Source organism: Dasypus novemcinctus, chromosome 5 (assembly GCF_030445035.2).
Source record: "Dasypus novemcinctus isolate mDasNov1 chromosome 5, mDasNov1.1.hap2, whole genome shotgun sequence".
Taxonomy (NCBI): Eukaryota; Metazoa; Chordata; class Mammalia; order Cingulata; family Dasypodidae; genus Dasypus; species Dasypus novemcinctus.
The window spans coordinates 3,143,645-3,287,823 of record NC_080677.1 but is presented as its reverse complement, the minus strand read 5'-3'; positions in this window follow the sequence as shown (position 1 = coordinate 3,287,823).

Here is a 144,179-nt window from a genome sequence, read left to right as displayed (position 1 = left end):
CCCATACCTGAACAGTGGCCTCAGCAGATACAATTGTTATTCACAATACTAGCGCCCATGTACATTGAAATCTATTTGCCACAGCTCCTCTGAGCATAGTTCAAATGTATATCCAGGCAAGCATTTGCCTATCACTTTTGGTAATAAACATAACTGGTATTGCCATGGTATCCGTGAGAGGAGGATTTAGATGCAAATATTCCCGTTCACAGAAAGAAATGGAGGCTGACCTCCACAAAGTGTCCTGACCGGGCCTATTCTACAAAAACAGCATCAGAGTTTCATGGAAAATAAGAAAATTAAGCACATTGTAGAGAAATTTTCTCAAGGCTAAATTTTTCTATTAACAAATTATCATTTGCAAAGAAATTATGACCTTCTGAGTTTTGTTTGTTTCTTTGTTTAAAACGGCCATTCACTTAGAATTGCAGCTTGCCGTAAATGGTAATATTTGTGTGCATGTGGTGTGCTGGTGGTGGTGGAGAACCATGGGTGGACTTGTGTGTATGTGTGAGCTCAAATGTTCTTCCTGGCCTTGCAGAGTTGACAACCCTATAGTGTTCCTCAAACATTTTGTTGAAACTTTTTGACCATTTTGCAAATCAATGTATTGTCTGTTTTGCAAATCTCTAACCCAGGAAACCACTCTGACATGAAAAATAAAATCCCAAGTACCGAAGAGTTGCTGGGCTGCTTGAAGTTAGCCATTCCCTCTTGTTCATTCCTAGTCTCTAATGTGTTTGGATTCTTTTGAATCAGGGGAAAATCTACTCTGCTCTAAGTTTGATACTTACGCTGTCTGAAGGAATGGGGATTTTTTTTTTTTCAATTAACCTGCAAGTGGATTGTTGAAGAGCCTCTGAAAATCAATCACAGTGTAAGGCAAACAGAGGGAGCCTGTTATCTTCCATGATTGCAATTCAGGGGTTGAGAATTCCATTTCATGCCTGCCAAAAGGTTTGGGTGAACGAAGTATCATTAAAACTTTATAGGTACAAATGAAATTGGCAGTTTGAAAAGGATTCCAGCACTTAAAGAAAGAGGCAGAACCGTTTACATCTTGAGTTTCTATAATTATTTTGATGAAGTAGACCAACCCAATTTTAGAGACAGTTTCTTTGGAAGAATTTGATAGCTTTAAAAATGAATTTAGAAATCTCAATAAATCACTAAGATAAACAGTAGCTTATGCTCGCCAGAAAAATATAAAGTGGCAGGCAACATAAAGATGGGATTCTGTGACATATTGTTAAAAACAATAGCTGAACCAAAATACTGAGAAGTATGTGTGGATTGAAAAGATCTGAAGAAATAATGTATCTGTGGGTTGATGATGTCTTATTAGTCCAGAGAAGATTCTCTGAACATAAAGAGTAAAATAAGGAGGATTTCTTTCTAAAAGTTAAATGACCTTTTAGTAGTTTTAAAAAAATTATCTCAAAATAATTTCAATTTACTGGAAAGTTGGAAAATTAATACAGAAACAATGCCTAGTATTCCATCTTACTCTTAATACAGTCTTCAAGTTTGCCAAAGGGCTGCCAATGCCAAGTACCAGAAACATGTTGACTTTTATAAAGGGGATTTATTTGGAGTAAAACCTTACAGTGCCAAGGCCGTGTAAACCCCAAACCAATGTACCCGAAGAGGTGCATTCACACCAAAGTCAGCTATTGTTGATTCTGTTCTCTTTGCAAGAAGGCCGGCAATCTCTGCCAAGGTGTCTGCCTTTATGCAGCTGCAGGGAAATGTGGCATAGGGCTGTCTCTTACTGGGTTTTCTCTCTCTTTCTAGGCCTCAGTTCCTTGACCTATCAGGAATTTCCCTCTTTGCAGCTCAACTGTGGGTGAAACCTCTTCCACATGGCAGGATCAAACATGGTGGCTCCCTTTTCCAGTGTCTGTCTGTCCAGAAAGGGAACAGAGACTCAAACTGAGTCACGCCTTACTGATGTAGTCCAATCAAAAGCCCTAAATCAATCTTATCAAGTAATCTAATTAAAAAACCCTCAACTGAACTTAATGCAATCAAAGGGTACCACACCAAGAATAATAGATTAATTTATTAACATAACCTTTCTCTTTTATGGAGTTCATAAAACAAACTCAAGATGCCACACCCAGATACCCAGACTTACCAATCATTAGCATTTTGACACATTTATTGTATCCTTCTATCTTTCTACATATCTACCTACTTACCTATTTATCTATTTTTTAAACATTTTAGAGTAGGTTGCACACTTCATGCTTCTTCAACCTTAGTACTTCCATGTACATTTCCTGAGAACAAGGATACTCCTGTATGTAACCCCTTTAAGTATAGGCATTGTCTCAGTTTGCCAGGCTGCTATGACAAATGGGAACTTATTGCCTCACAGGTTTCAGAGGCTAGAAGGTTTTTCTTCCACTCTGGGTTGGTAGTGCTCTGGTGTGGACTGCTTTGCTACCTGTCACATGGTGATATCTTTTCCTTTCTTGCTATAAGGACTTCAGCAATCCAATTTAAGGTCCATCCATATTCAACTGGACCACACCTTAACTAAAAGTAATATCTTCAAGAGATCCTACTAGCATGGAATGCTGTTCAATATAAAGAATATGTGTTATCTGGAGTACATCACTTAATTTAAGACAGATATTCAAACTGAAGATATTTAACTTTGATTTAAACCATAGAATTCATATTCAAAATTTTCAGTTGTCCCAGGAATACCCTTTTAAGCATCTTCCACTTCATTACATATCCAGTACAGGATGATGTATTTCATTTAAATCTCATTGTTTCTTTATTCTCTCTCTCTTTTTTATAAATTGTGGCAACATACATACTACATAAAATTTCCCATCCCAACAACTCCAGAGGATACAATCCAGTGGCATTAATCACATTTAAAATGTTGCGCTACCATCACCACCATCTATTACCAAACATTTCCTTCACCAAACAGAAAATCTGCATACTTTATTCATTAATTCACCATGCCCTTACACCCTGTCCACTACACCTGGCAGCCTGTACTCTACTCTGTGTCTCTGCACATTTGCATATTCTAGATAGCTTATATAAATGAGATCATAAAATATCTGATTATGTGACTCAATATATCATCCTCAAGCTTCATCCATGTTGTAGAATATATCAGAGCTTCATTCATTTTTAGTAGCTAAATCATATTCCACTGTATGTATTAATATATACTGCACTATGTTTATCTATCAATGTGTAAATGGACACTTGAGTGGCTTCCATCTTTTGGTTATTATGAATAATGCTGCTATGAACACTGGTGTACAAATATCTGTTAGAGAACCCACTGTTGATTTTTCAGGTATATTTCTAGAAGTATGATTGCTGGGTTACTATGATAAGTCTATATTTAACTTTATGAGGAACCACCAAACTGTCTCCACAGTGGCTCTACCATTGTACTTTTCCAATAATGTATAAGGGTTTCTAATTCTCCATATCCTTGCAGCACTTTTTACTTTTCATCTATTTTTTTCAATAATAACCATACTTGTGGATGTGAGATAGTAACTCATTGTGGTTTCGGTTTTCATTTCCCTAATGAATAAAAATTAAATTACTTTTACCTGGTGTTAACCGAGGACTCAGTAGCCACGTGATATATTTGAATTGGGTTCTTCTTTACTATTTTTGTGACCCTGAGTAAGTTATAATTAATATTTTGCATCTAATTTCTCTATCTGTGAAACAGGAAGAGTAATAGAAACACATATAGCTGTTATAAAAATTAAACAAGTCTATATCTGTCAAGTAGGTGGAAGAGTGGACATTTAGCAAGCAAAAAGTGTTAGCATCACTACTATTAGTCCCACTCTAAATCATGCTCTCACAATCTCCCACCACCTCCCTAGAACTGCTTCCTATCACATGATTAAAAAAAAGTCAGTGCAAATTTTCACCAAGACCACCCAATGGAATTTAAAGCATTCACATAGAAGGTCACTATGCTTTCCTAAACTAGAATGCCATTGATTTGCTGAACAAAATCCTAAACGTGTTTTATTTAATGTTCAATTTTATAACTGTTAAAAGAATTTTGAAAAAAAATCAATACTAAGACCTGTATAAGCTCTTTCTACAGGGGCACATTTTCCAACTATTCTCCTTTATTAGGTCTTTGACATATTACCCCTCTTTCAATCCCTAGCAGATGGGCTTCATCTTTTCTTCTATGAAAAAACCACCTTTAGTTCCAGAGCTTTGCTTTCTAATTATGTGTAATTTGGGGACCAGAGCTAAGAAGTTTGACACCATGGATGGATGTTTGTTCATAAGAAAATTAGAATGTTTTCCATTCTGTGATCTGCTTTTCCTCTAAATATGTTGAACAGATATACTAAGTGCCAGATGGGACACATAGTATAAGGAAAATCTATAGTACTTGTTAATGAAACCTATGAATAAGGAGAAAAGAGATGGGAAAATAAGAAAAAGAAAAAGAACTGGGAGAACAACAACAATAAAAAAGACTTGCCCATTATCATTTACATAAAATAGTAAGAGAAATGTTGGATGTGTTGGCACAGCTATTTCCTGTCATTTGGGTAAGCTTCAAGTTTATAAGAGGATAAAATGCCCTTGAACCTTCTGAGGGAGGTCAGGATTTTTGAGAGATAGAACAGCTCAGAATGTAGCAAGATTTATTTTTTTTCCAAAATTTTGCTTATAAGTTACTAAGTTCATCTAGGACCCCAGAGGAAGAATTGGCTCCCATATGTGGATAATGGTATTTCTCTCCTCCTCCCCAACCTTCCTCACAATTTTCCATTTTTATGTAAGATTTTTATATTAAAAATGCTTTCCCCACAAGTTAGAAAATGCCCTCAGGTGATATAGTAGGGATCATTCAAATCTCACAGTTCTACCTGCTCTTCCTCTTTATTGCCTTGTATCTCTCTAGGATATAGGAGTTTTCGGTACATCCAACTTGGAAGGTCATACAATTCAGTTCATCAGTGCAAACTTCATTTCTACATGATTTTTCATACAATAATTGATAAGAATAGACACAGCTATTTGGTATCATAAAAAAACACACCTTAAACATATTGCTTCAAACTAGGTAGCATTTAGAATACTTTGAGGAGCACTTCTATGTGCTTCTGTATTACTTAGAGATGTAATTTGTCATTCACACAGAATTTTACAAAGATAGTCCCTGAATTTACCTTCTTTACCACATTTCTAGTGATTGCTGCCTTTAGTTGAATTTGTGTAGTATGCATTGTATGTTATGTATGTATGTTTCTTATGTATCTAGGTTGCATTCTGTCCCAACTCCCCAACCAAAGACATGCTTATTTCAAAAGTGTGGGAAGTAGAGTCCTAAGAGGTACACATGCGCATATGATTAATTTGGTGTACTTCCTGGAACATCCATTCATGCAAAGAAATTAAAATATTTTAGTCATAAACAGGTATAAGGAGCAAGAAAATGTAAAATTTGCTCTATTTTAAGCATAAATAGGTCTTTAAGGAATGTTTAGATTTTGGCTGGGAACTTCCATCTGAACTCTGAGGCAATGCATTCTCTTGCTTCTGGAGTCAAAGTATTTGGTAGGAACACTTCGGGAGTCCTTCCCTCTATCACATTACTCATCTTGTATATTCTTGCCTTGACTTACTTTTACATACTAAATTGATACTTTTTTCTCATCATCCCCCTTTCTAATGAACATCATCAGCACACAAACACATAGCAACACAAAGGCCACCACCACCTGTTTTAGGGATTCTCCAGAGGGTTGAATTAGAATAAATGGGCAGAATTAACATATTTAATACCAGTGTAAATCTACCATTTCCAGTCTAGATTCCTATCACTGAAACACCTCTCTGTGGCTTCGAGATCTCAATCTTATAATATGGTACTCTCTAGAAATTTGTCTTCAGCTCATCACTCTTCTCTTACTAAAATTCTTCTCCAGATTTCACTGGTTATTCTAAACAGTACATCTACAAAACAAAAAATTGTAATATCATGCCATTAGAAATAAATAATTTGAGGACAATAAGGGAAATCAGTGGGGAATGGGTGGAGTGAACTGCAGTGCTGGCACCTCGTGAGGAGTAGGATATTCAATGGGGCAGCCAGAAATGCTCTCTTGTTGGAGGCCTGTTCATATAAGGGTTGGAAGATATGGTAAGGAATTTGCATTTTTAATTTAGGAAGCCATTGGAAGGGTAGTTTAGGGAACCATTAGTCTGACCGAGATGTCAAAAACTTCACTCTTTTAAAGGAGGCAGGATTGGGCATGCAGAAGGTGACAGTATTAGATGAGCAGTGTGGACAAGAATAGTAAAAGTAAAGTTGGTGAGAAGTATTGTGTTTAGGTTATATTTAAAGGTGTAGCTGCCAATGAGTACTTGCATATTGGAAAGGGCATGTGACAGAAAGAGGGGGAAATACTGAACTTTTTGGAACAGCAACCTAAAAAGAATGAAGTTGCCATTTACTGGAGTTGTCACATATTAAAATGGGACATCTGTGCATAGTTAGGTTTGGGGTGGGGAAAAAAAATCTGGATACATTTAATTTTGAGATAAAATGCTAGATAATCTTTTTGTGCATGCCAGTCAAACTATGGGGAATTATCAGCATAAATTAGATGTTTAAATAATGGGGTAGGTGATTTGACCTTGGTAGAGATTTAGGAAGCATAAAAGAGGGAAGGATCAATGTTTGAGGACTGAAATTTCACTAAATATATATATTTATATGGAGAGATAGGAGTGGATAAGTAGGAGGAGGAGGTAAGTTTTGCAAAGTGTGTAAGAAGCAGAATCTCTTGGGATAGGGAAAAAACATGGATAAACATGAAAACAAAACCTAGGTAATGGCATCTTAAAGGAAAGAGTGTAAAATAGATATTTATACCCCAAACCCTCTGAGAATCACATTAAAATTTTTACAAATGACTAATCCCACAGGGGCAAAGAAAATGGTCACAGAAATAAGAGCAACACAATTTTGGAAATCTGAAAAGCTGACAGAAGGTTAGTAACTAATTTTGTAGACAAATTGTTGATGCAGAATAGAAGCACAAAATAAGCAAATTCTGAAATTTGCTTTAAGATTTCTCTGAAATTCAAGGCAAAATTAATTCAAATTAAATTGCTTAAGGGACTGAAGACAAAAGAATTGGGTAAATAGTTTATAAGAAGCCATTAGATACAAGATCACTTCAGGTGACTCACTGAAAGCTTTCCTTTGTTAAGCTGAACATGTTTTATTTGAGAGGGGTAGAATGGACAATGCAGCATGAAACTGAGTGAAAATTAGCACACTGAGTGATGAAGAAACTTACAATTCATTTTTCCCATTTTGCTCAGAGGAAACATACAGATTAGTCCATAAAGCCCAATATTTCCTGCAAGATATTGCAAGAGTGTTATTTTAGAGACATTAATCCATCTCAGAAGAAGATTAAAGAGTCTCATATTTGGATGTCTAGCAGGGTATTCTATAATGATGCCCACTAGCAACAAACTGCATCTGACAATATAAGCTTCTACTTAATTTTTTATACTTCTCTCTTAAATATGAAATCAAGAATAACTGTCATTGGATGAAAGTCTCTAACATGAAAATCAATTGTCAAATTAGAAAAAATGATAAACAATCTCAGCAGAAATATAGAAAGTGCAAGGAGAATAAGACAAAAAACTTCACTCTATAATTAGCGTTCTTGAGAAAAGAGAAAATATATTCTTAAAAAAGAAGATGTTTTTAAAAATTCAGACAAAAATAACAAATCCAAGAAATTAATAAATATAATAGCATGAGTGAAAAAGTAAATTAAAACCTTTAAATGAATCTGACAAAACTAAGCCAGAAGAAAATAACAAAAAGTGAAATGAAAGATAAAATGAATTGGAAGAACAATCCAGATGCTTAACATCCTAATACAGAAAGAGAACAGAGAGGAAGGAAGAGGGAAAACTACCAAGGAAATAATTTAGGAAAATTTAGGAGAACAAAGAATAAGACAAAATAAAAGAGACCACCAAGTGCACAAAGAAGCACATACATAGACGATACACAAACACTGTATAATTTTAAAACAATGAGAATGAAGAGGGTAAGATAAAAGCTTCCAGAGGTTAAAATATGGGTATATTTATTAACTAAAATATATTTTGAAAACTAAAGCATGCAAACCATGCTCTAAGAACAGATTACTCAACAGTAAATAACAACAAAAAGCATAAATGCTTCTCATCTCACTTAACATCAGCTAACATTCTAAAGGGGAGGAAAAAGGAGAGGAAACAAATAAACAAGTCCATATGCATCTGTTTGTACTTTCAGGGTTCCCCAGAGAAATAGATCTAACAAGAGATGATATAGATAATGTAGCTATAGATATACCTATAGGTGTAGATACAAGCATAGGTATAGGTGCAGGTACAGGTATAGGTACAGGTACAGATGCAGATACAGATACAGATATAGATATAGGTATAGTTACACATACGAGTGTAAGTGTAGGTGTAAATATAGGTAAAAGTATAGTTAGATACACAAATGTATATGATATAGTGTTAGATATAGATATAGGTATAGATATAGATATATAGGGATAGAGATAGTGATAGAGATATAGAGACTGAGATACACATACAAGTATAGGTACAGGTAAAGGTACATGTATAGGTATATATATATAGGTATAGATATAGCTAGATATACAAATGGATATGGATTTAGTTATAGGTGTAGGTATAGATATAGATATAGACATAGTTGTACATGTAGACATACACGTACACATAGACATAGACATTGATTTTCCATAGGAAATCACTCATATGACCATGGGGATTGGCAAGTCTGAATTCCACAGGGCAAACCACAACCTGGGAACACCAATGAAGGTAAAATTCAATTCCTCAGCAGAAGCTGGCTTACTTACGTGCATGCAGTATTTCTTTTTTCTGATGTCTGAAATCCTCCATCTGGCTTTTTAGACTGATACCTGATTGAACGAGGGGAATCCTCACATTGCTGACATTACTTTGTTTATTGTAGATGCATTCAGCCTTACATGGAATTGACTGATTATAGATGGAAATTCATCTACAGAAAACCCTCACAGTAACCGTCAGGATATTGCTTATTTGACCAAACAATTGAACACCGTACCCCAGTCAGATTTATTCAAGAACTTAACCATCCCAATCATCATTGATGAAAAGAGATAAGTAGAACAATGAAATACATAAGGGAGAAAATGAACGGCAGGCTTTTTTATTAAAGTGACATTTGGAAAAATTATGAAAACATTGAGAAAATGAAGCCTGATGATGTCTGGAATGAAAAAATGTATTTAATATTCTATACAGAATGGAATCAGTTACCTATATATCATTATAGCATAGTGGAAGATAATTGAAACAACACCTTCAACATTCTGAAAGGCAGTTATTCTCCTCCCCGCTAGAATTTTATACCCAGCTAAACAATAAATAAGACATAAAGGAAACGAAGGTACTTTTTCACTCATGAAAAGTCATAATAAATATCTTATAAAGCTTTTCTCAGAAAGTTCCTAGGATTTCTGCTCCATAAAACTTCATAAAACTTGGGAGCAAATTAAGAAAGATAAGGAAAAAGAATCAGGGAAAGAGGGGATCCTACATATTTGAAGACTGAAAAGGGTAATCTCAGGGTCACAGTTGTGTAATAATCATTCTAGTAATTCAGAAAATGCTAGCTAACAATCCCAATTAGAGGAGAGATAATGTGACAGAGAGGATTTAATGCCTGTAAGAGATAGGAGAATGGTAAAATTAGAGGACTTTAGAATAGTGATAGAATTAAAGGACAATTTTGTTTATGATGTATGACAAGGAAGAAAATAATTCATTTCACCAATTGTACCCCTCTAAAATTTCCATTTTAAGCATCCTACACTTTAATGCCCTCTTTTCCCTCCCCAGTTAATTCATAAGTCCATGTAAAATTTGTTCGGTTCCAAAGAGTTCTTGCCTCTTACCATTTTTCACAGTCCCCCACATCCTCACTTCCTTTAATAAACTGTTTAGATTAGATTCCATGCACAGTTGAGTTGAGGACTAAAGGGACAATGCTAAAAATATGGGGATAATATAATAAACTACGTAGATAGTGAATAATAAACCCATAAACCTTTTCTCTCGCATGATTGAGGTAACTAATAATTTCTATGTCTTGTTATCTGTCATTTGTCCTCTGGTTTTCTATCCAAAAAAAAAAAGGAGGCTTTTTCTTCTGGAAGACTTATCAGCCCAAGGAGGGGGAGGAAAAAAATAAAGAAATGGAGCCTGAAGATGTGATTGAAAACTTGATGAGGAATTCCTTTTTAGAAATGAGCAAAGCAAGTAGCTTCTTAAGATGAAATCTGCTCTTGGTGAAGATGCTGTAAACACTGTTGAAATGATAACTGAAGATATTACATAAATTTGGTTGATAAAGCAGCAGAAGGCTTTGAGAGGATTGACTACAATGTTGAAAGATGTTCTCATGTGGGTAAATGCTGTGCTTTTTGTTTTATTTGCTTGGTATACATTTTCCTCTCCTTAAATTTTATCATTTCTGAATCCCTCTTTTTTTTAAGTATACACATGGTACACATTATATAAATATATATACATGAGTTAGATTTTATTTTATAGCAATAAGTTAGATTTTATTTTATAATCCAATGTGAATTGATTTTCCTTTTAATAGGTGACTTGACTATATATCTGGAATGAAACATACATTTGCTCTCATTGCATAACACTTATACTATTTGTAGACTAATAATAACAACAATTAATTAAAAGGAAAAATGAAAACTGAAGGACACAACATTCTATGTCTTCCTGAATTAAGTGAGGTAAATTTATTTGTATTGTATGATATGCTCTTATCTAGTATTACACCAGATTTTCAACCTAGATTACATAAACACTGAAGACAATGACTTTACACCTTCGTATGACAATGGTTGATTGTGTTCCCTGGTTTGGACATGTTTGTGGTCTTGGTCCTCATTCTGGTGGGTGTGGATTTGATATTTAAAAAGACCTCTTCAAGATGTTACTTCAGTTAACGTGTGGCCCCTCTGAATCATGTTGAGATTTAATCTGGGTAAGTGGAGTCCTTTATAAGCAGAAGGAAATTCAGACAAGAGAGAGACAGGAAGCCATGGGGAGTAACAGGAAGCTGGATGTCAATGGAGCCCTGAAGAGAAAGTGTAAGATGTTACCATGTACACTGCCATGTGACAGAAAAGCCAAGAACCAAAGGTTGCTGGCAGTCAGCCCTGAATGCCAAGCCTCACGGGGAAAGAATCACTTTAGTGATGCTTCAGTCTTATACTTCACCTAGCTTCAAAACCATGAGTCAATAAACCTCTGTCGTTTAAACCAACCCATTATATGGTATTTGCCTTGGCAGGTGGTAAATTAAAATAATTACTAAAGGTTTGTTGGTAATTTTTAGCAACCAGGTGTCTGGTGAAAACATTATCACTGATTTGACTTGCAGATCTTACTGATTTCCATGGATAAAATACTCTCATCATGTACTCTGTCACAGATACCCCCAAGAGATGCCACTGATTTGGAAAGAGGCACACATAATTGGAAATTACCAGAAATTAGCATAACACCAAACCCATAACAAATGCTTACAAATCCTTGGATGAATACATGAATTAATAAAAACTATGCAATATCCAGCTTTTTGGTGGCATTCTATGAGAGGCATTAATGAGGAAATTCCTACAATATTTAGAAGTTTAGATGAAGTTAATTCTTCTAATCTTCAGTTCTCCAAGATAGAGCAGTTTATTCTCAAACTTTTGGCTGCATTAGCATCTACTCACTTGGGGAAACACAGATTGCTGGCTTCACTCTGAGCTTCTGATGTAGTAGGTTCTGTGTGAGGTTCAAAAATTTGAATTTTTATCATCTTCCCAGGTGTTACCTTTGCTTCTAGTTGAGGAATCATAGACCAAGAATCACTGCTATAAAAAAGAGTGAAGTAAAAAGATAACATTAACCTTTGCCATTATAAAACCCTTCCAATAGATGAGTTATATTTACAGCATGTAAGTGAGTATATACTTTCCTTTTAGATATTGAAACATGGAAAACAGAAAAATGGCTCACTGAAAGTCCATATCTAGTTTCTGAAACCTGTGAATAGATTATTTTATAAGGCAAAAGCAACTTTGCAGAAGCTATTGAGTGAAGGGCCTTGAGATGGGAAGATCATCGTGGATAGCAGGGATGGGACCCAACTAATGGAGGAGAAGTCATGTCCCTAGGTCAGGGTGCGTGATGTGTAAACTCTCTACCTGTCTTCACTGGCTCAGAGATGGGGAAAGAGCCAAAGTCCCTAGTGCAGGTAGCCTCTAAAAGGCTCAGTAATGGGTTCTCCCATTGTATGGACCAGGTACTAGGAAGGAACATAGCCCTGCTAATACCTAGAGCAGTGAGAACTGTTTCAGACTTCTGAGATCCAGAACTACAAAATAAATACATGTCAACTGTTTTAAGCCACTAAAAAGGTGATACTTTATTATGACAGCAATAGAAACCTAGTACAAAATACTTCACAATCTTCTATGTGCAACCTAAATGCCATAACTCTTCAATATACTTAGTTTGGAAAAATAACTCTGAAGGACTGAAGATAATAGAAAAAACTTGCATAGCCATTCCAACCCCTCTAGTCACCATTTTATAAAAGTATTATTTCAAATACATATATATATATATATATATTTATTTATATTCAAAATTTCAAAAACTATCCTATCATCATGATAATGACATTAACCATACAGCTTAATATTTTTGTCAAATATTTATTCACAGGTCCTACCTATACTACAGTAACAAACTCTTAAGGAAAATGAACACATTTTATTAGACTCATCCATACAGGGAGAATTTCTGATTCAGTGCTTCTATTTTCTGGTCTATTGAAAATAGATAAGTTTTACTATTTGACTTTGGGCTATTTAGTTAGAGTTGATTTCTCTGTTTGTCTTTCTTTGGCAGGTAATTTCATGAGTATTTTAATAGACTTTAGGGAAAGAAAATTTATTTATAGCACCTTTCCATCTACCATCTCTGTGGAATTTCTGTAGATCTCACATTAAAAGAGGAGAAACAGATTAATTGTGATGGAATGACAGAGCATCACGTCTTATCTTTACAAACAGTTCTCTTCAAAGTAGTGATGTGACTTTAACTGAACTGTGAAATTTGTTGTTTTTTTCCCATTTTTCTTAAAATTAGTTCTTAAAAAGAGTTTATTTCTTTATTCACTTATTTTTAACTCTAATATCTAGTTGGAGGGTGAATCTGCTCCCTATTTACAAGAACTAATTCCATGGAGGACCTTGCTTTCTGACCTGGACTGCTTATTTAAAGAAACAGAACAAGCACATTTGGTCAAACATTGGGGAACACATGTTTGCTTGACAACCTTCTGAAATAGTATTTCAATTAATAGTAACTTGAATTTAGATGCAGATAAATTGATTGCTCTCCTATCTGAATATTCACTTATTTGAGAGAAATATATATATATATGCAAAACATTTTTGCTGCCAATGGCCTTTAAGTCCAAATATTGTTCTCAACTTTTTATAAATTGTAAAAATAAATGTTTACAGACACTTGTCTCCTGAACATAATAAATATCTTGGCTCCATATTTCAGCATTTTTAAAGCACTCCTAGAAGAAGTTGTTATTATTACAAAATAAAATACATAACAAAAGTGAGTGGAGCTATCTGAGCTTAGCAGCTCTTCCAAAGTCTTGAACAAGACATGAAAGGCATTTTAGGGCCCTTCCAGGATAACAATGAAAAAAAAAGAGAAACCAAAGAAAGTTCAAGATCACTGCAACAGAAAGCTGCAGTTGTGAATATCCTAACATTAGTGATAAAATAGGGTCTCAAAGAGAAGAGTGGAGAAGGACAAATATGTATGAATTATTTACTTTTATTCTTAAGAGCCCTTAAAGATAGTAAACCCTAAATGTTTTATTTTTCTATATATTTCTCAGCCAGTAGTTAATTTTTATATTCTCACTTAATATTTTTACCTGATAATACTTAATTCTATGCTATAGTGTTTATTTTTTCAATTTAATTTTTTATTGAGATGTACAATTCACAACTAAAAAAATAAAAAAGACCTTCAAGGCTTATCCCAAAAAAGCAATGCCATATTCCACATCTCCTTCCAGTCCTCATACACTCCTGCTCCTTGAAGGTAATTTTTTCAATACCATTAGACAGTTCCTCTAATTTTTACACATGCCTTTTTAATGAGCATGCATTGATCAAAATTGCTTGATTGTATCTTCAGTTTACATATTTATTATTAACTTATGGAGTTCACCTATACCTCCATTCACACACACATGCACACACACACACCTTCCCTCTCCTGTGGTTTTAATGCTCCCATGATAGTTATTACACAATTTTTGGTTTTCATATCTAATATTCACATTATTATGATGGCATAAACAAAGGTTTGCATGAAGTTTGGTTTATATTTTCTTTTCAGAGGAATTTAGCTTTCTTTAGAATAAATAATGCCTGATTTTTATTGTTTGCTTAATTTTCTATTCATCTATCATAATTCATCTCCAAAATACACTGATAAAATTATAGCTCTCTTTTCATATTTTGAAAAGCATCTGAAATTATGTTTGTGTTCTTTATTTCTTTTTGGCGACTAGGTCAGAGCTGCTGCTAGCTTCCAAGGCCCACTATCAAATGAAAATGAAAGTTCTCTTATTCAAGAGCAGGAAAAAGTAACATTAAACATACTAAAATATAAGGATTAACCTTAAAAGATGTTTCATTTCTTATAAAATATAGTAGGAAAAATGATATATGAATGGTGACATCAATTTATAAATTATAATATGTAATATTTCTGCAATCTTAATTTTATACAGTAAAGTATACAAGACATTAATGTGATATCTTAACTAAGAATTTTTCTTTCTTTTATGCTAATTAATTATTATATCAGCAAAGTTTATACTTTTAGCAAATTCATTTTTAATCTATATAACTCAGAGGGACTTCAGTTGTTTTTGGTAAATGCAAAATCACATTTTTTATAACAATTTTTAGGAATATCTTTCTGCAGATAGAATTGTTTGGGAATTTGGAATCTTGTATAAGCTATCACACTGTGAACATTGTAAATTTTAACATCTAGAACTGATGCTTCTCGCGGAACTTTTTTTTTCTAAAAAGATTTAACTTGTTACACAAATCAGCTTAATATATAACTGAATCTAATTTTAAATGTCAATTTATACAATAACTTTCTAATGTTTTCTATGTCATTTCCTATAATTAAGGATTGTTGGACAAAAAATGGAAAAGGGCCTCATGAATTATGTATTATTCAAAATGCTTGTTTGTGCATTTAATGATGCATCTTCAATTACAGGAAAGCTTCAAGATGAAAATAGTGTCCTTTTCTATCTACTATGGCCATTTTAAAATTTAATTTCCACATGCTTTGCAATGCTGCAGCAGTTTTTGACGCCTGAGCACAACCTCTTGAAATCCCTTCTCTCTAGCTCAGCAAGGCCACTGTCTGCTGATACCGCTTCACCCGCTGAGCTGTGCTCAGGTCCAGTCACCAGCCCCCTTTCCCCAGTGTGCACGCTCCTCCATGCCTGATGCCTGAACCCGTGGCCGCACATGGCCCCCCACAGGCTTTCCACTCTTCTCACTCATGCTCACTGCTCCATTGCACTTCACTTACAAAACGCAAGTTTACAGATTAAATTATTAAGAACTTGATAGCTGAAAATCATTATTAAACCAAGCACAGGGCCTTTCTAAAGGTGCACAGGTCACATGCCCACAAATGCTGTCCTGTAAGGGCTACTGTTCAGTAAGTGGGAAAGAACTTAAAATTCATCATCTTTACAGCTTGCATCCATGCTGATCTGGCATCAGCTTGACTTGTTCAATGATGACAAGCCACTTGTTAAGTAGTTTGAATCCCACCCTAAATGTCTTTCAAGTCTTCAGCTACAATCTGGCTATAGCTGTAAAAACCACTGCCAGGTTTTTGCTCTGGAACTTATCATCATCGTAATAGAAATTTTTTTCTGTCTGATCCCAAAAATTGTTTCTTGTTTTAATCCTTAGTTTTCGTGGATTGTCTCCTCTAGTTGTTTCTTGAGAAGGCTGCTTTGGAGTTGATATTTTTGAGATTGCTCTTACCCAAAAACACCTTTTCTTTACCACTGTCGCACTTGATCCTTAATTTAGTTGCCAGAGATTACTATTTGGAAACAGGAAGGGAGTGTCATAAAATACATTCTATCTACTGGCAGAGAGAAGGCAGTCAGAAAGGGATCTTGCAATCCAGAAGGGTCTTTGAATAAATGGTATTCAGTGTAAGTACAAAAGAACCAAAGGATTAACTCAGATATAGGGTAAAAATAGGCATTTTGTTTACCCCAGCCATCCATGTCAGAAAGTCCTAAGATACCAAAATGGAGTCTTTTGGGTTTTTTGTTTGTTTGTTTTTAAAGATTTATTTATTTTATTTATTTTTCCTCCCCTTCTCCGCGCCCCCCCCACTCCAGTTGTCTGTTCTCTGTGTCTGTTTGCTGTGTGTTCTTCTTTGTCCATTTCTGTTGTTGTCAACAGCATGCGATCTGTGTTTCTTTTTGTTGTGTTATCTTGTGTCAGCTCTCCGTGTGTGCGGCACCATTCCTGGGCAGGCTGCACCCTCCTTTAGCTGGGTGGCTCTCCCTATGGGGTACACCCCCTGCACGTGGGGCTCCCCTACATGGGGACACCCCTGCGTGGCAGGGCACTCCTTGAGCATGTCAACTCTGTGCATGGGCCAGCTCCACACGGGTCAAGGACGCCGGGGCTTGAACTGCGGACCTCCCAGGTGGTAGACGGATGCCCTAAGCACTGGGGCAAGTTCGCTTCCCAAAAATGGAGTCTTTTGATTCCAAAGAGTTCCAGTACCAGCCAGAGTCGCCCAGTATCTAGGGAAGTTTCAAGGACAATAGAAATAATGGAGTTCAATAGGTTAAGGCCAGTTGAGGCAAGTTAATTAACAAGGAACACATTTTAAGGTATACCTTGAGGATGTTTTAGTTTACCAATGCAACACACAAGAAATTTGTTGGTTTTTATAATAGGGACTCTTAGGTTAAAAACTAACAGTTCTAAATCAAATATTTAGGAATAAATTTAAATAAAGATGTAAAAAGCTTATACACTGAGAACTATACAAGACTGTTCAAGGAAATCAAAGAAGACCTAAATAAATGGAAGATTATTCCCTGTTCATGGATAGGAAGACAAAATATTATTAAGATGTCTATCCTACCAAAACTGATCTACACATTCAATGCAATACCAATAAAAATCAACACAGCCTTCTTTAAGGAACTAGAAAAACTAACTATGAAATTTATTTGGAAAGGAAAGAGGCCCCAAATAGCCAAAGACATATTGAAAAAGAAAAACGAAATTGGAGGAATCACACTACCTGACTTCAAAACATACTACAAAGCTATAGTAGTGAAAACAGCATGGTATTGCCATAAAGGAGAAACACACAGACCAGTGGAATCAAATTGAAAGTTCTGATATAGAACTTCATATATATAGCCATATAATATTCGATACAGCCACCAAACCCTCTCAACTGGGAGAGAATGGCCTATTCAACAAATGGTGCCTGGAGAACTGGATAGCCATATGTAGAAGAATGAAAAAGGATTACCATCTCACACCTTATACAAAGATCAACTCAAGATGGATCAAAGACCTAAATATAAGAGCCAAGACCATAAAGACCTTGGAAAGCAGTGTAGGGAAACATCTACAGGACCTTGTCATAGGAAATGGCTTCATGAATATCACACCAAAAGCACGAGCAGCAAAAGAACAAATAGATAAATGGGACTTCCTCAAAATTAAAGCCTTCTGCACCTCAAAGGAGTTTGTCAAGAAAGTAAAAAGGGAACCTACACAATGGGAGAAAATATTTGGCAACCATATATCTGATAAGAGACTTATAACTTGCATATATAAAGAACTCCTATATCTTGAAAATAAAAAGATAAACAACCCATTTAAAAAATGGGAAAAAGATTTAAACAGACACTTCTCCAAAGAAGAAATACAAATGGCTAAAAAGCACATGAAAAAATGCTCCAAATCTCTAGCTAACAGGGAAATGCAAATCAAAACCACAATGAGATACCATCTTACTCCCACAAGATTGGCAGCTATGAAAAAAAACAGAAGAATACAAGTGCTGGAGAGGATGTGAAGAAAGGGGAACCCTCATCCACTGCTGGTGGGAATGCAGAAGGATCCAACCATTCTGGAGGACAGTTTGGCGGTTTCTCAAAAAACTAACCACAGATTTGCCATATGACCCAGCAATACCACTGCTGGGTATATACCCAGCAGAACTGAAAACAAGGACACAAACCGATATATGTACACCAATGTCCATAGCAGCATTGTTCACTATCGCAAAAAGTTGGAATCAACCCAAATGCCCATCAACAGATGAGTGGATCAATAAAATGTGGTATACACATGCAATGGAATACTACTCGGCTTTAAGAACAAAATACACTACAAACACACGTGATAACATGGATGAATCTTGAGAACCTTATGTTGAGTGAAGCAACCCAGGCATTGAAGGACAAATACTACATGACCTCAATGATATGAAATAAACAAGCTGCCTCAGAGAGCTAGAGACTGGAAGATAGGCTTACAGGAAATTGGGGGGTGGAGGAAGGATGTGAGCTGACATCTGCAGGGGTGGAATCTATGATGAGCTGGCGGTAAGTATGAGCACAAAGAAGAGATAAAATGGGGGCAAGAGGTGACCTTTGGGTGGGGCTTTGCGGGTTTGAGGGGGGCTGGGGATGGGCGGATGGGTAATATTGCCCAAAAAATTGGGGGGAGGGAGGGGCAACATATGAACATAGGAGAGTGTCAGGTGTTGGTTGAGAGTAAAATGCTAAGAAAACCATATCAAAATATAATTAGGAGGGTTACCTGTTAGGATGCTCAGAGGGGATGGTCTGACATGGGACGGACTCCTGGGGAATGTCTGAATGCTCATTTTGCCAGGGTGGGTTGTACCATTGAATAGAGACCCAAGTAGTGAGAGCGGGGGTGGACCCATATCCTGGGGAGGACTAATGCCATCAAATAGAGAGAACTGTATCTCTCAAGAGAAAGGGTGGCTCCCAGGGCATTAAGGCAGTTGAGCAAGTCAGGCCCTGAACACTGTTGCAAGTATCTCTGGACATGGCTCCATGGGAAATGGAGATTGGTTGTCACTGTGGGCCCCAAGGGGAGGGGAAAATGGATGTTGAATGGATGGAACCAAGGTAAATGTGGGGGCAAGAGAGGAGTTTCGTGAGAGTACAAAAGGATGAATATAAAACATGTAATATTACACCAAAAACATATAGAGGATGACAGACTAATAATGTAAACCATAATGTAAAACATAGGATAACTAAAAAATTTAGAAAACTGTATATCCTAACGTATGGACCACAATGTAAGCACAGATGTCACCTTGTTTGAAAGCTATTGTCTCGGAGTCTGTACATCAGTTTCAGTAAATATGATATGAATAAGTTAAAAGATTATCACTGTGGAAGGGAAAAGGTTTTATGGTGGATGTGTGGGAGTACTGTATATTGTATATATGAATTACTATGATCTAGGGCTCCTGTGAAGAGAAGCTCAATAATAGGAAAAAAGAAAAGAAAAAGATAGGATGTAGAATTTTTCCAAATCAATATGTATTCTGTATCTAATCTTTAAATTCATTGCTATATTCCATTTTACTAGTAAGGGAACCTGACATTATATTGGGCTTCACTTTTCAGGAAGTTTTGGATCACAGAGTGGTTCAACAATGGCAGCGTAGGAATACTGGTATGGGATGTTATGGACAGGCGATATATGGTTGACAGGGAGTTATACAGGGCATATGTCCAGGGGGCATGGAAATGTTTGGATATACTCATAGTGGAAACAATTAAAAACAACAGCTGAGGGGGTACTGAGTTATTGGCCGGGGGTGCTCTGTCATGGTCCCTAGGGGAGCAGTGGCAGTCCCCCAGGTGCAACAGGAAGGATCAGGAAGGAATGAGGGTCCAACAGTGAGCCCCTGATACTAATGACTATGCTTGTGAGCCTATACGTCTGAAATAAGAACAAGACCTAGAGCAGCACTGTGCCTAGGAATTCCCTCCTGACAGCCCCCGTGTTACTCAAATGTGGCCAGTCTTGAAGCCAAACTCAGCATGTAAATGCAATGCCTTCCCCCCAGCATGGGACATGACACCCGGGGATGAGCCTCCCTGGCACCAAGGGATCACTACCAAGTTCCAGCTGATGATGCAACTAGAAAATGACCTTGAATTAAAGGTTCAATGTGGACCAGCAGAATATCCCTGTCTATATATAATAACAGGAGTTAAAAATGCTGTTTGACCTAAATTAAGGGGGAAATGGAAAGGTCAAATGAGTTTATATGGCTATGAGTCTCTAAAAAAGAGTCTGGAGGTTGTCAGAAGGATTGCCCTTATGCACACCTGAGCAGAGTCTCAGAGACAGATAAAGTAGATACAACCCCAGGTACTGGTCCTTTTGAGGGCTAAAGAGACCCACAGGTTTTATGGTCATGGCAGATGGGGTTCACTGCCATGTCAGTTGGCCCTTCTTTGGAGCTGGTGTTTCTGCATGATGGAGCTGGACTCAGATGGGATCTCTTTTTACAAGCCTTTCATGCTACTTTACTGGAATTGTAGTTGGTGCTGGGGCTTAAGATATATCTAAGGGATTTGATTCTCTGGACTGACAATATGATAGCCAGGCCCTGACCTCAACAGACTTCAGCTCCTACACTCTGATTTATTGGACTTACCCCACTCAGCTAACATGGAGTTGAAGAATGTCAACCACCACACCATGGAACCTAGAGTGCCTACAACTGAAAGCAGGAGGATTGCATCCGATATCCATATGGAATCTAAACCCCCTCTTGACATAGATGTGGAATGGACACAACCAAGCCAAGGTCCTCAGGAAGGAGGAATACAGTTAAGGATCAGGGTGGACTTAATGGTATTCTATTCATGAACTATTGTGGTTAATAATCCAGAAAATGTGGCATTGATGTGGAAAAAGTGACCATGGTGGCTGCTGGGTGCGGGGAAGGGGAGGAAGAGAAGAGATGTGGAGGCATTCTCGGGACTTGGAGTTGTCCTGGGTGGTGCCCCAGGGACAATTGCCAGATGTTGTATGTCCTCCCATGGCCCACTGGATGGAACGTGGGAAAGTGTGGGCTATGGTGTGGAACACGGGACATGGGGTGCAGCGATGCCCAGACGTACTCACCAGACGCAATGGATGTGACATGATGATGGGGGAGAGTGTTATTTGGGGGGAGTGGTGAGGTGGGGCCGGTGGGGGCGAATGGGGACCTCATATTTTTTTAATGTAAAATCTTTTAAAAAAATGAATAAATTGAGTAGAATATGAAGGAAAAAAAAAAAAAAGCTAACAGTTCTGAGGCCATGAAAGTGTCAAGGAATCATCAAGAGATGCCATCTCACCAAGATGCAGCAGTAGGCCATCAGGCAAATGGCCACTCATCTCTCCTGTCTGCTCTGAACCTTGTCTCTCTCGGCTTCTGCCTAAAGTGGCTTCCTCTCAGCCTCCGTTTTCCCTTGATCCCAGCTTTTGGTCTCCAGGCCTTCTGTCTCAGCTTCTGGGTTCTTCTCCATCTCTGCAGCTTGTTCTGTGTCTGTGCTGTTTTAGTCCTCCATTTATAATAGACTCCAGTAAGAAGATTAGGACCCACCTTGGGTCATGCCCTACTGAAGTGATCTTATCAAAAGGAAGGTCCTAGGACTCTGCTCAAAAAGCCCCATGTAACAATAGGTTTACATGCACAGGAAAGGATTAGCTCTAAGAACAGGATTCGCTGGGATCCACCAGCACCAAACTGTCACAAGGAGGTAGTCCAGAATATTTGTAAAATTACCATGCTGTATTGACTAATCAGAATTGAATGCCCCAATCACTCACATCTTTTGACTCTTTCTTTTACAACCCTAAAAATTGATTGAAATTGTCCTATCAGACCTGTTCTACTCAATGTTAGTGTTTTTTAGCAAGGATAGTTTCTTCCAGTGGAAAGGAACTCTAAAATATCATCCAATCCTGCTTAACTAGAGTACCTTTCCTTCCATTTGCATGTAAATATTTTATACTATTGAGTGCCATTAAGTTTCTATAGTTTTCATGATCAACTTATGTAGTATTAAGACTTTTAAAAATGTGCTTTTAAGAAAACGTATTTCTCAATAATCTACTTTTGGGTATTAAAATATTTGTAAGTTTTTCTGTGTTTAGTACTGCCCAATTAAAAGAAAATTGTTATATTAAAATATGTAAATATACAATATATCTATTGCATTGTAATCTGATTTCTGTATATGAAATCATGGCAAGACAATATGTGTTGAGGCTTTGAAATACAGAATACATGACATATACAGAAAAATTCTAACGAGTTGTCATGAGAAAAGAAATTTAAATCCTCCCTAAAATTTAATATTCATATTGTCTTTTGATAAATAAGAAATATATTTACAAGTGTCTAAGCAATTAAAATGCAACAAAATTTCCATTATTTCAAGAAGAAAGGCCCATTAGAGTAGTTATTTAAAAAATATGTTACCCTTATTAGGAGACTCTGTATATTAATTGTACTTAAACAGGATGATGTGGGTTATGGCTATTTAATAATGACCTCAATATCTAAATTAGTTTAAGGTTGGCTATTTTAAAATCAAAGTCAAAAGTATATTCAAACTAGTATTCTAACCCAATTTCATAGCTCCATTATAATGTTTAGTTTTATAAAAGGCACAACATCTGGTTCATTTTGTCTTAATACATTGAGGTAAAAGTTTATATGGTGTCACCTTGATTTGGGCATTTTCTTTTCTTTAAAACAGGAAAAAGTAAAAATATACAATGTGTCAAGGAGAACATAATCACAATAAAGAGAAAAAAACTAGAATAAGATCAAGAGTGACTAACAAATGATATTTTAGGTGTGTTTTTAGAATGAATTAGTGGTCCACAGACCTTCTAGCTATTGCCAAAAATATTAACTTATGCCACTTAGCCAGAATCTTAGAACCTCAGAAAAACACATGTACTTTATAGCTCAGTAACATAAACTATGTAACTACGTAAATAAATCAGAATATATAATACTGTAAAATGGGTAAATTTGCATATAAGGGATTAAAAAATACAAATTTCCAAGAATGTCATATTGGTTGAATTATGCACCCCACACAAGTCATAACCCACAGTAACTCAAAATGTGGATTTATTTGGAAATAGGATATTAGAGATGGAATTAGACAAGTTAAACTCATGTCATCTTGGAGTAAGAAGGGCTTTAATCCAGCAAGGGCTGTGTTATAAGAAGGGAAGGGAAGAATCAGAAGGACACCAGGGAGAAGCCATGAGCCACTAAGGCGCTGACAGGACTTGCATGCCACCAGCCATGGAAAACCATGACTGACTGCAAATCAATGGAAGCTGGGTAAGAAAAGATTCTCTGCGGTAGCCATCAGAGGATGCATGGCTCTGTTGACACCTTGGTTTTATATTTCTAGCCTCCAGAGATGAGAAACAATACATTTCTTTAGTTTTAAAACATCCAATTTGTGATACTTTGCTATGGCATCTTTCGGAAACCACAGTAGTTTTTGATACTGTGCAGGGGGCTGATGCTGTAACAAATACCTAAAAGTGTGGTCTTGACTTTGGGATTGGGCAATGGGCAGATGCTGGGAGATTGAACTGCTTGATAGTGAAAACTTAGATGGCCTTGTATTGATTGTGGCTAGAAATATGGATGTTAAAGGGAATTCTTGTGAGGGCTCAGAAAAAAATGAGGAGAAAGCACACTTCTATCATCTTAGAGAATACCTGGATTCATGAACAGAATGTTGCTAGAAATATGAATATTAGAGGTGCTCGTGGAGAAGACTTAAAAGGAAATGATGAATGTGTCCTTGGAAACTGAAGGAAAAGTGAGCCTTGTAATAAAATGACAGAATTTGAAATCATTTTGTTCTGATATGAACTGATGGGTGCAGAATTTGCAAATGACAAATGTGAATATTTAGCTAGGAGATTTCCAGGCAAAATGTGAAAATTGCAGCCTGTTTTCTTTTTTCTCCTCAAGGTGTGAAACGTATGAGTCAAAACATAAATTGAGGAATGACCTCAAGAGAAAGGAAAAAGCACTTGATGACTTGGAGTATTCATAGCTTATCCAGAAAGTGTGTTCTGAAGACAGAGTAAAGGCTATGAGAAGACAACTGCCTGCTTAAGAGATTAGGCATGGGGCTCAGATCCAATCTCCCAATTAAGCATAAGCCAGGGATGAGAGGCAGTTACCCAGGAGGACCCTCATGTCCAGTGGCTTGGATCCCCATGCATTGCATGGCAGAATGACAAACTTTTAAGAATTTTATGCTCTCGGAAATACTGCCAACCTGGGCTGAAAGGGACAGGGATGGACTAAAATGAAGGAAGAATAACCCCAGCAGAAGATTCCTGGGTGCAGAAGCTGGAGCTGAAGGGGCATCCTTGAGCCAAGAGGGCAGGGAAGCTATACCAGGGTTAGGAGAAGGCAGGGCCCTGCCCAGTGGGCCTGGAGAGCAGAACACTGGGCCACAGAAGATTACGCTCAGGGTTGGAGATCTAATGGACTTCGCCCTGCTGGGATTCAGATGTGCTTGGGACCCATGACCTTTTTTTCCCTTCTAGTTTCTCCCTTCTGGAATGGGAGTGTCTATCCAATGGTGGTCCCATCACTGTGCTTTGTAAGTAGGTGACATGCTTTCTAGATTTCACAGGTCTGCAGATAGAGAGGACTCTTGCCCCAGGGTGGACCAAAACCACAATTTAAATGAAACTTGGATGAGATTTAGATGAGATTTTGACTTAGAGTTTATGCTGGAATGCATTAAGGCTTTCAGGAGGTTGAGATAGGGTGAAAGTATTTTACATGCAGTAAGAATATGGATTTGTGGGACATGGGCAGTGAGAGGGTCGAATATTATGAGTTGAGTTGTATTCCTCAAATAGATATACTGAATTCCTAACTCCCAGTACTTCAGAATTTGATCTTATTTGGGAAAAGAGTCATTAGAAATGTGTCTTTTATCGCCATGAGATTCATTATCTTTTATGCACAGTGACAATTTCTTCCATATGTTCCTAGTGTCTTTTTTTTTCTTGCACTTTATCTTCAAAGAAGCTTTAAGTTACAAAAAAGTCACATAGGAAATATTGGAGATTCCCATATACACAATGCCCTTTCCTTCTCCCACTCTCCCCTATTAAGTAACATTTTACATGTGTATGGTACATTTGTTACAATTGACGTAACCATGGTCAATGGTTTACATTTATGGTTTCCATTTCACACTGTACACTTTTATAGGTTTTGACAAAATTTAAAATGGCCTGTATCTGTCATTTCCAGATCATGTAGAACAATTACAAGGCCCTAAAAATGCCTATGTTCCATATATTATATTCTTCCCTCCACCTCCCCTCAGAAGCTATGGCAATCACTCAGTTTCAATTTTTGAAAAATAATACTCATAGCGACATGCAATATTATTGAGGGCTTGACATATCAGTCCATTGTCTTTTATTAGGCACTGCCTATGTTCTTAACAGATTCTTGCACCTCTTATTGAGAACATAGCAGGATGCCCCAGAATGAGAGTTTAATATTTTCTTGTTCATTCTGTCAGTCTCCACCCACTTAGATAACACCCTAAGCCAAGGTGAACATAAACACTTTCATATTCCATACAAGCATGTCCCAGGTGCAAATTATCCCACATATCGCCCCGCCCTGAGGCCCTGTGCAGTAACCTTCCCCTGCCATATTTGCCAGAAGAACATTCGCACCTCTGTGGTTTTAACCACAGACCTGCAAATCCCCAGAGTTCATCTGCCTCTTCCTCTAACCCTCCTCCATGTTCCAGAGATAGTCCAACCCAACCCCCACCCCCAATTACTCCCCCTTCATATTCCTGCACCATCAATCACTATTACATCACTGCAGCGCCATCACCCTCATTCATTGCCCAATCACCCCTCCACACTGTCATCAGTTTTGCCCATACTGAGTGTTGGTTACCACCCTCTACTCCCTTTCAGTCTCCTGATAGCCTATCTTCTAGACTCTAGCTCTGTGAGTCTGCTCAATTTGCTTAAGTCATATCAGTGAGTTCTTGTAATATTTGACCTTCAGTGGCTGGCTTATTGCACTCAATATAAGGTCTTCAAGATTCATCTATGCTGTCTCATGTGTTAATAATGCATTCCTTTTTGCAGCTGAATAATATCCCATTGTATGTATATACCACAATTTGCTTATCCATTCATCTGTTGATGGACATTTGGGTTGTTTCCAACTTTTGGCCATGGTAGATAATGCTGCTACTATGAACATTGGTGTGCATATATCTATTTTTGTCTCTGCTTTCAATTCTTCTGGGTATATACCCAGGAGTAGGATCACTGAATTTTATGGCAGTTCTATAGTTAGCATCCTGAAGAACCAGAAAATTGTCCTCCATAGCGACTGCACCATTCTACTTTCCCTACCAGCAGTGGATGAGAGTTCACTTTCTTCCACATTCTCTCCAACACATGTAGTTGTCTGTTTTTTTTAATAGCCACCAGTTTAATAAGTGTGAGATGATATCTCATTGTAGTTTTGATTTAAATTTCCATAATTTAAATGGAAAGGTGATGTCGAGCACCTTTTCATGTGCTTTTTAACCATTTTTATTTCTTCTTTGGAGAAGTGTCTATTCAAATCTCTTGCCCATTTTTTAAATGGGTGTTTGTCTTTTTATTTTTGAGATGTAGGATTTCTTTATATATGCTGGACATTAATCCTGAGAGGGGGCTGGCCCACACCTCTCAGACCTATGAGGTGTTGACCTTACCCTCCCCAACCCTTAGGAAATGTGCTCCCCCCTCTCTGAAGTCTGGGACAGCAAAAGTCTCCCTGCCAGGGCAAACTCTCCCTCTCTGTACACATATGTAGGGTTCCTCTCTTGGCCCAAGGAGATGTCTTAATTCCAAAGCTCAGCTTCCATGGTTTTCCTCTTAAAGCCATTTTCCCTCCATCTTTCCCACTGATGTCCTTTTTAGTCCAGAATGACAGTGGTTTTGTTCATATACTTCTTGCAAAAAGTCTGTTGGTTTAGAATGTAGGAAGCAGTGATCCAAGCAATCTGATAATAAGACTTCTCACAAGTCTTTCCTAGATAACTGCATTTTCAATCCTGATTTACAAGTTCCAAGTTTAGGTGAGTCCTCAAATGGGGCACTATCACCTGGGGGCTTGATTTCCAGAGGCTTGGAATTTCCAGAATCAGTTTCTGGTTTCATTATGCCTAACAATTCATTTATCAGCTTATCTCTCTTGTCTACTATTTTACTATAAGCTTCAAGAAGAAGCCAAGCTGCATTCTCCAAGTTTACTTTGGAAAGTTCTTCAGCTAAATGTCCAGGCTTACCATTTTCAAAATCTGCCTTCCATCAAACATCAGGAATTAATTTTGCTAACTTCTCTGCAACTTTAAAACATAGATTGCCTTTCCTTCAGTTTCCAATAATAATTTCATCATTTATTTCTAAGTCCTCATAGAAAGTCTCTTTAGCATTCATATTCCTACCAGCAGTCTCTTCAGAGTAATCTAGGCCTCTTCTATCAAGCATCTCACAATTCCTTCAAAAAAATACCCTTTACACATGTATAAAAACCATTCCAGCATTTTGGTAATTGGAAAAGCCCCACCCCACTTCTCAATACCAAATTCTGTATTAGTCAGCCAAACGGGAGCTGATGCCAAGTACTAGAACTCTGCTGGTTTTTATAAAAGGTGTTTATTTGGGGTAGAAGTTATCAGACCCTAAAGAGTTCAACTCAAGTTGCTGAAAGAGGTACTTTCTCACCCAAAGTCTGTTGCCACATGTTTACGCAAGATGGTAGGCAATGTCTGTGAGGGTTCAGTTTTCCTTCTTCCTCTTAAAACTCCATGGTCCCAGCTTCTTCCTGGGACTGGTAGGTTGGTATAATGTTTATCTCTCTCCAGGTCTCATTTCTTTCAGGGCTCAGCTGCTCTGTTTTCCCCACAAAGTCAACTCTAGACTATCAGGCTCATCTCTCTTCCCTGGGCTGTGTCTATGGAACACTTTCTCTCCTTGCATATCTGTTTCTCTGTGTGCTTACTTACATGTGGGATTATGTTTTATCAACCCAAGGGGGCTGGACTTGATGAAAGTCACACTCCAAAGATTTGGTTGAATCAGAACCCTAATCCTAATATAATCTAATCAGATGTCTTAGCTGAATCTAATGCAATCAAAGGGTAATCATTACAGAGGAGCCGTCCAATTTGCAAACATAATCTATATTTCTTTTTGGAATTCATAAATAATATCAAATTACCACATTTACCATCCTCAAATCCTCAAAATTGAGGAATGAACAAACCTAAGGGGGAATGCAGCTATGGACTAAAGTTCACTTATTATCATTCTAGCATTGGAAGAACTTGTGTCATTGATATAAAGGCAGTGGCCACCAGAGGTTCTGAGGGGAGGGAGAGGAAAGAATAAGTATAACTGGGGACATTTGGGGGACATTGGAATTGTCCTGCCTAATATTGCAATGACAGATAAAAGCCATTGTACATTTTGTCAACACCTTTAAAATTGTGTGTGGCAAAGTGCAAACTATAATGTAAACTATCATCTATGGTTAAGAGCAACGCTTTAATAGTTTAATAATGTGTTCATCATTTATAACAAATGTATTACTCTAATGAAAAATCTTGTTAATGTGAGAAAATGTGAGAGGGGAAAGTTGTGGGGTACATGATAATTCCCTATATTTTTGATGTAACATTTATGTAATCTAAATCTTCTCTTAAAACAAAAAAGGGAAAAAGAGAGTCATTAGAGATGGAATTAGGCAAGTTACAATGGTGTCATACTGGAACAGGATGGTCCCTTAATCTAATATGTCTAATTTCTTCATCATATACAGAAAGAAAAGACAGCCGTGCAATGCTAGAGGCAGACAGTGAGTGATCACACAACCAAGGATCTCCAAGGATTGTCAGTCCCCACCAGAAGTCAGGAAAGTAGCAGGGAGCAGATGCTTCTCTACTGATTTCAGAGGGAGCAGGGCTCTGCTGACAGCTTTATTTCAGACTTCTGGCCTTCACAACCTTGAGACAATATATTTCTGTTGCTTTAAGCTACACAGTTTGTGGTAGTTTGTTATGAAAGTCCTAGGAAATGAAAACACTTCTATTTCTGCCATTGCTGTGGACTGGTTTCATAGTCATAACTCTTCTTTGAACCTCCTCAAGAAATAAAACTGAACTTGAGCATAATGTATTATGTACATGTAGGGAAGATTAAAATGTTACTTTGTGAAAATAATATTCCCTAACAACAATATTTTGGCATAAACACCAGAAACATTAGCTTTCATGTCATTTGTTTGTAACTGCTATGAGCCAAGAGAGTCTAACCAATATCGTGAATAATTCTCTTTTGCACATAACCAGGCTCTGAAATTCAGTTTACATATTATTGGCACAAAATCACTTACACAATAAAGTTATATTGTCCCAATCACACTATGATGAGTAGTCAAATATTGCATCTAGAAATAAAAATTCAGCTGTTGCCTCAGAAGTGAAATCACATACATTTTTAGTACCTTAATTCATAATTAGTCTGTTTGAATTGCCATTAAGTGTCTCAATCAAAATATTCTCTTGCAGTGCCCTCTTTCACAGAACTCCATGCAGAGATGCATTGCCACTTCTATTCCATTCTCTTTGATTTCAGCATGGTGCATTGAAGTATAAATCACTTTGGCTGCTTTCCCACAAAGTAATGAATGTTTCATCATATCAGCCCACAGGCTTTTTTATCTTTTTGCTTAATTTCTGTTTTATTTCTTTTTTTAAAAATTTTTGGTTCATTATACATTGTCATGGGCTCTTCTTTCCCCCTTATGAGCCATAAGAGAAGTACAATCAGATGGAGCCCTTCTCCAATGTTGAATCACAGCTTACTAATGTTTTATTTATTTGAAACATGGACTGCTGGGTTCTTTATGCTCATTTAGAACAGCTCTAATGACATATTTTTCCAGACTTGGAATAACAAAGGTATCAAAATGTAGGTATCGAAATGTTCTTTATATATATTCTGGGAAATTTTTCTCTGGAGCATTAAAAATAATGTAAACTTTGAGCTAATTTTGCTTCGATCATAAAAATACAAGCAATAAAACCAGCAATATAAATAATACTTAGCTTCTATTGTACATTTAAACATGCCAAGCATTGTGCTAAACCTTTGCTATCTTTGTAAGGACACTTTTTTTGTCTCCATTTTACACACATGAGGACTTAGATGTGGCAAGATGTGGAAACTAGTCCAAAGTCTCAAGAGTGGAGCAGGTTGACTCCTCCAAGCTCTAAGCTCTTGCTGCATTTCATAATGGGTATACAATGAACTCAGATATATCTGAGCCTTTGCTGGTCAAACAGCACAACATCAAATCACATAAATCTAATTATCTTAGAAAAATATGATGTGTTGTAGGAAAGCACACTGAGATATTAGTCTTTGGAAAATCTAGCTGGCAATGAAATAATAACCCAAAGTTGACTAAGACAGGTGTCCTCACCTGTAGCCTCAAAGCACAGCATGATGCCTGAACATCTACCTTCATTCATGGAAGTGCCCAGACTGTCTATGTCAATGGCCATTCCTGCCAGTTGCTTTCACTAGGGCATCTTTTCTGATATTCATGTTCCTTCATGCACTTTTTGGAGACATTTTCCATAGGCAGAGAAAATCTGATATCTTACCAAAAGTGTTCCAAAGCTGTAAAACTCAAAGATAAGAAGGGCTATAGCATGCCCCTTGGCCCTCAGTCCACTGCTTGCAGAAGGCAGTGCTTGCTCAGTGCCTCCCTTAACCACCTCAAATGAAAGCTACACTGCTGGAGTCCTCAGTCTTTAACTCACTTTTTCTTTCTATGGGTCAGAACTAGTGCCTTTGACGAGACTAAAGAACCAATGACATCATATTATTTGTTTCTACTTCACACCTAGAATTCTGTAACCCTTACTTTCCATTTTCCCATTATCAGCTCAACTCATGCAATAGATGTTCAAAAGTGGCAAAGTCTATCATAAAAGCAGACTCAAAAACATCTGATTTAGGACAAGTTGGATTAATTGACCATAGGAAAGTAACTTTTTTGGTTTATATCTAAACACAGAACTCCATAACCAATGAAGATAAACTATTTTGATGCTAAAATTAATCATTATTTCATGGAAAACAATCTTAACTATGACCCCACTATGTGCTAAGTGACTTGTACAAAATTAGTATGGGATTTGGTTTGTTAAATGGGGACCATTTTGAAGCCCTGCTAAAAAGATATTTTCTTGCGCAGAATTTAGTTTACATTTTTTTCTGAGACTGGATAATGTATACTGTTCAGTGTGAATAAGAGTAGTTGGTGAAGCTGATTTTTTCCTTAATCCTTCAAGCCTATTGCAATAATATTCCACCCTGTTGTACAGAAATTTCAACTGCAACAACCTTCCTCTCACTGAAATCTCTGTACATTTATGGGACATACTCTTAACCCTTTAATCAATGGATTAATATCAATTACCATCTGAACTTGCTCAAAAATTGAACTTATTCTGCATCCTAATAATATCTGTTACCCAGTTTATGTAATTAATCTGTTTTTGCAACAATCAGAATAAAAAAATATATCCAAAGATACTAACAATCCATTAACAAATCAAGCCACAGAAAGCCTGACTAATTCCAGAGGAATAGATTCATTAGATATATTTTCACTATCATAGCATTGTAGATATTGTTGGATGGTGTTTTATTCAGCCAAAGGGGGTTAATGTAGAGTACCAGAACTCTGTGGGCTTCCATAAAAGGTATTTATTTGGGGTAGATACTTACAGTTACAAGGCCCTAAAGAGTCCAGCTCAAGGTAACATAGGAGGTACTTTCTCACCTAAAGTCATTGGCCATGTGTCGAGAACAGCTACTCTGGTCTCCTCATGAGGTCAGCTGTAGACTATCGTGCACATCTCTCTTCCTGGAGCCTCTGCCATGTCTAATGAGTTGTCTCCCTCCTCTGTGTTCTTCTCCTTGTGTTTACTTCTGTGTGAGAGTCCATCTATTTTATCAGCCCCCAAGGCGGCGGGGACTCAACGCTGAGTGTGACATGGTTGACCCTAATTTTAACATAATTTAATCAGACATCTCAGCCAAACGTAATACAATTAAAGGGTTATCAAGCCCAGAGGAACAGATCAGTTTACAAACATAATAAATATCTCTATGTGGAATTCATAAATACTATCAAACTCCCACAGATGGTTACATAATTGCCAACTCAATTGACTTTTCCTTTCCCAACCCACTGCTAGAGGCCTAGGATCCTTAAAAATCCTGCTGAACGATTTTCTAAACCCTTTGCAGCTATGCATGCCTATAGGTTTCATTTTCAGCCAAATAAAGGTACAGAAAGGACTATCAGGGCCCTGAGAAGGTTTTTCTCCCTGAATGAGAGAAAGATAGGGCATAAGAAATCCCTTTTGCCCTCTTTGCTCCCTTCCTATTTTGGAAACAGTCTTTCAAAGAACTGACTCCTGGGACTCTAGAAGCAACAATCCTGAAGACAAGCCCTGTTCACTGAGGGTAGCAGGGCTGAAGAGGCTGGACCATCTCTGCCAGTTACCTTTTTCTGGACCCCCGATCAAGTAAACACAAGAGATTCTTTCTATGCAAACTGAATGCATTGCTAACTGGGATAGACATATGCTAATTCAAAGAACAATATCCAATATGTTTTGTTAGTCCACCATGTGCAAATAATTTTGCTAAGTAATTTAACACAATCTCTCAAGTAACCTCATAAAAACATATGGTGGAAATACTGGGTCATGAGCTCAGAGAGGGCAAACAACAACCAACTGTGCTCTCCTAAGGCATGGACTCCTTAGCATATCCAGGAAGGCTAATCCCAGAAGGCATGCTATAGGTTGAAAAACTTCAAGACCTGAGAACAACTCTCATTTAAAATGAGGAAGCAATCAGTTTAAAATACAGCAACGTTCTCTACTTTGACATCTTTGAGTTGGAGATAAGTGTCTATAAAATCCCATCCTTGGCTGAGTTCCTTACTTAAGGGATCCCATTCTATTAAACAAGTACTTAAAAGTCATTGATGTTTCTTTCTCTCTAACCAACCTGCAGACTCCCAACCTAAATTCTCAGGGTGGAGGAGCCCTGGCTGACGTATTACCTACCGCTCTGAGCTTACGCTTTGGTAGGCACACCGTCTGGGGCACTGAACCAAACCTGGGGTGGGCAGGAGACCAGGGAGTGGTGGTTTTATAAATTAATTTTATTATGACTTCACTGACACCATTTAAGCATTTAAACAGACTTATAGGTGGTTGTTGTAATTGTAAATTTCCCCAATTTTCAAAAGCTAACATGGATTAAAAAACTTTGAGGGATATGGTCAAAATTTCATTTTAAGATCATTTCAGTTTTCAAGCAACTGTTAGGCAATAAAGAGCAGGGTAGTACAATAGTGAGGCATCCAAATAATCACTTTATTGGGAGAGGATATGATATCTAAAAGAAATTTATGAAGAAAATCAAGATACAAATTTTGTGTCAAATGCCCATTGACAAGCAAATTTAGATAGCTCTGCTTTCTGTGCTTCCCATATTTACAATTACTCATGCTAGTTTTATTAAACATCTTTAAATAAAGAGAGATTGCTACTTAAAACTACATGAATAGCTGTAACTATTTTTCTTGAGGAAGGTAGAAATTCAAATGAATTTTAGTTTGGTAGTTAATTTCAGGTTTTGCTTTAACTCCAAGTTGATGCTATGGCATATATAGTGGGGAAAGATAAATCTTTTTTGAATTGTACAGAGAGGGAAAATTATTAACAGAAGCTTAACAGTTCTAGAAAGGATGAAATATAAAATACATTTCATTAAAATATGCTTTCCTAAGAGGAATTAGAATGAATTTGGGCTAGAGAAGAGTTTTTCCTTCTGGTCATGAGCTAGAAAGTACCAAATTCCATCCTAACTTCATTCTATTTCTCCTTATTAAGAATCATTTGGCCCAGTGGATAGGGTGTCCGCCAACCACATGGGAGGTCCAAGGTTCAAACCCAGAGCCTCTTGACCCATGTGGTGAGCTGGCCCACATGCAGTGCTGATGTGCACAAGGAGTACCCTGCCATGCAGGGGTGTCCCCTGGTTAGGGGAGCCCCACACTCAAGGAGTGCAACCCATAAGGAGAGCTGCCCAGTGTGAAAAAGTGCAGCTTGCCCAGAAATGGTGCAGCACACATGAAGAGCTGACACAGTAAGATGACGCAACAAAAAGACGTGGATTCCAGGTGCTGCTGACAAGAATACAGATGGACACAGAAGAACACACAGTGAATGAACACAGAAAGCAGACAACTGGGGGAGGGGGGAGGGAAGGGGAGAGAAATAAATAAAAAATAAATCTTAAAAAAAAAAAAGAATCAGTGACAGGAAAAAAGGAATAAATGGGTGACTTTCATGATTTTCAGAGAGCAATATTTTGAATACAATATGTGAATGCTTGCTTCACCCTTTTACCACAACCACCCAAGTAACTACTTGCCCAATGCTACTTCTGTATATTTGTGTTACTTATGAGACCCAACTAATTCTGGGAAATCCTGGGAAAGAGAAATAATTGGACTTTGAATGCCAGTATGTCTTTCTTGTCTCTACTGGAAAGGCATGAGGGTCTTTGGACAGCCCACTGGGCCTTACGATGATCCATGCAGCTGCTGGAACTCTCGTCCTCTTCATCTTTGAAACCATGGAAGTAGATGGCCTTATGTGCCAGAAACTGGACACCAAAGGGGGAGCTGAGAAAAAGACGAAAACTAGATAGCACCACAGAATTGGAGGAGGCTGTGGGAGGAAGTCCACTCCTGCCTTTGAGTATGATTACAGTGCTAACTGCTGTTGCTTGTCAATGATCCCCCGGGAAGGCTGGGCACTTTCTCATTGTGCTTGTACCTAAACTCCTCTATAAGCAGGCTTGGCTCATCTGACTCCCTTAAACTCATAGCAGCTACTGCCCTGCACAGACTCTGTGCCCTTAAACTTGTGCCTCCTCTCAGAGTGCTACCCACTAGCTGCCACTCACAGTGATCTTCATTTATTCAAATGCCCAGTGTGTTAAACTCAGTCAACTCCTCATGAAGCCCTTCCAGATTCTTGCTTAGAGAGTCACTTTTCCAGGTTCACCCTGTATACCCATGTTTGAATCTTTCCAGCTGGGAATATGTTTTAATATGAAAATACTGTCCACATGAACATTTTCTGCCCCTGAATTCTTTATTTCTGCCTATTAGACTCATTCAATCTCCAATGTCTGGATAAACTATAACGTTTCCTGTGCAATCTCCCACATACTCCTCCAAAGTTAGGATATGTTTACCTGTTTAAAAAAAAAAAAAAAGGAAAGTCTTCTAAAAGCCAAGATACTTGACAAATAAGTTAAAGAAAAAATATTAAATTAGAAAAAAATCCTTATAAAAATTTCTTATGTGGACAAGGAAAATGAATGCCCTAATGGAAAAATTGGCAAAGTGTGTGAAGAGATAATTCAGAGAAGAGCAAATCAATTGAAAAAAATGCTTAATAGCCACAAAATTTAATGAGAAGAAATATCAAGATTTTTATATTTTGGATAGTTTTTTATTTCTGGAATCATAATATGGTGACATGATAATAATTACTTACAGATTTTTAAAGGTAATATGACCAGATTTATTGATTTCTTTAATCTTAAAGGCAGAAGAGAATAATTAATTACAAGATTTTTCTGGCTCAAAAAGCAAAATTACCAATTATATTTCTTCTAAAACTACAAATATTCATTTGAAGATTATATTTAAAATAAGTAACCATCAAGAACTTTAGATATTAAGTGCTGTAGTCCACAGGAGAAACATTACAGTTTTGAAGCTCAGATATTTCAAAAATATTTTGGCTTCCTTGTTTTGTTTATACAGTCTATGTGTAAGAACATTTTTAGTACCTGAATTTGTATTATGTCCTTGTTCTTAAACATGCTTTGATTCCCTATTTTGGTCAGAATTTTGCTCTTTCTAGTATATTTTTTCTCCCTCCAATTGGTTCAGAAATTTTTTCCACTAGATGATAATTAGAATATCTTGTAGTCTTAAGGATATTCAGAAAATTCTCTTTGGGTGAGAAAATGCAGGTCTGAAGGAAGTTTAAGCTTACAAAATGAAAGGTAAAAAAATGCAATTTTAACAAATGGAATATGGGCCATGGAGTAGTGTGCATCTGAAATGGCTTAAATAGGTGTTAAGAGAACTGCTAGCCTTAAGGTTGTAATCAAGGAAGTATTAATGGGAAAGCAGACTACTTCCCAAATGGTAAGAGCATGATATAATTGGAAGGAAAGGAAAAATGTACCTAATAGAACCCCAAAAGTAGAAAGCACTATGACACCAGCAAAGAGAAGTTACTTTAAAAAGATGAAAGGGTGGGATAAAGACTATGGACCCATTGCTTCGTTTTCACACCTGTCACCGTCATCACGAGGAAGGAAAGGTAGACTGGGAAAGGCACATGCTCCTTCTGCCAGTGCCCCGCGTAAGCTGCGTTGAGCTTGGATCAGGGAGTGAGCCTGAAGCTTAGGTTTCCCCACCCTCTCCATCAGATAGGAAGGTAGGCAAGTTTCCCACACTCCCTCGAGAGAGAAGGAAAAAAGAATGAATGCAGAATGTGAAAGACAGCTATCCAATCTCACTCATGTGAAAGTTCTTTCTGAAAATAAAGTCAAAGAAAAAAATTACATAGGTTTACTACACTAACATAATTTCAAGACAATCAGATATCAACATAATGGCAATTACAAGCTTTAAATGAATAAAGGAGGAGATAAATTATACTTAGCTGGTGGGTTGGCATTTAATTGATGAAAGTGGCAGATGAAATAAGGGCTATAGCTTGAACTAAGCCAAAATAGGAGAAACTTCTGTTTGTTCAACTGACACCCCAAATGTTTGTGAAATATTTCCCTTCAAGCTAATATTTTAAAAATAGTTGGGATTCAACTGCTTGAAGACCAAGTGCATTTTGCAGCAATGTCCTTGAACGAGTCCCACTTAAAAGAAAGGTTTTGAGGGACCCTTAAGACATAGAGCTTGCTACTCTATTAGGGCTTTTGACTCTTGCTACCCTATTAGGGCTTTTGACTCTTGCTACCCTATTAGGGCTTTTGACTCTTGCTACCCTATTAGGGCTTTTGACTCTTGCTACCCTATTAGGGCTTTTGACTCTTGCTACCCTATTAGGGCTTTTGACTCTTGCTACCCTATTAGGGCTTTTGACTCTTGCTACCCTATTAGGGCTTTTGACTCTTGCTACCCTATTAGGGCTTTTGACTCTTGCTACCCTATTAGGGCTTTTGACTCTTGCTACTCTATTAGGGCTTTTGACTCTTGCTACTCTATTAGGGCTTTTGACTCTTGCTACCCTATTAGGGCTTTTGACTCTTGCTACCCTATTAGGGCTTTTGACTGTCCCTTTACCCATACTCCCATGCGCAAATGGCCTGGGCATACTTTCACCGCCTCCCATACTTTCTTGGCTCAGCACCAGACAATCTCATTCAATTGGTCCTTTTACCCTACAGACACTGCATTACTTAGATATAATTAGTTTCAAAAAGGAAATAATGGTAAAACTACCCATGACAAATCAAATGCAAGTGAAATAAAACCTTCAATCAATAGATACACAAGAACAAATTTGAAAAAGGAAATGACAATATTTGTGTTGTTAATATCTTAATAATCAAAATACAATTAACTCATAATTGTATTTATAATTATATATTTAAATATATGTATATATCAATAAGAATAATTATTTAATAAAGAACAAAGTATCTAAGAAGGCAATTCTGATGTCAGCTTAAAAAGGAAATATAACAATATAACTGGTGATAAAATACATGAAATTTAGATCAAGAAACATTTATAACATATCTAATTAAATTAGGAAATAGGAAGAAGAGTTTTGTTAGCTAGTGATGGTACCATTTTAGAAAAGCCGGAAATCATATATTATAAGTAGGAATATGATTTAGGGCAAGCATTTTCAAGGTGGCTTTGGTGGTATACTTACAATCTCTGAAGATGCTTATCTCATTTCAGAATATTACTCAACTTCTATGATTACCAGAGACATGCACAAAGATGTAAAACAATTACTTCACTGAAGTGTTATTTCACGGCGGGAATAACTCCAAATAACCTAAGTACCCCCAAATAGGGTGTTTGATATCAGTATTGATCGTATCTATAGAATATAACCATTAGCATTTAATAAAAGCATAATTATATGAGAAATGGTATATTTAATATAATAAAGCATGTTAATTCAAAGTTTGGACATAATAGAATATGTCCAAAGTTGAGTGAATATGTGCATATATTTGAGGGGCCTGAGTTCTTGGAAAATTAATAAAATTCTTCCATTCTCATGATCAGACCACAAATGAAAAGTTTATTTTTAAAAGGCAATGGCTGAAAGTTTAAAACTTAAGAAACAGACATCAGTGGGAGCGACTTTCTACCGAGGAAATATTAAGAATCTTAACTTACCTGCAGTCCTTTCTCAGCCCTCTACTTGCTTGTTTCAAAGATTCCCATCCCCCATCCCCCATCCCTAGCACCGCCCCTTCCTTGCCCACTGCCCAGCTCTGCGTATATGATAGCAAGATGATGCATGCACAGTGATCTTTTCTATATCAGCCTTTGCCTTTCTTATTTGGGGGAACAGAAGTTGAGCTTCTGTTCTCCACCAGAGACATGCTTAACTTACAAAAATCAATTTTAGTAACAGAATGGCCAACCTTACTGTCCTATGCCCTCCTAGAGACAATTAACCAAGACCATATACATATGTATTCACAGAGAAACTGTTTTCATGTGGAATACGGCCACAGCCTTGGCCTCCTGAAACCAATTACCCTAGAGTTTTCAGGATTCAATATCTACACAGGAGGGGAAAACCCTGGAAGAAAACGTGGATCAATACTCATCAGTCTGTGTCCACATGTCCACGTGGGCCCTGGGCCTCAGCGGCATGGAAGCATTTGCACTCTAGTTCGTAGGACTTACCCAGGTCAGCTGACAGGGAGGTGAGGATGGTCAACCACCACACCAGGGAACCGAGAGAGTCTACAGCTGTGGACAGGAAAGTCCCATCCACCAGCCATGTGGGATCGAAGCCCCCTCTCAAATGAGAGTTGGAGTGGGCATCGCCATCCCAGGGTCCTCAGGATGGAGGAATAAAATACGGATTAGAGTGGACACTGGTATTCCAATAGAATACCAGTGAGTCCACTCTAATAATGTTAGAAATTATATGACTGATGTGGAGGCAGTGGCCGTGGTAGTTGCTGAAGACAAGAAGTGGGAAGAAGAGGTGTGATATGGGGGCATTTTTGGGACTTGGGGTTGTCCTGATGAAATTGCAGGGACAAATACAGGACGTTGTATATCCTGCCATAACCCACTGAATTGATTGGGAAAGAGTATAAACTACAACATAATATATAAACCATATCCAAAATGTATGGATCAAATACAATGAATGTACCACACTAATGAAAGTTGTTGTTGTGAGAAAATTGGGGGGTATGGGGAGTGGGGCAATGGGAACCTCCTATATTTTTAATGTAATATTTTGTGTGATCAAGGTATCTTTAAAAATTAATAAAAAATATATTTAAATAAAAGATAGGGAGGCAGGGAAAAATAGTAGTCAGTCTGGGTGGTAGAACTGTGGATGTTATAAGAACTTTATTTATTCATTCACTGAGGACTTACTATGCAAGAATCACTGATTCTGGTTCTGGAAAGTAATGGTGAGCAAAAAAGAGATACAGACTTTTTCTTTACGGAGCTTAACATTTACTGATGGGGTCGACATGATTTATATTTTAAAATCATGATTATTCTGGCCAGGAATTTACCATCAGAATTGAATTATAAGGTAGTATTACATAATTCAATATGAGGAATGTTCTTTAAAAAAATGAGGACGGGAACTATGTTCTTGAAGAACTCCATTATCATTCAAAGAAAAGAATGACAGACACAAGAGGACAAATATTGAATACTGTATGATCCAAATGATATGAAATTATTAGAATAAGCAAATCCAAACAGTATGAAAATAGAATACGGGTTACCAGGGCCCAGTGGGGCTAGGGAATGGGAATTAACCATTAATTAGTACAATATATGTTTGGAATGATAGAAAATTCTGGCATGGATGGTGGTGATAGTAGCATAAGAATCTAGATGCAATTTTGACCACTGAATTATATATTTGAGTGTAATTAAATGGGGGGAATTTTAGGTTTTATATATATGTTACAAGAATAAAAATAAAATAAAGAATACTATAGATCTCTAAATGACAAACAAGTTCTCCTAATGTAAACCATGGACTCTAGTTAATAGTACAACTATAATATTCTTTCATCAAGTGTGATGAATGTACCACACTAAAGCCTGGTGTTAATAATAGGGGAGGGGTAAGGGAATGCTATTTTCATCATGATTTTTCTGTAAACTTACAATTTCTACATAGGAAGGGAGGGAGGGAAGAATGGAGGGAGGGAGAATGCACCTTAAGGAAATATTCCATAATAAAAGAGAGTAAAAAGACATGAAAGCTAATTACAATACTGAGCCTAGATTAGATCCTATACTGGAGGGGAAAAAATTATACAGGACCAGCTGACCAAACTGATTAGATTAGATAGCAGTGTGGTATCAGTGTTAAATTTACTGACGTGACAACCACACCGTGGGTGTATAAGACAATATCCCTCTTCTTAGGAAACACCCACTGAAGTATGTAGGGATAGGAGGCCATGAGGAGTGCAACTTTTTCTCATACATTTTATAAAAAAGAAAAAAATATATACAAATGAGGTAAAGCCTAACACTACATGAATTTGGTAAAGGGTAGATACAATTTTTTCTATTGTTCTTATTCTTGTAATAGTTTTGTAAGTTTGAAATTATTTCCAAGTTTAAGGTTTAAGATCATACCTACATTCATAGAAATTTCATATCAAATAAGTACAATGCAATAAGAAGTTCGTGGCAGGTTTACACACTCATAATAGGCAATTTGTCCTAATAGATAGTACGAAGCAACACTTCACTAAGGAAGCTAGAAATGAGAGTTGAAGCATGAATAGAGTAGGCAAAGAGAGGAGGGAAAAACATGCTAGAAATAGGGAGCAGCAAGTATCTGCAAAGCATCTAGTAAGACGGCGTATGCACAGTAGAGGAACGAGGGACGAGACAACTGTGACTGCACCGGAGAGCCTGGACCTGGGGCACCACGGGGAGGCTGGTGGTGAGTGAAGATGGCCAGCATGTGCCTGGCCTTTTGCCCCATGCAAAGGATTTTTTTTCTCTTTGTAATCTGAGTCACTAATGTGTTTTAAGGACAGGTTGATAGTGGTTTCAGGATCAGATGTGTGTTTTGAGACATCTTTCCAATTGCAGAGTGAAGAATAGATGGGAAGGCGTACAATCAAGTGTTAACTGTATTGCAACTGCGGTGGGATATGGAGAGCAGCAGACAGTTTCTAAAAATACTTGAGAGCAATTAATCGATTTTGGTAACATTGGATTGATTATGGGCTCACAAAGCCCAATTTGCAGGTAAGAATTACTACATGATTTGGGGTGAAGTTGATTGAGAAAAGAAACACTGGAGGTGAATCCAGAACTTTAGGTGCTATGTTGGGGGGGAGGGGGTAGGAAATGATGAGTTTAGGTTTAGTTTTGGTGACTTTGAAGTACATTTATGATTTTCTTGTGTCTAAGAGATTTCGGGTAAACACATAGATCTATGGGAAGAGATTTCAAAGGCAAGTTAGTTACTAAATATATACATTTTAGAGTCTTCTGACTATTTGTGATAACTGAAACTTAGGGCATTCATGAGATGACCCAAGGACAGAGAAAGAAGAGAGAGTGCCTAGATGCCAACACTGAGGGAAATAAGCTCACAGAAATGGAAGGAAAGAGCTAGAAGGAAAGATGGGGCGGGGGAAGATGGGGAAGATGGAGGTGAAAAATTAACAGTAAAAAGAAAAGCCAAAAAAAGAGTAGGTTTTTTTTTTTTTTTTTTTTTAAGGTCAAAGGCTTTGAATGTATGGACAGGTCAAGAACCTTGAGAACAGAAAATGTTGCCTTTAGCAACATGTGGATTGCTGTTGACGTTAGAGCGCAGCTTTGGTGGGAAACCAGTGAGGGGAGTGGGGGAAGCAGGGAATGAAGCAAAGGAGACAGGATTATGGACCCCTCCACTGAGAGGTGGCTCTGACAGCTTTGAGGGGAGCACCTGCAGGGTCTACAGTGTCTTTCTTCTCCCAAATGCAATAACCTTTTCTGATTTTCCCTACCTGTGAAACAATGACTATGCATTATTATTTTCACCACAATAAATAGAATTATTTTTAAAGCTATAAACAACGTTACTACAAAAAGTATTGATGTCAATATTAATGAGGTGTGCAAAAATTAGAAGGAGGTAGATGATAATAAGTATAAAATTCTTTCCAAATTATGTTAAGACAAACTATGAATGGTTGGTGTGGTTATAGATTAATAAGAACACAATGGTTGAAATTATGCAGAACTGGGTTAAAACTGTTTTTATGTGTGACAAAACACTTAATATTTTTGCTGCTTCCTTATTTTTAAAATAGGTGTAATATCAAGTAGGAACCTCAAAAACATTCAGGAAAACTAGATTATTTCATTGTTACATTCTGAAGAGGACGCTGAACAAATCACAAGTAAGCCCTCTTCTCATGGTCCATGTTTCATGGAGGGACTGTTGGGAGGGGCTTATCAAATGAAGAAGGGCTGAATCCAGATAGTGTGGACGTTCAGAAATGTCTTCTCACTCAGCTCAGCCAACTCTATGGACCTGGATGTTAGATAAGCCCACAGGTAGGCTCGAATCAGCTCAGCTGCGAGAGAGGAGCAGGATCTAGCAATGGGGCTATGCTGGTTGCCAGCCATCAGAAAGGGGGGGATGTTCATAGAGAAGTGACCAGAGTACAGAGGGACGTCTCCATCTGACCTCCGAGGAGCCTTCTGAATCATGGCCCGCACTTAGCAGATAAGACATTGTCCTTAAAAATCGGAAGTACTCCTTGGTGGAAGAAGGAATTGGGTTTTCCACGTCTCCAAAGGTCAGAATTAGGACAAATAACTAACTGTGTGCCCCTACTAGAACAGTCTGTGCCTGGAAAGTTCTGAATTGAAAGAGACTCAGACCCCATTGAAAGCTGACGTGGAAGCTGAGGGGCTTCAAAGAGGTCGAGTTTGAGTCAAGCTCTACGTGAGCGGGTGGACTCGGCCTCACTTTTTCCAATTCTGCAAAGCTGCACCTACAAACCAACAGGCAGCAAGCAAAGATCACACAAGAAGACATTTCTATGTTACAGATTTCTGCAGTGGGAGGCAAAACTGACATTTCTATAGCACACGCTTTTAAGTATTGATCAACTTTTTCCTAATGGCATTATGAAGGGAAATCAATACTGTGCGTGGGAATCTGCTCACCGTTAGTGCAGTGCACACTCCAGGGTGGGCAAATCGGTCATGTTTACATATGAGGTAGGTGGTTTAGTCTAAACAAAAATGCCCTGCTGCCTGAACTCACAGACAGGGAGAGGTACAGCACCATCCCTGCAGGGAGCTCCCTTTGTCACTCAAAAGCCAACCCCTGCATGCTGTGAATTTCTGGGAGCTGGTCAAAGCATCTCTATTCACTTCAAACTCCTTGACTGGTCACAGACGCACCGTTAGCACGCTGTACTTGAAAGAACTGCTCTCCACTGTGTAGAGCACAGTGACAAGACATGATCAAAAATCCAACCACGAAGAAACAAGATTTGAAGAATTTTCATCTTCAAATACCTACATTTGTAATATCTCAACTCTTCCAAATCTGTCTTGGGTGAATTATCTGCTAGGTTTCCACAAGGTAAGTGCAGTCAAGCATGCAATGCAATTTTTCTTATTATTTTCTGCCCCTGCTTCTCTTGTATTCTCTCCTTTGATCTGGGTTCATGGTCTGGAATGAAATGAAATGAGAGAAATGACGGGCAAATCTTGCATTTTTGGTGGTAATAGTCTGATGATATTATCTCATAATCTGTAACAAATATTCCACTATGGTGTGGTGTGTTGATGAAGGGGCGTTGTGTGGAAATGCTACACAAGTATATGTCTGTTCTGTAAGTTCACAACCTCCATAACAAAAATATATTAAGAAAAATATTAGTGCAGATTGGGGAAAAATACACAAAATTAAGATATGGACTATAATTTTTAGTAATATTTTGACAATGCTCTTGCATGGTTTGTAACAAATAGTTCACAGCAATGCAAGGTGTTGGTGGAGGGGTGATTTATGGAACCCCTGTATGTTGTTATGCATATTTATTTTGTAAGTTCACAACTTTTACCATACATTTATTTTTTATGTATGTTCATGTATGAATGATATACATCAATAAAAAATATATATGTATAGATTCTTCTGAATTTGGCTTTGTAAAAAAACAGAATCCCTGTTTCCTTTACTTAGTTAATGTGTTATTTTTTTATTTTTATTTTTATATAATTTTAAATTTTTAAAAAATACTTGAATTGTACAAATGTTAGATAAAATATATAGGGGATCCTATGTGCCCTGCTCCCTACCCCTCCCATATTTTCCCACATTAGCAACATCCTTCATTAGTGTGGTACATTTGTTACAATTGATGAACACATTTTGGAGCATTGCCACTAACTGTGGGTTATAGTTACATTGTAGTTTATACACTCTCCCACACATTTTTGTAAATTATGATAAGCTATGTAATGACCTGTATCAGTCATTGCAACATCATCAGGACAATTCCCAAGTCCCAAAAATACCCCAAATTACACCTATTTTTTGTTTCTCCAATCGCTCAGAACCTCCAATGGCCACTGCCTCTATATCAATAATAGCAGTTCTTCCATTTCTAGAATCACAATAAAATCTATAGTAGAATAACGTAAGTCTACTCTAGTCCGTTGTTCATCCCCCAGTCCTGAGGACTCTGGGATGGTGATGCCCACTTCACCTCTAATTGAGAGGGGACTTCGATCCCATGGAGCAGATGGATGGGACTACCGTGTCCATTTGCTGTAAATGCAGCCTGGCCTGAATACCTGTAAATGTTTCTCCATGGGCTGCCATGCTCTTGGTCTCACATAGAGGAATGTGTCTGTCTCTTTCCCTGTGATTAAAAGCTGAACTCACCAGAACCCACACTGTCCCACTTGATCTGGCCCCAGTTATCTCTACCTAATCACCTAGGACTCTACCCCTCACCCCCCTTCTGGACCTACCTTGAACACAACATGGCTCCCCATTTTAAGGTCTTTTGTGACTGTCTTGGCTCCTGAACACTCTTCACTAGACGAATCTGGCTGAAAATCCCCTTGCTGACAAGGTGTCTGGGCTTACCGAGGCACCTCCACCTGGCTGCACTGTTTCTCATTGCCGCCATACTCACTCTTCTCTATCATTCGATAGAACTGACGGATGTATGGTTATTGAGTGTTTTCCACCCTTGCTGGTTAATATAAGAGCCTCATGAACAAAAGAGACTTTTATCTCTTTTGTTCCTAAATGTTCCCAAGCTCCTTAAATAGCGCCTGCATGTGTTATATATTTAAAAATGTTTGCGAAATAACTATATTTGTTAATACATTTTTTTTTATTTTATTTTAAAGTACACTTGTTTGAGGACCTACCATGTTCCCTTCACCGGGCAAGGAACTTTGTGTATGGTAAAAAGCAATTATACAAATAAAATATAGTCCTTCTGTATAAAACTCTGTCCTTCTGAGAAGACATATGACAAAAAAAGATAAAAAAAAAAGAACATTAAGTAACAAGGAGGCTTAATAGAAATAGGAACATGATCTTCTAGAGGGGAGAAATATTTTATAAAAAGATAGCATTTTAGACCATGGTCTTGAAGCTTATTAAAACTTTCCAGGTAGAGAGAAACCGGTAAATATGTAGATAAATGTAACCAAATATTTATTTTTAAAGAATGTTCTGACCACGTCTAGTGGAGTTTAGTAAATGGAATAAATATTTAAGCCTAAGTCAGGAGGGAATGAAATGCAATTATCTGGTTGGAGAGCATAAAAGTTGACAACATTAAAGTTTTACATGATAATTATATACACTGGTATTCCTAGGTAACCACTCATATAATAAAAATACCAGTGGTGGACTTGGCCTAGTGGTTACGGTGTCCATCTACCACATGGGAGGTCTGCGGTTCAAACCCCGGGCCTCCTTGACCCGTGTGGAGCTGGCCCATGCGCAGTGCTGATGCGTGCAAGAAGTGCCGTGCCACTCAGGGGTGTCCCCCGCGTACGGGAGGCCCCTGCCCAAGGACTGCGCCCTGTAAGGAGAGCTGCCCAGTGTGAAAGAAACTGCAGCCTGCCCAGGAATGGTGCCACACACACGGGAGCTGACATAACAAGATGACGCAACAAAAGAAACACAGATTCCCGTCCCGCTGACAACAACAGAAGAAGATGCAGCAAATAGACACAGAGAGCAGGCAACTGGGGTGGGGGGGGAGAGAGAAATAAATAAACAAATAAATAAATAAGTCTTAAAAAAAATACCATGAGTACTTCCACACCAGTGAAATTGCAAAACTTCAAAGCAGGAAAAAGAACCCTGTCATTCTACAAAAACATTCAGAGGGAAATAAACAGAAATGAGATTGGAAAATAGCTCAACATATTCTGATAGAAAAAAATCAAAGATATTCTCAATGCAATTAAAATAGAACAACCTCCATAATTATAAGTTGAATTTCACTCAGAGATTCAAAAATTGCTTATTAAGGAGTTCTACTTGAGCCAATATAGAATACAAGAAACTGGGAAGTCACACAATAGCGACATCTGCCAAAAATGAACAATTATCTGAAAAAAAACTGTAATCATGGCACTGATTGTCAGGCAACAAATGCCACTAATCCCTCTGATATGAGAAGAAAATAAGCAAGTCCTAGGACTGGCCAACCACACTGCATTGAGAGAGTCTTCAAGCTATAGCACAGGGCATGGGATCCAGGGAGGAACATGCAAGCTCTCTGGATAGAAGAACTTGATGAAACTCCAGGGAGACCAAAGTGACTAGTGCTTGCTGATTAGAGCACCAGGAAGGTGAGAGTTGTAGATATGTGAAGGTAAGTATGTGGCTTCATTGAGCTAAGTACAAATGAGCATATTCATGTGAAAAAGGCACCCAAGACCAGAAAAAGAACCACCTGAAAGGTTTAGAGGCGACGGGGCATTCACACAGGACTGGGAACAGCTCCAGTTCCAATGAGCAACACTGGAAAACCTCAAGACTCACGGGGCATTTGGGTAGAGTATGAGGAAGAGATTTGTTTCACAGAAATAAATAGCACTATGCTGAACACTGAGATGCTATCATTTAATAAATCAGGAAAAAAGGCCAAAATGCCTAAGCATTACTTCCTGAAAACCTTCTTTTGCTCAACTGTGGCCTTTCACTAAACCAAACTCTGCACATAAATTCACTACCTGACCCGCCACCACCCCCCCACCACCCAGTGTGGGGAATGAGTCCTGGGGATGAGCCTCCCTGGAGCTGAAGGATTATTATCAAACACCAACTAGTGTTGTATTTGGGAAAAGGCCTTTACCAAAAGACGGGGTGGCAGGAATTAAATACAAAAGAGTTTTTATGGCTAAGGGATTTCAAAGTGAGTCAGGAAGTCATTCCAGAGGTTACATTTATGTACATCTCAGGAGGATCTCATTGACTGCCACAGTAAACAAAACCTCAAACAGGAGTGCTCCTGAAGGCTCTGGAGACATCTGGACTGCATGGGCAGGGCAGGCAGCCCCAGGAAAGTGGCACCCTGTTGCTGGAACTTACCTTGGAATATGTGATAACCTGTCTCCCCAATGTAACAGAGTTAGACTCATTTATAAACTTCCTACACATGGTTCATCTGCCCCTTTTACTTGAACCTATACTCAGCACTATACCCATTAAATATATGTCCCAGAGGCATAAGTCTTTGGTCTTTCCATATGCCAGTTGAGCTCTGAATCTCAGTAGAGTTGCAGCCAACATCTACTCTCCAGTTCATCAGAGTTGCCCAGGACAACCAACAAAATGATGATGATGATGGACAAGGCCCATCCCAAAAGGCAAAGAGTATCTACAACTGCAAGCAAAGCAGATCCTTCTATTGACCCATAAGATCTAACCCTCCTCTCAATCTGAAGCAGAGTGGGTATCAACATACAAATATCTAAAAGACTGAGAAATGAACAAACACTGGGGGGGGGAATGCAATCATGAACTTATTAAACCAAAGCAGACTTACCACTATTGCAGTAACAGAAGAACTTGTAACATTGATATAAAGATAGTAGTTACTAGAGGTGCTGAGGGGAGGGGAAGGGAAGAAGAGGTGGAACATGGGGCATTTGTAGGGCATTGGATTGCTCTGTATGATATCGCAATGATGAATACAAGCTGTTATACCTTTTGTCAAATCTTATAAAATTGTGTGGTGCAAGTGTAAACCACTTTGGTTAGTAGCAATGTTTCAATATTTGTTCATCAATTATAATAAATGTACGAAATTAAAGTAAGATACTATTAAGAGGGGACTGGGATATATGAGAGTCCCTTATATTTTTTATATAAGGTTTCTATAATCTAACATCTTTAAAAATATGGTTTAAATAAATGAAGATTAATATCAATTGTACATTAATAATTCAAAAATACTGGGCGGGCTTATTACTAATTATCAGGAGAAGGAGATCTGTGGTGACTAGCAACAAATGTAATTAAGATTTGAATAGGCTTTGGATTCTAATGTTCATTCCATGAGATAAACATCTATTTTTGTACAAGAGTCAATGTAGGTAAATCTGTCTCATCAAATAGATAAGCATGAATTAAAAAAAAAAAAACCACACCATTATGGGTATTAATGTTTTTCTTGAAATAACCTCTTATTATAAACTTTTTATTTTGTAGTAGAGATTTGTAAGAAATTGTAAAGAAACTATAAGATGCTCCTATGTATCCTTCACGCAGTTCCACCAATGATTACATCTCATGTCTTTATACTATACTATCAAAACCAGGAAACTGATATCAGTGTAATGTGTGTGTATAATTCCACACCATTTATCACATTTAGATTCATTTGAGTAACACCACAATCCAGATATAAAACCATTGCATTGCCACAAAGATCACCTTCATGCTACCTCTTTAGTTACCCTTATCTCTCCTATCCATATAGCCATTGGTAAATCCTGACAATCATTAACCATCTGTTTTCCATCTTCATAATTTCATCATTTACAGATCATTATAGAAAACGAATCATTTAGATTATCCTTTTGTCCTTTGGGACAAATATCCTTCAGGTCTCTCCAGGTTGTTAAGTGCATCCGTGGCTCATGCATTTTTATTGCTCTGTGCTGTTCCACAATGTGAATATACAACACCTCATTTAATCATTCACCTATTTTAGGACTTTTGGATTTTTTCCACTTCTCAGCTATTAAAAATGAAGCTGTTATGACCATTTGTGTGCATTATTGGTGTGGATATAAGTTTTCATTTCTCTGGGATAAATGCCCAGAAGGGCAATTTCTGGCTCTTATGTTGAGTATATGTTTTATTTGTTATATAACTCCCACATTGTTTTTCAGAATGGGTGAACCATTTTGCATTCCCACCAGCAATATATGAGAGATTTAAATTAGTTATTGTCTGAAACTTATTGTCTTGCTAGGCCACCCCTCTCCTTTTCGTTTGAAAATAGAGAGTAGGCTTTTGTTGGGGCTTGTTATTATCCATATCACTTCAAATTTCTAAGTTTCTAGTTTCTTTAGCTCCAAGCCTGACATATATAAGAAAAAAGGAAACCTTTAGAGCTCACTCCCCAGTCATTCATAAGTCCTGGAGCCCCTAGTAGAGCGAGTCTGCCTTCTTCTCTCAATCTTCCAGATCTCACTTTCTTTGTTTTATAAAAAAATGTTCAAGGTTTTTAGGAGTATTTAGTGGCATTAATGGGAAAAAGCACATCTGCTCCATCTTCCCAGAAGCAAAGATTATAAAGTGTTCCATTTCAGCAAAGTGATGAACATTCCCATATTACCTTCTAGATGCTTACTTGCTGGTTTTCATATTTATGTCAACAATCTCCCTGGAATTGCATGTATGGTGAAAGATTGGGCACGTATTTCTTTTTCCTATGTAGATACACAGTGTATGAGCAACTTTTATTTAAAAGAACTGCCCCTACCACTGGTCTGCAATGCCATCTTTTTCCTAAATCATGTGTTCCCCTCCATGCCCAGCTTTCCAGAGCAGCTGTAACAGGCTACCAGAGATTCCAACTTAGAGTAACCCCCATGCATGGTCTCACAGCCCTGGAGACCAGAAGTCTGGGCACAGCGTGGCTCAGCTGAGGCCTCTTAGAGGCCCACGAGACGGAGCTGAAGGGGCTGGCAGAGCCGAATCCTTTCTGGAGTCTCGGGGGGCTTCATTCAGCTTGCTGGCCCACACCAGTTTCCTGCGGCCGTAGGTCAGAGGTGCCCACTCCTCTCGACTCTCAGACGGGAGCTGTCCGGGCTCCTGAAGCCACCAGAGTTTCTTTCTCTGTTTTTACTCGCCCTGCCTTCCTCTTAGGCAGCAGCGGGTCAGCTCCTCTTTGAAAAGCTCTGACTTCCTCTTAGACATCACCTCTATGACTCCGGAAAACTCTTGACTTTTAAAAAGTCATGCGATTAGGCTGATCCAGCTGCATAATCCAGGAAAATCTCTCTCTTAAGATCCACGACCTTAATGTCCTCTGGAAGTTTCCTTTGGCATGCAAAGTAACATGTCCAGAGGTTTTTTGTTTTTTGTGTGTGTGTTCATTATCAAGTTTTTTTTTTAATTATATGTATATTTTAAAGATACATACATCACACAAAATATTACATTAAAAAAATATGAAGTTCCCATATACCCCACTCCCCACTCCTACTTCTCCCACATCAACAGCTTCTTTCATTAGTGTGGTACATTCATCACATTTGATGAGTACATTTTGGAGCACTGCTATGCAGCATAGATTACAGTTTATGCTGTACTCTACGCTCTCTCCCAGTTCGTTCAGTGGGTTGTGACAGGGTATAGAATGCCCTGCATCAGTCACTGCATTATCATTGTTTTGGGGGATAGCGTGTGGACATCCTTAGATGGCAGGAGACATTATTCTGCCACAATATCTTAATGGACTATTTTGACTTTTCTGTTGATTCATATGCTCTTGATATACATTTGTATTTTAGATAGTTCTTAATATCCAGTAGAGTAAGTCCTCACACCTTAATTTTCTTCCCTGTGAGGTGTGGCCTATTGTTGGCCATTTTCATTTTCATAAAATTTTTAACACCGGCTTCTAGAATTTCACATACACACATATGAATCTTTTAGCCTTTTGGTTAGGAATTCATTTAATCTATATATCGCTTTAAGCAGAATTGATGTCTTTTACAACATTGTGTTTTCCACTCCATAAATATTGATATTCTTTGATTTCTCTGTTTAATGTTTAATAGATGTTTTTGAAATTCAAGGATGCAGTGGTTCATTTCATGTATGAACTTAACCAAGTTATAGCGTTCAGTAGTTTTTACTGCCAAATAATATTCCTTTGTATGGTTGTACCACATTTATTTTTCCATTCATCAGTCGAAGGACATTTGGATGGTTTCCACATTTCAGTTATCATGAATAATGTTGCTGTTAAGGTTCATGTACATTTTTTTGTGGGCATATGTTTTTATAAACCTACCAGTAGAATGGCTGAGTCATATGGTAAGTCTATTTTTAATCATTTGAGAAACCTTCAAGCTGTTTTACAAAGTAGCTAGACCTTTTTACATTCACATCAGCAATGTATTTAATTTCAATTTCTTCAAACCCTTATCAATCTTGTTATCAAACTTTCTGATTTTAGCCAACCTAGTAGGGGTGAAGTTCTATCTCACTGTGTTGTTCGTTTGCATTTCCCTGATGACTGATGCTGTTGGGCATACAGTTTATGCTTATTGATTATTTATGTGTTTTGTTTGGAGAAATATTCAGTCAGATCCATTGCCTATGTTTTTTTTTTTTAAGATTTCTTTATTTTACTTATTTTTATGTCCCCTTTCCCCCAGATGTTTCTCTTGTCTGTCTGCTCATTGTTTGCTCACTGCTCCAGGAAGCACCAGGAATCAAATCTGGAATCTCCCTAATGGAAGACGACTGTCCAGTGGTCTGAGCCACATCTGGGCTGGGCATGTGTTGGCTTGGGACTTCTGCTTGTTTAGGCATCTAATTTGTTGTGGCAGGTGTGGTGTCTGCTCGTCACCTCCTTAGGAGGCACTGGGACCCAAACCTGGGACCTCTCGTGTGGTAGGTGGGCGCCCATCTGGTTGAATCACATCCCCTTCCCATTGACTATTTTTTAATTGGTATTTTTTTAAAATGTATGTATTTATTTATTCCCCCCCTTGTGACTTGTTCCTTTTCTTTTGCTGTCTCTTCTCTGTGTCCATTCGCTGCATGTTTTTTCTGTATCTGCTTGTCTCCCTTTTGTTGTGTCATCTTGCTGCGCCAGCTCTCCACAGTGCATGGGCCAGCTTTACCTTCACAAGGAGGCCCTGGGACGTGAACCCAGACCCTCCCATATGGTAGAGGGGAGCCCAACTGATTGAGCCACAGCCACTTCCCTAATCAGTAGTTTTTTATTATTGTATCTTCAGAATTATATATATATATATATATTCCATGTATATTGTGAGGGTGTTCTGTTCATTTTCTTGATTTCATCCTTTGAAGCACAAAAGTTGTTAATTTTGATGAAGTCCAGTTTATCTGCTTCTTTTGTTGTGTATGGTCTTGGTGTCTCAGTGTCATGTCAAGAATCATTGCCAAATCAGAGCACATGATGATTTCCCCTTAACTTTATTCTGAGTGTTTTACAACTTTGGTTCTTACATTTAGTTATTTGATCCATTTATATATATATGTATTAAAGATACATAGATCACACAAAATGTTCCATTAAAAAATATAGGAGGTTCCCATTTACCCCACTCCCCATACCCCACACTTTTCCCCCATCAACAACCTCTTTCATTAGTGTGGTACACTCATTGCATTTGATGAATATATTTTGGGGCACTGCTACAGAGCATGAATTATAGTTTACATTGCAGTTTACACTCCCAGTACATTCAGTGGGTTATGGCAGGGTATATAATGTACTGCATCTGTCCCTGCAATATCATTCAGGACAACTCCAAGTCAGTCCTGAAAATGTCCCCATATCACACCTCTTTTTCCCTCTCCCTGCCTTCAGCACCTCTAGTGACCACTGTCTCCTTATCAATGATACAATTTCTTCCATTGAGAGGGAGCTTCGATACCACATGTCAGGTGGATGGAGCTCTCATACTCACAGCTGTAGACTCTCTCAGTTCCTTGGTGTGGTGGTTGTCCATCCTTACATCCCTGTCAGTTGACCTGGGTAAGTCCAATGAACTGGAGAGTAGGTGCTACACCACCCCTGAGGATCAGGGCCCAGCTGACACACAGACAGTCCAGAAATTCAAGTCATCTAGGCATATACCAACCCTAGTGCCAACCAGAGGTTCAAAAAGTGACAGAAGAGGCATGTGCAGAGAAGTCAGGTGTGAGTCCAACTTCATCATACTCAGGAGCACAAATTCCAAAGTAGGGGCCACTGGCAAGGCACTGAACTTCAGAGCCATCTGCCTAAATGTAGGACCTGTGTTTCTTTGTAGCCTTCACGGGCACCAGTACCTGGGGTTGTATCTACTTTGGCTGTCTCTGAGATCCTGCTGAGATGTACATAAGTTTAACCCCTCTGATGACCTCCCAACTCATTTTGAATTCTCTCAGCCATATAAATCCATTTGTATTTACCATTTCCCACTTTTATTCAAGGTCTTTTTCTAGTTGTATCACCAAGTGGTGCTGGGTAGTAATCCCTTGGTGTCAGGGATGCTCATCCCTGGGAGTCATGTCCCATGCTAGGGCAGGGGTGGGGCAGAGAACATAATGAATTTATGTGCTGAGTTTGGCTTAGAGAGACACCACATTTGAGCAACATGGAGACTCTCAGGAGGTAACTCTTAGGCACCCTGCAACTCTAAGCCAAGTTGAAATTTCAAGCACACAGGCTCATAAGCATAGTCATCTGTATAAAGGGCCCATCACTGGACCATCCTTATTCACTGGTCTTTGCCCTTGCACTTGGGAGATTATTACTGTTCCACTGGGGAATGTGGCAGAGCTCCCGAGGATGGGAAACCAGCACTCCCTCCATTGTCGTGTAAATCTATACCCACTGTGTCAATACCCAACAAACATCCAAACATATCTATATACCCTATATGCTTGTCCAGGCAAACTCCCATCCATGCATCCTCATCAACGACACCCCACACCAATGCTCCTCTCCTGCCATACTTGAACCCCTCTGTGATCAAAAACTACTTCAAAAATGAAGTCTAATATATTGCCAAATTCAATTAATTGGAAAATGAAATAGTAATGATAAGTTTAAACATTAGAAATAAAATATATAATAATTTAGAAAAACTAAAATAAAGTAAAAAAAATGGGGGTATTAAAAAAGAAAAATAATATGAAAAACATTTTTTTGACATTTTGCCTTTCATCACTCTAATATATATTGTCCTGTATATACAGTGGTGAAGCAGTCTCTTCCATTTCTTCCTCAGTTTCTTAACTCTTTTTTCATTATGTTTTTTAAAGAAGTTTTAGGACACATTAAAGTCACATAGAGAATATAGGGGACTCCCAATATATCCAAATTCCTCCCCCTTTTTCCCCTTACCCAACAATGATCTTTTTACATGTGGATGTTACATTTGCTACAACTGATGTACAAATATTGAAACATGGCTACCAACCATGGTCCGTAGTTTACATTATGGTTGTGTAAGGTGTGAAGTAAAGGTCTAACTTCATTCATTATCCTAGCATCATTTGTTAAAAGATTATTCTTTCCTTATTTAATCAGTTGATCGTAGGCACATGGTTTAATTTCTCGGCTCTCAATTCCATTCCATTGCTCTATATGTCTATCAGTATGCCAGTACCACACTCTCTCTGTCATTGCTTTTTGATAAGTTTTGAAAATTAGAGGTGTGTGTCCTCTTATGTTGTTTTTTTTTTGAAGTTTGTTTTGGTGATTCTAAATCCTTTGGAAATCTGAATGAATTTTAGATTCAGCTTTGTCAATTTCTACAAAGACGTCAGCTGGGTTTCTGCTAGGGATTGCAATGAATTTATAGATCAGTTTGGAGAGCATTACTATCTTATAATATTAAGCTTTCTGACCCACATTATTGGATTTTTTATATCTTCTTTAATTTCTTTTAGTTATGTTTTATACTTTAACAGTGTAAGTTTTGCATTTAGCCTGGTAAATATATTCCTAAATGTTTTATAATTTTTGATGCTATTGAAAATATAATTGTTCCCATACTTTACTGTTGAATTGTTCATTGCAAGCATACAGGACTACAATTGATTTTTGTGTATTTATCTGGTATCATGAAACACTGCTGGATGACTTTATTATTATATTTCTAATACTTTTTAGAGATTTCTTAGGATTATAGTCACACAAAATCACATCATTTGTGACTATAGGCTTAATTCTTCCTTTCAATCTGGATGTTTTTCAAGGCTTTTTGCTTACTTGCTCTGACTAGGACTTCCAATGCAATGCTATACAGGAGTGGTTAGGGTGGACCTGTTTCTGTTGTTCCTGATCTTTGAGGGGAGCATCAGCTCTTTCTCCATTAAAGTATTATTTGAACCATGAAGCTGTTGCCAATGCTCTTTATCAGGTTGGGGAATTTCCTTCTATTCTTAGATGGATTATTTTTATCATGAAAGGCTGTTGGGTTTCCACAATTGTTGTTTTGCATCTTTTGAGGTGGTCATGTGTTTTGCTATTTTTATTGATATGGTATATTCCATTAATTAATTTTCTGAAGATCAAAAACCTTATATCCTGGGATAAATTCTGCATGATAATGGTATACAATTATTTTTAAATGAGGATAGGTTTTGATTGGTAGTCTTTTGTTGAGAATTTTGTTCCCATATTTACAAAATATATTGGTCTTTGGTTTTATATCTTTGTGATTATCTGGTTTAGGAATCTGGGTGATATTGGTCCATGCAATTTAGGAAGAATTCACTCCTCTTCTAATTTTTGGAAAATTTTTGAATAATTGGTAATAATCATTTTTTAAATGTTTGGTATAATCAAGTAGTAATGGCATCTTGTTCTGTACTTTCCTTTGTTGAGAGCTTTTGATACAAACTCAATCTGTTTACTTTCTACCATCTATTCAGATTGCCTCTTTCTTCTTGAATTATTTTTAGCACTTGTATCTTTCTAGGAATTTATCCACATCATCTAAGTTTTCTACTCTATTAGGACTCAATTATTCTTATTATTCCTTTAAATAATTTTATTCCAGTAAGATCTGTAGTAATAGCTCCTCTTTCATTATTGATTCTAGTAATTTAAATAGTCACTCTTTTCTAAGCCCATCTAGGAAAATATTTATTCATTTAGTTTATCTTTGCAAAGTACCAGCTTTTTATTTCTTGTTTTTCTCTACTGCTTTTGTTTTCACTATTTCACTAAATTCTTCTCTAATATTTATTTTATCATTTCTTCTGTTTATTTTACAGATCATTTGTTCTTTTTCCAGAATCTTAAGGTGGAAGGATATATTAATTTGATACCTTTCTTTCTTAATATAGGCAATTTACAGCTATAAATTCCACACACACACTGTGTATTAGTATGTTTTTTTATTCATTTTCATTCATTGCAATTATTTTTTGATTTCTCTTTCCTTTTCTTCTTTGAGGAATTAGTTATTTAGGGTTATTTTGTTTAATGTCCACATGTTTATAAGATTTATAATTTCCTTTTTTTATTGATTTAAAATTTCATTCCACTGTGTTTGGAGAATATATTAATATTTTATATTATTCCTATCGTTTTGTATTTATTGCAGTTTATTTTATGGACTAGCATGTTAGCTATCCTGAACAATGATCCATGTGCTCTTGAGAAGAGTATATAGTCTGTTGTTGTTTGGCTGAGTGCTTACAGATGCCTCTTAGGTGTAGTTGTTTAACATTGTTGTTCAAGCATTCAATTTTTTTTATTTTTTTACTTTTAGTCTGCTTTTGTGCTTGAATCTAAAATGTGTCTCCTGTAGACAGCATACATTTGGATTTTTAAAAAAATCCAGTCTGACAATCTTTGCCTTTTTTATGGTTGTTTAATACATTCACATTAATGCAAATATTGCTATAGTTGGATTTACAGCAACCAATTCAATTTTTTTTCTAATATGTGTCTCATTTTTGTCATTTATATTCCTCTTTTACTGCTTTCTTTGGAATTGTTGTCAAACATATTATAACAAACACAAAAAATACAGTGTTATAATTAATAATTTATATAATTTGATTTTTTTCAGTTAGATGAAAGAAGAAAGGAGAGCAAGTATGTTTTTAGAGCTTTTGTTCTATTAAATTTCTTATTTATGATTTCTGGATCTCTTTGCTTTTGTGACTTTGAGTTACCTTCTGGAGAAATTTTCTTGCCCAGTACAGCTTTGCCATCACCCACATCCTTTGGGCTCTTAAGGCAAATATATTTCTACATGTTATAGGCCCAACAATGTATTATATACATAGAATTTTATACAATAGCTTTTTAAACACCTAAGAAAAGAAAGGAAGAATTATGAATCTTCTGTTTTTTTATACCTCACATAATTACCTTTACTAGTAATTACTAGTAAACAAACTTTGTTTTTCATATGAATTTCAATTTTACTATCTTGACTCACTTTCCTTCAGCCCAAAGAGCTTCTTTTAGTACTTGTTTAAAGTGGGTCTGCTAATAATAAAATATTTCATTTTTAAATTTGTTCCACTGCCTCTGACTTCCATTGTTTCTGCTGCAAAATCAGTTAATATCCTAATTGTGGTTACTTTAGAAGCAATGAATAATTTCTCACATGTTTTACTTTGATGGAGTAAGTGAAGTGTGTATACCTCAAAATGTATCTTGCTTGAATTTCTGGATCTCTCTTTCTCTTCCTAATTACATATTTCTTAACCAACTTCCTAAGCATTTCTATGCCTCTTATCCACTTTTATTTTCCATTTTTTCTTTCTTTCTGATTTACTTTGAATTTGTTCTGATCTATTCCTAGTCACTAATTCTTCTGTCAATTTTGTTTAATCTGGTATAACTTGTTCATTATGTTCAGATCAGGGGTACCACAGAGATGTGAAGGTGTAGATGAACACAAGTGAGTGTAGCTCTGGAAGGGAGAAGAGAGCTTCAGAGATTGAAAACCAACCAACAGTAACATATATAACTTAAAAATACCACTCACTAATTTAGATCATCTTATTATAGTTTACAGAAATGTTTTAGATCTTTTCTTGGGTGCCAATGAAGCATAAATACATCATGAGAAGTAATCAACAACCATACCCTGAAAATAGAAGTATATACTCTAGAAAGAGAGCAACTTTGACTGGACCAGTTGTTGCCTCTCAGTTTTTCAATTGTCATTGAAATTTTCATTCAAATTCCAATCATCTCAGGAAAAAAGCCCAAGTCTTATAGAAAGGTTCAGACAATCTATACATTAGTATATTCATATATATGCTATAATATAAAAACCTTTGTTTTCAAAGTATTTTTGATGCATGGATCAATGCTGTCCAGTAGAAATATAGTGTGAGCCACATAAGCAAGTTAAAGTTTTATAGTAGCCACATAATGATAATATATTTTATTTTACTTTCTTCAAAAACAATACCATTTCAACAGAAAATCAGTAAAAACATACTAATGTGGAACTTTATATTTTCATACTAAACCTTTTCCCAGTATGCATTGACATTCATAATGCACATAAATTAGAAGAATTCACACTTGATGATCAGCAGTCACAAGTGGCTGGTAAACATGACATACAACAACATTCTGAAATGAATCAATTAAACAAAAGTTATTTAATCATATATATATTAGGAGTATATCAGTCAGCTAAGAACCAAAGGCTTATCATTATGCAGAAAAAATTCATTCTATCAAACTGAGATGAATAAAAATTTCTTGGAATCTAAGAGAATTATAAGTGACTAGCATAGGATTTTTGTTCCATATGTTTGCTTTTGTTGCTATATTTGGATAACTTTATTTTAGTTTAATTTTAGAGGCAGTAGGGCTGATAAGTTAATTTTATGTTTATTTGCAGTAAAGAAGCAACAATAAAAGTCCCATTAAAAGTCTGAGAATGATAAAATGAGTAAGTTAAGATAAATTCAAGGAGAAACAGTAAGCTTATAGAGTTCCTGGGTGTTGAGAAAAGGAACAAAACATGGAAGCAACAGGAAGGATGATGGGCCATACTGAGATTAGCAGTAAGAACCTAAGCATAAAGACACTTACCAACTCAATGTGGTGGATTGAGTTCTGTATCCCAGTTTGGATTTAGGACATATCTTGGTGTTGACCTGCATTCTGGTGTGTTGGACCCACTAAATAAGATGTTTTCAAGATGCTTCTTCATTTAAGGTTTGGCCCAGTTGAATCAGGTTGGGCTTTATAAGCAGAATGAAATTCAGACACTCAAGAGAGTAAACGCAAGGGGCAGCATCCAGAAACTGGAGCTCAAAGAGATGCAGAAGAGATGCAAAACGATGTTGCCATGTGAAAGAAAAGCCAATGATCGAGGATGGCACACACCAGCCCTGAAATGCCAGTCTTCAGGGGGAAAGCAACACCTTCCTGGTGCCTCAATTTTGGACTTCTCCTAGTCTCAAAACCATGAGCCAATGCCTTTCCATTGTTTAAGCCATCCCACCGTATGGTATTGGTTTTAGCAGCTGGGAAACTCAGTCAATACAGTGTTACCCAGAGTAGAATCAGAGGACAGCACCTAAGAGGCAAAGGAAGAAACGTGAGAAAGTCACAGCAACCACACTGCACCCCCCCTGGCTTCACAGTGAAACACAGAACATAGGGTAGTTGTACTTCACTGACAGTGGTACACTGTACCTCTCCTCCAAAGCACTCAAAACACTCCTAATCATGTATTGTGTCTTTGTGACCTGCCCTACTGCATACTTCATGAGGCCAGGACTAGGTCTTGTCTATTCCTAATCCCACCACAGTTCATCATCTGCCAGGAAGTAAGCACATGTTCATTGTTCAATGAATTAATCAATGGTACATAAATCCACACAATTGTACTTTCTGTAAATGCTACTACCTAACTATATATATATATATATATATATATATATATATATATATATTAATTTTCTGCTCTTTAGGGCAACACAGGGTTTTGGCCATGGCAAGTGCAAAGACTTTTTAAGAGGAACTTGTTCAGTATTTACTGAGAAGCACTACAAATAATTTTTAAACTATGTTAATTATGGAATTCTGTCCTCATGACCTTACTCCAAGAGGAATACCAAAATACACATTCTGGTATTTCCAGCTGAAATTTAAAACTGATTAGAACAAAGAGTATTTAACCAGAACCTGCAATGCCTTGATTATTCCTCATAGCAATGCAGATTTGTTTCTTAGGTCAGCATCAATAACTTAATAACATTAAAGATAGATTAAATGATGAGCTATATGTCCACTTACATATTCAAAACACACATTATCTCCTATTGCTGTCTGAGAGAAATGTGAGGAGAACAGAACAATCAGATTAGAAGAGACGAAAGTTAATTAACTTTGAAAAACCCATTTGTCTCCTCTGATTTGTTTGCAAACGGGTCTCTACCTCTCTAACTACCTGTATGGATAAAAGACCTCTTTTGTATAATTATAGAAAGCAAATTTGACCTAAGTAGATGGATTCAAGTTTTTGTGATTAAACACACAAAAAAGTGTTGCTTTTTCAGAGATTTAGGGAAATCAAAATTATAGCTCATCTTTGTCTGAAAAGTGGACTAGGGTGAATCAGCATGCCAGACCAGATACTCCAAGGATCATGGCTAGATAAAGAGCCACAAATTAGTATGGGATGATACTGTAGTACAAATGATAATTTAGCCAGAGCCAACCAGAGTAAGGTAATGCTCTAACGCTATAATTCATGCTGAGTGGATATAATTTGCACTCCAACTTTGATGCACATAATCGTACAGGTAAATGGACTTTGAATATGTTCTACAACAGACACTAACCCTAACCATAACACTGATAATGCTTTCCTTAACCATAAGCTAATCTGAGGTAGGGGGGAAAGCAGAGCAGCTGAAATCTTGCAAATATAGAAAGAGCTATTCTCTTGCTTTTTACGTTATCAAGCAATGATATTTTCAATTAAAATAATTACAAAATAGAAGAAATTTTTAAGAACTCAAATCAGTGGAAATATCACAACAACCTATAGTATAGTGTGGATAACTATTAAAGTTTAGTAACAAAATTGATTGAATTTTCCAAACTAGCAGGTAGCAGTTTTTTCACATAGTGAGCAGCACCAAAATCCCCTGCTGCCCGTCCTGGTTGACAACAGCAGAGGGCGCTGTTGTCCCCATGAGCACTTGATAGGCTGTCCAGAGGGATGCCCGCTCAGGGCAGGCCGATGGCCAAGCACGGAAGGCCTCCCCACTCATTGATGCTGCATAGGCCCCACGTCCTTAGAAACCACATTCAAGAAAGGGCAGACTTCCCCCCAGCGTGGGACATGACACCCGGGGATGAGCCTCCCTGGCAACGAGGGACCACTATCAACTACCAACTGATGATGCAACTGGAAAATGACCTTATACGGAAGGTTCAATGCGGATCAGCAGAATATCCATGTCTACATAAAATACCATGACTTTAAAATGCTGTTTGACCTAAAGTAAGGGGGAAATGGAAAGGAGAAATGAGTTTATATGGCTACGAGTTTCTAAAAAAGAGTCTGGAGGCTGGCAGAAGGTTTGCCCTCATGCACAACTGAGCAGAGTCAGAGAGACAGATAAAGCAGATACAACCCCCAGATATTGGTTCCTTTGAGGGCTAAAGAGACCCATGGGAGTTATGGTCATGGCCGATGGGGTTAACTACCAGGGCAGATGGCCCCTCTTTGGAAATGGTGTTTATGTGTGATGAATCTGGACTCAGATGGGATCTCCCTTCATAAGACTTTCATGCTAATGTGCTGGAGGTGCAGTTAATGTTGGGGTTTAAGATATATTTAGGGGATTTGAATCTCTGGACTGACAATGTGATAGCCAGATCCTGAGCCTCAACAGACTCCAGCACCTACAATCTGATTTATTGGACTTACCACACTCAGCTAAGATGGAGGTGAAGAAGGACAACCACCACACCATGGAGCCTAGAGTGATTACAACTGAAAATGGGAGGATTGCATCCAGCATCCAGGTGGAATCTGAGCCTCCTCTTGACATAAAGGTGCAATGGACACAACCAATCCAGTGTCCACATAGAAGAGGTGGCATTGGATTGGGAAAAGTGGACATAATGGACAAAGGGTATGGGGAAAGGCAGGAAGAGATGAGAGGTGGAGGCGTCTTCGGGACATGGAGCTGCCCTGGATGGTGCTTCAGAGGTAATCACCGGACATTGTAAATCCTCACAGGGCCTACATGATGGAATAGAGGAGAGTATGGGCCATGATGTGAACCAATGTATATGAGGTGCAGAGGTGCCCAAAGATGTACTTACCAAATCCAATGGATGTGTCATGATGATGGGAACGAGTGTTGTTGGGGGGGGGAGAGGGGGGGTGGGGGGGTGGGGTTGAATGGGACCTCACATATATATTTTTAATGTAATATTATTACAAAGTCAATAAAAAAAAAAATTAAAAAAAAAAAAAAAAAAAGGGCAGAAATGCCAAAAGTCAGATTACATTACCATCATGCAGACAGTAGGGAGCCTTGAATTGAGTTAATGGAAAAATTTTTAATTCTTCTATTTTAAAATTTTACTTTTTGTGCACTTACATCTGTAGATAGAGAATCCACTAGCAACAACTGTGAAAGCAATGTATGCAGTCTTTCATGCATAGATATTTTCTCCTGTTTCCTGCCCAGTCTTCATTTATTTAGGGATGGCTTTTGATGAAAGTTAGTTCATCCACCTTGTCACAGAAAAATACCTTCCTTTTTGGTCCCCATCTTTGGCATTGCCGATGGCATGTTCTTGATGCTATCTGAACACGGCTCTGAGTGAAAAGAAATTGTGTCCTGGAAACAGTGTGTACATGCGAGAAGGGTCTTTGTGGAGTGAATTTTGTTAGCAGTTTTCCATTTCATTGCATCCTGTGTCTTCAAGGAGGTATAAATCAAATAGGAATAGGGAAATAATTAGTAAGGACTGGAGTACAAATATAAATAAGTCCTTCCTGCTGGTGTGTGCTGTCTTCAGGGCGGCACACAGGCAAGGATCTCCAATCCTGCGGCGCTCTCAGGAACAGCCACTCACCAGTGAGTGCACTCCATGGGGCAAAAAGGAATAAACAGAATGTACGTCACACCGCAAGTCCACTATTGTCCCAAGGAATAACACAACGCAGAACAATCACCCCAAATTTTGAAGGTGAAATGGACGGACAAACTTTTTCTCTAATGGGCCGGCCAATAAATATTTTAAATGTGTTACCGTATACAGTCTCTTGCTTATTCATCTGTTCATGAATGTGGGTGTGTTTATAATCCTACTAAAATGTAAAGGACTTTGTTAGCTCTAGGGCTTACAAAATAAGGCCAATAGGTGTAGTGTGTTGACTCCTACTCTAAAGTATAGATCATCATTTACAATCCATAAAAGATGGCATCTTTCCAAGGCTTTACTGTACATGTGTCTGTCAGGAGCAGTGCCTACTCTAACACCTTCCGAAGTGGAATGACTACATTTGATAAGGAGCACTATTTCTTTGTGTGAACCTTTAATTATCAGGTAATATAATATCTTTTTGAGTAAGTTACTTTCTGAGTAAGTTAATTTATGTTGGAACTAAAATGAAAGTGCAAAAGGCAAAGGACTTAATTATCAGGTGAGTTATGGAGAAAGCATCACCCAGGAACTGATGCATGGCAATGACTTCATTTAAGCATCTAACATATAATTTAAACCAATCTCCACAAAATACGATAGTGCCATGACTGATCTAGAGCAAAAGGTCAGGTAGACAGTGAGAATCTGTGAGTACCAAAAGGTCTCAGCTTCTAGGGCCTTTCAAATCTGCACTTCTCACTGGTTTAATGTTTTTTTTCATACAAAATAGGCCCAAACAAACTTTCAAGTAATCCCTGAAGCAACAATGATTTATTCCAACATTGTAGAAGAAAAGTAGCTGTGCTGCTGCGAGAAAGTAAGTTGGTATTCAATATAGCACCTGCCTAAGGAATGTTAGAAAAAAATTTTGCCTTGTGCCATCTTTCCTTTATGCACAGATTTTAGAATTTAAACTTGCACATAAAACGTCACTTCACTCTTCGTATATTGATGCCAGGAGGACGGGTATGCCTTGACTGCATGGACAACGTATAGGGGACAGGTAAAAAGGCACCAGTGAATGCAACGTCGGTGAGAGGGGCCCTGTCCACGCCGTGAGCTGAAGCAAGGAGCATCAGGAGGGTGGGAGGAATCTCGCCACGTGAAATCCGTTGTCAAGGACCGGAACTCAGGCATGGAAGTCCCAGGAAGGATGGGTGCAGGGAAATCACGGCGTGCTGGCCCAAGCCCCAGGCGAGGCGGGGTCGGTTGATGCGCGTGGAGCGGCCGCCCTTCTAGCAAGCCAGGGTCTTCGGAGATCAGGATTTACACGATTCTTCCAGGACCTAATACAGTTATTCCATATGACGGTGTCTACAAATATTCCTCACATGTACTTTGGGAATGTTGCTCAGTGATTCCTGGGAGGTGTGTGATTCAGACGCCAGCAAGGCCGCCCCCGCGAAGCAGCGTGGGGAGCGCGGGCCCCCAGTCATGCGCTGCCTGTGCGTTCACTGAGCCCAGGTACCTGTGACCCCCAAGGTGTGTTTTAGAGATCAAAGAATGAAACAAAGGTCTAACGAAAACTTTAAAATGATATATAGCTGTGGCTCTTTCCTCCCACGCAGGAAACTATCTTCCCTTAAGTGTTTCGGGCACAACAACAACTTGTATTATGAGATTACAATACAAAAGCGCATATGAACTGTACAATTTCCATTTTAACCTTCATCTTTTTTATTAGGTTTATGTGTAGATCCAAAACCCATTGCATATTCAATGTATACTTCCAGCCCATGATGTAACCTGCCATTTGTCATATAAATAGGTGCAAGATTAAACTACTTTTAGGATTATTTAAAGATTAAATGTGTAAAAGACACTTAGAAGAGTATCTGTCCCACAGCAAGTGCTCAATAAATAGTACCTATGTTTATTAGGAATTATTATTTTGATTTTAAAATCCAGTAAAAGTGAAGGCAGGGAAGGAGCAAGAATCATTTTAAAACTTACAGAATAATTTTTTTTCAGATCAGATTTTTCCCAAACTTTTATAAAAATTACTCAGGAAGAGAAACAATAAAGCAAATTGACAGCAATATTATATATTTGAAGTTACTGAAAATGTACATATACTCTCCCATCCCTTTATCATTTTATTAACAGCTAGAAACAATTTCTAATACGTAAAATCACTAGTTCTGAAACATGTTTAACCTTTAAAATATATCTCCTCAACCACTGATAAATTCTGTATGCTATTGGAAAGTTACTACTCCTGAAAATCACCTTTATTTCTCCTAATTTATGTGATTTTATTTTTAGGGAATACACATTTCTTCCAAGGCTCTTCCAGAATATTTCAAAGTATCAGATAACTTCATTAAGGGCCCAGAAAATTTACTAAATTTAAAAATCTTACTTAGATTATGAATAAAGATAATACATTGAGGTTATCACTTGCTGTAGAAGTTTGGTATTATTTATGAATTCCAAAAACTAGATATCTGATTGTGTTTGTAAACTGGTCTGTTCTCTGGGTAATTAGATTGTGTTAGACTCAGAGGTTTTACTTTTACTTTTTATTAAGTCAAGATTAGGGCTTTTGTTTGACCACATCGTTAGGGCACCTCAGTTGCAGTCCCTGCCTGCAGTTAGCCTACAGGTGTGGGTTATATAAATAGATGCTAAATCAAAGAGGGAAGTAACCCATGGAGAAGGAGAACACAGAGTTGAGTTATTGATGCTGGAGCCCTGAGGAGAGGGTCAAGACTTTGCCTGACAGTTAATAGCGGGCCTAATGGAGAGACAGAACAACTGACCCCAGAAAGAGATGAGCCCTGGGAAGAGAGATGATCTTTATGCAGCCTACAGCTGAGATAGGAAGAAGCTGGGACTACGGAGCCTTAAGAGGAAGGAGGAAGGCTGGACCCTCACAGATATCACCTGCCATCTTGTGTCAACACGTGGCAACAAACTTTGGGTAAGAAAGTACCTTTTATGGTACCTTGAGTTAGACTCCTTAGGGACTGACAACTTAGCGTCTACCCCAAATAAATACCCTTTATAAAAGCAAACAGATTTCTGGTATTTTGCATCAGCACCCTTTTGGCTGACTAATACAGAATTTGGTACCAGAGAGTGGAGTTCATGTTTTTTGCAATTATCAAAATCCTGGAATGGTTTTATAAATGGGTAATGGGTTGGAGAAATTGTTAGATACTTGATGGAAAAGGCCTAAATTGCTTTGAAGAGACTATTGGTAGTAATTTGGGGCCTAAAGTTATTTTTGATAAGGCCTTAGAAAGAAATAATTGTGAGATGTTTTATAAAAAAGGCCTACAGTGCTTTGAAGAGACTCTTTGTAGGGATATGGATGCTAAAGAGACTTTTTATGAGGCCTTAGAAGTAAATGATGAAACTATTATGGGAAACTGGGGGAAAGGTAATCCGTGTTTTAAAGTTATGGAGAACTTAGCAAGATTGACTCCTGATGTAATGTGGAAGGCAGAATTTGAAAATGGCAAGCCTGGACATTTAGCTGAAGACCTTTCCAAAGTAAACTCAGAGAATGTGTCTTGGCTTCTCTATTAGTCAGCCAAAGGGGTGCTCATGTAAAGTACCAGAAATCTGATAGATATGTTAAAGGGTATTTACTTGGGGTAAAAGCTTACAGTTACCAGGCCATAAAGTGTAAGTTACTTCCCTTGCCAAAGTCTGTTGCCACATGCTGGAGCAAGATGGCTGCCGTCTCTATGAGGATTCAGCCTTCTTCTTCCTCCTAAGACTCCATGGTCCCAACTCCTTCCTTTCTCAGCAGTAGATTAGCACAAGGCTTATCTCTCTCCCCAGGCTCATTTCTCTCTTGGCTCAGCTGCTCTGCTCGCTCCACAAGGCCAGCTGTAGACTATCAGGCAAATGACTTGTCTCTCTTCCTGGGACCTCTGATGTGTCTAATGGAGCCTTCTATCTTTCCTCATAATTCTGCTTCTCTGTGTATTTACTTCCCAGGGCTCTGGCATTAAACCTCCAACCTCCCTTCTCTGTGGTGTGGTTTCTCAATGAGTCCCTATCCATGGCCTACTGATGTGACCCATCAATGCCTTAATCAACATTAAATCAAGTAAAAGTGAAAACTCTGAATCCAATCCAATCTAATATGCCCAGAGGGACAGACCAATTCACAAACATTATCCAATATCTATGTTTGGAATTCATAAACAATATCAAACTTCTACAACTTCTACTTGAAGCTTATAGCAAAATGCTAGATGAGAGAAGCTGGGAACCTGAACTGTTATGCATAAGGAAACCAGAAATTGATTCTGGCAATTCCAAGCCTCTGGAAATCACACTCTCAGATGATAGTGCCACACCTGAGGAATTAACTAAACTTGCAGCTTGTAAATCAGAATTGAAAATGCAGTTATCTAGGAAAGAATTGTGGAAACTTCTCCAGTCTGATGGCTTGGGCCCCTGCTTCTTGTATTCTAAGCCAACAAGCTTTATGAAAGAGTTGTATGAACAAAACCACTGTCATCTGGGCTAAAAAGGACATCAACAGGAGAGATGGAGGGGAAAACAGCTTTAAGTGGAAAACTATGGAAGCTGAGATCTGGAATTAAGACATCTACTTGGGCCAAGGGAGGAGCCTCACCCACGTGTACAGAGAAGGTGAGTTTGCCCCAGCAGTTGAAGAGGGTGGATGTATTCACCCAATGTTTGGGGAGAGTTTGCTGTCCCTGGCTTCAGAGATGGTGGAGAACATTTCCCAAGGGTTGGGGAGGGTAAGATCAATACCCCATAGGTCTGAGAGGGGTGGGCCTGCCCTCCCATAGATTAGGGAAGCCAGGTTGCCAACACATTTCTCTGAGAGGGTTGGGCCTGTAGGCCAGAGATTAGAGAGAATGTTGCCTCCCTTTTCCTGTACGAAGGGGGTTGAGACTCTACCCCAACGTTTGGATAGAGTGCGGCCACCCATATGCTTGATGAGAGAGGCACCAATAAAATGGACAAGCCTATGGAAAGGTGGGCTCCCATGAGTCCTCATGGAGAAGAAACCATCATCATGAGAATGACTTTCAGACTTTAAAGTCTAATGATGTATGCCCTGAAGGTTTTCAGAACTCTTCTGGACTGTGACACAAATTTCTGTACCCATTTCTCCTTATGGTAATACAAATGTTTGTCCTTTGTCAGTCCCTTTATATACTGGAAGCAAACATTGTTTTGTAAGTTTCAGAGGTATACAGCCAGACAGGACTTTGCCCCCAGACCAACTGTATTTCTATAAACTGATAGTGATATGATTTTGTACTTAGCATTGCTACTGAAATAAGGATTTTTGAATATTGTAATGACTTTTTGGAATCCAGAGGGTGGAGTGCAGTGATTTAATATTGTTTATGAATTCCAAAAAATAGATATTGGATTGTGTTTGTAAACTGGTCTGTTCCTCTGGGCAAATTAGATTGTATTAGATTCAAAGGTTTTACTTTTACTTTATTAAATCAAGATTAGGGCTTTTATTTGACCACATCTTTAGGGCAACTCAGTTTCAGTCCCTGCCTACAGCTAGCCTACAGCTGTGCACTCTATAAACAGATGCTCAGTCAAAGAGAGGGAAGAAAACACATAGAAATGAGACACAGAGTCGAGTTTTTGACACTGGAGAAATGGGGAGAGAACCAAGCCATTCACCTGATAGTCCACAGCTGGCCTTGTGGAGAGACAGAGCAGGTGAGCCTGGAAAGAAACAAGCCCTGGGAAAAAAGACCAGCCTTATGCCAGCCAATAGCTGAGATCCAAGGAAGCGGGGACCTCAGAGTCTTAAGAGGAAGGAGAAAGGCTGATGCCTCACAGACATTGCCTGCTAACTTGTGTCAACACATGGCAACAGATTTTAGATGAAAAAGTTCCTCTTATGGTACCTTGAATTGGGCTCTTTATGGCCTGGTAACTGAAAGTTTCTACCCTAAATAGATGCCCTATATAAAAGCCAACAGATTTCTGGTATTTCACATCAGCACCCCTTTGGCTGACTAATACACATCCTATAAACTAATTTGGTTTCTAATGAAATAATGCCAAAAGATCCAAAGAAGAGACATACAGGGAAACTCTATCATGGATTTTTCTGGTTTTCTTGTTTTGTTTTGATTATCATAACATGGACATTATATAATTTTAAATTTTTATTTTAACTCAAGATATGTACATTATTTTGCACAAAACCAAAGAAGGACAATGTGCCAACTTGTATTTTCTTAAATATGTGAAACCAATTAATATGATCTACATTTTACTATTAAGAATTAAGTATGGGGTTATATGATGCCCAGCAAGCAATAATTAAAAAAAAATAAATGACTCTAAAGCTTTAAGATACTTATTTGGAAGTGAAAAGGACTTAGTATTGAATAATTACTCTGAAATCCAGGAAGAAAAGACTATACCAGTGTATCTAAAAACAAAGGGACAATTCATTCCTTCACTCACCTCTCCAGTGAACAATGAGATCATATTTCCTGAGCTCACAATATATACCTGTAGCAGCACAGGTATATGTATAGATGAGGACAAATGTTATTCCTACTTTCATGATCTTAGTTTAGTAGGGGATCCTGAACAGGTAATTAAAATGGGTGGTGTTTCAGAGAGGAGAAGCCTGCAGTGTCAATATAGTCTAAACCAGTTAGTGTAGTCAATGAAGGCTTGGCAGAGTTGAGTTACCTGTGCAAATGAAGATGAAGGCGTATCCCAGGTGGATGCACAGACATTTGAAAGTAATGGAGTACGAAAAAGCATGGACACTCAAGGAACTGAGAAAAATACAATATGACTATAGAAGACCACTCTGGAGGTGTCCTAAAAAAGAGCTTGTAGATAAAGTGCAGATGGTGTGCAATTTTATGGGAATGAATAGATTCCTCATTTCCCAGAAGGGTTCTGGTGTGCACCTATAGCTCCATGTTTGACTCTAAAAATGCTTCCATAATTGACATTAAATTATATGGCCACCTTAATTTTTTGGGATATAACTGATGTGTGAAAGTCATTGAGGAGGATTTTTCTTGGGTGCTCTTCACCTACTTGTAAGCGTGGTCTATGGTAACCTTCCCAACTTTTCCTTTCTCTAAATTAGCACTGTCCAACAGGAATATAAAGCAAGCTAGAAATAGCTCTTAAATTTTGCTGTAGCCATGACAAAATAAAGTAAAAGGAAACAGTTGGAATCTGTTTTATCTACATCCAACTATGATAATTTCAACAAACACTAAATTTAAAATTACTAATCAGATAATTCATAATTTTTGTTCTTAGTGTTGGACTCTGGTACGAATATCACAAGTACTCTAAAGCATCGTGTCACTAGTGACTTTCTTAATGGGCAGCACATTTCCTCAAATGCCTTTGTTATAGTCTTTTCCACTTGGACCTGTTAACCAAACCTTTACTGGTTTGACTCTTTAGCAGTAGCGCTCCAGAGACTAAAATATTAACTGGTGGTGATGACTCGACATGATGCAGCAGCAAAAGTTCAAATACCATCCACTAACTAAATGTCCACATTTTTGCCAATTGTCAAGAAAATATTTTTCTCTTTTAATTAGTTGGTAGGCAGCATATAAACATATTCATGTAGATAAACCCAGGATTATTTGATCAGAGACATAGCATGGTACAGAAGAGCAAGGGCAACAGAGCTTGAGACAAAATCAAGAGTCATAATTTGTTGAAGGTTTTTTATCCATGTATTGTCAATGTGATCCTAGGCAAGAGTATCTCAGAGGTAAAAGCCATAAAAATTAAAAATAAAAAAACATAAAATGAAATAATAATAAAATAAATAAATAAAATAAATAAAAATGTACATACATGACAAGCTAATGAAAATGATGTGTATATATAAATGTTTGGCTTTTGTGATAAGTATGTGACTAAAGGATATTATTGTCAACTTGATCATTTTAAATGGCAAATGTTTGCATCAGTAACTTTTATCATTAGGTTTGAAGGCCATTTTTTCACACATTTTAGTTGCCACACTCTTGCAAAATATTTCACTTTTCCGAATACACTTGGTATCCTTAGAACTCCAGGAGAAAGAGTACAATCTAGTAAATTGTCCTTGGTTACCAGTAATCTTATTACAAAGGAGTTACACCTAAAATTGCCTTCAGAATCTTCAGAAAAGAAAACTCTTACTATCTTACAAAGAATTTTAGACTGTGTGTTTTCTTTAAATTAATTTAGTGTAGTCTTTTTTAGGCATTTTATTTTATTTCATAAGGAAGTGTTTCAACCTAACCAAAGTCACTCACAAAAGTGATGAGTTCAGTCATGTAGTTTTTTTAATAGAACTGTCTAGTCTTATAGATAAAAAGAACAGCAGGGACAATTTAAGCAAATATGTAAATCCTAACCTCATGGAACAACATTTAATGCATTTGAAAAATACTTGGATTAGAAAAGCACTAACGGGTGTTACAGGTCCGCGGTGAAGAAGACTCAGGTGTCAATTTGAATTTTCTCCCCCTGCCCCATTCCACCATGGCCTTACCAATTATAGTTTCTTCAAGCGAGACCACTGTACTCTTTCTGACTCAAAAACTCACAGGCTTGAGATCCAACATCATCACGATAATGGGGACTTTGGTCCACCTCTAAATATTTCCTGATTCTTATGCTTTCTTCATCATCACCCTTAATATGGGGCTGTTTCTCCTCCACTTGGCCATTCAGAATCATGAACAAATTTCTGTCACTGACTCAGGTGCCAGTGCCCCTGCTTTTCTGGCTTCTGTTCCTCATTCCTGCCAGGAGGGATGCAAATACCACCTGTATTGTGTCTACACACCTGTAGGAAGCTTTCTTTGGCTCTAGGGTGAGAACATATCTGTTTTGTCCAGGTTTGATGGGTTTCCTAGCATGAGGGACTTTCATTGCCAAAACCAAGAAAATCTCAGGCAAACCAGAATGAGTTGGTCACCATTTTTGGGTCCCTGAAAAGGATATAGCACTTAAGTTTGTCTTTTGTTGTTACCATTTACCTTGCTTCTCAATGATGGCTGTGTCACGGACTTCCTTACCCTCCAAGGCATTGGCCTTGTCCATGAGTCTGGCTCAGACCTGACTCAGATTAATAAACAACAAATATACTAATTAACTCTGTTGCAAACCATAAGGATGTCTACTTAGCAAGAACACTACATATAGGAAGACTCACAATATTGGTTCAGAGATGTAAAAACATCATCAGAAGTTTAGCCTTTGCTCCACTCTCACCCCACTGTCCACCTCGTTTCTCCTTGATAACAAAATAACCACCACAGCTCTAGTTTTCATTTCATCACACACATTACTCAAAGAAGGAATGAGAGAATGCCAAGGGACAGCTCCTTGTACAACAATATTTTTTTGGGAAATAGCAAACCTTTTCCACATTTCCTCCAGAAATGCCTGATTACATCTTCTTGATCAGATATCAACCTTTCCAATAAATCATGAGAAAAGAAACCAAGATCTCATGATAAATTTAAATGAGTGTATAGCAGTTTGATATGGTTATGAATTCCAAAAATAGATATTTGATTATGTTTGTAATCTGGTCTGTACCTGGGCATGATTGAGTTATGATCAGAGCTTTGTTTGGGCCATGTCATTAGGGCATTGAGTCCCCACCCACCAAAGGGTGGGGACTCACAGATAAAAGGCATGGCAAAGCAAGAGTTGAGGGTTTCTGATGTTGGAGTTTTGATGTTGGAGTTTGATGCTTAAGTCTTAACCTAGAGCTCCAGGAGGTCAGCATGCAAAGGAAAGAGAAGCAAGCCCTGGGAAAAGAGGACCTGAGCCAGGAGAAGAACACAGAGGAGTAGAGATGACTCCTTAGACAGGGCAGAAACCCCAGGGAGAGAGTCAGAGCCATTCACCTGATAGTCGACAGCTGACCATATGGAGAAAGGCAGTCTAGAGAGCCTCATAGTCTACAACTGACCTTGTGGAGGGAAAAGAAGAACTAAGCCCAGAGAAACCCAGGAAGCCTGAACCCAGGCAGACATTGGCAGCCATCTTGCTCCATCACGTGAAAATAGACTTTGGTGAGGGAAGTAACTTATGCTTTGTAGCCTAGTATTTATAAGTTCCTACCCCAAATAAATACCCTTTATAAAAACCAACCAATTTCTGGTATTTTGCATCAGCACCCCTTTGGCAGACAAATACAGACTATTATTCAACTTGTGCTTTATTCTTGTCCCAATCCCAGAAGTCTATTTAGACAGTATTTTATACTAATCATCCCTTAGTACGGTTTTTTAATACCCCTGCATTCCATGTATTTATGGTATTGCATGTGTACATATAGTTTATAAATAGAAAGGGAAAGACAGTTGTTCCCCCAAAATCAATTATGCGCTTGGAGACCATGTCACCCCTGTTGTGCATGCATGGTTTGGACCCATCATGATTCATTCTCTTAATATGGCTCCTAGTGGCCTAAACAAAACAATTAGCAGGGAAGAAAGAGGATGTGGAGTATCATTGATCAGTGTCTGTCTAAGCATATTTGAGGTCGCTATTCAATTCAGAACTCATTGACTATTCACTAAAAAACATTACTGATTATATAACATATTCCAAACCATTCTCTCCCACTGAATAATTTGAAAGGACATATTTAAGCGATTTTCCAAACTAAAACATAGCTATGACTTGCATAATGGTTTGGACAGTGTGTCAGATTTCTTCCTGCTTTCTTCCTTTGATATAAGGCACGCTGTGTAAAAGGAAGACTCTAAATGGCTTTGAATGAAAACCATGGATTAAAGCAGGAAGAAAAGTATTCAATCCCTAGGCTTGTTTGACGAGTATGTGGCAGAATAAACATTAACTCACACACATACGTATTCAAATTGTTAAATACAAATTTTTAAATAGATCTAAGGAGTCATTATCATTTGAGTTTTGAAAGTCTATCATTTTCTTCCTCCATATCTTACTTGATTAGTAGTTTGATCATATTAGAAAATCAGTAAGTCGATCGATACTGGTCTCACCACTGCATGAAAAGTTGCTGTGAACATCAGAAGAACCCATAATCAAGAAGACAGTTTTGATATTTAAGTAGGTAAAAAATTACTAATTGTATTTGTTTTTCTCAGGCAACTTGTACAATATTTGAGAACAAAGGAAAATTAAAATGACCTCTCCCAAGCAATCTGTTATATAGGCATCTTTTAATCAATTAAAGAACAGTATTCGATTCCTGTGTGCCTTACAGTATATTATAGTCTTTTTTATTTCTTACAGCACTTCTGTGTGCACTCAGGGTTTGGGATGATCAATTCATCACTGGACAGCCATTACTAAGATTAACTTTCACTAAATTACACATTCAGGCTCAGCATAGCATTAGATCACTCACTCATATTGTGGTAGTGTTTTAGGTTTCCAGGCTGCTTAAAGCAGACACCATGAAATAAGTTGGCTTAAAGAAGGGAAATTTATTAGCACAGAGTTTGAGGCAGTAAAAGTATCCAAATCAAGACATCATTAAGGCAGTGCTTTCTTCCCGGAGACTGGCTGCCAGTGATCTTTGGCTCCTCCGCCACATGGCAAGGCAAATAACGGCATCTGCTGGTCTCTCCCTTCTCTTCTGGGTTTCCTTGGTTTCAGCTTCTTGCTTCCTTGGTTTCCCATTCCTGAATTTTGTTGTCCTATAAAGGACTCCAGTAGGAGGGTTAAGAGTCATTCAAATTCAGGTGGGTCACACCTCCAATGAAGCAGCCTTAAGATAAGGAACTACTTCCAATGGGTTCAACCAACAGGAATGGATTAACTTTTAAAAACATTCTATTCGTGAACTATTGTGATTAGTAATTGAAGAAAATGTGGCATGGGTGTGGAGAAAGTGGCCATGGTGGCTGCTGGAGGTAGGGAGTGGGAGGAAGAGATGTGATGTGGGGGCATTTTTGGGGGTTGGAGTTGTCCTGGGTGGTGCTGTGGGGACAGTTACTGGACATTGTATGTCCTCCCATGGCCCACTGGGTGGACTATGGGAGAGTGTGGGCTATGGTGTGGACCATTGACCATGGGGTGCAGCAGTGTTCAGAGATGTATACACCAAATGCAATGAATGTCCCATGATGATGGAGGAGGTTGTTGTTATGGGAGGAGGAGTGGGTGAGGGGGTGGGAGGTTTATGGGGACCTCATATTTTTTTGAATGTAATATTAAAAAAATAAAGACAAAAAAAATTGGAAAAAAACCCCATGCTTTTCTGGACTACATACAGATTCAAACCCTCACAGGAGGTGGCGGTTTGTCAAACAGGAATTAAAGATGGGAGAGAGGTAAATTGGGACTGTGGATCTGCTCTACTAAGGAAGAGGCAGAAACTAAATGCTCTGCAGAGGCAGCTTTATTCACTCAAATGAGTTTCAGATCATATCAAATGATTATGACAATTGAGCAATCACAGAAGAGTAATTAATTAAAGACATAGGAAAGAATGAATATACATATAACCACTCACCAAATCAGGGGACAACTCAACAGCTGATCTCTTATGTGGCTGGGGAAGCCCTTTGCAGCTGATCAGAATCCTGACTGGAAAAATGGTCCCAGGCAGAATGTCCCCTCTCGGGTGAGCTCCAACGGTCAGCTTGAGGACCATCCCTTTTAAGGGGCTCCAAACCTCAGAACTCCAACGGTCTTCCAACTCGTGAGGAATGACTCCATCTAAAGCACCCAAGTCCATCCAGGGGTGGGGCAGCGCCCAGCCCTCTGCAGGAGAGAGGCAGTGTCTCGAGGGGTCTTTGTTCTATTCTATTCATGGTACACCAAACAGGAACATAAACGTTTTCAGTTTTTAGCTTTACAGGGATACAAACAGGACGTTCAAATGCCACATCTGGTAACTTGTTCCTCTGAAACATTTGCTTTTCGGTTACTAGGTGAGGGCATCGCCCACATAGCAGTGTTACAGCATTCCAAAGGACCATCATTCACAGTTCTAGGCTAAAACAGCAGCCACTATTGATTAGAAAGCTTATGAATTCACAATTCTTAATAATTTTCTTATAGTGCATCAGGATCCTTATGGGAAACTGAGGGGGAAAGTCTTCATGGAATAAATCATTCTAAAAGTCAGGAAAGACATTTCAGACATTGGATAAAAGAACTAAGACTGGGATTTCAATGTGTATGACTTGGAATGGGAGAGAAATGTGAGAGGAACAGTGTGAAAACTAGTCAGACTGGAATGGATTTTATACAGCACTTGCATCCTGCCCCTAGAGGCATTACCAAAGACAGATCAACAATTCTGTCAGGATCAAGGTGCATCCCCCCCTCCCCCATTTTCACTGAGGCTCAGAACAGATTGGGGGAGGCCTGAATGCCCAATGCATTTCCTTCACTGCCTGTACCCCATCTTGTTTTGTTTTCAGAAAGCTTGGACACCCCTGTAGCCAAGGCTTTTTTCAGTAAGGCATCAAATACATTTTTTTCCAAATCTAAATGACCCCTTAGTGTGTCCTCTTCCCCTTAGCCATAAAGTAGTTCTCTGCTCTTTGGGTCCTTTAAATGTTTATGAATGTAAGGGAACATTAGATTCTAGCAGAGCCAGATGCTCTCTGGCACTTTCCCACTGAAGAGCACCGCTGTGGGAGGAGCTGTGAATCTGTCCGGAAACTTCTCTTCTCCTCTCTGCCCCTGGAGGGTTCGAATGCTCAGCTGCATATTTTTAGAGAATTGCTTTATCTTGAATCTGCAGACACTCATCATCATATGCAGGAGCTTGAAAAATAATCCGATTCAAAAGGTGTGGTACATTCCATACCCGGCTGCCAAGCAGAGATTAGATGGGAGTCCCACAGGCTTATTGGAAGCTCCAGACTTCCACTCACTGCAGGCCAGATATCAAATATTTCTTACACTATTTGCATCCATTCCATACCTTTTATCTCAAAAGTATCCCAAATATTAAATGTTAATTAAAATGTTTTAAGTAAAAAATATGAAATTGCTCATACAAAGGCTGAAAACCTGCACAATTTTTGTAAATATTTCCTTCACAACTTGCTTCTGTTACACTTATTGCACTGGGCAATTCAGCTGCCTGATTAAGAATTGTCAAAATTTCTCATCCATGAATGTGAGAATGAGGTAAAGCAAAATCTCTGGTTTCCTTTTTCTCCCTTAGTGTTGATAAAATATTGGTTCTCCTCATTCCTAAACCAAAAGGAATATCCTGGTAAACTACCCTGAGAAATAGCACAACTAAGTTTGAGTAGAGAAGATAAACTTTTTTTCTTTGCTGGCAACTCTATGATAATACCTTAATGCTAAGTGAGTAGGCACAAAAATGAAAAGTTATAAAAATCTGAGAGTTAAAACAGACTGAGTATTTATCAAGGTCAGTGTCTTCATTACATAAATGAAAAATCTGAAGTGTAGGGTATTTCATGATTTATCCAACAAGGTCCTAATGACAAATCAATATTAGACCAAATACCACTCCTAGGCAAATTTCCCTTTACCACATCTCCATGCTTTTGCTGTATGGAAATTTTGCTCTAATATGAGGGAGAAAGCAAGAGAGCAAGAGTGAGGGAGACAGCGAGAGCGCGCGCGCGAGAGAGACTAAGCACAACACTGAAAGAAAAAGTTCATTTGTTGAAGGATGAGACATTTGACTTTCATATTGCTGGCAATAACGAATCACCTGGGAACTGAACTTTGGGAACTAACTCCTGAGAGGATCTTCACCTTGCCTGAAGTGCTTCCACCTCTGATTAACTGAAAACTCACCTCCTTCTTTTGGGTTCTTAAGAACCTCAGTGATAATCCAAGAGTTTAGAAAAGGGAAGATACTTGAGGTTAACTCGCTGGATACAGTAACACAGCAAATAATTGGCAATGTCTGGACTTGAACCAAGTCCAGAATGTACACAGTGTTTCCAACTATCAATACTTAGATGAGAACAACCACATTAAGTACATATTGTATTTCATTTGCAATAAAATCAACCACAATAGTGAAACGGAAAGGATTAGGCAGTTGTTGAGCATCAGATGAATGCTGGTGATTTATATTTGAGTCTTCATTTCAGCTCCATTAAATGTATGTGTATATATATATGCATTAGATAAATAAATGCATTAGATAGCTGAAAATTAATTGGAAAGTCAATGATGCTAAGTAGCTTTTTTTTTAAAACATCACACAGTTGTGCCTCAGAAGGACTTTCTGACTTCAAAGTCCATGTTCGTCCAACTATATTATTTCTTGTTTAAAAGGAATTTTAAAGCTTTGATTTAATCCCCATTGACATCAACCATTCCACTCTGTAAAGGATAGTTTACTTTGTTGTCTCTACTGCCTTATATATAAATATATTCTTGATGTGAATGTCCTGAGCTTTTGTCATTACGCACATTTTAAGGTGTTTTACATAAACTGGTAATTATATTGGTATTTAGAAGACAATTTAGCAGCTGCTTCAGGGTGTGGACCTCCCTGTAGCTGCAGGGACTCCTGAAGATTTGTCCCTTCATCTACTCCTCTGGAAATAGTAACTCAAAGAACTGTGAGATCCAAGATAAATGGGAATCCCAACAAAGACCTTGCTGCAGACAAACTGTCTGAATCTCAGGGTTGAGATGGTTAATCCAGGATTTGGAAATGGAACTGTAGAGGCAGCTGCACTAGAGGTTGCACACACTAGTTGCAACTACTTGGACTTCCTGAGGGCTTGTGACTAACAGGCATAACAAACCAAGTTTCCTCCCAACTGAAGCCTTCCTGGACCCCAGCTGATTCACACACCACTGCCTCAATATTGTGACCTCCCTGTGTCCTGAACACAGAATGACTGGGAAACTGGAATTGGGACCTGGGCTGGTAGGGATCAGAAAACATCTGCTATGCTATTTCTGAGTGTGCTGGGCTACTTCCTACCTTCTATCCTTTCATAAAGATGAGTAAACACCGTGTCTTGTGAGTTTGGTGATCAATTGGAACAAGACGTTTGAAGCTGCTTTAACAGAGTGGACATTGCAGTCACACATCCAAAGTTCACCATAATATACATATATGTTAAATTTCCAAACCACATCGTATCTCACTGTGAATCGTGCGTATTTCTTCTATCTGTGGGTCTGTCTGCCCTTCCTCTATGGCGGTTCACTGGGGCAGGGCTGTGCCATGTTCAGCCCTGTGTCTTTAGATTTTTCCATTATTTTCTTCCATTCTAGTTCTGCCATCTTTCAAAACTGTTTGAAAAAATACATGGGTGCCTCTCCCTTCCTTGACCTCTCCATTTTCAATGTTTTTGCCTGTTTGTTTTACTCCATTTGCCTAGTTGCAACCTGAGTATTGTCATTGCCCCAGAAACTGCACCAGTAGTGAAGTCCTTATTTCAACCAAGGCACAACATCCAACCATTTGGATATGCCTACTCAGATGACACTGGTGAAGGAATCTTTGACTTTATCGAGACTCACAAGGCTGTGACCTCCCCTTCCTATTTATCTGTCACTTTTTTCAGGCCTTTGCTGCCCTAAAATTTTTATCAGATTAAATAGCATAGTTCATCTTCATAGCACATTTCTTACAAAATTTCTTGGGCTATTTTAGCCTAGACAAAACAAATCATCCCCTACTGCTCTTTCTGCACCAGTCATTGGAATGGAGGCAATCACACATATATGATTCTGAGATTCTAGTGTAAATCTATTTATTTTTTTAAGACAACTGAGATAGAGAATTAACAGCAACTCAGAAACTGTGTTGGTTTTCTCTTCCAGTATCTACCTATCCTCTTTATGTTATAGAAATGGTTTATGGAACCATAATATATGTGAAAATGCATGACACTTTATAAATTTAACAAAATGAAGGCGCCATTCTATCTAGCATCTCAATCAATAAACAGAATATAACAGCAACTGAGAAATTCTCCTTGTGTCCCCTTCTGATAGCTACCTCCCTTTCCCTAAGGTAGTAGGTAGGTTTTTATCTATTTGTGAATTTTAAGTAAATGAACCATAACATGACTACATTTCTTTGCATCTGTCTTCTATTACACAATGTTATATTTGTGACATTCATTCATATTGTTTCATATAGTTATTGTTCATTCATTCTGATGTATAGCATTCTATTTTCTAAACATGCCGAGTGTTATTTAATAATTCTATTGTTTTGGGGCATTTATCTCATTTCCATATATCAGCTGTCATAAAATTGCTGCTATGTCCATTATTCTACATGCATTTTTGTACACTGATTTGTGGGATTTATTCATGAGAGAGGAATTACTGGATCATAAGTTTTGAGTATATTCATCTTCAATAGATGCCTCTTTAGTCTTTTGAAGACTATATTTGATGCTTTACAGTTGTTTCTGGCGACTGAAAACTTTTGCCTAATCAGTGATTAGGTCATCACTGAGGTTACAATCATATCTTTTGAGTGTAATTTCAATAATAAAATCAAAGTTTGTCTTTAGAGTTTGTTGTTAATATATGAATATTCACCTATAACTAAGAAAGCATATTTTATGTAATATCAATGAAAATTCTCAATTTTATTTTCTTTTTGTTTACAGTTTCTCATTTGAAGGAAGAAAGTGTATTTACTTTTGCAAGAGCAAAATGCTGTAATAATTAATGAAGATTGGGAAAGCTGTTAATTAATTCAAAATAACTATTAAGATCTTCAAATTATTAGCACAAAAATAGACTGGAATCAATACAAATACTGAAGTATGTGAAATAACACAAAGAAATCAATCAAGTCGGACTCTCAAGAACCCAAGATCTTAACCAGTATCAAGATTTACAAACAATTTCTAGGATACAAACAAACACAAGTCACAGGGAAGCAGGAAAGATCCATCTTATGTAGCTACCCAGATCATCTCTTGTTGCTTCAAGAAGATGTCTTATCTAGATTCAACATCTGAGATCTATAGGTAATGTATACCTTGCTACCACAAAATGAAACAGTAGCATTGTGTACTTAAATAGACTTTTTCAGGGAACAGTCTCAGTTTGCCAGGCTGTTATGACAAATACCACAAAATAAGTTGGCTTAAAATACAAGTATTTACTGGCTCACAGTTTTGAGAACAGAAGTCCAAAATCAAGATATCAGCAAGGATTGTTTCCTCTTGGAGCCTGTGGCTTTCTGGTGATAGGTCCCCAAAATCCTTGCCCCCACTGTATGCCAATGTGCCCTCCTCGCTGGCATCTGTGACTTCCAGGTTCTCTTTAAAAGGTCTCCATGAATAAGGGTTGAGGTCCAGCCCACTTCAACTGGCCACCACTTAACAAAAGATACCATCTTTAACAGGTCCTATTTGCAGTGGGTTCATACCTACAGGAGTGCAGAATATGATTAAGAAAATATTTTTGTTGGGGTAGATAACTCAATCTACCGCAGGAGTCATACATACTTCTTGAAACCAGATTTTCAGGTTTATTTATCACAAGTAATTAAGCGATCCTAGACACCCAGATGTAGTCTCTTAAAAGACTTCCATAGAAAGGACACTGCCACTAGAAAAGACCATTTGTATATTAACCAAGTAGAGTGTCGTTATCATGCTCAATTATCATTACCATTGTCTACCACTTTTCTTCTTTCTCTCCTGGTTACATTACACCTAGTAAAGAGAGAGAATGAATTGAAAATGGGCTGCTAATTTTCTTCTTGTGCCCTTATATAGATAGCATCTAGAAGAATATTATAGCTTTAAGCCAAAAATGTTTATAAAATATAAATTATACAAGAATGGTATAATAGAAATTAAACCAATCAAAATTTAAACATTTGTAAATTTTTGGTGTTTTAATATTCAAAACATTACACAAAAGAATCTTTAGGAATTTTATTTAAAATATACTTATATAATTATATTTACACAATTCATTTTAAAAGAAAAAAATCCTTTTTTCAACAAAGCAAAAGCAGAATATCCATTTTAAAACTTCAAATTTTTACAAAGAAAGAAATTTGAATTCATCAATACTCCATGATAAAGCATAATTTATCCAGAGTAAAGAATATAAGGGTATGAATAAAATAAGAAAATGTTAGAGAAAAATTAAGAATTACATTTCATTCTTTCTCAAACTTCAAACAATAGACTTTTTACATCACTTCAAAAATATAATTCCTTATAGTGTTGAGTCAGTGGAAGCTTGTCAGAATGCATTAGATTCTTTCAAGGTTTTAGGCTATTAAAGACAAAGGATTTTTGAAAATTTATCAAACTAGGAAATTACTCCTGAAAAACATGTAACTGAAAAACTTTGTGATGAATTGCACTATATTCTGTATTTTTAAAAAATGCGTGTTGATATCTTTTCTTAAAACTTCATGAACCTTGAAAATATCATATTGAGTGAAATAAGTCAGACACAAAGGGAGAGATATTGCAGGATTCTACTTACATGAAATAACTAGAATACGCAAACTCATAGAGATACTTCGGGTGATTTTTGAAAAATTTTGAGAGCACAGGGGCTCAAATGTGAATCCAATATATGGCAACTGATTCAACTAATACTTATAAAATGAAGGAATAAAGAATCAAATAATTGTCATTCGTCATTCATTGAGTATTAACTATATGTATCCTGTGTACCCAGCATAGTTCTAGATAAAGATGAAAAAAATAAAATAGAAAAATAGAAATCCTTGCTCCAAGGAGTTTTCATTCTAGAAGACTAACTCAGATCATATATAGAATTAAACAAGTGAATTTTATGTTAGAATGACACTAAGGCCATGATAAAAATATATAGGTAGATATAGATATATAGATAAAGATATAGGTATAGCTATAGATAGATGTAGATATAGATATTAGATCAGGGTTCTCCTGAGGAAATCTAGAGTAGTGACACACTTTGTAATTTTAGAGAGAGTTGCTGGGATTGGAATCAACGGGTGTGAAATTTCAGGAAGCCATTTGTGAAAGACCTGATGTTAGAGCCCATTTGGTGTGTTCAAAAAGCAGTGAAGAGAAGAGTAGGGCTGTGTGGAATGAGTAAGGTGGGATTTAAATGAGAAATGGAAGACTTGTTCAGAAAGATAACAAGATAGGGTCGTTAGAAACTATGTTTTCTCCTAGACAATATAATCTATTTGCTAAATAACTCATAAAAAATACTCAAAGAAGAGCACCACTGAAATGACTGAGTAAGGACCCCCTGAAAACCTACTCCTCCATTAAAACAATAAGATTTGCAAACAGCTGAATCTTGCTAAGAACAGTGAGCTTCTTGTAATTTTAATTTAACCTACTCACATCTGTGTTCATCCCAGTTCCATGGTAGCTTTGAAAATCAACAGCCTCACAAACCAGTATCCATGGAAAACATCAGCAGAGCTGCCAATGAAGGAGACAGAATGGGTTCAGAACTCCCCAAAAGCTCCATGCAAAGAAAATTGTCATTATCTGATCTATCTGACAGTTTTCAGAAAACTCCCTTTTCACAGCATTTGTCTTTATTTGATAGGACTCTGAATTCATTCATTTCAAACTGCTTTTCACCTGCAGTGTTTGTGGAAAACAATTAGCAGCAATTGTTTTCATTGTAGTTACCATTGGCAGTGGTAGTACTTGGAAAGAATTAGAAGCTAACCAAAAAATTTAAAAGGACAAACACATGTGCAGGGCTATGTGCATACCCAGAAAATATGCAAAAAGCCTTTCCTCTCTCATCTTTGGCTTATTTTGAGACATCGTAAAGCTGAGGTAGAGTCCTGTACAGCCTGTGGGAGCATTGAAAGTGTACCCTAACACACACACAGAACCTCTCTGCAAAGACTGGGAGATTTGTTGATTTAAGTCCTTAAAGGAAATCTCTGTATAATCACTAACTGACCTTTAAGCAAACTAAAGAGAGACTTCACTGGCCACACACAGCAAAAAAGTCTTTATAGAGCTATTATAGGAAAGTCAATTAACAAACACACTGCAGCAATGATAACAAAAACAACAACAAAACATGGAGATAAGGGAATCTAATTTATATAGCTATCAATGTATATTATTTTAAATGTCCAGTTTCTATAAAAATATTATGATACAAGCTATGAAACAAGAAAACTTTGGCCCATAAATGGGGAAAATAAAACAACTAACCAAAAGAAACTTTCCTCAAAGGATAATAGATTTTTATTTGTGACAGCTTCTCCTATCTACTTAAAAATGCATGAAGCAACATTTGTAAAAATGTGTTGAATACCATAATGTATAAATATGCTATTTGTATTGCAATAAAAGAACAAATGAGGAAGTAGGTAATGAATCTATACAATGGCAAAGTTTTTGTAAAATATTGAAATTAAGTTGATATTAATCAATAAATGATTGTTATAGTTTGTGATATTAATTTTGCTCCCTAGGCAAACAAGTAAGGAAAGTAATGAAAATTCAAAAACACAAATATTTTGAAATTAAAAGTACAACATAAATCTGTAACACAAACTGTGACAAAAAAGAGTTTAGTGGATACACTATCAGTCAAAATAGACTTTAGGACAAAATTTTACTAGATATAAGAAGGAGATCTTATAATGATAAAGGGTCACTCTGTGAAGAATGTATAACAATTACATACATGTAGTTAGCTACAGCAAAGTACCAAAATACATGAAACAAAGACTGACAAAGTTTAAGATAGGAATACACAGTTTAATAATAAAGCTGGATATTTCAATACTCCACTGTCACACTTTCAATAATGGATAGAACAACTAAAAACTTCTTCAGCCTGGTAAAGACCATCTATGAAAAACCCACAGCTAACATCATACTTAATGTTGAAAGACTGAATGATTTCCATGCATCCACACTATGCAATGTTTTTCCTCAATAAAAAGAACTGAAATACTGATACATGGTATAGCACAAATGAACCTTGTAATTGCAAGAATCAAGTCACAAAAATCCAGAATAGGAAAATCTAGAAGGAAAAAAAGTAGTTAGATGATTGCCAAGGGCTGGGAGAAGGAAAGGATGAGGGGTGGGGCTGGGGGCACTGACAGTAAGGATGAGATATTTTTGAGAGTCTACAAAAATCTTCTGATATTAAATATTGGTGATGGTGGTAGAACTTTGTGAATATACTCAAAATCATTGAATTGTACACTATAAAATATTGATTATAAATTATTATGTGAGAAAAAATAAACAAGTGTGCATCTAGAGTTAAGTATTTCTTACATGACAAATACACTAAAGATCACCTGAAATTGTTGAGCATATAAATTGAGCTGAAATCAGATAGAAATTGTCATTTGTAAGTCTACTATGTAACTGTCATATTTATAAATCCAATGTTTGAGACCAAATTTCCTCAAGTGTTTGTGGGTATAAAAAGTAGATGCTGCCAACTTTGTTCTTTCCCAAAATGGCTTTAGCTATTTCTTGCACCTCACCCCTCCATATAAATTTGATGATTGATTTTTCTATTTCTGCAAAGGAGGCTATTGGGATATTGACTGGAATTATGTTGAATCTGTAAACCACTTTTGGTAAAATTAACCTCTTTAAAACATATAATCCTCCAATTCATGAATGTGAAATGGCTTTCCATTTATTTAGATACTCTTTAATTTCTTCCAGCAATGTCTTGTAGTTTCATTTGTGTAAGTCCTTTACATAGTTGGTTAGATTTATTCCTAGATATTTCATTCTGTCAGTTGCTATTGTACATGAAATTATTTTCTTGATTTCTTCTTTCATTAACAACATATATAGAAAAACTACTGAATTTTGCATGTTGATCTTGTACCCCACCATTTTGCTGAATTCATTTATTATTTTCAGTAGCTTTCTTGTAGATTTTTCAGGATTTTATGTATATAGGATCACATCAACTGAAAATAAGGAAAGTTTGACTTCTCCTTTTCCAATTTTGATTCTGTTTGATTTTCTTTTTTTCCTCAACATTCTCTCTAGATCTTCCAGTACAGTGTTGAATAACAGTGGCAACAGTGAGCGTCCTCTTCTTGTTCCAGATTTTAGAGTGAAATTTGACTTTCACCACTAAGTGTGATGTTAGCTTTGTATTTTACACCAATGCCCTTTAATGAGGAAGCCACAGTAATAAAAACAGCATGTTACTGGTGCAAAGGCAGATATATAGATAAATATAATCAAATTGGGAGTTAAAATGTCAACCCTTACATTAATGCCCAACTGAATTTTGACAAGTGTGCCAAGTTCACTCAAAGGGGAAAGAATAGTCTCCAACAAATGATGTTGGTAAAACTGAATATCCATGTGCAAAACAATGAAGGCTGACCTCTATCCTATACCTTATACTGAAATCAAATAAAAATGGATCAAATACCTAAATAAAATAACCAGAACTATAAAACTACTAGAAGAAAATGTAGGGAAACATCTTCAGGACTTGTGTTAGGAATAGTTTCTTACACTATATACCCAAAGCACAGGCAACAAAAGGGAAAAAAAATAGGTAAATGAGGTCTCATCATAATCAACAACTTTTGTATATGAAAGGACTTTATCATTAATTTAAAAAGATAACCTACTGAATAGGAGAAAATATTGGCAAACCCCATATTTGATAGAGTTTAATATCTAGAATATATAAAGAAATCCTACAACTCAACATGGAAAAGACAAACAATCCAATTAAAAATGGGCAAAAATCTTGAATAGACATTTCTCCAAAGAAGATATAGTAACGACCAAAAAACATGAAAACATGTTCAACATCACTAGCTATTAGGAAAATACAAATCAGAAACAAAGTGAAATACCATTTCATACCTCCTAGAATGGCTGGTATTAATAAAGTAGAAAAGAACAATTGTTGGGAGGATGCAGAGTAACAGGAGTTGTTGTTGGTAGGAGTATAAAGTGGTGCCACTGCTGTGGAAGACAGTCTGGTGATTCCTCAAAAAACTGCGTATGGGATTGCCATATGATCCAACTAAACCTCTTCTAGGCATACACTCAAAACATTTGGAAGCAGGGACTCAAACAATTAGTTGCAAACCAATGTTCATTGTGGCATTAATCACAATTGCCAAAAGATGTCATCAACCCAAGTGTCCATCAAACAATGAATGGATTATTAAAATGTGGTACACACATACAATGGAATATTATGCAGCCGTAAAAAATGAAGTTCTGATACATGCGACAACCTGGGTGAACCCTGAAGACATCGTGCTGAGGAAAATAAGGGAAGCACAAAAGAACAAATAATGCATGAACTCACTGATATGAAAGTGTTAGAATGAAAGAGCTCATGGAGCTAGGATTTGGAAAGGTTACCAGGGGATGCAGTGGGGGTAGAGAATGGGTCATTGATGATTAATTTGTACAGAGTTTCATTAGGATTAATTGTAAAGTTTTAGTAATGGATGGTGATGATGACAGCACAGCACTGTGAGTATAATTATAGCACTGAATTATATAGTTGAACGTGGTTAAAAGCACTAATTTTCGGTTGTACATATGTTACTACAATAAAAATTTTAAGAAAACATTGTTCTGTACAAAAAGGCAGATGCTATGATATTATATATAAAAATGTGTAATCAGCAATCTTAAGTTTGCTTTGAAAACATTTAGAAAGCATCTTCAAGCAGTGTTCAGAGCTTTAGCTCAAATGATTGATTTGGTGAAATCCCATTTGTTCCATCAAACAATTCTGATAACTAGAATACATTCAGGAAGAGATAAATCTTTAATTTTCTGGAATTATAGAAATAGAAAAAAGCAAGCTTAACTTGATGGCAACCTCACCAGCTGCAGTAATGCATCCCGGCCAAGCTAGCCAAAAATATCTTTTTCTTCCCAGGCCTTCAGTTGAAAATGAAAATCTATTAATTATCACAGGAGCAACTGAATAGCTGACAGTGTGGAGAAATTATGGTTCTTAAAGTAAAAAGTAAGTTAAAAATCTAAAATCAACCTCAATTAGTAATACTATTATAAAAAGTAATTTTTAGATAAAATTCAAGATTAAATATCATACCCCAGAATTTAATTTTTGATTGTGATATTTTTGTCCTCTCAACTTCAACCAAATAGTGATTTTAATATTTTGCCATTCAACATTTGGAAAAATATGTATCTGCTGCACCTCTACCCTAGATTAGAAACTTTTCATGTTTTTCCTTCACTTGATCCCTGCAGAGATGCATTTTCTTAGCTGTGAATTAATACATTTCTGTATACTATGAAATGCATCTTCATGAAAAGGGTGATATTAAAGTGTTGTAACTTCCCCTTGATTTATTTTCTTCATTGTTAATGGGGGGACATATTTAATGAGATAAATAAATTCCAAGATCCAGCAGGGAGCAATGGTATAAAGTACACCATAATGATTCTAGTATTATTGAGTAAATGTACTCATATCTGCATGCATGGGTTGGCAAATTACCTTATAGAATACAATAAAAAGACAACCTGTGGTAAGTATATAGCTTCACAGTAAATCTGTTATCTACAATATGCCTTATATATCTTCACTTTTAGTTCTGGTACTATGGTAAATCTAGCTTATCCTTTCGTCCAACTCACAGCCAAATACCACACCAACTGCACTAGAGTTTAGGATTAACTTCTCCACATAACATCATGATGAATGTTTACTCACACAAATTTTTTCATAAACTGCAAGCTTTCTCTCATATTTGCGTATGGGTATAAACAAACACATTTACACAAATGTATTTTTAGGTTCTAAATTTTATGTTTCTTCCAAATAGTCCACTCCATAGATCACAGTTGTTTTGATAAAGTTAATAGCAGCAGTTCACTTTTGAACTTTAATATGCTTCTAACCATCTGGCTGAATACTTTTATTAATCAACATGAGGTTAAGATTGCCAAAATCCATCAATTTCATTGTTTCTAAGATGGCGATATCCAATATATTATGAAATTACCTTAGAAGAAAATATGGACAAGGCTTTCACATCATGCCAATTTCAGCCATGAGTACAAAACCTACTTTACTTTGCATGTTATTCACATGATGAATGATACAGGAACCAAAATTTATTCATGAGGATTTGCTGACTCTCTTGGATGACTCCGTCAGTCAGTCATCAATCCCACGATTTTAGCAAGGAGTTTTGAAATGCATCTAAAAATGATCATTCTGAGAAATTTTATTACCACTAGAAAGAAAACCTGCACTGAGAAAATTCAAGTTCTGCCTTCAGTTTTTAAGGTGACATATGACACTATAGAGCTCCTTGATTATTGATCAAAAGGGTCAAAGTGAAAAGGTATCATATTTAGTGAGGAGATTTGATCACATTTTGGGCAATTTCCTTCTGGTGTCCTTTCCATTCACATAAAATTGCATACCTATAAAAATACTGGTTTGCAAGAACAACAGCAGCAAAAATCTATGTTGATCTGATTATATACATCATTTTCAGGATGTAACCTAATTTCAAGAATGTGAAAACAATTAGAAAAAAATCACTATCACTCCAAGTGGAGATAACATATTAAGTAAGATAATTTAATGGTAATATATTTCTACACAACTATCTCACAATTATAAAATGAGTATTTATGCTTGCCATCAAATATACTTAATTTATTTCTGGATTAGCAGAGTTTATTCTTGCATTTTAAATTTTGTTTTCTTTCATTAATTGTTGAAGTAGTAGAACCTGTAAGAGTTACTGAAGTATTTTCTAGGTTAATTTTTAAAAGATAGAACTCTGCCATTTTATAGTAATCACTGTGATATTGATACTAATATATTTATATTAGTATCATCTCTAATGTTTATACTTTATTGTATTTTTCCAATACCAAAACACTTTTGAAATTTTATCATGGAAAATTTGTAAGCACGTGTTGAATAATTATACACTACTTGTCCACCCCAGCTCCACACAATGATTCTGGGCAATTTTTCCCTCCTTTCCTACTGCTGTTAAGTGCCCCTCACTCCCCATCCATGAAGAATCACAAAAGAGCCTCTGGTCCAGTTGCCCTCTTGCACCTGCCACTTGGGCAGTCTATTGTGGAACTCTCTGATCCCTGGTGGTCCAGCTCTGATTCATGTCCTGTCTTCCCTCTTAACTGCCCAGGGAATGATTGATCTAATGTGGGCATCTGACCCAAGATCAGTAATTCAGTATCATCATGCTAATTTTGAAAATCAAACTAAAAAAAAAAAATCCTCACATAAAATTTTATTGTAGCTGGACTGTCTCTCAGATAGAACATGGGACACCATCTTCTCTATCTTTAATTGTAATTTTAATTATCTTGCTGTCACTAACATGACTACTAAGATAGTGCCATGGTTTTTAGGAATTAAACTTATTTGTGGATGGGCTGAAATTCATATAACATAAAATTAACCATTAAAATGAAAAGTTCAGTGGTATTTAATACATTCACAATTTTGGTCAAATACTGGATCTGTCAGCCTCTAAATATTTTCAATACCCCAAAATGAAACCCTGTACCCATTCCATCCTCTTCCCAGCCCCCAGAAACCACTAAGCAGCTTTTTGTCTCCACGATATTGCATATTTCGGGATATTCATACATATGGAATTATAGAACATGCTACTTTTATGTCTGTTTTCTTTTTTTTTTTTTTCACCTAGAATAATTTTTCTGGGTTCTTCAAGATTGTGGCATGTATTAATATTTCATTCTTGTTTAATGGACGAATAGTATTCTATTGAAGTATATATCACACTTTGCTTATCAATATATTGATGGACATTTGGGTTGAATCTATATTTTAGTTATACTGAATAGAGATGCGATGAGCATTTGAGTACTTGTGTTAATTTGAATACTTCAATTTTTTTGGATGTTTACCTAGATGTGGAAAGGCTGGGTCATGTGATGACTCTTTTTGAGGAACTGCCAAACTACGTTGCATTAGGGCTGAACTATTTTACATTCCCACCAGCAATTTACAAGTTTTCTAATTCTCCATTCCCTTGCCAATACTTGGAATTTTACTTTTTTTGGTTAAAGCCATCCTAGTGGAGGTGCAGTGGTAATATACTGTGATTTTGATTGGAGTTTCTCCAATGGCTAATGATGGTAAGCATCTTTTCATATGCTTTTTGCCATTTTTCTATGTTTTTGGAAAAATATTTGGGGATGTTTAAAAGCATCATGAGACTTGTACCAATTCTGTATTATTCCCAATGAGGTTATGTTGTGATAATAAATATAAGTGTTTATACCTTAACACCAAAGTACTTTAATTTGTTAAAGTTGTCACATGAATTGGGATGTTAATCACATGTATATTAAGCTGACTGTTCTATGGGAAGAGACAAGGAAATAGTCCCAACAGTAGTATATATAAGTTGTATGGGTACCTCTTTGCAAACTACCCTCCCCCCACCCCCCCCCCCCCCAACACACACACAATGAGTACTGTGGGGAACTGGTCAACTTACAAGCAAAAATAAAATATACTAGGAAAAAAAAAAAACATCGGAATTCAGGGTCTTTAAAAATGGGAAAGCAAAAAACTTCAGGACCTTGACTAATATGAGATGTTTCTGAAAAAGCCCCTGAGCAGTGTAAGTCCAAAGTGATTTAGGTTAAAAATGAGACAGAGTATGTGATCAGTAATAACTTCCAGTGAAGATTTGGGCATTATCATTCTACTTTTTATTCCTGACCGTATGAACTTCAAGGTTTCCTCCTTTAAGTTAAGAAAGAGTGGCTGTGGGTAGGGAAGATGAACGAAAGCAAATAAATAAAATGACTTTGAAAACCATGAATTAAAAGAAGCTGTGGCTGTGGTAACCAACACATGAAATTGACCAGAGGCAAAGAGATAAAAAGCCCACTGAGTTTTTTAGAAAGCTGAATTTCCAAAGAAAGTAACCAAGAGCCTTGCATAAAAAATCCAGGGACTTTTTTGAGCCTACCAGTCACCCTGGGGTTCACAATTTATGAGCAGAGGTTGAGTTGAGAAAGTTTTGAAGTACTAAAAGAAAGTACATACATTTCTGTCCTTACTGCTATGGGAAAGGAAGAGAATGTAAAAGGAAGGTCCAACAAAAAGGTGAAAGAGGAGGCTACTGCAAAAAGATAAGGAAACTCTCCAAAAGAAGAGAAATGTGGCATAATCAATAAGCATCCCACCACCAAGAGAGAAGGCTTCTTTTTCTATTTTTTCCCCAGGTAATTTCGGAATTCTTATGGCCCCCTCCCTTATTGTATATTGGATGTTGGGGAGTAGGATAAGAGTTTTCAGGACGTGTGTCTTTTTATTAGTTTTCTGGACCAAGAGCAGTTGTCTTTGACTTGATGGAGTTGCCTTCAGATCACCCCAGGTTCCTGAACTTCTGGAAACAGAAATTGGATTCAACTTTCCACTGTGTTCCTTGTTGGAGAAATTTTTCAGTAGTTTTTAAACAATATCCACAGATTCTATGATAAGAGGCACAGCTTAATTTGTTTCCCCTTGAGAGATGGTCAGGCATATTGACTTGACTCTCCAAAACAGAATGTGGCAGAGGTGATGCTGTGTCATTTCTAAGACTAGGTCATTTATGGTAATATGAATTTTTCCTTGCTCTCCCTTAGACAACTTCCTGTGGAAATCTATGTCATGACAACTTTCTGTCATGAGGAAACTCACACAGCCGAATGGAAGGTCTATGTTGGTGTGGAACTAAAGCCTTCTGCTACAGTCAGAAAGGAACTGAAGTCCATTGTCAATAGCCGTATGTGTGCACCATCTTGGAAGAGAACGCTGTAGCCCATGTTAAGCATTCACATGACTGTAGCCCTAACTTGACACATTCTCATCAGAGACCCTTACCAGAATCATGAGCAAAACTGCTGCCAGATTCCAGACCATCAGAAACTGCATGAGGTACCAAATGGTTGCTTCTTTAAGCTGATAGTTTTGGGGATAATTTGTTTCACAGTGATAGAAAACTAATACAGGTGGTGTGTGCTCTTGTGGGGAGGGAGAACGCAAAGAGTTTACCACAATGACAGAATCACTGAATATCTATTTTCTCTCCCTTCTTTCCCAGACCCTTTTATATTAGACAGAAGGATACCTAGTTCTGATTAAGAGGTTTTTAGCAAAAGTGCCATATGCTACTTCCAAATAGAGGCAGAGACAAACAGATATGAATAACCCATCTAGATTTGTCCCTCACTGTGGCAATCTTAGAGGTTACATATTGACATGGATCCAGGATTGCTTGAGGGAGCAGTTGAAACTACCCTGGACACGAGCGAGGGAGAATATTTTTGGGGAGGTTAATTCCCTGAGATTTCTAGCTTGCTTGTTACCACATAGAGCCTGACTAGCTTCACATGACAATTCAGATGTCCCACTCAAGTGAGGTTGAAGAGCTTGTCATGGTAGACCCAACAGTCAAGTCAACACTGGGTACAAGAATGTAGGCCTCAGAGGAGTGGGTAGTCAGCATCTGGTCTCATAATGATTGCATTGCATGTTTTGAAATTTTTGAGACAGCTATCATTCTCTCTGAGAGTCAGTTTGATTGTCACTCTTCAGTGACAAGTTACATTAAGTGAGGAAGCAGGCAATCCTTTGATTAAGGTTTTCTCCTAATTGAACTTAGCTTTACAGGTGATGCATAGTGGCCACTAGCTCCTATAGATAGAACTATGATAAAATAATTGTTGTCTATCAAGCTTTTTGCCCACAAATCACTCTGAGCTTCTGCTCTGGTCCACAACCGACAGTAGAAACATAGCTTCTAATTGAACTTGGTGATGGCTTTGCTAAATAAACATGGTATGCTTGCAGAGTCCAAATATTATGGTTCTGAGATGGTGCTGTATGACCTTGAAGTTGTCAGGGCAATCTCACCTCCTGTTGCGTGAAGGAAACATGCCTGCAGGCAGCCATTCCTGAAGGTAACTGCACCCTCCATGATGAGGTCGTTCAGCTTCAGAATAAGAAAATGCTAAGGGCTAATTCTGACTTTTAATTCACAAGAAAGCAGACATTTATATTTGTGCTCTTGAAAAGTGGAGCTAGTACACTAATCACATTTAAGGTTCTTTTTATGATGTTGAGAATTTACCTTTTGGCCTCATGTTCTTAGAACCAAATCGAGTTCCCAGACACTGTGTTCTAGAGAACTTTGTGTACCTAGGAAAGGCCTCGAACATGTCATAAAGTCTTGCCAAGGAATGTTGCCAGACTAATTTCTAAGGGAGGCAGCCATACCTTAGCTCACCAGAGCATTAGTTCTAAAGGAGAAAGGATGAAAATAACTGCCTTGGCCCATAGAGTTTTCTGCCTTCTTTGGGAAATGTTAGAGGGCAACTCTTACCTTAACTCCGTTGTCCCTTTCACTCTCTCTCCATGGCAGGGCAAGGGATCATGGCCAGAGTTTTCATTCCTGTAAAGTAGGACCCTCCTCTAACCCACTCTACAACCTCCTCCTGGGGGCTAGCAGGCAGGTGCTGCATCCTGGGGGCACCCACTATTTTTTCTAGACTGCAGCTGCTGGCTACCAGAGGCAGCCCCAGTGTTTCATGAGCAGCTCATAAAGTGGATTCCAGGCCCATTTCCTGTGGACTGCCTTGAGCCAAGGAAAAATGAAAAGGAGTAAGCTCTTAGGAAGGAGTCCTGCTCAGTCTTATGTGTCTGGTAATGTGTAAGGAAAGTAAGGAAGATCACTGATATGCCCTAGGTTTTTAAATGGGCACAATGGTTTCACCTCCTGAAATTAACTCTGCCTCTTCTTGACATTGTTTTCCATAAGGGATCCTCAATATTTAATTTTAATCCAATGGATATCAATGCTAGAATTTTTACAGAAAATTTGAAAAAACCATGACAGAAAAAAAAAAAAAGCAAAGTAGAACAGTAAAGAAGACAAGTATGTAAGATCAATGCAGGGCAGTTTATAAGGATTAGGATATCATTAGATTGTAATAAAGTAGGTAGTTTAATGAAGTGTAGATATGAGAAAGGTGGGCTGCTGTGCAGGTGCTGGGCAGGTTTCCACACATGGCCCAGAGGACCAGTGGCCTCTACACACGGTCAGGTACCCTGGGACTTTAAAGTCATTGACAAATAGGTGAAACCACCAAGGCTGAATGAGAAAATATCAAAGATTTTTTTCATTTTTCTTCTAAGAGAATTAGTATAGTAAAATAACATTTGTGGAGTGCTTTGCTGGTTACAAATTTCATTCAGGGATATCTGTATTTCAAATCTGAGCTAACGCCATTTGTTTTGTGCATTTGCATGGAAGGTTCTGATATAGAGAAAAGCATTGAACAAAATGATAAGCACAGTGAAGCACTGAATAAAGTACCATTTCTTTTTTTTGGTAACAATTGATAAGCATAAATCTAAACTGAAATCAACTGTAGAAATATGCTGGATGATAGGAAAGAAAAGAAAAGGAAAAATTAAAAAAAAAAACAAGAAGTTCTCCAAGAATAATATAGAGAAGAAGAATATATACATAATAAAAAACAATAAATCTCGATGGTAGGAGAACAAAATGAATATGGATGATAGTTAATAATACTACTTTAATAATTTTTCATCAATTGTAACAGAGGTAACAACTGTTACAAAAAATACAATTACAAAAAAAGTGTTACTACTTATAACAACGTTTCACACAAATGCAACATGGTTGTGGAGTGGTATATGGGAATCCTGTATTTTACACATGGTTGCTTTGTAAACCTACAACTTCTCTAATGAAAAAATTAAAGAAGATGTTTACCGTTAATCTTTTTGAGTAAGTTTGCCTCCTTGCTTTAATGGGTTCCATTACTAACCTGTAACCATCTCAAGTAAGAATGAAGCTCAGGGTGATTATGGTAAAGCACAGGTGGTCTGTTCTTTATTGCTGTAAACACTTTTGAGTAATTCCTGGCACTGTTTTCCAAAATCCCAAACGGAGAATGCTTTATGCTGTCTGTAAGGAAAGAAAGAAAACTGTTGATGAAGCAAGTTTCCACTGTGTTCCAAATTATCACAATTACAGTTGAGCAAGCTGCACATCATGCCTGCAGCTCTAGTCTTGACATGCATTTTGATGAGAAATCCATTAGAGAACAAAAGAGGCAGTCCAGCTCTCCCTGTGTCATTGTTTCCAATAACAATCCAAATCAATCAATCACAGAGTGGCTCTAGACTTGGACTTGCAATTAGCCTTTGCTAACAGAGTAGTTTGTATTATGAGAAACCATCAACAAATACAGCAAAAGGGCATGAGCCTTTTCCATTTCTTCCTTGACTCCTCTGTAAATCTCTTCATGTTTATGCATAACTCCTGATGGACCTCTCTCCTAAGGCACTTCAATGTTCTTTTCCAAAAGGATAAATTTTCTGTATGCGGGTTTGTGTAAGGAGCTTAGAATGGATTGTTGTCATTAGTCATAGGCTCTGTATGAAACTCTTAATCTTGCAGAAGATATTTTGAGTTAAATTCCAAGAAATGGTCTTTGTTTGACTTAGATATTTATGGAGATGGAAAAGCAATTGACCCATATGTCCTTGAAGGAGGTAATTGAACGAAGACATTTGCCTACACTGGAGTGACTCATTAATCCTGGGAGTGACTCAAATGCAGAGGGAGAAGGTTTTCTGTTTCAGCTGAAAAGGTTGTTTAGAACAGAAAGAAGGGATAATGAGAAAACTATGTCTAAACTACTCCCTCCACAAGTGCCACTGATCTTCTCCATTTGTAGGTAACCATTTGCTTTTTTCACAATTCTGGGCAAAATGTGGCATATTCTAAGCATTCTGTAATCATGAGGAATCCCATTCCTCAAACCTGCACAGCTTGGAAAGATGTCAAACCTCACCATCACCATCTTCATCATCATCACTTCTAGTGCTCGCTGAGCAGCTCAAAGGCATTGCCACCTCATTTAATCCTCACTGCAATCCTACAGTCAGATCCACTTCGTAGCCCCACACTGGAAAAGAGCTTCCATTTCTCCTCCCCCCAACAACAGACTGAGCTTGATGGACTTCTGCTGCTAACTGTTTGCTCTGATATCTTAAAGTTTCTGCGCATTTTCCTCTTTTTTGAATTTGACCATTGTTGGCTGCTTGTGAGATGTTGAGCACAGTTTGTTATCATTTTGAGTTTTTAACTTTCCTTGAAGATGTCTCTAAGAAACTACAGATTCAAAATGTCGAATGACCTAAGAGTGCTTTCTAACTACACTGGCTATTTTTCAAATCATGGACACTGTGTGTGGTGGCTACTTTTAAGTTGTCAGGCTCTTGTCATTGGATTGAGGAGGAATGTTTGCTCACCACTTCTGAAGAACTTCATCTGAGTGAGAGGAAATCTGGAAGTGTGGTTCCTGGAGACTCCTTCACGTTTGAATCCTGTTTTAGTCACTGATTAATAAGGCAAAAACAGACAAGTTTTTTTAATCTCCATGTATTTCTACATCCCCATCTTTGAAATGAGGGCAATAAGGTATCTATTCCATGACGTTGCTATGCATGATCATGTGCATCACCTAGACTGGCGCTTGGTACATGGTGGGTGCTTAAGAAAGGGAGGCTTCTGTTTTATTTCTTCTGCCTCCTTTTGTGAAGACTATGTCATCACATAGGACTTGGGAGTCATCTGTGGTTACTGCATCTCTGACAATGCTTATAACAGTAGGTATTTGCCACTGCAAACAGTAATATCCTGAAATACTCTAAAATTACTAATTGACAGAAACCAAACATGCAGCAAGTGAAGGGATTAGCAAACACGCTGCCCAGGGTACATGTCATCCTCACAACTACTTGGAAAGTTATTTTTATTGTGTTGCAATTTACTCTAAATAGAGCATTTTGAGATTATTTAAGTGTGCTCAAAACTAAGAATACTGAGGTTGGAAACTCTGAGATGCATTACATCATAGATTCACAGCATTTTCATGTTTTCAAAATATTCTTTTTTTCATTTTTTTCATTTATTGAAGTATATCATTCATATAAACACATATAAACAATAAGAATATAGTAATAGTTGTAAACTTATAAAACAAATATACAAATATACATAAAACAAATATACAAAATGTATATTTGCCCTCGTACCTCACCCTACCACCAATACTTTATATTTTTGTAAAACATTTTTAACTAATGATTAAAAAGCATATTCAAAATACTACTACTAACCAAAGTAACTTACATTTGTTGTGTTTTCCCCCAATCCACCCTATTAGAACTATTATTTTTTATATCATTTATACATGAACATACATAAATAATAAGTATATAGTAAAAGTTGTGAACTTACAAAACAAACATGTTTAACATCATACAGGGGTCCCATACGTCAACTCACCACCAACACCTTGCATTTTTGTGAGACTTCTGTTACAAATTATGAAAGAATATCATCAAACTCTTACTACTAACTGTAGTCCTTATCTTACGGTTGGTGTATTTTTCCCCCAACTTTCCCTATTATTATTTTTTAAAGATAATTTTATGACAGAAGTTGTAAACTTACAAAACAATCATGCACATGTGCAGAATTCCCACATAACATCCTCTATCAATACACATTTGTAACATTTGTTACAGATTATGAAATAATATTACCAGATTATTACCAGGTCTACAGTGTACATTTGGCACACTTTTTGCATACTCCCCCATTATTAACACAATACATCTTTGTCATAGATGTGTGTACTGTTAATCACAGTCCATAGGTCACTCCAGTTGTATTTTTCCCATGCTCCTCCATAGTCCCACCACCCTGCAATAGTGAAGCACATCTGCTCTAGCTCACAAAGAACACTCTTGCTTCTGCACTATCAACCACAATTTCCATTCACCTCTGGGTATACTGTTTTATTCAGTCCCTAGTTACTCTCTAGCTCTCTGTCAATTGGCATTTACATCCCTAGACTACCCTTTTTTAGCCACATTCCCATTTATAAACCAGATGTTACTATAATGCTTTACCATCAACAATATACATTTCCACACTTTTACAATAAAGTTTTTTCCAATAAAGCTAGTTAAAACTTCTACATACATTAAACACCAGTCATCCATCTCAGTCCTCTTCTTTTCTCTATTAAGAATCCACCACCTGTGACCAGATCCTGAAGATATTTTCCTACATTTTCTTCCAGAAGCTTTGTGGTTTTTGCTTTTATATTTAGCTTTTTTTCCTCCATTTTGAGTTAATTTTTGTATAAGGTATGAGAAAGGGGTCCTCTTTCCTTCTTTTGGCTATGGATATCCTGTTCTCTCAGTACCATTTGTTGAACGGACTGTTTTACCTGAGCTGGATGGGTTTGACAGGCTTGTCAAAAATCAAGTGAGGGTCTGTTTCTGAATGATTAGTTTGGTTCCATTGGTCTATGTGTTTGTCTTTATGCCAGTACCATGTAGTTTTTACCACTGTTGCTAGGTAATATGATGTAAAGTCTGGAAGTGAGGGTCCTCCAACTTCACTTGTCCTATTTTAAGATATTTTTGGCTATTCACTTTTGGCTTATTACATTTCCAATTAATTTGATAAACGTGCTTTCCTTTTATTTAAAAAATGCTGGTGGTCGTTTTATTGGGATTGCATTGAATCTGTATATCAAATTGAGTAGAATTGACATCTTAATGATATTTAGTCTCCCAAACTGTGAGCATGAAATGTTCTTCCAATTATTTAGGTCCTTTTTAAAAAATTTCTTTTAACAATGAGTAGTAGTTTCCTGAATACCATTTCTTTACATTGTTGGTTAAGTTTATTCTTAAATATTTGGGTATTATCTGTTGTATTTTATTTTCACCATTCTTTTGACATTTTTAGTTACTTTTACTGATATAATCTTCATTTCCAAACTATTTTTCCAAGGTTCTCACTCCTGTCTTTTCTTTTCAGGCTGTAGTACACACTTTAGTATTTCCTGCAAAGCCAGTCTCTTGGTTACAAACTCACTCAGTTTCTGTTTATCTGTGAATATTTTAATATCAAGCTCATTTCAAAAAGACAGTCTTGTCAGATATAAGATTCTTGGCTAAAAGTTTTTCCTCTTGCAATATCTTAATATATCATACCACTGTCTTCTTGCCTCCATGATTTCTGATGAGAAATCAGCACTTAATCTTATTGGATATCCCTTATATATTATGCATTGCTTTTCTCTTGCTGCTCTCATAATTCTCTCTTTGTCTTTGGCATTTGACATTCTGATTAATATGTGTTTCAGAGTTGTTCTATTTGAATTTATTCAGATGGGAGTATGTTGTGCTTCTTGGACATGGATATCTATGTCCTTCAATAAGGTTGGGAAATTTTCTACCATTATATCTTCAAATATTCCTTCTGCCCCTTTTCCCATCTCTTATCCTTCTGGGGCATCTAGGACATACATGTTTGCACATCTCTTGCTGTCTGTTAGTTCCTTGAGAACTTGTTCAATTTTTTCCCATTCTTTTCTCCATCTGTTCTTTTATATGTTTACTTCAAAGACCATTTCATCAAGCTCACCAATCCTTTCTTCCATCTCCTCAAATCTGCTACTATATTATTCCAGTGTGTTTTTTATTTCATGTATTTTGCCCCTCCTTACCATAAGATCTGCTATATTTCACTTTAATATTTTTAAATTTTTCTTTGTGCTCATCCAATGTATTCTTAATATTCTTAATCTCTTTAGCCATCTCATCGAATTTATTAAGGAGATTTGTTTGAGCATCTATGATTAGTTGTCTCAACTCCTTTATGTCATTTGGAGGCTTATCTTGTTCTTTTAACTGGTCCATATCTTCCTGTTTCTTGGTGTGGATTGGAATTTCTTGTTGGTGTCTTGGCACCTGGTTCACTAGATGAATTTATGCTAGGTGCAGTTTCTCTTTTTAGTTTAGGACTTTCTTGCCCTTTCTCCCTTGCTGGTTATGTAGTAGGAGCCAAGGGTGTAGTTGGTGCTGTAAGTCATGGAGGCTCAATCTGCCCTCATTTCTCCAGGGACGGAAGAAGTTTCTAGTAACTTTTTCCTTTGCCAAGGGAAGGACAGGTCACAGTCATATGTAATAATCCACATCGTGCAGACCTAGACTATACTTGCCCAGAGAGATTGATCAAGCTTCCAGCCCCTTTCTCCCCTGCTAGGGCAGGGCTGGAGCTGTAGGTATGGGTAGCAATCTCATGCTGTGTGGGTCCAAAATGACCACAAGTTGCCCAGGTAGACTTCTGACTATTCAGTCTGTACCAGCCAAATGTACCTGCAATTACCCAGAAAGGCTGGTGCAGGGGTCACCAGCTTCCTCCATGATAGAGGTGGACTGAAGTCTAGGCTAGGGCTGCAGGCTGATCTGGGTGAAAGAAGCCAGTCCTTATTATCACTGATTTTCAGTCAGCCTGGCTTTCCCTCATACTAGGGGCAGAGTTAAAATGGTGGCTATCAGCCTCTTTCTAACTTGGACAAGTTCAAACTCAAACTTATACTTTAGCCAGCTGAGTTTACTAATCAATAGCTGATATTGTGGCCAACCATTCTTTTCTGACCATTTTTGGGAAATGGAGCCTCCAATTCCAGCCACAGAATAGTTCCTGAGGCTGCTTGTGCCACCAGAGTAGTATGATCACAGGCCTCCATGGTGTGGCCCTTATTTTCCTGGAGGGCCTGACGCAGGTACCCCTGTCTTCCCCCCTGCCAGGGGTGAGGCTGGGGCTTAGGCTAGAGCTGCAGTCTGATCTGGATGGAAAGACGACAGTCTCTAGCAGCCCTGGGAATTTCAGTCTGCCCCACTTCTCCTCATGCCCAGAGCCGAGTTAAGTTGGTGGTTACCCGCCTCTTTCTGACTTGGATAGATTCAAACTTTAGCTGTTCTTAGGATTATACTTTATTTCACTGAATTTACCAATCGGTAGCTGAAGTTGGTGCTCAATCATCTCTTCCTCCCCCATTTTTGGGAAGTGGGGCTTCCAATTCCTACAGTGGAATAGCTCCCAAAGTGGCTTGTGCCTCCAGTGGAGGATGGGCACTGGCCTCTGGGGCGTGGAGCACTCTATTTACAAGTCTTCTCTGCAAATGGGCCGTCTCCTCCTTCCATTCTTTTAAGGATGTTGCACTATGCTCTTCTGGTCTCCTGGAGCCTCCAAACAGGTGCTTTAGATAGCTCTGAATGATTACTAACTGCCCTGTAGCAGGAGACTGACTCTAGAAGCTCCTTACTCTGCCATCATCTTGTTGGTTGTCCTAGGGATATGCCTGTTTGCAAGTTATTTTAACTCTCATAGCCAATTAGTATCATCTAATCAAAAAGGTTGTTGTTGGTTTTCTATCATTAATGGTAGTTGTTTGAGGTGTGAGAATTCTAATGTCAGTCTCAGATGGAAACTGCTATAGTAATAGCTATTTGTTAAACAAGCATTCATGACCAGATAGTAAGTAATACTGACTGTACAATAGCTCAATGGGTTCCCAGCTGTAGCAGTTTGATATGGTTATGAATTCCAAAAATAGGTATTGGATTATGTTTGTAATCTGGACTGTACCTGGGCATGATTGAGTTATGATTAGGCCTTTGATTGGGCCACATCTTTAGGGTGTTAGTGGGTGGGGACTTACAGTTAAAAGGCATGGCAAAGGACAGAGTTGAGGGTTTTTGATGTTGGAGTTTTATGTTGAAGCCTTAAGCTGGAGCCCCAGGGAAAGAGGCAGAGCCGTTCGCCTGATAGTCTACAGCTAACCTTGTGGAGAGAGGCAAAGCCTAGAGAGCCTCATAGTCTACAGCTGACCTTGTGGAGGAAACAGAGGAGCTGAGCCCAGAGGAGCCCAGGAAGCCTGAACCCTTGCAGACGTCGGCAGCCATCTCGCTCCAACACGTGGAAATAGACTTTGGTGAGAGAAATGTCTTGTGATTTATGGCCTGGTATCTGTAAGCTCCCACTCCAAATAAATACCCTTTATAAAAACTAATCAATTTCTGGTATTTTGCATCAGCACCCCTTTGCCTGACTAATATACTAGGCTTTGTGTGAAAGATTCCTGCAGTGATGACACAGTGGCATTCTTGAGGCATCATACAATCAGAAATCAATTCCACAACTGTCTGGACACAGGCCTGAGTAGGGATCAGGCTTTGGCTACCACACCTAAGAGGCGAATGTGATAGGCTTCAATGGACTATTCCATCCTGCTTGAGAAAGAGTGGAGTATGTTCCTGAACTATATTAAGTAATCAGTATGTCTTAAATACCCTTAATTTCACCAATGAGAATCCATTTCTAGCTTTCATTACTTCCACCACCAGTCCCTAAATTTCCTCATGAGAGTCCATTCATTATGCAAATTAACAAAGTTTTTGGCGGCAAGATGGTGGCTGAGTGAGCTTGCCTTGCCGTCTCTCCTGGGAAGAGGCAGCTGGGCACCGCTGGAGGTTCTCCGGGACCAGGCTTTTTCAGGATTTTTTCAGGGCAGGAAGTGTCTGGACATCGATTTGGTGGGAAGGTAATGGAAAGGACTGGTCTATAAGATATAATTTGGGACTTTTCAGGAGGGGGAGGCAAGATGGCGGCTGAGTGAACTTCCCGGTTACTAGCTCCTGGGGGGAATCGGCTGGGAGGCGTCGGAGACTCTTTGGGACCGGCTGTTTCGGGATTTTTCCTGGTCCGGAGGTGTCTGGACATCGATTTGGAGGGAAGGTAACAGAGAGGATCCATCTGTGAAATATACACGGAGATCCCAGCTACGTGTGGAGGACTCCCTCCTTGGGTAGGCGGAGCTGAGGCAGCTAGCACCGCGGCGGGTGGCGGGCGGGAGAGCCGAGCCGCGCTGTGCCGCGGCGGGCGGCGGGCGAAGGAGACAAGCCCAGCCGAGCTGCGCTGCGCCGCGGCGGCGGGCGGTGGGCGGGGAAGCCGAGTCCGGCCGAGCCCGGCTGAGCCGCGGCGGGCGGGGGGGCCGAGCCCAGCCACACCGCGCCGGGCGGCGGGCGGGAAAGCCGAGCCCAGTCGAGCCCAGCCGAGCCGCAGCGAGCGGCGGGCGGGGGACTGGAGCCCAGCTGAGCCCAGCCGAGCCTGGCGGCGGGGTTTCTGTTCTTTGTTGTTTTTTTTTTTGTTTTTTTTTTTTTTTTATTTTTTATTTTTTGTTGTTGTTGTTGTTCTTTTTTTTTTTTCAATCCTCTCTTTCTTGTCCCCAATATTCTTCTTATACTATTTTACCTTAACAATACAATAGGTCCTACAGGAAATACCTCACATTTGCTGGGTTTCCTCACCCTCCACTGCCTCATTTCTCTGTGAATAGATTTAGCCTATCTACACTATCCCCTTTCCCCTACAACTTGATATCCCCCACCATCTGCTATCTCTCCTATATTCCATCTCCCTTTCTTTGATCCACAAAGTGTCTAACTCTTAATTTCTAATACCTTTGTTTAGTTTTCCATCTGGTATTCGTCCCTGAAACTATTACCTTTCTTTTCTCTTTCCCTCTCTCACGAAAACAATAGCCTCTTAGTACGTACCACATTCCTCCCATATTCAGTCGTCTACCTCATTATAGGTACTTTCCTACTACTATAACTCTACACAATTTACATGATCTAACCTCCATTCTCCCAGAACTCATATTGTTGCTTTGTAAACATATATCACCAATACTACTTCACACTTTTTCCTTCCTTACACAATTGACTTTCCCCAGCACTAATACTTTCCTTTAAAGTGAGCTTAACTAGCAATAAGAAATTGGAATAAGAAGAACAAAGTGACAAAGAGAAGATATAACACTTACGCAAAAACAACAGCTAATTAATCTCCAAGACTAGACAAAGAAGCTAAGGAACTGATTAAACCCGTCAAGAAAAAATGTTGACAAGACAGCAACAAAAATCTACAAACCAAACCAGTAATCAGGAAAACATGGCTGAATCCAATCAACAAACTGAAAATCAGGAAGGGGGGCAGGACTTCGCACAAGCAATGAAAGATCTCAGAACATTTATCACCGACAAATTTGATGAAGTAATGAAAGAGGTTAACAGCGTGAAGACAACACTTGGAGGGGAAATTGCAGACATGCGCAAAAAAATAACAGATATGATGGAAATGAACACCACAATTCAAGAAATCAAAAATACACTTGCAGCAAATATCAGCAGACTAGAAGAGGCAGAGCAGAGAATTAGTGATGTGGAAGACAGTGCATTGGAAATCAAACAGATAGTAGAAGTGGTCAATAAAAAGGTAGAAAAAATCCAGATAGGACTTAGGGACCTGAATGATAATGCAAAACGCTCAAACATACGTATTATAGGCATTCCAGAAGGAGAAGAGAAGGGAAAGGGGTCAGAAGGAGTGTTGCAGGAAATAATGAATGAAAACTTCCCAAATCTACTGAAAGAGACAGATGTACATATCCAAGAAGCACAGTGCACTCCACTGGTCATAAACCCCAACAGGCCCACCCCAAGACATATACTTGTCAAATTATCCAATGCTCAAGACAAAGAAAAAATTCTAAAAGCAGCAAGAGAAAAGAAAACCATCACATACAAGGGAAACTCCATAAGATTAAGTGCTGATTTCTCATCTGAAACGATGGAGGCAAGAAGGCAGTGGTATGATATAGTCAAGGTACTAAAGGAAAAAAATCTCCAACCAAGAATACTCTATCCAGCTAAACTAGCATTCAAAAATGATGGAGAGTTCAAAATATTCACAGATAAACAGAAACTGAAAGAGTATATCAACAAGAAACCTCCCCTTCAAGAAATTCTTAAGGGAATTCTGCAGGAAGAAAGGAAAAAACAGGACAGTCAGAGATGGAGGAGAGTGTAAAAGCAACAAGAAAGACAAAAATAGAAGGGGAAAATAAAATAATACAAACAAAATATAACAAACACAAATCCAACCAAAATATGGCTACCATAAATAACTCTCTAAACGTAATAACAATGAATGTCAACGGATTAAACTCACCTATCAAAAGATTCAGACTGGGACACTGGATAAGGAAATACGACCCATCTATATGCTGCCTACAAGAGACACATCTTAGACCCAGAGACTCATGGAGGTTGAAAGTGAATGGCTGGAAAACAATCATACAAGCAAACAACAACCAAAAAAAGGCAGGAGTAGCTATATTAATATCAGACAAAATAGACTTTAAATGCGAAACAATTGTGAGAGACAAAGAAGGATACTATATTTTAGTGAAAGGGACAATTTGTCAAGAAGATCGAACAATCATAAATATTTATGCTCCTAACAAGGGCGCCTCTAAATATGTGAGGCAAACGCTGGAAAAACTAAGTGAAAGAATAGATGCATCTACAATTATAGTGGGGGATTTTAATACACCACTATCAACTCTGGACAGAACATCTCAAAAGAGAATCACTAAAGAAACAAAACATTTGAACAGTATATTAGAAGAGCTGGATCTAATAGACATATATAGATCATTACACCCAAACACAGCAGGATATACATTTTTCTCAAGCGCACATGGAACATTCTCCAAGATTGACCATATGCTAGGCCACAAAGAAAGGCTTAATGAATTCAGAAAGATCGAAATCATGCAAAACAATATCTCTGACCACAGTGGAGTCAAGCTGGAAATTTGCAAGGGACAGAGACCCAGACTTCACACGACAATTTGGAAATTAAACAGCACACTCTTAGAAAAACAGTGGGTCAAAGAGGAAATCTCAAAAGAAATCAATGACTACCTTGAAACAAATGATAATGATAACACAACATACCAAAATTTATGGGATGCAGCAAAAGCGGTACTGAGAGGGAAATTTATAGCCATAAATTCATATATCAAAAAAGAAGAAAGAGCAGAAATTGAAGAATTAACTGCACATTTGAAGGAATTAGAAAAACAACAACAAAGTAACCCAACAGGAAGAAGAAAGAAGGAAATAACAAAGATAAGAGCAGAACTAAATGAAATAGAAAATAAGAAAGCACTTGAAAAAATAAACAAGACCAAGAGCTGGTTTTTTGAGAAGATCAACAAAATTGACAAACCTTTAGCGAGACTAACAAAGAAAAAAAGAGAAAAGATGCAAATACACAAAATAAGAAATGAGAAAGGTGATTTCACCACTGACCCCACAGAAATAAAGACTATCATAAGAGGATACTTTGAAAAACTATATTCCAACAAAAATGACAATTTAGAGGAAATGGACAAATTCCTAGAAATACATAAGCAGCCCATACTGACGAAAGAAGAAATTGATGATCTTAACAAACCAATCACAAGCAAAGAGATAGAATCAGTCATTAAAAATCTCCCAACTAAGAAGAGCCCAGGGCCAGACGGCTTCACAGGTGAATTCTACAAAACATTCCGGAAAGAACTAACACCAATCCTGTTGAAACTATTCCAAAAAATCGAAACAGAAGGAACACTGCCTAATTCCTTCTATGATGCCAACATTACCCTAGTACCAAAGCCAAACAAAGACACCACAAGAAAGGAAAATTACAGACCAATTTCTTTAATGAACCTAGACACAAAAATACTTAACAAAATACTTGCTAATCGTATTCAACAACACATTAAACGAATTATACACCATGACCAAGTGGGATTTCTCCCAGGTATGCAAGGATGGTTCAACATAAGAAAATCAATCAATGTAATACACCATATAAACAGATTGAGAGAAAAAAACCACATGATTATATCTATAGATGCAGAAAAGGCATTTGACAAAATACAGCACCCCTTCCTGATAAAAACACTCCAAAAGATCAGAATACAAGAAAACTTTTTGAACATGATAAAGAGTATATATGAAAAACCTAAAGCCAACATTGTTTACAATGGCGAAGTCCTGAAATCCTTCCCTCTAAAATCAGGAACAAGACAAGGATGCCCATTGTCTCCGCTCCTATTTAACATTGTCTTGGAAGTACTGGCTCGAGCACTGAGACAAGAACCAGATATAAAAGGCATTCAAATTGGAAGGGAAGAAGTCAAAATTTCATTATTTGCAGATGACATGATCCTATATATAGAAAACCCTGAGAGATCTTCCACAAAGCTCCTAGAACTCATAAATGAGTTTAGCAAAGTCGCAGGTTATAAGATCAATGCGCAAAAATCAGTAGCATTTCTATACACCAATAATGAGCAAGATCAGGAGGAAATCAAGAAACAAATACCATTCACAATAGTAAATAAAAAAATCAAATACTTAGGAATAAATTTAACTAAAGAGGTAAAAAACTTATACATAGAGAACTATACAAGATTGTTCAAGGAAATCAAAGAAGACCTAAATAAATGGAAGAATATTCCCTGTTCATGGATAGGAAGACTGAATATTATTAAGATGTCTATCCTACCAAAACTGATCTACACATTCAATGCAATCCCAATAAAAATCAACACAGCCTTCTATAAGGAACTAGAAAAACTAACTATGAAATTTATTTGGAATAAAAAGAGGCCCCGAATAGCCAAAGACATATTGAAAAAGAAAAACGAAATAGGAGGAATCACACTTCCGGACTTCAAAACATACTACAAAGCTACAGTAGTGAAAACAGCATGGTACTGGCATAAGGAGAGACACACAGACCAATGGAATCGAATTGAAAGTTCAGATATAAAACCTCATGTATATAGCCATATAATATTCGATAAAGCCACCAAACCCTCTCAACTGGGAGAGAATGGCCTATTCAACAAATGGTGCCTGGAGAACTGGATAGCCATATGTAGAAGAATGAAAGAGGATTACCATCTCACACCTTATACAAAGATCAACTCTAGATGGATCAAAGACCTAAATATAAGAGCCAAGACCATAAAGACCTTAGAAAGCAGTGTAGGGAAACATCTACAGGACCTTGTAATAGGAAATGGCTTCATGAATATCACACCAAAAGCACGAGCAGCAAAAGAACAAATAGATAAATGGGACTACCTCAAAATTAAAGCCTTCTGCACCTCAAAGGAGTTTGTCAAGAAAGTAAAAAGGGAACCCACACAATGGGAGAAAATATTTGGCAACCATATATCTGATAAGAGACTTATAACTTGCATATATAAAGAACTCATATATCTCGAAAACAAAAAGATAAACAACCCATTTAAAAAAAGGGAAAAAGATTTAAACAGACACTTCTCCAAAGAAGAAATACAAATGGCTAAAAAGCACATGAAAAAATGCTCCAAATCCCTAGCTATCAGGGAAATGCAAATCAAAACTACAATGAGATACCATCTTACTCCCATAAGATTGGCAGCCATGAAAAAAACAGTAGAATACAAATGCTGGAGAGGATGTGAAGAAAGGGGAACACTCATCCATTGCTGGTGGGAATGCAGAAGGATCCAACCATTCTGGAGGACAGTTTGGCAGTTTCTCAAAAAATTATCCATAGATTTGCCATATGACCCAGCAATACCACTGCTGGGTATGTACCCATCAGATCTGAAAACAAGGACACAAACCGATATATGTACACCAATGTTCATAGCAGCATTGTTCACCATCGCCAAAAGTTGGAATCAATCCAAAAGTCCATCAACAGATGAGTGGATCAATAAAATGTGGTATATACACACAATGGAATACTACTCAGCTGTAAGAACCAATATACTACAATCGCACGTGATAACATGGATGAACCTTGAGAATCTTATGTTAAGTGAAGCAACCCAGGCATTGAAGGACAAATACTATATGACCTCAATGATATGAAATAAGTTAACTGCCTCAGAGAGCTAGAGTCTGGAAAAGTGGCTTACTGGAAATCGGGGGGTGGAGGAAGGATGTGAGTTAATGTCTGTAGGGGTGGAATCTGTGATGAGCTGGGGGTAAGTATGAGCACAAAGAAGGGACAAAATGGGGGCAAGGGGTTAACTTCAGGTGGGGTTTTCTGGGCTTGAGGGGGGCTGGGAATGGGAAGAGGGGTAATATGGTCCAAGAAATAGGTGGGAGGGAGGGGCAACATACAAACATGGGAGAGTGCCAGAAGTTCGTTGAGAACTAAATGTTGAGTAAAACGTATCAAAGTATAAATAGGAGGGTCACCTGGTTAGGACGCTCAGGGGGTATGGTCTGATGCGGGACGGACTCCGGAGGGAATAGCTGAAGGCTCATTTTGCCAAGGTGGGTTCTACCATTGGGTGGGGTGGACCCATATCCTGGGGAAGACTAATGCCGTCGAATAGAAAGAACTGTATCTCTCGTGAGAAAGGACGGCTCCCAGGGCATTAGATTGGCAGGCGTTGTGGGCCCTAAGGGGAGGGGGAAATGGACGTGCAATGGATAGAACAAAGGTAAATAAGGGGGCAAAAGAGGAGTTATGTGAGAGTACATGAGGATGAATATAAAACAGCTAATATTACACCAAAAACATATAGGGGACGACAGACTAATAATGAAAACCATAAGACAAAACATAGGATAACTAAAAAATTTAGAAAACTGTACAACCTAAAGTATGGACCACATAGTAAGCACAAATGTTACCTTGTTTGAAAACTATAGTTTCGGAATCTGTACATCAGTTTCAGGAAATATGATATGAATAAATTAAAAGATTATTGCTGTGGAAGGGAAAAGGTTTTATGGTGGATCTGGGGAAATACTGTATATTGTATATATGAATTTTGGTGATCTAAGACTCCTCTGAAGCTGACATTATGTTAGGATTCACTTTACGGGAAGTTTTGGATCACAGAGTGGTTCTACAATGGCAGCAGAGGAATACTGATATGGGATGTTATTGACAGGATATATATGGTTGACAGGGAGTTATACAGGGCATATGCCCAGGGTATATGGTAATGTCTATATATACTCATAGTGGAAACAATTAAAAACAACAGCTGGGGGGGGTACTGGGCTCCTGGCCGGGGGGTCACTGTTGTGGGCCCTGGGAGAGCAGCGGCAATCCTCCAGGTGCAACGGCAAGAACCAGGAAGGAAGGAGGGCCCAACAGTGGGCTCTTGATACTAATGGCTACACTTTTGAGCCTATGCACCTGCAATAAGAACAAGGCCTAGAGTAGCATTGTGCCTGGGGGTTTCCTCCTGACAGCCTTCATGTTACTCAAATGTGGCCACTCTCACAGCCAAACAGCGTGTAGATGTGATGCATTCCCCCCAGCGTGGGACACGACACCCGGGGATGAGCCTCCCTGGCACCGAGGGATCACTACCACATACCAGCTGAAGAAGCAACTAGAAAATGACCTTGAATTAAAGGTTCAATGCGGAACAGCAGAATATACCTGTCTACATATAATAACATGACTTCGGGAAGCGGTTTGACCTAATGTAAGGGGGAAATGGAAAGGAGAAATGAGATTATAAGGCTGTGAGTCTCTAAAAAAGAGTCTGGAGGTTGTCAGAAGGAATACCCCTATGTACAACTGAACAGAGTCTAAGAGACAGATAAGGTAGATACAACCCCAGGTATTGGTTCTTTTGAGGGATAAAGAGACCCACGGGTTCTATGGTCATGGCAGAAGGGGTTCACTGCCATGACAGATGGCCCTTCTTTGGAGCTGGTGTTTCTGCGTGATGGAAATGGACTCAGAGGGGATCTCTTTTCACAAGACTTGCATGCTACTTTATTGGAATTGTAGTTGGTGCTGAGTTTAAGATATATGTAGGGGATTTGAATCTCTGGACTGATAATATGACACCCAGGCCCAGAGCCTCAACAGACTTCAGCTCCTACACTTTGACTTATTGGACTTACTCCACTCAGCTAACATTGAACATTGAGTTGAAGAAGGTCAACCACCACAACATGGAGCCTAGAGTGTCTACAACTAGAAGCGGGAAGAGTGCATCCAGTACCCATGTGGAATCTAAGCCCTCACTTGACATAGGTGTGCAATGGACACAACCAATCCAATGTCCACAGAGGAAATGTGAAATGGGTGTGGGAACGGTAGCCATGGGGGCTGCTGGGTGTGGGGAACGGGAGGAAGAGATGAGATGTGGAGGCGTTTTCGGGACGTGGAGTTGTCCTGGATAGTGCTTCATGGACAATTACGGGACACTATAGATCCCCCCAGGGCCCACTGGATGGAACGTGAGAGAGTCTGGGCTATGATGTGGACCATTGACTATGGGGTGCAGTGATGCTCAGAGATGAACTTACCAGGTGCAATGGATGTATCACGATGATGGGAGAGAGTGTTGCTGTGGGGGGAGTGGGGGGCGGGGGCGGTGGGGTTGAATGGGACCTCATATATTTTTTTTAATGTAATTAAAAAATAATAATAATAAATAAACATTTTAAAAAAATTAATATTGTAAAACAAGAAAAAAAAAAGTTTTTGGTTGATCAAGAACTGATAACTGAAATTCTTGTTGGAGCCACCACTGGTCACTGGTGAGTTTCCTTTTATATATATATATATCATCCTAGCAGATCATTTCTGATCTGCAAGTAATCTATAGAGGTTGTTAGTTGACTTAGTTGATGAGTCCTAGGATTAAACAAATTGGTACCTACACAATGTCACACTAATTATAGTAGATAGTTTATATCATTTGTCTCCTATAACATATAGTAATTCAGTGATACAGGTAGTACAGCCATGCTTTTTAAAATTTTAATAGGGAGGGGGGGAATGATTAAAGAATCCACCTGCCAAAATTTAATGAGAGAGAAGTAGATGTGGCTCAACCACTTAGGTGCCTGCTTACTACATGGGATGTCCCAGATTTAGGTCTTGGTGCCTCTTAAAAGAGGACTAGCAGACACCGCCTCTCGCAGCCACAGACCTATATGCCAGCACAATAGAGCCAGATGCTGTCTCCTGCTGCAATGAGCCAGACTTAGCCCCCACTGCAACAAGGAGAGGCCATGAGCCTGCCGACACTGCAGCCTGCAGGAGCAGATGGGGCTCGTGGGGCACTCGCCTCTCTTGGGAAGTCCCGAGTTTGGTTGCTGGTGCCTCCTGGAGAAAGCAAGCAAACCATGAGAAGACAGATGAGAGAACCATTTGGGAAAAGGGGGTAAATAAAAATAAAGAAAATAAAAAATAGAATCTTTAAAAAAATAAATTTATAAGGGAGACAAGGGATATTGACTTTGTGTCAAGTTAATCTCCCTACACCCATGTTTTTTTAAAAGTAGGGGGAAAAAAAAACCTAAAATTTGGAATTAATGAGAAAGATGCTTAATATCAATTTTACTATTGTCCTATCTACGTGGCTTAGTGTAATTCACTCACATTTTTAGAATTCTATTTCCTAGCCTGAAATATATGGCTAATAGGTTTTCTGGAAGGTCATACATAAACTTTAGAAAGATTTGGCACATGGTAACATGCAAAAAGTTGTCTCAATCTGACAATTTTTTATCATTATCTTCTTGAGAGTGGGGTTCAAGTATATTTTACCCATAATTTCAATGCATGACATGATGCTTTGTTGACAAACATATCCGATATATTTTACAGTAAAGTAGGGTGTTGGGCTTCCAAGGGGTGATAGGACGGCAAACCCTTCCCGTACTTGTTTCCCTCCATTGCTAAGATCGTCTTCTTGAGCATGAAACTAAAGACGAGGCTGACTGAAAGCACACTCATTTGCATGGATTCCAGAGAGCTCTCTGAGGTTTTCCTACTACTTCCATCTGTACACCCACAATTTCCATCAGTTTCCTCCCCAGCCAGTGCAAATAAACACATACTCAAAGCCAAACAAATATGTGGGCTTGAAGAATGGAGAAACGAGGCAAATGCACAACTCCCTCTCCCCATCCTGCTGGCCTCCCCAAAGTCCTAATTAGACAGAATCTCTGAACCCATCACAAATATAGGCTTTAATGACAATAAATACAGCAACCCTGACTCCTGGAAGGACTTTATGAGCGATATTTACAGTTACAGTGATGTAACGATACAGTGAAGTTACAGTTTATCACCCCGAAGTGCTACATTCAAATAATAAGGTCATTTCTAATATTAGAAAAAACACTCAGTCTACATCAAATGAACATACCAGAAGTGGGAAAGCCACTGTTAATTATCCTAAGACATTATTAAAGCCAACTCGATGTTCACTAACTTTTACTCACTCTTTCCACGTATGACCTGGGATCATTGATTCTTTGACCAGAGTTATTCCATCACCATTAATCTTTAAAGAATATAAAGTACAAAATTGTGTAATTTGTCCAGATAACTGATTGATGCTCAATTAGGGCAAAATGGATGTATCTAAAATGCTGATTGTCTTTCCCACAAAGACAATCTGAACCCCTCTGTCGACCCATCCACCGCCTCCCTCATTAAACAGGAAAGGAAGCGCGTCTTGCTAGGCGCTCCCGCGCCGCCTCCCGTGCTGTGCTGTGCGTATACCCACGACCCTATCTTCACTCTCAAATTCACAGCAACCTGCGGACGTCTCCTTTCCCAGGATTCCCACTTCTACCACTTTCTGAAATCTCTCTCTCTAATCTACACAGATCACCAAAGTAATGAAACACAAAGTGTGAACAGCTACAGCAACGACAAAAACGATAGCCTGCCCCTGGGCGAGGGGATAACTTAAAGCCTCACCAGCACCACGTGAAAACAACTGTGCCTCCATGACTTTAAACTCTCCTTTCCTCTTATTTTTGGTGACTAATCTCCCTGGATTATCTTCTTTCTTGCAAAACAAGACTCATTGCATCAGCTTCTCATTATTGTTCTTTAAACTGTTCATTCGTCAATTTCACCTTGTCTGCTTTCCTAAATTCTGTGTATGTCAGGCCCTTGCTTTTCTTATAGTTTGAGAGCATACTTATTGCATTCCTCAGTAAAATATTTTCTAGTTTTGCAAGGTTTGCTTTTCACATACGCAATTTATATCTGCAGTTGTTCTTACCTTACCATTTTTATTTTATATTATCTCAAGACATGTATTTACACACATTTATGTTCATTTCTATGGCTTATTAAATTTAGGTCTATATCAGGATATATTTATCAACTCATATAATCTGTCCAATGATATATGTAACATATGCATGTAGAAACAAATATGTAATTATGTAATATATATTATGTACTTCCTTTACTTTATCAAAATCAATTTTTTTATCTCCATATAATTGATTTCAGCTTTGCTACTACCATCAATGTGACTCTGCAGTTCGTCCTTGCATCTTGGTGTACAGTTACAACAATTTCTCTAGAGTGCACATTTGATAATGTAAGTGTGCTGTGGTGTGTTATTTTCATAACTTTGTCTAATGTGGTTGTGTTAATTCTCACACACCTTAAGCAGTGTCAACCTCTAAACAGTTGGTGAGAAGAGGATCTGTGAAGATTAATTTCCCCAGTTACTCCACATCCTCATTATAATTATTCACCTTTTTCAACTGTGTCCATCTGGTAACTTTGAACCTGAATTTCATGATGGTTTAATTTTCAATTCCAGGTCATTGCTGTAGCTGAGTGTCAATTCCTACTTTTATTAATTACTCTTTCTTGTCCCTCCTATATTAAATGCCTGTTCATATATTTTTACCCACGTTTTCACTGAGGCATAGCTTATGTAGAATAAAGTTCACAAACTATGTGCACAGCTTAAAAAAGTTTTCCATATATATTTACCAAGTAACCAAACCCAGTATCAAAATATAAAAATTTCCATCACCACAAAAATTATCACATTCCCTTTCTCAGTCAATTCACTTCTCCACAGATTAGAACTGTTCTCATTTTAAAAATAAGTACATGGTGACATATGCACAATTCAATAATTTGCATTTTAACCACTTTCAAGTGTACAGTTCAGTGGTATTAATCACATTCACGAAGTTGTTCTACTTCACCACCATCCATTACTGAAACTTTTTCATCACCCTGAACAGAAGCTCTGTACCATTAAGCAGTAACTCCCCATTCCCACTCTCATCCTCTATGCCCTGGGCTCTTTGTAACCTGTCATCCACTTAATATCTCTCTGATTTCATATAAGTGTAGTCATGCAATATTTGTTATTTTGTGTCTGGTTATTTCACTGAGCATGATGTGTTCAAGATTCTCCATGTCATAGTATGTACCGGAACTTTATTCCTTCTTATGGCTGAATATATTTCATTGTATTTATTTCTGGAATATATGAGGAACTGTTACAACTCAACAACAATGACAAAGCAAACCAGTTAAAAAATGGCAGAGGTACTTGAAGATACTTTCTCCAAAACATCTCTACAAATAGACAATAAGCACAAGGAAAGTTGCAGAACACAATTTGTCATCTGAGAAATGCAAATCTAAACCACAGTGAGATACCACGTCACACCCACTATGAGGGCTTCTTTAAATAGATGAAAAATAACAAGTACTCGCTAGAATGTGGAAAAATATGAACTCTTGCACAATTTTGTTGCTGTGATGATAAAGTGGAATTACCATTGTGGAAAACAGTTTTGCAGATCCTCAGAGTTGAACATAGAGTTATCATTTGACCTTGCTATCCCACTTCTGGGTATATATCCAAAAGAATTAAAGGCAGGGACTCAAACAGATATTTGTACAGCAATGTTCCTAACAGCATTATTCACAATAGCAAAAAGATGGAAGCAACCCAGGGTCCATCAACAATTGAATGGATATACAATGCAGATTCTTATTTTTGTCTCCATGTGTTAATTTTGCCTGGTCTTATACTTCACATCAGTAGAAGCATGATGTGAATAGTCAGTATGGACTATTCAATAAAGAGTGCTTCTTTAGCTCAGTGCATGGTTTTTAATTGGAGTATAACATTGTATGACTATTCCACAATATACTCATCCATTTTCCTATCAGGAAATAAAAAAGCTTATCAACACTTACCAAAGAAGATATAAAATCATTAAAATTTTATATCTCATAAGATACTTGTACATGCAGAATTAAAATTTCCAACACTAGGGAGCAGCTGTAGCTCAGTGGTTGACTCCCTGCTTCACGTGTGTGAGTCAAGTTTCAATTTCTGGTACCTTCAAAATAATTCTTCTCATAAAATGATTCTATTCTCCAAAATATATAAAGAATAGAAGAAGACAATTCAATTAAAACGGAAAAGAAAGGGGGCTGCAGGGTAATGTTCAACTTTTCATGTTCTATTACATGTGTTATAGGAGTTGGCATGAGTGTGTTCATTTCAGATGGCTCATTGAGCTGACATTTGTGACATTTTTATTATATATTTTTGGAAATTAAATATTTATTTATAAATAATTATATAAATAATACTTAAATTATTAGGTAAAATAAGTCAACAGTTACCTTACTTTCCTTGATTTTTCCAGTATTAATTGTTATGAAATTTTATCAAATATTTCATATTGTTATTACTTTATGCATGCTTTATTTATTTTTATTTACTTTATTATTTTCTTTGATTTTTTTAGCTTTATTACTTTTTTACTGTTTTAACTTTATTTTTTCAAAGTAGCTTTATTCCTTTTGAGTTAATTTTTTATTGTTAAAGAGGCTTTAGATTACATGTTACATCGAAAATATAGGGAGTTCCCATTTACCCCATCCCTCCTCCTCCCACACTTTTCTCCCATTAACAACATCTTTCAGTAGTGTGGTAACTTTACTGCAATTGATGAATAAATAGTGAAGTATTGCTATAAACAATGGACTATCATTTACATTATTACATTTACACTATTGTTTACACTGCACAATTTTATAGGTTCTGGCAAAATGTGTAAGGACCTGTATCCATCATTGCAATGTAATGCAGGAAAATTCCAAAGACCCTAAAGTACCCTATATTACATTTATTCTTCTCTCTTCCTTTCCTTAGATCCTCTGGTGACCACTACATTTATATCACTATTACAAGTTCTTCCATTACTAGAAATAAGTCTACTTAAGTCCATAGTATTTCCCCTTATGTTCATTCCTCAGTCTTGAGGATTTGGGGATGATGATGCTTACTCTGTTTCTGACTGAGACAGAGCTGAGATTCCATGGGGCAGTTAGATGGAAATGTCTTGCTTGCAGTTGTAGAAACTCTCTGTTTTTTGGGATGGGTGTTGTCCATCATCATCCTTTTGTTAGTTGTCCTGGGTGAGTACAATGAAATGGAGAGTAAGTGTTGTAATTCTGCTGAGATTCAGGGCTCAACCAACATATGAACAGATTGAAGTTTCTGCAATATGTATTTAATGAGATAGTGCAATTATAGGTTCAAATAAAAGGGGCAGAAGAGTCATGTTTAAGAAAATTATAAATGAGTCTTACTCTGTTATAATGGGGAGCATATATTCCAAAGTAAGTCCCACTGAACTCCCGAGATTATCTGCCCTGCCTAGGTGTCTAGGTGTCTTCAGAGTCCCTCGGAGCCCTGCTGTTTGAGGAACTGTTTATTGTGTCTGTCAATGAGATCCTATAGAGATATGCATAAATGTAATCTCAGGAATAACCTCCCGACTCACTTTGAAAACTCTTACCATAAAAACTAATTTGTATCAGATAAAGATATTACAAGAAAAGAAAATTAGAGGCCAAAATCTCTAATGAATATATATACAAAAATCCTCAACAAAATACTTGCAAACAGAATCCAAAAGCACATTAAAAGAATTATACACCACAATCAAGAGGGTTTTATACCAGGTATGCAAGGGCGATTCAACACAAGAAAATCAGTTAATAAACCACATAGATAAATTGAAGAAGAAAAATCACATGACCTTCTAGATTGGTGCAGACAAGGCATTTGACAAAATATAGCACCCTTTCTTAATAAAAACACTCCAAAAGATAGGAATAGAAAGAAGCTTTCTCAATATGGTAAAGTGCATATATGAAAAACCCACAGCTAGCTTTGTACTCAATGGTGAAAGACTGAAAGCTTTCCTGGTGAGATCAGGAACAAGACAAGGATGCCCACTGTCACTATTATTATTCAATATTATGCTAGAGTTTCTAGCTAAAGAAATTAGGTCAGACAAAAAAATAAAAGGCAAGCAAATGGAAAAGGAAGAAGTAAAATCTTTGCTATTCACTGATGACATGATCCTATATCTAGAAAATTCTGAAAAATCTACAACAAAGTTACTAGAATTAATAAAAGAGTTCAGCAAAGTGACAGGATACAAGGTTAATATGCAAAAATCATTAGTATTTCTATACACTACTGATGTGCAATCTGAGGAGGAAATCAGAAAAACCATTTATAGTAGTGACTATAACAATCAAATATTTAGGAATAAACTTAACCAAGGACATAAGGGACCTGTATTCAGAAAACATCAAAACTTTGCTAAAAGAAACTAAAAAAGACTTAAATAAATGGAAGGACATTCTATGTTCATGGATTGGAAGACTAAATATCATTAAGATGTCAATTTTACTCAAACTGATTTACAGATTCAAAGCAATTCCAATAAAAATCCAAAAAAAAAAAAAAACAACTTTTTTTTCAGAAATCAAAAAGCCAATAATCAAATTTATTTGGAAGGGTAAGGGACCCTGAATTGCAAAATAATGTCTTAAAAAAGAACAAAGTTGGAGGACTCTTACTTCCTGACTTTAAAGCCTATTACCTAGCTTCAGTGGTAAAAACAGCATGGAAATATTTGACAGAGAGCTTGACCAATGGAACTGAATAGAGAAGTCAGAAGTTGACCCTCACATCTACAGTCCAGTGATTTTGACAAGGCTGTCAAGCCCACCCAGCTGGGCCAGAAGAGTCTGTTCAATACAAGGTGCTTGGAGAACTGGATAGTCATATCCAAAAGAAAGAAGGCGGACTCCTAGCTCACACCTTATAAAAAAATTAACTCAAAATGGATCAAGGATTTAAATATAAAAACAGCAACCATAAAACTCCTAGAAGAAAATATAGGAAAACATCTTCAAGATCTTGTGGTAGGCCATAGTTTCTTAAACCTTATGCCCAAAGCACAAGTAACTAAAGAAAAAATAGATAATAGGACCTCAAAATTCATCACTTTTGCACCTCAAAGAACTTTGTTAAAAGGGTGAAAAGGCAGCTGACTCAATGGGAGAAAATATGTGGTAATCATATATCTGATAAAGGTTTAATATCCATTATCTATAAGGAGATCATACTACTCAACAAGAAAAAGACAAAATACCCAATTAAAAAATGGGCAAAAGACATGAAAAAGACAACTGTCCAAAGAAGAAATACAAATGGCAAAGAAACACATGAAAAATATTCAATATCACTAGTGATTAAGAAAATGCAAATCAAAACTACGATGAGATATCACTTCACACCTATTAGACTGGCCACTATTAAAAAGGTGGAAAATTGTAAAGTTGGAGAGAATGTGGAGAGATAGGAATACTTATACACTGTTGGTGGTAATGTAGAATGGTAAAGCCACTGTGGAGGACATGTGGCAGTTCCTAACAAAATTGAACATAGACTTGCCATGGGAACCAGCAATACTATTGCTAGGTATAAACGCAGAAGAATTGAGAGCAATGATGAATAAATATCTGCATACTGATGTTCACAGCAGCATTATTCACAATAGTTGTTCCGAAAGTTGGAAACAGCACAGGTGTCCATCAAATGATGAATGGATAAACAAATTGTTGAATATACAAAAAAATGGAATATTATGCAGTGGTAAGTAGAAATGAAGTCATGAAACATATGACAACATGGATGAACCTGGAGAATGTTATGTTGAGTGAAGCAAGCCAGATACAAAAGGGTAAATACTTTATGATTGAACTATTATGAACTAAATATATTATGTGAAATATAAATATATTATGTGAAATATTAATATGGGTAGAAATATATATATATCAGACCATTTTTCCTTGAAGCTGAACCAAGTAAGTTAATACTACACAATGTTAATATCAGACAAGAAAAGAAACCATTATACTAAGTGAAAGAGACCAGTTACAGAGTACTACATATAGCATGATTCCATTTATATAAAATGTAAATATAAATCAAATCATAAAGATGAAAGATCAGTTGTTATGTAAGTCTGAGAAAGGAATGCTAAGGGGTTTGGAGTCTTTCTTTTTGAAGTAATGAAATTGTTCTAGAATTTTTAGGATGATGAATGTACAGCATTGTGACTGTTCTAAAAGCCATTGGTTATACACTTTGGATAGAAAATCCAGAAACAGCAGCTATGCATAGTGGGGGAAACAGAGAGATTGAGAGGTGAGAAATTTTCTTGTTTCTTTGTCTGTTTTTTTTTATTATTATTAATATTGAAATGATAAGTGCACAACTATTGATTATAGCATATACCATTGATTGTATACCTTGGATGAAATGTATGTGTTATTAATATGTATCAATAAAGTTGATTTTTTTTTTAAAGAAAGGAAAACCTCATTTGTATTTAATATTTCCCCCTTTTGGTCAAAGTCTTTTTCCAAAGACTTTGTTAGTTTGTGCTTGGTAATAACAACTTGGTCCCCAAAATTTTTAGCCATAAAAACTATATGTATTTAATATTTTCCCCTTTTGGTCAAGCTCTTTTTCCAAATGCATCACTAGTTGGCACTTGGTAATAATCTCTTGGTGCCAGTGAGTCTCATCCCTGGGAGTCATATCCCATGCTTGGAGGAAGGTAATGTCTTTATACAGTGAGTTTGGCTTAGAGAAAGGCTACATTTGAGCAACAAGGAGGCTTTCAGGAGGTTACTCTTAGGCTTTATATAATATTAGGCTAACTTTCAATTTCTAAAAAAAAGGTTCATAAGTACAACCATCAGTATCAGAAGCCTAGTATAGTGCTCTGTCCTCCTTCACTAAATCCTGCCCATGTACTCAAGGGATTCTTGCTACTCTATTAAAGAATGTAGTAGGACTTTCCAAGATAGGAATTCAGTTTTCTTTGATTATTATGTGGCTCTCCACCCACCAAGGCAACGCCTCATTACCACGTAAACATATTCATATGCCATAGAGGCATGCCACTGGTACACCCCTCACCACACATCTCCCCATCACTGATATCCTACACCAATGATCCTCCAGGCCATAGTAGTGACCCTTCTGCAATTTAACCTCCTCAAAAGCTAAAAAGATAAACAAATAAAAATAATAATACAATAATAATACACACAAAAGCAAAAATACAAAAATAAAATGAATAAAAATAAAGTTTAAAAAGTACAACAAAAATTTCTTTTTTGATGTTTTTCATCACTGTAGATCGGTTATCTTTTATGTGCAAAAACAACATCTTCTGCATGTTCCCCCAGTGTCTTATTGTTCATGTAATAAGTATTTTCTACTTATGTTATTTTCATTCTTTCTGAAGTACATCCCTTAGAAGTTCCTTAGTGAGGATCAGTTAGAAGTAGATTCATTTATTATTCCTTTTCTTTTCTTATCTGAATATATCTTTATTTGTTCCATTTTCTTGTAAGATGATTTTGTAGGTGGACATTTTATGGCTGAGAGCAAATTTCTCTCAATACTTTATAGGGATATTTGAAGAAATTTTAGATCTCTTTGCCAGGTTACTAATTATTTTTTCTGCTATTTCTGATCAACCATTTAAAAATATATTTAACTTATAACTTTTAATTATGTAATTAGAATTTTTTAAAAGTGCTATAGTTTTTCATGTTCAAAACTACACATCAGTTTTATCAGTCTCTTTATACTTACAAATACTTATCCTATTCTTTTACATTTCTTTAAAAACTTAAATGGACTTCCTATAGTGCATATCTGATAATTCCAAAATTTAAATATTTTGTTCTCTGATTCTTCCAGTTTTTTTATTAATATTAATTCACATTTACGTCCACTTAAAAATGGAAGCTTGTTCATCAGTTTCTGAAATATCACTGGAGGCATCTTCCTAATTTAAGGCATTTTTTCAAAAAATTTGAAATCATTTTTGTGGGTTTTTTTTTACTTTTTTTATCTTGCTCTTTTTATTTATAACTGTTTTTTTTAAAATGGTTGGTCTCTGAGCATTTATCTTTCTTTTAGATTCTTCATGCAGTAAAATAATTTTTATTTTTATCCAGAATATTTGGGGTTTTGGTACAAGCCATGTTCTCTGTTGGATATTTATTTTATCATATTTTTTTGCATTGTTATATGTCAAAATATCATTTTAATGAGCTTTGTATTTATATTCATTTAAGTATTATAATTGTATACCTATGTCCTAGCTTTCAATCTTTATGTTTTTGACCAATATTTACTAGTATTCTCAAATAATTACAATGAAATAAAAGACAGGTATAGCTTGAACATATTGCTGATTTCCCTCACAAGTCATTTGAAGATGAATGATTATTATTACAGCAGTGATAATAAAACTCTGAAGGGCACAGTGGGATTTTCTGCAATCTTGCTGAGGATCCAAAAATCTAGTAAAGGAATACCACAAACGCAAAATTCTTTCCGTTCAATAACACAAGAGAACTATGGAATATGGGCAAACAAGAGTTAGACTAAATCTAATGTAACTGCAAACCAGATAGGATTAAGCTGAATTTCAGACTGAATTCTGGCCATCAAGGCCCTAGTTTAAATCTATGCAGGGTAATTCTCTCAGGACAGTTAATATCATACGGAGCCTCTCTTCATTTTGGCTACATTGCCCTGTCCTTTCCTATGCCAAAATATATTATGCATTGCAAGAGGAGAAGAAGTAAATGAGACCACAGGGAGCAGATTCTAAGTAAGCCTATGAGGTCTTTAAAATAACTACATTTAACATATTAAATAAAATTCAAGAAAATAAAAGAGGAAGGAAGAAAATCAATTAAGGATGAAGAATTCCCTCAATAATTGGAACCTCTAAAAAATATATGTATATTAAATTCCAGTTCTGAAAATCACAATCCTAAGAATTAAGAAATCATTGGTTGGTTTACCAGGAAATTAGACAAAGCAAAATATAAAATTAAAAGCCTGGAATTCTGGTCAAATGCACATTTTTAAATAAAGAAGTACCAGAGATTGAATCCAAGACCCCATAAGTGGCAAACAAGTGCTCAACTACTGAGCTACATCTGTTCCCCTCAAATGAACATTTACAAATAGAAACCAAAGGAGAAAGAAGAATGGAAAATTCAGAAAAGACCTTGGTATGTGTGATGCAAGAACCAAGGGTTTAATCAGTGTTACAGATGAATCAGAAGTTGAGGAGAAAAAGCAAAGCTAAGAAATGGTTAAAACTGAGAAAGGTACCAGCTCGTGGATGAGGAGGGACCAAAGAGCAATAAATGCAAAGGAAACCCCATCAGGAATGTCATAATTAGACCACTAAAAACCAAAGACCAAGAGAGTGCAATAAAAGTAGCCAGAGAAAATAAAACATTTCCTTCCTAAGATCAACAGCAAGACTGAAACTGACTTCTCAACAGAAGTGATCACAAAGACCAAAGAAAAATTTGAATAGCTTCTTTAAAATATGTGATTTGTTATGGAGCAAGAAATGAATTCTCTTTCAAATTGCTTCTGTACCTAGCAAAGTTAAAAGTATTATGTAAATATTCTTTCATCAATTGCAACAAAAGTACCACTCCAACATTGTGTCAAGAAAAACAGGGTATAAGGGGTATTGTAATTTTCTTTCTGGAATAATGAGAAGGTTCCAAAATTGCTTATAATGATGAATGAACAACTATGTGAATATACTGAGAGCCACTGATGGTACACTTTGGAGGGATAGTGCAGTGTTTGAATACACCTTATTAAAACTGCTTTAAAAAATGAGAGTATTGAACAGAAAAAAACTATCCTCCATAAGTGAAATGGAAATAGATGTTTTTAGGAGGAAATTTTTATTTATTTATTTATTTTTATCAATAGTCATGCATGAATACAAATGCCAAGAGGGGATAGTGTTTAAGAAAAGGGAGAACCCCAGATAGAACTGAGATCTGCTGCTAAGAGCCGTCTGCGTGCGCCATTTTGGAAGAGGCTCCCATAGACCCCAGCACACATTCAAATGCCTGCAGCCCCATCTTGACCACTTTCCCTTCAGAGTCCCTGACCAGAATTACCAGAAATGCTGCTCCTAGATTCCAGACTGCCAGAAATTGTGTTACGTAACAAAGGCTTACTGCTTTAAACTGCTAGGATTGGGGGTAATTTGTTACACAGCCAGAGAAAACTAATTCAGGTAGCATGTGCTCCTTTTGGGAGGAAGAGTGTAAGAGGATAACCTCATAGGTAAAGACACTGAATATCTATTTTTTCTCCCTTCTTTCCCAGGCCCTTTGCAGTTAGGCAAAATGACTAGTTCTGCTTAAGAGGTATTAATCAAAGGTGCCATGAGTTAATTCCAAGTGGAGGCATAGACAAATGGGTATGAATTCTCCATATGGATTCGTCCCTCTCTGTGAGATCATAGAGGTTACATGTTGAGGTGTTGGAACGCCAAGATGGACTCAGCCTGGACCCAGAAGCCACAGCTTGAAAGAGCTGCTAGACCTGCACTGGACTCCAGGGAGTGAGAAATATATTTTGGGGGAATGAAGCCTCTGAGAGTTCTTGTTTGTTATCACAAAGTGCTTGGCTAGCTTAACATGAAAATAGAGATGGAATGTGGGCAATATGGAACGCAGAAAAAAATTAAAAAGCAACATGAAATGTAAATACATGGATAAACATAGGTGTTATTGGCACTATGAAACAATAATAGTGCTCTTTTGTGGGATTTAATTTTATGAATAATTTAACTGAATGATGCCAGTAAAGCAAAACCTGGTAAGGAGTTAAGGGAGCTGAAGATTATCCTAATTTTCCAGCATTTATTATTTGAGAATTGGTAAAGAATAATTTGTATTAGTCAATAAAGAAACTTGTAATCAATAGTTGCAACCATTAAACAATTTTGAAAAGAAAAAATAACTTAATAATAGATTCTTCTGATATTTTCATTGTGAAGGCATAATGATATTTAGATGTAGATTGGAAGAGCAATCAAGAGGTTAAAGGTGATTCCCGGCTTGTTGATCTTGTTAATGATGCTCACACTATCTGAGGAACGTATATATGAAGTGAGAGAGGTTAGGTGTTCAATTTGAACAGGTCTACATTCAAAACAAGAATATATTTTTTCACAATATAGTGCGTTTGCCCAGATTCACATCTTCTCACTGAAAAGGAAGCATGGCGCGTGTCAAAACTTGCCTCCCTTTTCTGTGCTACTCTGTATGATCGATATTGTTTTCCAATATTGTTACACAATGCTTCTTTCTGTCATTTTAATCTGGTTTTATGTATTTTGGCTTAGATTCTTCCTTTTTTGATATCATAATTTAACTCTCAGAGGACAAGTGCAAATTTCCAGACACATGGAAATCCTTAATGATGTTCCTGTATACCATTTATATCAACATGGCTAATATTACACAAAGATGTGGAGTATAACTTCTTACTCATTTAGTTGTTAGAATCTGGATTGAGTTTAAGATTGCAACCCCCCCCCCAAAATTAGTCTACATTTAATATTCTCAGAAAAAATAGCATATTTATTTGTGATAATTCGAAATCTGGTATCATTGTAGAGCTGGTAATTTCCCATATCCTTGGATGTCAATACAAATTTGTCTCAGTGCTAAAAAGAAAAATTAGAGACAAAGCCATCCATGGGAAAAATCTCATAAAACATTATTGTAACAGAAGTAACAGACTTGTAAATTCATGTTTTAAACATATCATGTGTGCTAAAAGGAAAAAAAAATCTGAATATATAGATTCTTGCCCCCTATATTTTAATAGCCAAAATTTATATTTAAATATGTATCTTCCAATAATGTTTGCCTAACAATTAAATGCACATTCCCATACCTGCCAATTAATTTGAGTGAATAGATAAATAAGCTAAAACATATTATGAAACCAATTGGTCTGTCTTAATGAGTGTTTGAAAATTATGTGTTTAGCCAAAACTAAATTTAAAAGGTTCAAATATCCTTTGAGCCTAATAAACATGTATTTCTGCCTTTTCTCTCCCCAAAACATGTTGGTGCCTAAGTATAAACAGAGTTTATTTGAGGGCAGGAAAGGTAACGAGTATTTTGTTTAATGCTAATTAACATAAATCGGGGAATTTAATCAAAGACTTTCTGATTAGAACATTCTCTGTTTTTTGTTACACTGTTTTGAAATTCAATCACCAAATTAAACTGTTATTTTCATACTTTGAAGAACATTTTAGAACACATGTACAAATGTGCTTGTTAGGGATTTGAAGAATAGAGAGGCATATTCCAAAAGCTAGATCCTTAGGAAGAAGGAGGTGGATGTATTGATGAAATGTTACATTGATTAAGAGAATATACTCTGTGATCATTTTAAATGATACTTTTGACATTACAATAAGCCATCCCTTACATACCAAACAGAGGGAATTCTAGCTTCTGGTGAAATTGATCAATTGGCAATGCTAGAAGCATTTTGTGTTAATTACAAAATCAAAACAATAAATTAATACAAAATGTTTCTAGCATTAACTATACTCATTGACCTACTTGTCCTCAATGTATCAAAATATCAATTTCTGTGTTAAGTGGCCTATTTTTACTATTATATTATCTTTAGTGATATAAATATTTTATGTAATTAAGCAAGAGATTTTAATACTTTTCCTATATGTTCGTATAGTTCAATCCTATTATTCTTTACACCTGAAATCCATTTATTTATTTTATTAAATTGCTATTCTTATAATAATTTGTTTGCCAATAGAAGAATAGTATGGATTTATTTTATTGCTCATTTTTGATATGCTTTATAAATCAAATAAAATTAATTTTCTTTTAGCAATTTAATAAATCCAAAAATTTTGAACGGTTCCCTTCCTATTCTTCCAAAGCATAAGTAAACAATTTCACACTTGTCTCATTGAAAAATCAAAATATTTCTCCTATCTAGAGTCAAATTTCTTACTGCCAACTCAAGTTCCTTTTATGTAGAATTGTAAGTTGTCTGTGACCCTTCAGTGCTATACAACACAGAGGAAGCAGAAGAGGTTATCATCTTAACGGATTTAAGTTGAAATGTCATATTAATGGACCCCCTAAAATATGCTCTTTTATTGGTCTGTTCCTGTGGTTGTGAACCTATCATGAACCTTTGATTAGATTAGATGTAGTAAGGTTAGTTGATTGCATTACTTCAATAAGGCATAGCCCAGGGGGAGTCTTAATCCTATTACTGGAATCTTTTATAAATTGGAATCTGCAAGGCTGCAGAAACAGAGAAAAACTCCTAGAAAATGAGAAAGAAGACCCAGAATCCAGAAGCTGAAATCAATGGGACACAGAAGCTGAGTGGAGGCCACTGAAGCCAGAAGTGGAAAGCAGTGAGGCCCAGAGGGGAGGAAAGAGGAGCAGACGCCACCATGTGCTGATCACCCACAGCTGCAGCTCCTGGAGAAGGGACCTCCTGGTGATGCTTTCATTTGGTCACTTTCATGGCCCCAGCACTGTAACTTAAAGTTAATAAATCCCACAGTAAAGGCCATTGCAAATTTACCATTTCTGGTATATTGCCTTGGCAGCCTCTCACAAACTAAAACACATGACTATGGAAAAGTGATACTCTCCACCTTCCCCTTCTCCCAGGAATTTTGAGGAAGTTGGTACATGGGAATAGCTCTGAGGCCTAAGCTGGGAGGAATGCATGCTGAGTATGAGGCAGAGAAAGGAGACTCATGCGGTTAGACAGAAAACAAATATTTGTTGATATAAACCAGGAGAGTTCCATAGGAGAGAGACCATGCAGTAACTTTTCCACCATGTCACTATCCTATGATCATTGGGATTCTGCTGACTGGGTTCAAGTGGAGGTGGGAGCACAGCTTGAGTCAGAAAGATGCCTAAGGCTATCATATGTAAAATGTCTGGGTAGGGTGGCAGAACGAAAACATACAGACAACAACAAACAAGACAGGAGTGACAGGGACTGGATGATGGGTAAGAGGGTTGTGGAAATTTGGGGGAAGAGATGTTACGGAGGCTAGACCAGTAGGGTTTGGACATGGATAAGATATAAAAGGGTGATGGAAAGAGGGACTTTTAAAATAGCTATAGTAGCTTTCCGGAATATGGAATTGCAGTAGATGGGGGGGTTTTCCCTGAGGATCACATCATATCTTTTGTTCTGGACACATTAAATTTAAGGTCCATTTGAGACTGATAAGATTTCTGCCCACACACTTATACTAACCCAGATGAAGACATTGTTTTAGTCAGTTTTCAATGCCAGAATCCCCATTAGCATTATTAATCTTCTACATTAAGGTGAGATTTACATATTATTGTATTCTCCCAAGTAAAATATTGAATTCTGTTTTCTGAGTTCTGACACTAAAAGCCCTGTTTTAGAAAAAATACGTAATGTCATTTTCATGTCTCTTTATTCCTAAAATTTATACTTGTAATTTGCACATTTTTTGCACCTGACATTTCAGATGGACTTGGTGAAAATTAGTTGCCTTCTCCATTGTATAGATGAAATAAGATTCATCTTTAGACATAAATTATTACTTTCTAAAGGTCTCAAAGATATTAAAATATTTTAATTTCCTAAATATATTTTCAGGTTCCAACAATTATACAAAGAAATAGTGATACATCACCGAGAGGCATGATTTTATTTTTGTCTTGCTGTTAATAAAGACACATTGAAAAATTAAATATGATTCAAAGTAGTTTTCTAGTAACATAGTTGGTCATGAAATATTGCTTGAACATCCACAAGTTGCTAAAGATCATAGCGGAACAGTGTTGAGTCAATGGAACTACCATAAACACAGTGCTTACTTACTTGAAATAAAGTCCCATGACTCATTCTTCTAATTCGAGTCAGTAATGGATTCTCTGGGTGTGGTAGTTTGAAGGTTTTATGGACCCCAGAACATCATGTCCTTAAGGCTGTGGGGACAATTGTAGGAGGGAACTATTTTTATTTATGTTACTTCAATAGGGCATGGCACAGGGTGAGTCTTAATCCTCTTACTGGCGTACTTTATAAATGGGAAGAATATGGAGAGAGGGACAGAAACACCCAGAAGCACAAGGAGAAAGTCAACAAAGTTGAGAAAAAGTCACAGGAGAAAGCCAAGGGAACCTGGAAACTGAAGGCAATGAAACCCAGAAGATAAGACAGAGACCAGGAGACTCTGTCACATGCCTTGTCATGTGAGATAGGAGTCCGGGGTAGTGGTACTGGTCTTTAGGCAGAAGTATCACCCGATGATGCCTTGATTCACACATTTTTCTCAATGCCTCAAAAGTGTATGCTTGCAAGTTTAAAAATGTGCATTGTTAAACACCAACCCATTTCTGACATATTGCATATGGCAGGGCAGCAAATAAAAACAGTGGGTTTCTCAGATCTACTTTGAGTCTCATTTGTGGCCAATGCAGCACCTGTGCTGTGGCTACCCCAGAGCATCCTCTTAGCTCTTGTTTACTTGGAACTTGAGGGGACTGGTAATGCAATTATATCTTTTGTATAAGGCGGATGTGAGTGAAGTGCAAAGCCTTAGGAATCCTGACCCTTAAGGCTCACACCTTTAGCAGTGTTTAGAAAGTCAGTAGTACCTATTTTGTTGACATAAATGTGTTCTGCATAGGGTGACTGGGTTGTAGGAGGGGTGGAGGTGGGCAAGCGCTAGGGTTAAGGCCCAGCCATTGTACAGGGACAAGTGATTTCTTCCCCTGACATCCATTGCACATTACTTTCTGCAGCCCAGGTGTTGGTGTACCTACACAATTTGAGAGTTGAGTTCATATTTTATGACAGATGGGTTTGTCAGGGCACTTGGATGAAAACACACCCATAAACTATGCACATGTAAAGGTGATAAATGGCCCATGATATCTTGACATGTTTTAGGAAAAAAATTCACAAATTTTATAAACTATTAGACTGAAGCATACTTATGAGATTGGATTCTCTCCAGGTGATACCACTCAATCCTTATTTCATAACTCATATGCGAACTAAAAGTAACTGCTCTCCGATGATAATTCTATCCAAATTCTTGCCTGCATGAAGAGATTTGTCTTTGAAGACAGTTTATCTCATAACACTTTTCAGTGGGTTAGGACATTTGTGAAATCAGTGAAAAATAATTGTCAAATGGCTCCAGAATATTTGAGAACTGTAACTTTAGCTTATGCCTGTTTGATTAAGCATGGATTTAGTTGTATTCCTTTGTGCTGCCCTGAATCCTTGATTGTTTGAACTAATATTGTTCCATATCATATATGTGAAGCTGGTTGCTATATGGTGCATTGTGGGAATACAGGCTCAGATACAAACATAAACTTTCAGCAAGTGCTTTGTTATTATCACAGTATAAAGGATCCAAAAGAGAGGGGGGAGAGATCTTACTGTGATCGCTTCCCTGAGAGGCCAGCTTCTCCGGACAGGGTCACTGGGCAGCAGCTCTGCAGACCCTACTTCACTTCAGAGAGGAGAGACAAATCTGGGCAGGGTGGGGGCAGGGTATCTAAACAACCCGGGGAGGGCCCTGTCCCTGAGCCTGCCTGTGCTGATCAGGAGCTGGGACTGCTTGTTCCTGGTCTCTGGGTTTAAGACTTTCTAGGCCTTTTCCTGAGACCTCTCCTCTCCACCAGGTTGCAGAATGGAAGGCTACTGAAACACCTGCACACAATAGAAAAGGGGGGGTGTATAGGGGAGGGCTGGGAGACAGGCGTTCCGTGTGTCCCTGAGTTCTCTGGCAGTATATTCATTTCTTATCCTGGACAATTTCTTACAGTGCTGATAAATAAACTTAGATTGAAATCTTAAGAGAAAGAATGAATCTTATTTTTAAATAACTCATGGAATAGGGTTTATTTTATGTATGGTAGGTGTGGCAGTTTGGGATTATTTTATGGTTCTCCAAAAGAGAAAGATTATGGTTTTAAACGAATCCTTCTTGTGGGTGTGAGACCCCTTTATTGCCTTAAATTCTGTTGAAATCCCTCTGATTATAGTACTTAAGATCACTTTAGTGCTTTTGATTGAACTACTTCTGTGAGGCATGACTCAGCTATTCTCCAGTCCTTTTCCTGGGTCTGATAAAAATGTAGACACAAATAAAGGAACCTGCCATATTTGACGCTGCCATGTGAGAGAAAAAACTCCAGTTCACCCACAGCTGAGCTATCAGGAGATGACCCCAAGAGGCTCATGAGAGAAGAGGCTCCATGAGAGACAAGTCCTGTGGCAGGTCTGCCCATGGCTACTGAAAGGTGGAGACCTCAGCAGAGAATGGCGGCCACCTTGCTTCAACGGGTGGCAGCTGACCATGGTGAGAAATCACCTCTTACGGCGCCCTGAGTGGGATTTTTCATGGCCTTGGAACTGTAAGCTTTTGCTCCAAATAAATCCCCTTTATGAAGGCTAACCCATTTCTAGTACTTTACATCAGCGCCCATTTGGCAAACTGAAATAGTAGATTTAAAGAAGTTAATTAAGATCTCTTTTGAGAAAAATATATGGAAAGAGGACCTAGTAGAAAAGGTATAGAGATAAATATAGGTAATATATAAATTATAGATATATCAGTGATAGATAAAATTTTATTTGAGCCATGTTGATATTATTTTAGTTTTTACTCACAATAATCCAATGGGAAAGAATTCTTTTTATTGAGATTTCTTTAATCAAAAAAAAAAAAAAAAAAGAAATGACAGTAAGCCACACAGCTACCAGGTGGTCTAAAATTATTTGAACCCAGAGTCTGATTTCAAAGGTTGCCCTCTCAGGAACTGAGACTTACTGGGCTTCGTATAGGCCGTGTGAAGTCAGAAGAGATGTGAAGAAAGCTTTGCAAAACAAGGTGGGTATAGAGTACAGTTTTAGTTTGCTAAAGGCTGTCAATGTAAAACAACAGAAATGGGTTGGCTTTTATAATGGGAATTTATTTGATTAAAATCTTACAGTACGGAGGTTGTGAAAATGCCCAAATCAAGGCATCATCAGAGAAGCTGTCTCACTGAAGTTCGGCTGCTGGTGGTCCTGGCGTCCTGCCATGTGGCAAGGCACAATGGCAGCCAGTCTTTGCCTTCTCCCTCAGGCCCACTTGCTCCCCGAGCTCAGCTGTAGGCAGTCAGGTGTATTGCTCATCTCTCTTCTCTCCTCTGGGCTTCCTTGCTTCTTCTTAGGCTGCCGTGCTGATTCCAGTCCCTGGCCTCTCACTCAGCCTCCCAAGGTCTCTCCGTCTTTCTGCAGCTGTGGGCGGTCCTGGAGTCCTCTCTCCCATGGCAGGGTAAAGTGACAGCTCTCCTTCTCTGTGTTTCTCTGCACGTGTCTCCCATTTATAAAGGACTTCAGCAAGAGGGCCCAGCCTGGGTCAAGGCTTACAGAAGTACTCCAATTAAAGGTCCCCAACTGAATCTAATCCAAGCAACGGGTCCCACACCCTCAGGGATAGCTTAGCTTAAGACCATTATTTTCTGGGGTCCACAAAAGACTCAAACCAGCACAAGCGCTGTAGAACAACGTTCATGCTGACAATGCCCCAGGGTTGTACAGGCTATTAATCATGCTTTGCTGCCAAATAAAATTCTTCAGTCACAGTTCACCTTTAGCAATGTGGACATATCAAACTCCATAAGAGACATTCCTTTTTTGAGGTAAGTCATGGTTTTAAAAAGGGTCAAATTCTCATATACAGTGTGGCATAGAGCTGAAGAAACAGGACAGCAAGAGGAAGTGAGCATCAAATGCATTTTACAATTAAGGAATTTTCAGTCAGACATGGTTGAAAAGCTTCTAAGAATTTGAACTAACAAAGATTCACAAAGCTCTTGGAGAGAAATTTGGGATATCCCACAGATTGGGAAAAAATTATTGATCCTTATTTATTCCAAATTCAAGGAAACAGAAAACTGAGCCTACACCTTTGTTTTTACCTGAATCTTAGTTTTTCCCAAGTTTTCTTTATTGAACTATAAATTCCTTAATTTTATTTTCTTAAATAGGGTGCAGCTAAGCTGTGAGAAAGAACTACTCTCACCCTCTGCAAAACCCATCCTATAAGCTACTCAAAAAATACAGAGGTTTATTTCAGTTATATGTAATATATAGAGATGGGAGTTTTTGAGTGTTTTCCAGAAACAAACCAATTTTAGTTTTTCACAGCCCTATTCCCTAAGGTTTCATGCATGTTGCCCAATCTATCATATTTGAAGCGGTTTCTACATCTTCTACTTTTGCATTCCAGCCCAGTGATGAGAAAAAAAAAAAAAAATAGTGGGAAAATGGCTTTCTTGCAAACATGCAATCCAGAAGTTGTACCTGTTGGTTTTTCTCTCCTTCCATTCTCCAAAGCACAGACCATGTCTATGCAGTTGCACCAGCTGCAAGTGAGATCTTCTAGAAGTGTCTGGCAGGGACACTGGACAGCCTTGTGCCAGCTGAAACTAGGAGAGGGGAGTGGCTCTATCTCCAGAAAACCAAAGCAGGGAATGAGTATTTGGAGCTCATTAGAAGTCTGCTGAATTGGTCTATGTGTTATGGTCAAATAATAACACTGTCAATGGGTAGAAAGCAGCTTTGACCCCTGGACTTCTGTGTTTTTTTCTTTTGTTTTTTGTTTTTTATTGAAGTATATCATTCATACATGAACACACATAAACAATAAGTGTATAATAAAGATTGTGAACTTGCAAAATAAACATATGTAACATCACACAAAGGGTCACATACATCACCCCTCCACCAACTTTTTGCATTGGTGTGAAACATTTGTTACAAACTATGGAAGAGCATTGTCAAAATATTACTACCAGCTATAGTCCTTATCTTACATTTGGTGTATTTTTCCCCCAACCCATAGTATTTTTTTGAAATGTATTTATGTTACAAATATTGTGAACTTGCAAAACAACCGTACAGATGTGTAGATTTCCCATACAACTCCACACCCTGGTGGAACATTTGTTACAGATTATGAGATAATATCATCAGACTATTACCACCAATCATGGTCCATAGCATACATTTGGCACACTTTTTCCATACACCTCCATTATCAAAACAGTACAGCTTGGCGTTAATGCAAGAATATTATAGTATTGTTGTTAACCACAGCCTATAGGTCACATCAATTGTAGTTTTCCCATGTTTCTCCATATTCCCATCACCCTGCAATAGCGATGTACATCTGCTCTAGCTAACAGAAGGACTCTCTTGCATTTGTACCCTTAGCCACAATTCTCAACCACCTCTGGGTTCACTGTGTTATTCAGTCCCTAGATTATTCTTTAGCTTCTTTCTATTGACATTTACTTTCCCCAGACTACCTTTTTCAGTCACAATCCCATTTATAAACCAGTAGCTACTCACTATAATGAGTTACTATCAACTCTATCCATCTCCACAGTTTTACATTCAAGTTAATTAAAACTTCTACATACATTAAGCATCCATAGTTCTTCTCAACCCTCCTCTTATCTCCTTATAACGTATACTCTAGGTTTTAATTCCATGAGTTTATTATTTGTATTTAGTTCATATTAATGAGACCATGCAATATTTATCCTTTTGTGTCTGGCTTACTTCACTTAGTATAAGGTCTTCAAGACTCATCCATGTTATCACATATGTCCCAATTTCATTTCTTCTTCTTGCAGCATAGTATTCCATTGTACGTATATACCACGTTTTGTTTATCCATTCATTGGTGGATGGACACTTGGGTCGTTTCCATCTTTTGGCAATTGTGAACAATGCTGCTATGAACATTGGTGTGCAGATGTCTGTTCATGTCATAGTTTTTAGTTTTTCTGGATATATTCCTAGTAGAGGAATTGCTGGAGCATATGGCAGTTCTATATTTAGCTTCCTGAGGAACCACCAAACTGTCTTCCACAGAGGCTGCACCATTTTACACTCCCACCAACAGTGAAGGAGTTTTCCCATTTCTCCACATCCTCTCCAGCACTTACTGTTGTCTGTTTTTTTGATAATGGCCATTCTATGTGATGTTAGATGATATCTCATTGTTGTTTTAATTTGCATTTCCCTAATAGCTAGCCAGATGGAGCATTTCTTCATATGCTTTTGGCCATTTGTATTTCCTCTTTGGAGAAATGTCTTTTTAAATCTTTTGCCCATTTGTTAATTGGATTGCTTTCTCTTTTATTGTTGAGTTGTATGATCTCTTTATATAGAATGGAAATCAAACTCTTTTCAGATAAGTGGTTTCCAAATATTTCCTCCCATCGACTGGGCTGCCTTTTCACCTTCTTGATGAAGTCCTTTGAATCACAGAAATGCAAGGTCCCATTTATCTGTATTTTCTTTTGTTGCTCTTGCTTTTGGTGTAAGGTTTAATCGTCCACCACCTACCACCAGGTCTTGAAGATATTTCCCTACATTTTCTTCTAGAAGCTTTATTGTACTTCTTTTTATATTTAGGTCTTTGATCCATTTTGAGTTAATTTTTGTATAAGGTGTGAGGTAGAGGTCTTCCTTCTTTCTTTTGGCTATTGAAATCCAGTTCTCCAAACACCATTTGTTGAATAAGCTATTCTGCCACAACTGGGAGAGCTTGACAAGCTTGTCAAAAATCACTTGGCCATAGATTTAAGGGTCAGTTTCTGAACCATCAGTTTGGTTCCATTGGTCTATGTGGCTATCTTTATGCCAGTTCAGTACCATGCTATTTTTACCACTGTAACTAGGTAATATGATTTAAAATTGGAAGTGAGAATCCTCCAACTTCACTTTTCCTTTTTAAGATGTTTCTGGCTATTTTGGGGCTTCTTTACCCTTCCAGACAAATTTGATAATTGTGTTTTCCATTTGCTTAAAAAATGCTTGTGGAATTTTGGGGGGATTGCATTGAATCTGTATATCAATTTGGGTAGAATTGACATCTTAATGATATTTAGTCTTCCAATCCATAAGCATGGAATATTATTCCAATTACTTAGGTCTTTTCTGATTTCTTTTAGCAATGCATTATAGTTTTCTGAATACAAGTGCTTTGCATCCTTGGTTAAGTTTATTCATAAATATATGATTATTTTAGTTGCTATTGTAAATGGAATTTTTTCCTGGTTTCCTCCTCAGATTGTGCATTATTAGTGTATAGAAACACCACTGATTTTTGCATATTGATCTTGTATCCTAACACTCTACTACAATCATTTATTAGTTCTAGCAACTTTGTTGTAGACTTTTCAGGATTTTTTCAATATACAATCTTATCATTTGCAAAGAGTGGAAGTTTTCCTTTTTCCTTTCCAATTTGGATGCCTTTTATTTCTTTTTCTTGACTGATTGCTCTAGCTAGAACCTCTAGCACTATACTGAACAACAGTGGTAACAGTGGGCATCTTCATCTTGTCCCTGATCTCAACAGGAAAGTTTTTAGTTTTCCACATTGAGTACAATGATAGTTGTGGGTTTTTCATATATGGCCTTTATCATGTTGAGAAAATTTCCTTCAATTCCTATTTTTGTAGTATTTTTATCAAGAAAGGATACTGTATTTTGTCAAATGCATCAATTGAAAAGATCATGTAATTTTTCTTCTTTGATTTATTAATGTGGTGTATTATGCTGATTGATTTTCTTGTGTTGGACCAGCCTTGCATGCCCAGTATAAAACCCACTTGATCATGATGGATAATTCTTTTAATGTGGTCTTGGGTTCGATTAGCAAGTATTTTATTGAGAATTTTTGTGTCCGTATTCATTAGAGAAATGGGTCTGTAATTTTCTTTGTTTGTAATATCATTATCTGGTTTTGGTATTAGGGTGATATTGGCTTCATAGGATGTGTGTGGTCCTGTTCCTTCTTGTTGAATTTTTTGGAAGAACTTGAATAAGATTAGTATTAAATCTTCTTTGAATGCTTGGTAGAACTCACCTGTGAAACTGGTCTTGGGCTTTTCATTTTGGGGAGCGGTATGATGACTGTTTCAATTTCTTTACTTGTGATTGGCTTGTTGAGGTCTTCTATTCTAGTGTCAGTGTAGGTTGTTTGTACATTCCTAGGAATTTCTCCATTTCATCTACATTGTCTAGTTTTTAGCATAAAGTTGTTCATAGTATCCTCTTATGATTTCCCTTATTTCTGTGGGTTCAGTAGTAAGGTTCTCATTTTCATTTTTTATTTCATTTATTTGCATTTTCTCTCTTTCTTTCTTAGTCAGTCTAGCTAAGGATTTGTCGATATTGTTAATCTTCTCGAAGAACCAACTTTTGGTTTTGTTAATTTTCTCTATTGTTTTTTTTTTGTTCTCAATTACATTTATTTCTGCTCTGATCTTTGTTATTTCATTCCTTCTACTTGATTTAGGATTAATTTGCTGTTCTTTTTCTAGTTCCTCCAGCTGGGTAGCTAGGTCATTGATTGTAGCTCTTTCTTTTTTAATGTAAGCATTGAGGGCTATAATTTTCATCTCAACACTGCCTTTGCAGCATCCCATAGGTTCTGATATGTTGTATTCTCATTGTCAATCATCTTGAGATATTTACTGATTTCTCTTGAAATTTGTTCTTTGACCCACTGATTATTTAAGAGTGTGTTGTTTAATCTCCATATATATGTGAATTTTCCCTTTATTTGCCACTTGTTGATTTCCAGCTTTACTCCATTATGATCAGAGAAAGTGCTTTGTATAATTCCAATTTTGTTTAATTTATTTGTGCACCAATATATGGTCTATCCTGGAGAAAAATCCATAAGCACTTGAAGAGAGTGTATATCCTGTTGTTTTGGGGTGCAATGTTTTGTATATGTCTATTAGGTTTTGTCTATTTACCATATTATTCTAGCTCTCTGTTTCTTCATTGATCTTCTTCCCATATGTTCTATCCAATGCTGAGAGTGGCGTATTGAAGTCTCCAACTATTATTGTAGAGATGTCTATTTCTCCCTTCAGTTTTGCCAGTGTTTGCCAGTGTTTAGCTTGGGGCATCTTGGTTAAGTGCATATATATTTATGATTGTTATTTCTTCCTGGTGAATCATCCCTTTTATTAATATGTAATGTCCTTCCTTGTCTCTAATAACAGTTTTGATTTTAAAGTCTGTATCATCTGATATAAGTAGAGCTATCCCAGCTTTTTTTTTTTTTTTTTTTTTTGGTTACTGCATGCATGGAATATCTCACTTGTAGACAACATATAGATGGCTTTTATTTTCTTATCCATTCTGCCAGTCTGTGTCTTTCGATTGGGGAGTTTAATCCATTAACATTCAATGTTATTATCATAAGGCTGTTCTTATTTCATCCATTTTGATCTTTGCATTTTGTCTGTCATTTTATATTTGACACTTTTAGTTACTGTTACTGATACAGTTGTCATTCCTAGACTCTCTTCCAGGTCTTTCTCTCCTGTCTTTTCTCTTCCAGCAGTAACACTCCCTTTAGTATTTCTTGCAAAACCAGTCTTTTTGTTATAAACTCTCTCAGTTTCTGTTTATCTGTAAATATTCTAATCTCACCCTCATTTTTAAAAGATAATCTTTCTGGGTGTAAAATCTTTGGCTGGCAGTTTTTTTCCTGCAGTATCTTAAATATATCATACCATTGTCTTCTTGCCTCCATGGTTTCTGTTGAGAAATTGGCACTTAATCTTATTGTGTATCCCTTATATGTCATTCATTGCCTTTCTCAGAATTCTCTTTGTCTCTAGCATTTGACATTCTGATTAGTATGTGTCTCAGAGTTGGTCTTTTTGGATTGATTCAGATGGGAGTACATTGTGCTTCTTGGACATGGATATCTATGTCCTTCAATAGGGTTGGGAAATTTTCCACCATTATTTCTTCAAATATTCTTTCTGCCCCTTTTCCCTTCTCTTCTTCTTCTGGGACACCCATGCCATGTACTTTTGCACATTTCTTGCTGTCATTTAGTTCCCTGAGACCCTGTTCAATTTTTTTCCATTCTTTTCTTCATCTGTTCTTTTGTTTGTTCATTTTTGGAGGCTATGTCTTTAAGCTCACTGATCCTTCCTTCTGCTTCCTCAAGTCTGCTTCCAGTGTATTTTTAATTTCATTTATTTTACCTTTCATTCCCATAAGATCCACTATTTTTCTATGTATGCTTTTAAATTCTTTGTGCTCATCCAATGTCTTCATATATCCTTATTTCTTTAGCCATCTCATTGAATTTATTAAAGAGACTTGTTTGAACATCTAAGATTAGTTGTCTCAACTCCTTTATGTCATCTGCAGGATTATCTTGTTCCTTTAATTGGACCATCTCTTCCTGTTTCTTGGTATGGATTGTAATTTTTTGCGGATGTTTCCGCATCTGGCTTGCTAGATGTATTTATTCTGGGTGCAATTTTTCCCTTTAGTTTAAGGGTTTCTTATCTTTTCTTCCTTGCTAGTTGTGTAATAGGAGCCAAGGATGTAGTTGGTGCTGTAAGCTATGGAGGCTGAAGCTGCCCACATTGTCCCAGGAATTGATGAAGTTTCTCCCACTTTTATCCTCTGTCAGGGGTAGGGACAGAGCTGTAGCCATGCATAATGATCCTAGTTGGGCACGAGACTGTCTGTAGTGACCTGAAGACACTGATGAAGCTTCACACCCCCTTTCTCCCTTACCTTAGGCAGGGATGGAGCTACAGTTTTGGTCAGCGATCATTGCTGTGTGGGTCCAAAGTGACCACAATTGCTCAGGTAAACTGATGTATCACCAGACCTTCTCCCTACCAGGAGTGGGAATGGTCCCTCTGGAGTGCCCAACAATCTAATCTCTGTGGGCCAAATATGCCTGCAGTTGCCCTGAGAAGCTTAGGGAGTGCTGTCCCTTCTGCCCTTATGGGGGGGGGTGGGGCGGGTAACAGAACCACAAATACTCAACAGCTCAGTCCTATAGGCTGAAAGTACCCACCTTTTCCCAGAGAGGCTGAGGAAGCACCAGCCCCCTCCTATCCTATTGGGTGATGGGGATGGTTCTCTGGGCACTCAACAGTTCAGTCCCTTTAGGTCAAGAATACCTGCCTTTGCCTGGAGAGGTTGAGGAAACACCAGCCCCCATCTATCCTCTTAAGGCATGGGGTTGGATCCACAGGCACCCAACAGTTCAGTCCCTGTTGTCTGAAAGTACCCACCATTGTTCAGAGAGGCTGTGGAGACACCAAACCCCTCCTATCTTATTGGGGATGGGGTGGATTCATAGGCATCCAATAGTCCAGTCCATGCAAGCTGAAGGTCTACTGTTGCCCAAAAAAGGTGTGGAAAGACCAGCCCCCTTCTTTCCTATTGGGGGGGGTGAGGGTGCATCTACAAGTACCCACTAGACCAGGCTGTGTGGGCCAAAAGCAAATGCAGTTACCGAAAGAGGCTGGGCAAACATAGTCTGTTTCTTGTCCTATTGGGGATGGAGGTAGAGCCACAAGTGTCCAACAGTAAGGCTTGTGCAGCCCAAACTATTGCCCTGAGAGGTTGAGGCAACACCAGCCCCCTCCTATCCTGTGGGGGTCAGAAGTGGAGATGGGTTCAAAGGCACTCAACAAATCTGTGTGGACTGAAAACTCCTGCCATTGCCTAGAGAGGCTGCAGATACCCAGCTCCTCTCCTATTCTCGTGGGATGCAGGGATGCAGACCCAGGTGTCTGACTATTCAGTCTCTGTCAGTGAAGAGCACTTGTACTTCCCTGGAGAGCCTGGTGCAGTTCCCACCAGCTACCTCTCTGCTGGAGGTGGGGATGGAGCCTAGGCTAGGGTTGCAGTCCAATCTTGGTGGAAAGAAGTCAGTCCCTAACTTCACTGGATTTCAGTCAACCAGGCTTTCCCTCATGCCAGGGGTGGGGTCAAGATGGCAGCTACAGGACTCTTTCCCACTTGGACAGGCTCAGACCCTAGCTAGCTCTAGGATTATACTTTAGCCAGCCGAATCCACTAATCAGTAGCTGAGGTCAGTGGACATCTGTCTCTTCCTCCATCTTTTATGGGAAATGGAGTTTTTAACACCAGTCACAGAATAGCTCCTGAGGCGGCTTGCACCCCTCAAGTAGGATGGGCACCAGCCTCTGCAGCTTCCCAGAGAGGTGGAGCAGGACCCCCAGCTTACTTCCTGCCAGATTTGGGACTGGGGTTTAGGGTAGACCTGCGATTCAATCTAGGTGGAAAGAAGCCGGTCCTTACAAGCACTATGATTTTCAGTCAGCGCTGCTTCCCCTTGTGCCTGGGGCAGAGTCAGAATGGTGGCCACCGGCTTCCCTCTGACCTGGACAGGCTCAAAGTTTAGTTGGTCCTAGGATTCTACTTCTGCCCACCGAATCCACTAATCAGTAGCTGAAGTTGGTGCCACACTGTGTTTTCCTCCCATTTTTATTGGGGAAGATAGAACTTCAACTCCAACCACAGACTAGCTCCCGAAGCAACTTGCACACCATGGGCACCAGCCTCCATGGAGTGGAGGACTCTACTCATGATTCCTCTGTGCAGATGGGCAGTCTCCTTCCACACTGTCAAGGATGTTGCAGAATACTCCTCTGGTCTCCTGGGTCCTCCAAAAGGTGCTTCAGGTAGCTCTGGGTGATCACCAATCTCCCTGCTTCCAGGAGCGCCTTACTCTGCTGCCATCTTGGCTCCACCCCCTCGACTCCTGTGTTTTTGTAAACTGCAGCCCTCTAATTGGATTCCCCTTTTCTGAGAACCCAGCCTATATTGTCTGACTAGTATAGAAAGAAATGATATTGGTTTGTTGCATAATGCTGGCTCCATAATATCCTCACTCTTTTCCCTTAAATGATGGGTCACCCAGTATAAACATGGAGAGATGGTGAATATCATGGGACAATTCTGGTAAAAAATTTTTTTTCATTTGCCATGGTTAGGAAAGAGGAAATTTAATTGATTGTAATGTAGTGGTGTGGGTCAGTTTTGGTGTTTAATCATGAGTTAGTTTCAAATAATCTACCTTGAAAGAATGGGAAACATATGTCAAAAATAACTTATTAAAAATTTTAAAAAAATTTTAAGTGTAACTTTTATTTTCATTTACTTACCACTATAGTTAGTAGACATTGAAAAAAATATTCATGCATAGTAAAGACACTGACCTCAAGGAGGGGATAGGGAAGAGTCTATAGTCAAAATGCAAACTTTT